Source organism: Giraffa tippelskirchi, chromosome 5, assembly GCF_054371585.1.
Source record: "Giraffa tippelskirchi isolate mGirTip1 chromosome 5, T2T-mGirTip1v1.2.pri, whole genome shotgun sequence".
Taxonomy (NCBI): Eukaryota; Metazoa; Chordata; class Mammalia; order Artiodactyla; family Giraffidae; genus Giraffa; species Giraffa tippelskirchi.
The window spans coordinates 98,239,436-98,368,428 of NC_137279.1; the positions used below are offsets into that span (position 1 = coordinate 98,239,436).

Sequence of the window (128,993 nt, forward strand, 5' to 3'; positions counted from 1 at the left end):
GTTCTCTACTAAAAACCTGTCACTGTCCCTATTGTTGATCAAAGGAAGTTGTATCTAATCTGCTTCACACTGCCTCCTGTTTTGACTGTCGGTACCAGACCATAATCGCCCAGATCGTCTCACACTACCAGTTCTATGGTGGTGGTTTAGGCGCTAAGTAGTGTTCGACTCCTTGAGACCCCATTGACAGTAGCCCACATCTCCTCTCTCCGTGAGATTTCCCAGACAAGAATACTGGAGTGGGTTGCCATTTCATTCTCCAGGGGGTCTTCCCCAGCCAGGGATTGAACCTAGGTCTCCTGTAGGGATTCAAAACTTACTGAACTTTTATTGCCAGGGACAAAGGTCCTTAAAAGAGGAAAAAACAAAAAAAGACTACAAATCACTAAGTGAACTTTACGCATTAGAGCACCTAAAAAATATTTACAAAATAAATCTTATGCAGAACGGCCAACCAGGCGAATCCGCCACCCAGCGAAGCTTTTTAGTAAAATTGTTTTTCATTGACGTCACACGATCATTGACCTCTAACTCAGAAGAGGCGGGATTAGGGAGACAGCTGGACTTCTTTCTCGCCCACCCTCCTCCACAGGACGGGCTGGCTGCTCAGTGTCCAGCCCGCCCTCTGATAGATTTTGGATTTCATTGGTGAGTTTTCCCGAGGAGGCTGGCTTTGAGACTGACCCCGCCCTAGAGGTGGGGTCTCTCCGCTGTAGGGGCTGGGGACGGTGGGGGTTGCTGCAGCCGCCATCTTGGATTCCGCGGTAGCGGTGGCGGCAGTACGGCGCCGCGTCTGGGGAGTGGCTCTTCCCTCCCCCTCCCCCCCGGTTCCGTGGCGGCGGCTCCTCCCACTGGGGGGGTGGTGCGGCGGCAGTGGCATCTACGGCCATGGCGGCGACTACTGCTAACCCCGGTGAGGAGACGGAGGACTGGGTTGCCTGTAAAGGAGGAGGGGCTGAAGGGGTTGGCAGTTGGGGAGACCGGGGCTGAGGGGCCGTAGTTGGGGCTGAGGGCGCTGGGAAGCGCGGGGGCGGCTATGGGGCGGTGGGGGAGGGGAGTAACCTGGGGGAGGGGCCGGACCCGGAGGAAATGGGGGAGACCCGAGGTAGAGGGAGGGAACAGGTGGGTGGTAGTTGGGGATTCCTTGCCCGGAGTTCTGTTGGAGCGCCAGTCCGCGCGGGGCTGGCCAGCCTCCACTCTCGTGGCGGCGTTCTGATGTGCGTTGTGCTCTTTGAACACTCTGCTCACTGTGGACCTGCTTGATGCTGAATAACTGTGGGCAGAGTGGCTCGTTTTACTTTAAAAGTAGTTTGGGCTTATAAGCGCTGCACCGCGTTGCCGTTTAGCGGAGATGTTACTTCCAAACGTTTAGATTTTAAAGTTTCAAAATCTTTGAATTTATACTCAGTTTCTTAAAAACAAACAAACAAACAAACATGTGTTCGCCCCCGAGGGGACTATCCTTTGAAACTTGCGTTTATTATTAAGAGGTGCCTCTAGTGTGATAAGCTGCTGAAGGCAGAGGTTTGTGTAATGTTTGAGTTTCAGAATAGAGCTTGCCAACAGCAAGCATCCGGGACCCCAGGTTGAAACCCTGTTAGGTGGGTCGAGGTAGTCCCCATTCTTTAAGTTCAGTTCATGCTGTGTCTCAATGAACATCTCTTCCAAAGTGAGAGCTTGAACATTAAAAAAAAAAAATCTAACCAGTCATGTCTCAGACATAGAATAGGGTGTAGTGCAACAGGTCTGGACAGATCAAGTTTTGAAATTCCTAGTCCCAGTCCTCTTTCCAGTACATTACAGTTATTTCTCCCTAGGAAGTATTTCATTTTAGGGAACCTAGTTTACTTTGCTGACCTTGGCCATTTCTTAGAAATCCTTATCTTTGACAGCTTCAGTAAAGAAGTAAGAGGTGGGGATGAATAACTTGAAAATACAGTAGTGGGAGGGCTTCACTGCTGTTCCCTTGTTAAAATTTAAATGGATTTTTTTCGTGCCTCTGAAAGGCAGCAGTATTTTGCAATACCCCGGTTTTGCTATTACAATTGAATCACTGTGAAATTTACTGTCTTTCCTACCATGTTTCTGGGAACAGAACTATTTAAAGAAGTTAATTTGCCACATGTCAGTATATTTTTAAATCTTTTTAGTTTTTTCCTTTTAAAGGAAAAGGAGATAAAGTTAATGGCTAAAATTCCATTGCAGGAAGTGGTTAAGCGATGAAATAAAATTGGAAAGATGCTATTATTATGGCAAACCTGACCTTGAAGTAAAATAACTTATCTGTTAACTAGGGAGTAGATAAACAAGATTTTAAACCAACACATTGCAAAATACTTATATAACCATAGTCAAGTTGCAAAGCATATCTCTTATTAAGAGGTGGCGGAGTAAACAAGTTTAGTGCATATGTCAGAAGCTTTTTTTTCCAGCAGTGTGGGTGGGGTTGCTTTATTTTGTTTTGTTTTTTAAACAACAGTAACCAGAAGGACAGTCTCTTAACCACATTTTCATTAGCTGATCAATATCAGCTTAAATCTGTAAGCGGAAAATAGTATTTATTTGTACAGAATGCTTGCCTGTGATGGAACAGTTATTTTTTTTTATTGCCCTTTGGCAGCCTGCTTCTGCAATTTTTAGATTTCTTTTTGATGTTGGAGAATTCTCCCATAGCTTCCAAGTTATTGATCCCAAGTTCAACCATGATGTTTAAATTAGAAAGTGCATTTTCTTCCTTCAGTTCTCCTTTTGCCCCTTTGTATCAAAAGGAAGAGATCGATTGTGGACTTTTGGTAGCCTGTTGCATATGAGGGCCATAAATGTAGGGACACAGGGTGGAAATGTTCTGTCCTCAGTGAAAAGATAGTAAGTGACTTTCAGGTCTGAATTCCTTGTTGCATGGTCAAACCTTTTTTTCTTGGGATCATTTTAGGGACTAGAGACATCATACATGTTTCTTTGAGTTTTTCTACTTTGTCTTTTTGCTAGTTAAGTTTCCCTATGGTTCTTGTTTGTTCTTTCTTCACACATGTCTGCAAAGATTTTTGGTAATAATTATTTAACTCTTCTAAGCTTCCTTTAAGGTAATCCTTAGTGTTAATAACAATACTTCATCATTTTAGTTGTGTTTATAGAGTTTGACTTAGAGACTGTTGGTGGCCCTGCAGAGACTTTCAGGGGACCTGGTTCCTTTGCATTTTTTACTATGTATGTCTTAAAATGGTGCTGGATCAGAAGAAGAGTAAAATATGGTTTATACTCTACTCTCTGAGTTATGTTGAAGTAATAGTTCTGATGTGGTGGTGCCTTTTTTCTCTGTAATTGATAATTTTTCATACTCATTATTTTTTAATATTCCTGTTTACCATTGGGAAGCAGAAGTAAGTGGGTAGATGGTTCATGAAGTCTTAGGCTATATCTTTCTTGTCTGTGGAATACTAACAATTTTGAGAAACATTTTTTAAATCATGTGATTTGTAATGCATTGGCTAAGGCACTGGTTGGAAACAGATTAGCTATTTGATTTATACTTCAGTATTCAAACCAGAGATGTGAATGAGTTTTTAGCAGTGTGGGGTTTTCCTCCCTTGATTCTGGTATTCTCTTTAACAGAGACGTCTTTTTGTGCTATTAGGTACCATTTATTGTGGGTGCAGAATGGGTAGAAGGCAAAGGAAGGAACACACGTTTGGGTTTTTAAGGCTGACATTTAGGAAAACTTTTTCTTTTCACATAGTTTTTAACCTCCTTAGATTATAGTTTTAAAGTAAATTAGCTTAATTTTTATCTATTACCTTTACTTACTTTTTTCAGATACCGGCAAATAGGAGTTTATGCAGTATAAAATTAAGATGCCAAGATACTTAAAAAAAAAAATATTCTATTGCGAAAAACTTTTTCAAAAGTGTTTAAATATATGTTACTGATTCAGCAATTGAAAAACAGTTAACATTTTTGAAAAAGAACCTTAACTGATGTACTTATTATTTTTAATTTTAAAAAATATTTTTACTTTTTGTTAAATAGGTTTTACTCAGCTAGCTATTTTTGGTTGTGCCGGGTGTTTGTTACTGCATGTGAGCTTTCTCTAGTTGCAGCAAGCAGGGGCTAATCTTTGTTGTGGTGGGCTGGCTTCTCACTGCAGTGGCTTCTCTTGTTGTAGAGCATGGGCTTTAGGCACTCAGTAGGCTCAGTAGTTGTGGCACATGGGCTTAGTTGCTTTGTGGGATCGTCCCAGACCAGGGATTGAACCAGTCTCCCCTGCACTGCTAGGCAGACTCTTAACCACTGGACCACTAGGGAAGCCTCTCCACATACTTTTTATGCTATTCGAGTTGTGGCACCAAACTGAATCTTTTCTGTTTTCTTAGAAATTAAGAAGTAGATACTGCTGCATTCTTGGAACTCTAGTTTTCTTGTTTTTGAAATAGTGGTCTCTCTCACTTTATTTGCATTCCAGTCCTACTTCTCTACTCATCATTAACAGGTGAGAATAATATGTTGTTTTATGGATGCTTTGTGAAAGTCTTTTGTGGTTCTCTGCTATGGATGACTTTCTTCTAAGGTATTAACAATGGGGATTTCCACAGTGCCAAGTGATGGTTGATTTTCAAAAAACTAAATTGCAACACTCAAGGAAACTAAACCCCCTTTTCCTTGATTTTACTTAGGCTGTGACATTTGGGGCATTTTTAATTTCAAAACTGGTAAAATTTGAATTCTTGATTGGGGAAACTGTCTTTGAAACAATGGTGGCTCAGCTCGTAAAGAATCCGCTTGCAATGTGGGAGACCTGGGTTCAATCCCTGGGTTGGGATGATCCCCTGGAGAAGGGAATGGCTACCCACTCCAGTATTCTGGCCTGGAGAATTCCATGGACTGTATAGTGCATGGGGTCACAAAGAGCCAGACAGGACTGAGTGACTTGCACTCACTCACTTTTTTCCCTTCAGGCTGTTTACAATGGTTATTTTAAATGTTAATTCCCCTGTTGGTATAGCCCTGTTACAGAGGTGAAAGGGTGACATTTCTGTCAGTGCTATCCAATGTCTGTATGGTTGTATAGCTGATTTCCTTTAAATATAACTGAAGGGATATATTTAAAGCTCTTGTGAAATGCAAGGCCTGAACTCAGTGGAGTTTCTTTGGGCCCGTCATTCACAGACCATGATAGGCCCTGCTTGTAGAGCTGTTTGTTCTTAAGAGTGCTGCTTAACATGCCATGATGATTTGAATGAGTAGACATTAATGAATATTGAATTTGGATTCAAGATAACCTCTATCATGAAACTTCCCTGGTGGTCCAGTGGTTAAGACTCCAAGCTTCCAATGCAGGGGGCACGGGTTGGATCCCTAGTCAGGGAACCATGATCTCACTGGCTGTGTGGTGAGGCCCCCCCCCAAAAAAAGATAACCCCTATCATTTTATGAGTAAGGAAACAAACCTAGAGAAAGGAATGGGCACGTTTATTAAACATGTATTAAGTTCTCATGAGAAACGCTGGGCTGGAGAAGCACAAGCTGGAATCAAGATTGCCGGGAGAAATATCAATAACCTCAGATATGCAGATGACACCACCCCTATGGCAGAAAGTGAAGAAGAACTAAAGAGCCTCTTGATGAAAGTGAAAGTGGAGAGTGAAAAAGTTGGCTTAAAGCTCAACATTCAGAAAACTAAGATCATGGCATCCAGTCCCATCACTTCATGGCAGATAGGTGGGGAAACAGTGGAAACAGTGGCTGACTTTATTTTTCTGGGCTCCAAAATCACTGCAGATGGTGACTGCAGCCATGAAATTAAAAGACGCTTACTCCTTGGAAGGAAAGTTATGACCACGCTAGACAGCACATTAAAAAGCAGAGACATTACTTTGCCAACAAAAGTCCGTCTAGTCAAGGCTATGGTTTTTCCAGTGGTCATGTATGGATGTGAGAGTTGGACTATAAAGAAAGCTGAGCGCCGAAGAATTGATGCTTTTGAACTGTGGTGTTGGAGAGACTCTTGAGAGTCCCTTGTACTGCGAGGAGATCCAACCAGTCCATCCTAAAGGAGATCAGTCCTGGGTGTTCATTGGTAGGACTGATGTTGAAGCTGAAACTCCAATTCTTTGGCCACCTGATTCGAAGAGCTAACTCATTGGAAAAGACCCTGATGCTGGGAAAGATTGAGGGCAGGAGGAGAAGGGGACGACAGAGGATGAGATGGTTGGATGGCATCATCGACTCAATGGACATGGGTTTGGGTGGACTCGGAGTTGGTGATGGACAGGAAGGCCTGGCGTGCTGAGGTTCATGGGGTCGCAAAGACTCGGACACGACTGAGCGACTGAACTGAAGTTCTTATTGTATACCAGGCTGCACTTTTCCTGTTTTGTTGGCTATTGTGTATGTCTTAGTTTCCAAATAAATTATCTCAGTTTGCATCTCTTTTCATCATTTCTTTGTTTTGTATTTGCCCCTTCACATTTTCTGTAGTTGAGTAGACAAACTAAATTTATTACTTTAACAACTTTTTAAAAAAAGATTTTTGTTGTGGACCATTTTTAAAGTCTTTATTGAATTTGCAACAATGTTGCTTCTGATTTATGTTCTGATATTTTGGCCATGAGGCATGTGGGATCTTAGCTCCCCAACCAGGGACTTAACCTACACCCCTTGCTTTGGAAGATGAAGTCTTAACCACTGGATGGCCAGGGAAGTCCCTGATTTCAACAACTTAATTACAATTTAAGTTTCATGAGAGAAGGGCCTTTATCTCCCTTGTTCACCACAGTACCCTACTGCTCTCAGGGGTGCCTAGTATGCTGAGTAAATATTGAATAAGTGAATGTTGTAAAACCTGGCATTGGAGATTTATATCTTTATGCACTGTTAACATGAAAATACCTTTGAAAGGATAACACTAATTAAACCATAACATCATGAATTTATTTATAATAGCTAACAATAATTATAGGTCACTTATTCTAAATATATAATCTCTCTTAATCCTCATATATATTATCTCATTTAATCTTTGTAAGAATCCTATGAGGTATGTATTAATATTCTTGTTTTTAGATGAGGAAACTAAGGCACAGAGCAAATGATTAGTTTGTCTGAAGTCACATAGCTAGTAGGGGTAGAGACAGTTTTTTTGGGGGGTGGGTAGAGACATTGTGATTGCTGGCAGTCCATCTACAGAAATTTTTTTTATAGGCATTTTAAAATCTTTCTTTTTTTAAAAATTAAGGCATAGTTGTACAATGTATAAGTTTCAGGTGTAGAACATAGTGATTCATGGGTTATATTCAATTTATAGTTATTAAGTATTGGTTGTATGCCCTTTGTTGTACTGTAGATCCTTGTAGTTTGTTTTATATATAGTAGTTTGTACCTCTTAATACCCTACCATTATCTTATCCCTCCCTTCTTCCTTCTCCCTACTGGTAACCACCAGTTTGTTTTCTGTATCTGGGAGTCTGTCTGTTTTTTTGTTATATTCACTAGTTTTATTTTTTAGATTCTACATTTAAGTAATACATACAGTATTTGTCTTTCTCTGTTTGACTTACGTTACTTAGCATAATACCGTCCAAGTCCATCCATGCTGTTGCAAATGGCAAAATTTCTTTCTTTTTTATGGCTGAGTAGTATTCCATTGTATATGCATACCACATCTTCTTTATCCATTTATCTGTTGATGGATGCTCCTGTGCTTCTTAGGTTACGTCCATATTTCTAATAATGCTGCTGTGAACATTGGTGTGCATGTATCTTTTTGAGTTAATGTTTTCTTTTTCTTTTGGATAAATACCCAGAAGTGGAATTGCTAGGTCATATGGTTTTATTTTTAGTGTTTTTTTTTTGAGAAACCTCCATACTATTTTCCACTGTGGCTACACCATTTTAGCCACTGTGGAAAATAGTATGAAGGTTCTCATTTCTTTACATCCTCACCAACATTTATTGTTTGTGGTCTTTACACAGTCAATATTCTTAACTGCTAAGTTACAAGACTTTCTCCGTTGGACTTAAAGTCACTTCCTACAGAAGTGTAGCACAATTGATTCCTTTTAAGAAGGAGAGTGGGGTATTGTCTTTTTTTGTAGATGAAGGTGAAATACCACATTTGGCAGCCAGCATAGCACAGTTGCTTGGATGGAGAGATGAGGGCACAGTGCTGAAAAATTTGCTGGAAAAGTTTTGCAGTTCTTGGAATCTTTTCTGTAACATCCTTTATTCATAATTGTTTTTTAGCTCTTTAAATGACGTTAAGCTTCTTATTGGAATCTTTCTCCTGATTCTTAATAATCCATAATTGTGTCTTTTTGATGAACTTTTTGAATTTGCCTTCAGAAACAGTGCATTGCTTGCTTTTTCTCACTGACTTCCTTCTTTGTTTCTTAGGCCTCCTCATTTTCTTTCTCTTGTTCATTATGCTTGTCCATGTCTCACTCTTAGGACTGGAACTCTTAATTGATTAGTTAGTAAGCCAGTCAACTTCCTTCATTTCTGTTTGCCCATCCACCTGCCTCAATTAAACATTTATTTGGTAACTACTGTATCTCCTTCCCTTCATTTATCTTTTATGTATTGAAGACTGTCCATAATGTTTATTTCTGTCTTTTCACATAAGCTTATTTCCTGTATTTTCATCTGTCTAAAAAAAAAAACTTTTTGAATAATCTTTAACATTTTATTTATTATATATATACAGGTATATGGGCTTCCCTAGTGGCTCAGCAGCAAAGAATCTGCCTGCAATGCAGGAGATGCTGGAGATACGAGTTCAATCCCTGGGTCAGGAAGATCCACTGGAGGAGGGCTTGGCAACCTACTCCAGTGTTCTTGCCTAGAGAATCCAATGGACAGAAGAGCCTGGAAGTGTACATCCATGGCATCACAAAGAGTTGGACACGACTGAAATGACTGAGCACTATACAAGTATATACCTACTCCAGTATTCTTGACTGGAGAATTCCAGTATTTTTGCCTGGAGAATTCCGTGGACAGAGGAACCTGCAAGTCTACAGTCCATGGGGTTGCAAAGAGTTGGACTTGAATGAGTGACTAACACTTTCCCAAGTTTTATATATATATATGTGTGTGTGTGTGTGTATATGTGTATGTATATATAGATATGTAGTCACCAATATTTCTTTCAGATTTGCTGCCCTTCCTAACTTTTCTGTATCTTTCATGACTATCACAGTTTTTCCAGTTCCCCAGGCTAAGTAATTAGAAGTGTTTGGATTCTTTTATGTTTTTATCAGATTTGTTATCACATCTTGTTTTTTTTCCATTTAAAAAAAGCATTTTAAACATATAAGAATATTAAAGCATGTAAAATATAGACATATATATATAAAGTATATATTTTAAATGGATTTTTTTTAAATTAATTTTTATTGGGGTATAGTTGATTTACAATGTTATGTTAGTTTCTGCTGTTTATAGGAAAAGTGTATTTGTTATACATATGTTCACTCTAGTTTAGATTCTTCTCATATAGATCATTACAGAGTATTGAGTATAGTTCCCTGTGCTATATACAGTAGGTACTTACTTAATAGTTATCTATTTTATATATGTTGTTGTTTGTTTTAGTTGCTAGTCGTTTCCAACTCTTTTTCGACCTGATGGACTGTTACTCACCAGACTCCCCTGTCCATGGGATTTCCTAGGAAAGAATACTTCTGTGCTGTGCTCAGTTGCTTCAGTTGTGTCCGACTCTGTGACCCCATGGACTGTAGCCCACCAGGCTCCTCTGTCCATGGATTCTCCAGGCAAGAATACTGAAGTGGATTGTAGTTTCCTTCTCCAGGGGAATCTTCCTGACCAGGGATTGAACCTGCATCTCTTGTATTGGCAGGCGGATTCTTTACCACTGAGCCACCAGGGAAGCCCCACTTTATATATAGTAGTGTGTATGTGTCAATCCCAGTCTCCCAATTTATCACTCCCCCCTTTCCCCTTTGGTAAGCATAAGTTTGTTTTTTACATCTGTGACTCTTAAAATAAATTTATTTAAACATATATATTAAAAGTAGAACAATTTTATGGACTCTGAGGGAGAAGGTGAGGGTGGGACATTCTGGGAGAATAGCATTGAAACATGTATATTATCATATGTGAAACAGAACACCATTCCATGTTCGATGCATGAGACAAGGGCTCAGGGCCGGGGCAATGGGATGACCCAGAGGGATGGGATGGGGAGGGAAGTGGGTGAGGGGTCCAGGAAGGGGAACACATGTAAACCCATGGCTGATTCATGTCACTGTATGGCAAAAACTATTACAATATTGTAAAGTAATTAGCCCCCAACTAAAATAAATAAATTTATAAAAAAAAAAAAAGTTATTTTAGTAAAAATTTTCCATACATATATTTAAAGACTTGGTTTTATATGATTTGTTATAAAAACAGCAGTACTCTACCCCCTTCTCTGGTGACATCTGTTTTTTTTTTTTCTTTTAACCAAACTTTTAATTGTTTATTAAATGTCCCGGAAATAGAAGATACGAGTTTTTAAACTGAAGGAGCCAGAACAATGAATGAAAACTCACCTATTCAAGACACATTATTGTGAAATTTCAGTATCAGATACAAAGAGTATTTTATAAGCTCCAGAGAGGAGAAGATTGATCAGTGAAAAATAATAAGCAATTAGATGGTTTTGCTTCTCCGTACAGTAATCACACTGGAAGATAGAGGACAATGGAGTGATGCCTTCCAAATTCTGAGAGGAAATAATTTCCAAGTTAGAGTTCCAGAGCTAGGCAAACAGTCAGTGAAATGGAAGCAAGATATTTTCACATACTCAAGGTCTCCTTTATACTCTTTGCCAAGAACTTCCTAGAGGATGAGCCTTACTGCTAGATGAGAGTATACCAAGAAAGTAGTAGTAGTAATGTTAGTTGCTTCAGTTGTGTCTGATTCTGTGATCCCATGGACTGTAGTCTGCCAGGCTCCTCTGTCCATGGGACTCTTCAGGCAAGAATACTGGAGTGGATTGCCATTCCCTTCTCCAGGGGATCTTACCAACCCAGGGATCAAACCTGGGTCTCCTGCGTTGTAGGCAGATACTTTTACCGTTTGAGCTACAGGGAAGACCTGTACCAAGAAAGAGGACACATGAAACACAGGGAAGAAGCAGTACAATAGGATACATCCCTTTTACATACGTTGTTCTTAGTTTCCCTGTTTTCAGTTTGATAACCTCACTTTCAACTTTGCCTGGTGCTGCCCAGGCCAGAGGACCTCTGGTTTAGTTTACACTCTTCTAGAGAATAAACCAGTTTTTGACTGGATTGAGGAGGGGCATTTTCCCTTTTGGCAGAAACACAGAGAGGATCTAGAAATTGACCTCCTGCTTAAACAGTTATAGAACTAATCCTTATTTTAGCTTTCATTTGCCCTCCCCTCTACCCTCCCCCGGAAGCACCCAGAGTCACCAGTTCCTGAGTCTGGGGCATTCTGGTATGTAAATAGAGTTGGTTTTTTGCTTTGCTTTTTCCCTTACTGGTTTAGACTTCAATTCTTATGGGTCTACCAAAGGTAGTGGTCCCAGTTTCCATAAGTTTATTATTATTTTCTTTCACCCATTTTTTCCCCATTTATATGCTTCTGTATCTTGTGTAAAATTGTTTTTCTTCTTTATGTAATTTGAGCAGAAGAGAGTAAAAGTAGGTGTATATACGTTTAAAATACTGCTCTTGTTCAGAAGTTACCTAGTTCAAAATTTTAGAGGTTCCTGTACCTTTTCATCCTACTATCCTAATTTAGGCCTTGTATCACCTCATTTTTGGTTAGTCTAATTTGTTTCTCTGCTTCTATTCAAATTTTAAATCTGTCAGATTGATCTTTTAATTTATATTTTCTTGTCACTCTAACTTAAAGGTATGTTTTGTTTTTCAGTTGCTTTTTGAATCAGATTTAAGATATCTTGACCTTCAAGGCCTTCTCACAGTTGGGTAGCACTTGACATATTTTCTGTGGAGTACAGATTTTGTGTTTCTTCATAGGCCTGTTTCCCTACAGCTCCTCACAGCTGTTTTCATACCCCCCCACCCCCCATTATGATTTGCTCATCTTCTTTTGTGTATATGGGATGCCTTTTTCCTCATCTTCACTTTTTCTGAGGTCCAGCTTGACCTGCCTTTCTGAAACTTCCTGGCTGGCTGGTTGGCAGCTTTGTTTCCTTTAGTTTTTCCTTCCTGTTGAGTACCTTCTCTGTGCTAGGGACTGTGTCAGACTTTAATTTAAACCACCTCAATTATCTTTTCTTTCTCTAAATTTTTCCAACTCTTAGATCCCATTTAAACCTATTATTGAAAGTATGGAATTTAGTTTTTAAGGGAAAATTTTGTTTTTTCTTAGAAAAGTTACATATATTAACTTTAAAATTTATAGGGTGAAATAGAAAAAGTTAATAGCGATAATATATAAAAGAAACTCAGCCTTACTAATAATAGAGAAATCCACATCAAACCAACAATGATAATTATTTTATACCTAGAAAATTAGTAAAACTTTGAAGGATTGCCGAGATCCAGTGCTTTTGGAACTATGGATAATCTATACCGTTGGTGAAGTTCTTAATTGGAATGACCGAAATGGCAACCCACTCCAGTACTCTTGCCTGGAAAATTCCATGGATGGAGGAGCCTGGTAGGCTACAGTCCATGGTGTCGCAAAGGGTCGGACACGACTGAGCAATTTCACTGGTTCAGTGGTCTTGGAGAGTAATGGGCAAAGTTTTAAATGTGCTTCTTTATATTCAGAAAGTCATTTTCAGAAATTTTTTGTTGTAGGTAGTCTTGGCATATGTGCTTAAAAATATACAGGGGTATTTGATGAAACATTACTTGTGATAGTGATAGCTTGAATGTCATAAATTTTTGTGTGTTTATGTGTGTTAGTCGCTCAGTCGTGTCCGACTCTTTGCAGCCCCAAGGATTGTAGCCCGCCAGGCTCTTCTGTCCATGGGATTCTCCAGGCAAGAGTACTGGAATGGGTTGCCATTTCCTTCTCCAGTCATAAATATATGTTCTGTGAAATACTGTGTAACTGTTAAAACAGAATGAACTAACAGTATTTATTGATTTGACATACCTTCTAGAATACATTGTTAATTGGAAAATAAAAGTTTCAGAATAAATATGATATGGTTCCTTTCCCTTTGTTATGTAAAAATTGCTAAAACCCTGTAATATATAGTGTAAAGAAAAGATCTGGAAGGATTCATAACAAAATGTTAACAGCGATTTCCCATGGCAGAAATTGGGGTATATGTACAAAAGACTTTACTTTTGACAGTTTGCTTCTATATTGTTTGAATATTTTTGGAGACTTCTACATCTTATTTTCTGTATACCCATATTTTAATACATTACTTTTGTAATGTAAAAATTCGTACTGGCCAAATCAGTTAGCCTTTTTAGTGTTTGATATATTTTTACAAAGCTACTATTTAAGGAGTACTTACAGTGTGTTAGGCACTGTTCACGTTCAGTATCTAATCTTCCTTGAAGGTAGGTACTATTATAGCTGCATTTTACAGATAAACCCTGAGAGATTAAATAATTTGCCCAAGGTCATACATGTAGTAAGTGGTAACCCTAGGATTGCAATCTAGATTTCTATCACTTTAGAGTTTGAGCTGTGTTTTCTCAGATTTTCAGGGCGTGCCACACACATAGGTACATGCACATAAATATTCTTTTAAAAAATTGGGATCATGCATTTTCTGGTTATAAAAGTAATATATGTCTAATGTAAAAGATAAAACAAAATGGATATGTAGAAAATCAAATATAGAAATCTCTAAATGCCATTCCAGAGATAACCACTGTTAATAGGTTATTGTGTAACATTTGCTCGCTCCATTCTAGCCATGAGATCATCCACGCTATTTCTAGAATTTAACAGGCATACTCTCACCTCCAGGCGTCTGCACTCTGCCTAGAATGCGATTCCCCCAGATACCTGCATGGTTTATTCCCTTACCTTCTTCTAACCTTTCCTTAAATGCTGCTTTTTCAGCGAGGTCTTCCCTCACTATCTAAAATTGCTTGAACTTTATATACATCTTAGTTAACTCCCCTAGTTTATTTTTCTCTATATTTATCACTGTATAACATATTGTTAGATCAAACCAAGTGAAATTGCTATTTATCCATTTCTTATCTATAAAATGTCAGCCCAGTTTATATTTTAATTGTTTCTCGATTTATCTTGCTCTTCTACCAGCATGCAGAATTCATAAGAGTTAGGATTTTTGTCTCTTCTATGTCTTGTTTTATCTCTGGGGCTTGCGACAGTGCCTGACATATAATAGGCATGCAATAAATATTAAATGAATTCTTCCAGGCTTTTGTTATGCATATAAACTTATTGTATATAATTTTCTGTAGCTTATGTTACCATTTTTCCATAGTCATATATAGTGAATAGCTTTCCCTTTCAGTGATATAGATCCACCTCCAACATTTTTTATATATTAAAATTTTCTTATTATGGGAAAGTACGTATAACATAAAATTTGCCTTTTTTTAACTTTTTAAAAAAATTTATATAGTTGAAGTACAGTTAAATTACAACGTTGTGTTAATTACTGCTGTACAGCAAAGTGATCCAGTTATATATATATATTTTCTTTGTTTTAAAATTTTTTATTTATTTATTTTGGCCCTGCTGGGTCTTAGTTGCAAAACATGGGATCTTTAATCTTTAGTTGCAGCATGTGAGCTCTCAGTTGCAGCATGTGGGATCTAGTTCCCTGGCCAGGAATCAAACTCTGGCCCCTCGCATTGAGAGCATGGAGTCTTAGCACTGGACCACCAGGGAAGTCCCTCTTTTTTATATTCTTTTTAACTATTTTTAAGTGTATAGTTTAGTGGTATTAGTATAGTCATGTTATTGTGTAGTCATTATCATTCTCCACCTCAAGAAGTTTTTCATCTTACAAAATTAAAAACTCTAGCTATTAAACAATAACTCCCTGTTCCACAGTTCCTCCAGTCCATGCCACAACTCTACACTCGGTGAATCTGATTATTCTACACAGGTACCTTATATAAAGCAGAATCCTGTAGTGCTTGTCTTCTTGTGAGTGATTTATTTCACTTAGCATAAGATTTTCAAGATTTAACCCTAGTGTGGCATATTGTAGAATTTTCTTCTGTTCAAAGGTTGAATAGTATTCCATTGGATGTATATGCTTCATTTAAAAAAATCCATTCATCTTGATCAACACTGGGTTGCTTCTTCTTTTTGGCTATTGTGACTAATGCTGCTTTGAGCATTGGTGTTGTACAAGTGTCTCTTCAAGAGCCTGCTTTCAATTTTTTGTATACACCCAGAAGTGAAATTGCTGGATTATATAGTAATTCTATTTTTAATTTTTTGAGGCATCTCTATTCTATTCTCAGTAGTGATTGCAGGTTTTACATTCCTACAGTGTACAAGAGTTTCAATCCTGCACATCCTTGTTAACACTTATTTTTTTCTTTTTTATGGTGGCCATTTTAGTGGGTCTGAGGTGATACCTCATAGTTTTGATTTGTGTTTCTCTAATGATTAGTGATGTTGGGCATCTTTTCATATGCTTATTGGCTATTTGTGTATTTCCTTTGGAGAAATGTCTGTTCAAGTTCTTTGTCCATTTTAAAATTAGGTTGTACTTTTTATTGTTGAGTTGCAGGAGTTCTTTATGTATTCTGGATATTAATCCCATATCACATAAATGATTCACAAATGTTTCCTCTCATTCTGTGGGTTGCCTTTTTACTTTGTTGATAGTGTTCTTTTATGCACAGAAGTTGCTAATTTTAATGAAGTCCATTTTATCACTTTTTACTTTTGTTGCTTGTGCTTTTTATATATCCAAGAAATTACCAAACCCAGTGTCATGAAGCTTTATCTTACGTTTTCTTGTATGAATTTCATAGTTTTAGCTCTTACATTTACATCTTTGATCCACTTGGAGTTAATTTTGGTATATGAGTAATGTAAGGAAGGATACAACTTCATTTTTTTTTTCAACTTCACTTTTTAAACATGTGGATGTCTAGTTTTCCAAAAACCATTTGTTGAAAAGATATCCTTTCCCCATTGAATGGTCATGGGACCCTTGTTGAAAATCATTTGATCATATATGTGAGGATTTATTTTGGAGCTCTGTGTTCTATTCCATTGGTCTGTATGTCTTTATATCAGTGCTACACTGTTTTGATTATGATAGCTTTGTGACGTATCATCATTTTAATGGTGAGTATTTGAGTACTCTCTTTGTCCAGTATTGAAGGCAGTTGTAATCCTTGGGCTTGTAATAAAAGACATGCATAAAAGAGGTTTTGTGTTTTGAGTTTAGGTGCAGTTTATTATCAATACAATTTGGAAGTAGATTTTAGGAATAATAAGTAAAATTCTTTTAAAAAATCCTAAGTGGTTCATATTTATACAATGTAGGAATGCGATGAATTATTGTTACCAGTATTTTTTTTGAACATTTTATTATCTATTCAACTTATAATGCACTTTTATCATTTCTGTTTTCCTCACTCATGTTTTCAGTGACTTAGTTTTATATTATTTCTTCTATTTCAGGAAAGAAAATCATATTCAGAAGTGACTTTTCTATAAATCTGTGAGATTGTGTTGACTGATCGAAATATTTACTAGTTTTTTTTTTTTTGTAATTTCTATCAAATGATTTTAATAGAAGGTGCTTGAGTTCAGTACACTAAGAATGCTGCTTAACTATGCTACACTTGACATCACACTAAGTTCCTCTTCCATTTAAAAGGAGCTAGTCTTAGAAAATTAAATCCAGAGTGTTTTGAAAGAATCATGCATCATTATTGTATTAGTTCCTCAGGCCTGTAGTGATGAATTATCACAAGTTAGAGGGCTTAAAACAACAGAAATTTATTCTCTTGCATCTCTGGAGGCTCTAAGTCTGAAATGAAGATATTGGTAGATTTGATTTTCTCTTTTCTAGCTTCTAGACACATCATCCAATCTCTGTCTCTGTATCTAAATGTCCCTCTCCTTGCTTTTGTAAAGATATCAGCCATTGGATTTAGAAACCATCCTAATCCAATATGACCTCAATTTTCACTAATTATATCTTCAGAGACCCTATTTCCAAATAAGATCACATTCTGAGTCTCTGTGGACATGCATTTTTTACATTCTTCCGCCCACTACAATTTATTGAGCAAGATTTATTCCAGAAATTCAAGCATCGGTCAACCTGAGAAAACCTATGTCCATGTCATTATCAAACTAAAGGGAAAGAAAAACGATTGTATTAATAAATACTTTACAAAAACATTTGTTTCTGGTTTTAAAAAAATCCATTCCACTGCAATAAGCAGCCTACGCACTGCAATTAGAGAGTAGCTTCCACTGTACACAACTAGAGAAAAGCCCACACAGCAACGAAGACCCAGCACAGCCAAAACAAATAAATGAAGAAAGAAAAAAACTATTTTGAAAAGAAGATCCATTATTGGAACTTCCAATAATGTTAAGATGTTAATGTTATAGTGTTAAGATGTCAGTTCTAAGTTAATGTTTAGTCAGTGCAGTTCCAATAAAACAACCCAACTTTAAAAAATAAAATGAAAATGAAGTAAAAAAAAAGATTCTTAACTTTTTTTTTTTTAACATGGACCTCTACGACTGGTGAAATCTGTTGAAGCCCTTCAACCTCATTGGATCATTGTGGAAATGAATGAGAGGCACACAAGTTGCTCAGCACAGTGCCTGACACACAGTGAGGGCTTAGGAAAAATCACTAATTATCCATGCACTCACTGTAAAACCAGGAGTAATACTTTTACTTTGAGGCTTCAAAAGTTCTTGTCACACTTTTGGGTTACGCCCACTCCAGAATATCAGTAAAAACCTTCCCTGGTCTGGGCCAAGTTGGAGCCCCTAGTGAGGAGTGGAAAGACATAGGCACATGGGAGGAAACCTTGGCGAGCTGCTGGTGCGGGGCCCTGGGCCCGGGCTCACCCTGGGGTGTGGCTTGCTCTCCCTATTGAACCCTTAGAATGTTAGTGTGTAAAATAACATGATATAGTATTATGAAAAAATCCATTTTATTAAAAATACAGTTACCAAAATAGAAATTACAAGTTTGTAATGCAGTAATTAATTTCTTTATTAACACAATAAGATGTAGTGACAAGTGTAATAATTACTATATTCTCAAAATAGTATTGAATGTAACAATTCTGGATGTTTGTATTAACTATCATGTGATATGAAAATACCTGATTTCTGTTGATGACAAAGTCACAGATAACTGCTGAAACTATGTGTTTTACCTTACTTTCATGATTGAAGGAAATGCTAAATTTCAGTTAGTGATTAATGAGAATAAAACTTTTCTTCGTCCAAGTTTATGAGTAGGTTTTATCCACTGACCCACAGATCAAGAGCCCTTGCAATAATGCAGTAAATGAAGAAAACTAAATAGTGTATAAGTGTATAAAACTAAATATTAAATAAGGAAAGGTAAAATAATCATTCCTTGCAGATGTGATTATGTATTAAGAAAATCCAGTAAACTAAATGCTTTTAGTTATTTGAATACATAAATACACTGAAGTCAGTAGCTTTCTTTTATTCTAGCAATAACCAGTTAGAGGTTGTAATGGAAAAGATGTTATTCCAAAATATAATAATATTAAGAGCTATAAAATACCTAAAAATAAGACTTATGTGAGGAAAACTGTAAAATTTTATCAAAGGGCATTACGAAATGTCTGAATAAATGTAAGACATACCATATTCCTGGATGATGAAATGCAGTACCATACTACTGTTCCTTCAAAGTTCTTATATAAATTTAATGTAATTTAGTTAACCTTAAGAGTTTTTTATTAGAACTTAAATTTTAAATTTCAAAAGGAAGATGAAGTATATGACATTAAAATGTTTTAAAAACTTTTAAACTTTTTTTGAGATGATTTTAGATTCATATTCAGTTATGAGAAATAATACAGAGATCCCCTACCCTTAACCCAGTTTCCCACAGTGGTTGTATCTTGCAAAACTATAGTTTAATATCATGAACAGGATATTTACATTGGTAGAGTCAAGATACAGAATATTTCTGTCATCATAAGGGTCCCTTGTGGTATCCTTTTAAAGCAACATCCGCTTTCCTCGTACTTCTACCCTCTCCTTAATCCCCAGCAGCTACTAACCTGTTTTCTATTTCTGTAATTTTGCTGTTTCAAGAATGTTCTATAAATGGAATTGTACAGTATGTACAATTTCTCCGGTCTTTGAGTATTACAAATAAAAGTGTATAAACATTTGGGTGCAGGTTTTTCTATAAATGTAAGTCTTCACTTTTCTGGGATAAATACCTGCAAGTGCTGTGCTGTATTGTATGTTGATTGCATGTTTAGTTTTTAAAGAAACTACCAAACTGTTTCCCAGAGTGGCTGTACTATGTTATATTCTTACCAGCAGTATATAGTGATCTTTTTTTGTATCTTTCCTATTTTTTTATTACTATTATTTTTAGCCATTTTAATAGGTATGTTGTACATCTCATTGTGGCTTTAGTTTGCGTTTCCCTCATGTCTAATGAAGTTGAACATCTTTCCATACGCTTATTTACCATCTGTGCATCACTGATGCAGTGGATATGAACTTGGGCAAACTTTGGGAGATGGTGAGGGACAGGGAGGCCTGGTGTGCTACAGTCCATGGGGTCGCAAATTTGGACACGACTGGGCGACTGAACAACAATCTTTGGTAAAATGTGTGTTTAAGACTTTTGCTTTATTGCTGTTGAGTTTTGAGAGTTCTTTTTATATTCTAGTTACAAGTCCTTTGTTGCAGTGTTTTCTCCCACTGTGTAACTTGTCTTTTGATCCTCTGACAGTCTTTCACAGAGCAAAAGTTCTTAATTTCAGTGATGTCCAGTTAATCGGTTTTTCATTTCCTGGATCATGCTTTTGGTACCTAGTCTAAGAACTCTTTGCCTAGCCCCTAGATCCTGAAGATTTTCTCTGAAAGTTACATAGTTGTACATTTTACATGTAAGTCCATGATTCATTTTGATTAAATTTTGTAATAAGGGGTTAAGGATTTTTTTTCCTACAGATGTCTAGTCGGTCTAGCACTGTTTGTTGAAGAGACTATCTTTCCTCCATTGAATTGCTTTTGCACTTTTGTCAAAATCATTTGAACATATTTGTGTGAGTGTTTCTGGGTTCCGTTGATCTAAGTGTCTGTGACTCTGCTAGGGTTGCACAGTCTTAATTACTGTAGCTATATTAGAAGTCTTGAACTCAGACTCTTTTCTCCCACTTTGTTTTAGCTATTATAGTTTCTTTACCTTCCCATATAAATTTTAGAATGGTCATATTTATATCTTCAAAAATATCTTGGTAGTATTTTGATAGGAATTGCATTAAACTTGTATATCAGTTTGAAGAGAATTTACATCTTCTGTTGAGTCTTCCAGTCCATGTATGTGATATGTCTCTCCATTTGTTTAGATCTTACATTTCTTTCATCAATATTCTTTCAGCATACAAATCCTGTGCATTTGTTAAATTCATGTTTAATTATTTTTTGAAAGGGTTATGAATGGTTTTGTGCTTTAAAATTTTTATGTCCATGTATTAATTGCTGTATATAGAAACACAGTTGAGTTTTGTGTGCTTATCTTGTATATTGCAGCTTTGCTGAATTTACTTGTTTGTTCTAAGAGGTTTTTTTGTTTTGGTAGGTTCCTTAGAATTTTCTACAAAGACAGTCATGTAATCTGCAAATGGGGGTAGTTTTATTTTTTTCCTTTTTCATCTATATGCCTTTTATTTCCTATTCTTACATTTTTGCACTGGCTAGAACTTCCCATACTGTGTTTAAATAAGTGATGAGAGTGAACATTTTTTTTCCTCGTTCCCAAATCTTAGGGAGAAGGCATCGTCTTTCACTGTTAAGTATATGGCAACCTGCTCCAATATTCTTGCCTGGAAAATTCCATGGACAGAGGAGCCTGGCGGGCTACAGTCCATGGGGTTGTAGAGTTGGACACGACTGAGCAACTGAGCTCATTCACGCACGCGTGCGCACACACACACACACACACACACACACACACCGGTTGGACACGACTGAGCGCATTCACGCGCACACACACCCCGGTAGTTTTAGTCATGGGGTTGTAGAGTTGGACACGACTGAGCAACTGAGAGCACACACACACACACACACACAACTGAGAGACACACAACTGAGAGCGCGCGCACGCACACACACACACACACACACACACACACACACACACACACACACACACACACACACACACACACACACACACACACACACACACACACACACACACACACACACACACACCGGTAGTTGTAGAAGACATTTCACTTTAATTTTTGTGTTTTTGTCAGAATGGGTGTTGAATTTTAGGAAATACTTTTTTTTTTTTTATACCCCATGGGTTTTATTTTTTTTCACTTTTTAAATTCTTTTTTACCCTTCCCTGTTGCACTTCCCTCTCACCCTGCAGCAAATACTTTTTATACATAGGCTGATATGATCATTATTTTTCTTCTTAGCCTAGTAATGTGTTGACTGATTTTAAGTGTTAAACCAGTTTGCTTTTCTTGAGTAAATCACATATGGTTACACTGTATAATTCTTTTGCATATTGCCAAATTCTGTTTGCTAAATTCTATTTGCTAATATTTTGTTAAGAATTTTTGCATCTGTTTTCCTAAGGAATATTGATCTTGGGTTTTTGTTTTTTTTCCTACTGTCTTTGTTTGGCTTTTGTATCAGATTTATACTAGCTTCATAAGATCAATTGGTAAGTGTTCCTTCCTCAACTAGTTTCTGGAGGAGATTGTGTAAAATTGCTGTTTATTCTTTAAATGTTCGGTAAAATTCTCCAGTGACATCATTTAGACCTAGAATTTTTTTTTTTAAGAGTTCTTGAAATATGAATTCAGTTTCCTAGTAATTATGGGACCATTCCTGTCACCTCTTTTGTGTTTGATTAGTTGTTTTAGTTTGTGTTTTTGTTTGTTTCTTTTAAAATTTTATTTGTTTATTTGTTTGGCTTTGTGCTGCATATGGGCTTTCTGTAGTTTCTCTAGGACACAGGGGCTCCAGAGCACAGGCTCAGTAGTTGTGGCACATGGGCTTGGTTGCCCATGTGGAGTCTTCCCAGTCAAACGCATATCCCCTGCATTAGCGAGTATTCTTTACCACTGGACCACCAGGAAAGTTGAGTTTGTGTTTTTTAAGAAATTGGTCCTTTTGATCTAAGTTGTCAGATTTATGTAAGTTAGTATTCTCAGTTATCTCTTCGATTTTTTCGGAGTCTGTCATAATTCCTGTTTTTTTCCCCTGATTTTGGTAGTTTGTGTGTTTTTGGTCTGGTTTGTCAATGTTATTGATGGATTTAAAGAACGCTTTTGTTTTATTTTTAAATTGTTCTTCTGTTTTACAATTTATTATTTTATGTCTTTCATTATTGCTTTCTTTTTGCTTGTTTTGGGTTTGTTTTGTTCTTTCTTTTCCCCAAAGATAGTAGTTTTAATTCAGCTTCAGAAAAAGCTGTCACGTGAATTTGGATTAGAAAACATGACTATAAGAGGTTTGGTTTTTCTGGAAACACAAGGAAGAAAAATAATCCTTAATAGGTTCAATGATAATTTTCTGGATCTTCCTCTTGCATCAAAAGCTATATATCTCCCCAAAGCACTTGCTCCAAGAGTTAGTTTACTCTTTTTATCTCTGTCTAGCTGGGACAGGCTACTTCCCTTCTGCCTCCACCCTTCTTCTTTCAGTCAGAGTGTGTGAATGCTAAAGACCTTGAGCTCTGACCAGTGAAAGAACTGTCCTTTAAGCCAGCAACCCACAGGCCAAAGCCCCATTCCAGTCCCCACGGCAGAGGCCACAAAGCTGACATTGTTTCTACTGTCTCAGTGAAAGTCGTTCAGTTGTGTCCGACTCTTTGCCACCACATGGACTGTATAGTCCATGGAATTCTCCAAGCCAGAATACTGGAGTGGGTAGCCTTTCCCTTCTCCAGGGGATCATCCCAACCCAGGGATTGAACCCAGGTCTCCTGCGGTGCAGGTGGATTCTTTACCAGCTGAGTCACCAGGGAAGCCCTCCACTGTCTCAGGAAGAAGCCAAAAGCTGGCCCTCAGCATAAATCAAGGCCTAACGTGAAGAAAGAATGAAGGCTCCCAGGTCCAGAGTAGGCTGCAAGCTGGGGGCAAGAAAAGGGAACTTTTGCAGTCATTCCATCTTTAGAAATAAGGGGAAAACTGGACCCTTTCCATTATTGTGGTTCTATAAGGTACTCGACTGCTGAGCTCCAAGAGGATCTGCAAGCGGAAACCTTTTCCTAGGTCCCACATCAAGTATCGGATCCCATTCCAGGTGTGATATAGGAGAGGGAAGACGAGTGCAAATTTGGCTATGTGATCAGTGCTGGTCCCAAACACAGGGACTTCACAAGTTCCAAATGAGAATCAAAGCTCCCAGGGACCAAGAGGGCCGACAGCCCAAAGAGATTCCAATACTCGAGGCAACACCAGTGCCACAGTGGCAAATGGAAATCACCATGAAAAGAGACCATTTGTAGATTCTGATATGAGGAGAGAAAGGACAATTTGAAATAGTGTTCTTTTCCAGAACCTCTCCATCTCTTCCTTGGCTGTGGTTCCCAAAGGAACAACATTTCTGATACTGAACTGAGGACTAAGGTGGGCGTGGAGGCAATGATGACCAACATGTCTCAACAAGAGCTCAACCATCTTGGGGTCTGGCCTGGATGGAAGTGACCTGTTTTTTCCCTTTTAGTTTAGATGATTTATTTGACTTTTCCTCTTTTCTTATATAGCATTTTAGTGCTGTAAGATTTCCTCTGACTATGTAGCTTTTGGTGTGTTCCACAAATTTTACCATCTTGTAATTTCATTTTTAGTTTGCTGTATTCTTTATCCACTTTGAGACCTCTTTTTAAGTTACTGAGAAATGTGTTATTTAGTGTCCAGGCGAATGGAGATTTTCCTATTGTCTTTCTGTTAACTAATTTCCAGTTTGATTCCATTGTGGGTGGAGAATCCAATCTATGATTTCAGTTCTTTTAAATTTGTTGAGGTTTGCTTAATGGCACAGTTCATTTCAGTTCAGTCGCTCAGTCGTGTCCGACTCTTTGCGACCCCATGAATCGCAGCACGCCAGTCCTCCCTGTCCCTCACCAACTCCCGGAGTTTACCCAAACCCATGTCCATTGAGTCGGTGATGCCATCCAACCATCTCATCCTCTGTCGTCCCCTTCTCCTCCTGCCCCCAATCCTTCCCAGCATTAGCGTCTTTTCCAATGAGTCAACTCTTTGCATTTGGTCTATCTTGGTATCTATTCTGGGGACACTTGAAAAGAACGTATATCTGCTGGTGTTGGGTGTGGTATTTTTATAAATGTTAACTTGCTGTTGTTCAGTCACTAAATTGTGTCTGATTCTTTGTGACCCCATGTACTGCAGCGCGACAGGCCTCCCTGTCCTTCACCATCTCCTGGAGTTTGCTCAAACTCATGTCCTTTGAGTCAATGGTGCTATCCAACTATCTCATCCTCTGTTGTCCCCTTCTCCTCCTGCCCTCAGTTTTTCCCAGCATCAGGGTCTTTTCCAGTGAGTCGGCTTTTTGCATCAGGTGGCCAAAGTATTGGAGCTTCAGCTCCAACATCAGTCCTTCTAGTGAATATTCAGGGTTGATTTCCTTTAGGATTGATTGGTTTGATCTCCTTACAGTCTGAGGGACCCTCAAGAATCTTCTCCATTACTACAATTTGAAAGCATCAATTCTTCAACCCTCAACCTTCATTATGGTCCATGTCTCACATCCGTATATGACTACTGGAAAAAAACATAGCTTTGGCTGTATGGACCTTTGTAGGCAAAGTTATGTCTCTGCTTTTTAATGTGCTGTCTAGGTTTATGATGGCTTTCCTTCCAAGGAACAAGCATCTTTTAATTTCATGGTTGCAGTCACTGTCTGTAGCAATTTTGGAGCCCAAGAAAATAAAATGTCAGTGTTTCCACTTTTTTCCCTTCTAATTGCCATGAAGCGATGGGACTGGATGCCATGATCTTAGTTTTCTGAATGTTGAGTTTTAACCCACTTTTTCACTCTCCTCTTTCACCCTCATCAAGAAGCTGTTTAGTTCCTCTTTGCTTTCTCCTGTTGGAGTGGTATCATCTGCATATCTGAGGTTGTTGATATTTCTCCCTGCAATCTTTATTCCAGCTTTCGATTCATCCAGCCTGGCATTTCACATGATGTACTCTGCATGTAAGTTAAATAAGCAGAATAACAATATACAGCCTTGATGTACCCCTTTCCCAATTTTGAACCAGTCCGTTGTTCCATGTCTCGTTCTTACTGTTGCTTCTTGACCTGCATATGGGTTTCTCAGGAGACAGATAAGGTGGTCTGGTATTCCTGTCTCTTTAAGAATTTTCCACAGATTGTTTTGATTCACACAGTCAAAGGCTTTAACATAGTCAATGAAGCAGAAGTAGATGTTTCTCTGTAATTCCCTTGCTTTCTCTAAGATCCAGCGGATGTTGGCAATTTGATCTCTGGTTCCTCTGCCTTTTCTAAACCCAGCTTGTACATCTGGAAATTCTTGAAGCCTGGCTTGAAGGATTTCAAGTCTTCATTTTCCGGTGTCATATCTTTTTGCCTTTTCACGCTATTCATGGGGTTCTCAAGGCAATAATACTGGAGTGGTTTGCCATTACCTCCTCCTGTGGACTACATTTTGTCAGAACTCTCCACTGTGACCCGTTCATCTTGGATGGCCCTGATGGCATGGCTTGTATAGCTTCACTGAAGCTTATGCAGCTTCATACATAAGCCCCTTCACCATGACAAGCTGTGACCCATGAAGGGGAAATGTGAATTAGGCCCTGTTGATTGAGGTGTCACTGAGGTTTTCTGTACCTTTGCTGATTTTCTTTTTAATTGTTCTGTGCATTGTTTAGAGAGGGATGTTGAAGTCTCTCAGCTATAACTGTTTTCTCCTTTCTGTTCTGTCAGTTTTTGTTTAACATATTTTGCAGCTTTGTCATGCATGTACACCAAATGTTTCCTTGCTGGATTGAATCTTTGTTATATAATGTTCTGCTGTGTCTGGTAATTTTATTTGCTTTGGAGTTTACCTTTTTGTGTTGTTCAGTCACCAAGTTGTGTCCAGCTTTTTGCGAATGCGTGGACTGCAGCATGCCAGGCCTCTCTTTCCCTCACCATCTTCCAGAGTTTACCTTATCTGGTTATTAATATAGCCACTTTTGCTTTCCTTTGATTAATATTTTACAAGATGTATCTTTTCCATTATTTTACTTTCATCCCGCCTCCACTGTTACATTTGAAGTGAGTTTCTTGTAGACAGCATGTAGTTGTCATGTTTTTTAAGTTGCTCTGCCAGTCTCTGTCTGTTAATCGGTGTATTTAGACCATTTGCACTTAATAAAATTATTGATGTGTTAGTGCTTAAATCTGCCATTTTATTTTTTGTTTTCTGTTCGTTTTGATTTTTGTTTCTCTGTTTTCTTTTTCCTGCCTTCCTATAGGTTATTTGAACATTTCTAAAACCTCTAAAGAGTTGGACACAACTGAGCAACTGAACAATAACAACAAATAATGTTTATTACTATATCTTCTTGAGTAGCTTTTCTAGTAATTGCTATAGTGGGCCTTATGTTATATATCAGTTCAGTTCAGTCGCTCAGTCGTGTCCGACTCTCTGCGACCCCATGAATTGCAGCACGCCAGGCCTCTCTGTCCATCACCAACTCCCGGAGTCTACCCAAACCCATGTTCATCGAGTCGGTGATGCCATCCAACCATCTCATCCTCTGTCGTCCCCTTCTCCTCCCGCCCCCAATCCTACCCAGCATTAGGGTCTTTTCCAATGAGTCAACCCTTCGCATGAGGTGGCCAAAGTATTGGAGCTTCAACTTCAACATCAGACCTTCCAATGAACACCCAGGATTGATCTCTTTTAGGATGGATTGATTGGATCTCCTTGCAGTCCAAGAAACTCTCAAGAGTCTTCTCCAACACCACAGTTCAAAAGCATCAATTCTGCGGCGCTCAGCTTTCTTCACCGTCCAACTTTCACATCCATACATGACTACTGGAAAAACCATAGTCTTGACTAGACGGACTTTTGTTGGCAAAGTAATGTCTCTGCTTTTAAACATGCTATCTAGGTTGGCCATAACCTTCCTTCCAAGGAGTAAGCGTCTTTTAATTTATACATACACATAATTCAGCACAGTCTGTTGATGTCATTTTACCAGTTTGAGTAAAGTGTTGAAATCTTACCTCCCTTTACATTCTTTTATCCTCCCCATTTATAATTTTCCTTAAATTTCTGTATTTACATTTAGAAACATCAGTGTTGTCATTTTTGCTTCAACCATTATATATAATTTAGAAACTTCAAAAGGAGAGGGACAGCCTATTGATACAGTGTTTTTTTTCTTCTTTCTTGGTGTTCTAAAATTTTTTCTCTTTAACATCCTTTGTTTTCAGAGAACTTTGTTTAGCTATTCTTTAGCATAGGGCTGCTGATGACAGATCCTCCTTAGTTCTCCATCATCAGAGAATATGTTTGTTTTCCACTCATTTTTGAATTATGTTTTCACTGGCTAAAGGATTCTGGATTGGTAGTTTCTTTCTTTCAGAAATTAAAAAATATTGTGCCACTTTCTTTTGGCCTCCATTGTTTCTGGTAAAAAATCTGTTATCTGAATTATTTTTCCTCTCTTAAGTGTCATTTTTCTCTAGCTACTTTCAAAACTTCGTCTTTAATTTTTTTATGTTGAATTGTGATGTGTGTTGAAATGAGTTTCTTTAGGTTTATCCTTTAAGGGTTGCTCAACTTCTTGAATCCATAGGTTACATCTGTCACCAAATTTGGGAAGTTAGATGTTATTTTTCAGCTTTGGCTTCTTTCTCCCCTCCAGGACTCTAATGACACAAATACTAGCTCTTTTGTTAGTTACACAAGTCCCTGAGCATCTCTTGATTTTTTTTTTTTTCCTATTCATTTTCTTTCCCTGTCTGTTTTCTCTTCAGTCAGTCAGTTCAGTCGCTCAGTCGTGTCTGACTCTTTGCGACCCCCATGGACTGCAGCACTCCAGGCTTCCCTGTCCATCACCAACTCCCGGAGCCTGCTCAAACTCATGTCCATCGAGTCGGTAATGCCATCCAGCCATATCATCCTCTGTCGTCCCCTTCTCCTCTTGCTTTCAATCTTTCCCAGCATCAGGGTCTTTTCCAGTGAGTCAGTTCTTCACATCAGGTGGCCAAAGTATTGGAGCTTCAGCTTTCGAATCAGTCCTTCCAATGAATATTCAGGGCTGATTTCCTTTAGGATTGACTGGTTTGATCTCCTTGCAGTCAAAGGGACTCTCAAGAGTCTTCTCCAACACCACAGTTCAAAAGAATCAATTCTTCGGCACTCAGCTTTCTTTATGGCCCAACTCTCACATCCATACATGACTACTGTTAAAACCATAGCTTTGACTAGACGAACCTTTGTCAGCAAAGTAATGTCTCTACCTTTTAATATGCTGTCTAGGTTTGTCATAGCTTTTCTTCCAAGGAGCAAGCATCTTTTGATTTTATGGCTGCAGTCACCATCTGCAGTGATTTTGGAGCCCAAGAAAATAAAGCCTATCACTGTTTCCATTGTTTCCCCATCTATTTGCCATGAAGTGATGGGACTGGATCACAGATGTTTTCTCTTAGGATTAGGTAATTTGTAGTGTTCTTTCATTTCATGGATTCTTTCCTTTATTCCCTCCTTTCTGCTGTTGAGCCTATCCACTTAACTTTTAATTTCAATTTATATTTTCAGTTCTAAGATTTCTATTCAGTTCTTCTTTATATTTCCTACATATTTGCTGAGACTATTTTTGCTGAGGCTATTTTCTCATTTGTTTCAACTGTGATAGTAATTGCTTGTTGAAGCATTTTTACCATCTCTGGGTCAGGAAGATCCTCTGGAGAAGGTAATGGCAGTCCACTCCAGTATTCTTGCCTGGAGGATCCCATGGACAGAGGAACCTGGCGGGCTATAGTCCATGGGGTCACAAAGACTCAGACATGACTGAGTGTTTATTATTATTTTTACCATACTCACTTTTAAAGTCTTTATCAGATAATTCTAACATCTATGTCATTGCATTGTTAGCATCTATTGATTATTACTTTTCTCAAATTTATGATCTTCCTGATTCTTAGTATGATGAGTGATTTTTTTTAAAAGTTTGAAGCCTGGACATTTTTGTATTCTGTGATATTGGCCCTTATTTAAACCTGTTTTATCTAGCTTTCATGATACCACTTTAGAAGAGTGGTAACAATAAGGGCGCTACCTTGTTATTACTCGGTAGAGATAGAATTCCAGGTTCCCCACTAAGCCTGTTTTGACACTTGAGGTAGGACTTCTTACTGCTGGATATGGATGGGAATTAAATTTCTCCACATGGTCGCCATTGACACTTGGGAGGGACAGGTCCTCATTTCTGACCACTGGAAATGAAAATTCCAAGACTCTGCTTGGCCTTCTCTGACACCATCCCAGGAGGGGTTTTGAGGTGCTTTGTTACAGCCTTGCAAAGACAGATATTTAGGTTCCCCACTCAGGCTTTGCTGACAGAGTAATGGTTGGGTCACAGTTTTCCTCTGGTGTTTGGCTTAGGTAGAGTAGTAGTTAAGAATTCTCTGTCTTGGTAACCTGTTCTCTTTCCTGGTCCTTTGTCTAGAGAGACTAAGCCTTTAGGAAAAGGAAACCCAGGAGAACTCATCCCCATAAATTCTTCAGATCCTGAAGTCTTTAGCTGGTCTGCCTTCTTTTCTCTACCTTTCAGAGTATTCTTATGTTTGTTTTCTGTATGATGTCTAGAACTTTTAGTTGTGCTTAGCAGAAGGAATAGGGAAAAGTACATCTATTCCATTGTCCTGGAAGCAGAAATAGTATATGCCATTTAATAAGAACATTTTGTAAAATAAATTAATGGAGAATGGAGAACTTTCCTGTTTGATAATTAAAATGTGCTATAAAAAACATTTTCTATCAAAAGTGTTCAGTATTGACACAGGGGCTGGAAAATATATTATTACACAATAAAAATATAGAAAGAGATCAATTGCTTGTAGACACCCAAAAATATAGTAAAGAGAGTCATTTCAGATAAGTGAGGAAAGGATGGATTAACCAGCAAATGATACTGGAATAATTAGCTAACCATTTACAAGAAGAAAATCAGTGCCTTGCCTTATGCCAGGTAGGCAAAAGTAATAAATTTCAAATGGATTAAAAATCTAAATGAGAAACACAGAAGTATTATAAGGATATAAATTCAAAGGTGGGGAGCTTTTCTAAGCAAGACAGAAATCCAGGAATTATTTAGGAAAACATTGATAAGTTTAACAACATAAAATTGTAAAACGTTATATATTTAAAGGCTGAGGTAGGTGATGGAAAATATTTGTAATACATAATAGGCATGTATTATCCTCTATAAATTGATATCCTTTAATATTTTTTATATACCAATAGATAATATCTTTTATATACTGATGGATCCTGTAAATTCTGTAGAAAAAGATATATTATTAAGTATAAAAACTTCAAAGATACGTCAACTCATTGATTTCAGAGGACTAATGTAAAAACACATAATAAGAATTAAATACTGTACCATTTTTGCCTGTCAGTTTTGGTGAAATTACAAAGGATAATATCAAGTCCTGTTGAGGGAAGTAAGTACTCTCATATCCTGTTAGTAGGAGCAGAAATTGTAGCAACCTTTTTGGAATGTAATTTAACAGTATCCATCATAATTTTAAATGCTTATTATATACCTGGATACAGTGAATTTCTCTCTAGGGATCTGTTCTAAAAAGCAGAAGAGAATTTAAAGTTGTATGTGTAAATGTTTTATATACTTATATTAGTAAGTATAAATACATTTGCTTATTTGTAATAGTAGATAATTAGTAATAGTAAATAGAAACAGCATAAATGTCAGTCAACTTGGGGAATGGCTGAATAAGGTATATATTCATACAGTGTGAGGTTATGAAAAGGGATGAGGCATCTGTCTTGAGTGTATGTGTGTGTATATGGATATCTTTGATATGTATTTAAATGCTAAAAGCAACTTTCAGATCAGGATTCCATTTTTATGAAGAAAAATGCCTCCTCCCCCATCAAAACACACATGTCATTTAATAATGGCCATATCCATTGGTTGGCAGGAGACTCTTGCACTAAAGGCCCCCATGTTTCCTTTCCATTGCATCATTTTTTCTCTCCAGACCTAGTTCATTTTCAGCCTGGAGAAATACCTCTTCTGCTTGGCCACCCTAAAGTTGCTCTTAATTCTTTTCTTTTAATATCTGGTTTCACTTTACCCATACCCAGCTTCTCATTTGTAATCTGTTCTGTATACTTCCTGTATGCTACATTTTCAGGGATTTATCCAAAAACATCAAGAATCTTTGTATACAATATTTTTGCCCTGTCTTATGGACTCTCACATAAGGTTAGTCCCAAAAGGCTCGTCTTCAACAAAAGGTCGTCTTCAACAAATCCACTGTAATCAGATGTGCCCATTTTTGATCAGAGAGATAGATGTGTATAATCTGAGGGGAAAAATAAGAGATAAACTGAACTCAACTGTTACAAATGGTTGCTTCTGGGGTATGAGATTGAATTGATAGGAGAGAGGAAGGATTAAAAAGAGGAGCCATAAAAAAGGACTTAGAGTTTTATTCTATGTAAGTATTTTTGAATATTGGACTTTAGGTGATTTTTAATTTTCAGGTTGTTCTGCATTTTCCAAATAAAATAAATCAGAGGAGCTAAGTTATATATATTTGTTGCATGAATGAAGTATGTAAACCAATTTGTGTCTTTTAGATTAATGTCACTATTACAAACTTTTAGAAGTGGAGGCTGCAGAATATAGTGCCACCTCTTCCAAACTGTATGAAGTTGGGGAAACTGAAGTAGGGAAATCATTTTCCAGAGTAAGAATTCAAGAAAAGCAATTTAGAATGAGCATTTGAGTTTTCTAGCAAACTACTGAGATATCATCCATAGCTTCAGCCTTTCTTCTAGCTAGTTTGATAGTGATGATGATGATAAACAAGGACAATCTTTCTAAAATCTGTATTTCTGTTTGTCTCTGACAGAAATGACATCAGATGTACCACCTCTGGGTCCAGCCATTGCCTCTGGAAATCCTGGGCCTGGGATTCAAGGTGGAGGAGCCATTGTCCAGAGGGCTATTAAGCGGCGACCAGGGTAAGTTTAAGTGTAGTGTATCATGAACGCTTCTCCTTTAAACCAGCCTAATTTTGTTAGTTACTAAACCCCTTTTCCTAATCCACTTGCTTCTTCTGGCTGCTTATTACACTCCTGTCAGATAACTTTCTTTAGTCCCTGGATTTTTCTTTGTGTGAAATTGATGTTTTTATCTAAGTTGCTTCAGTTCAGTTTAGTCGCTCAGTCGTGTCCGAGTCTTTGCGACCCCGTGAACCACAGCACGCCAGGCCTCCCTGTCCATCACCAACTCCTGGAGTTTACTCAAACTCATGTCCATTGAGTTGGTGATCCCATCCAACCATCTCATCCTCTGTCGTCCCCTTCTCTTCCTGCCCTCAATCTTTCCCAGCATCAGGGTCTTTTCAAATGAGTCAGCTCTTTGCATCAGGTGGCCAAAGTATTGGGAGTTTCAGCTTCAACATCAGTCCTACCAATGAACACCCAGGACTGATCTCCTTTAGCATGGACTGGTTGGATCTCCTTGCAGTCCAAGGGACTCTCAAGAGTCTTCTCCAGCACCACAGTTCAAAAGCATCAATTCTTCGGCGCCCAGCTTTCTTCACCATCCAACTCGCACATCCATACATGACCACTGCAAGAACCATAGCCTTGACCAGACGGACCTTTGTTGGCAACATAATGCCTCTGCTTTTTAATATGCTGTCTAGGTTGGTCATAACTTTCCTTCCAAGGAGTAAGCGTCTTTTAATTTCATGGCTGCAGTCACCATCTGCAGTGATTTTGGAGCCCAGAAAAATAAAATCAGCCACTGTTTCCACTGTTTCCCCATCTGTTTGCCATGAAGTGATGGGACCGGATGCCATGATCTTAGTTTTCTGAATGTTGAGCTTTAAGCCAACTTTTTCACTGTCCTCTTTCACTTTCATCAAGAGGCCCTTTAATTCTTCTTCACTTTCTGCCATAGGGGTGGTGTCATCTGCATATCTGGGGTTATTGATATTTCTCCCAGCAATCTTGATTCCAGCTTGTGCTTTATCCAGCCTGGCATTTCTCATGATGTACTCTGCATATAAGTAAAAGAAGCAGGGTGACAATATGCACCCTTGATGTACTCCTTTTTCTATTTGGAACCAGTCTGTTGTTTCATGTCCAGTTCTAACTGTTGCTTCCTGACCTGCATACAGGTTTCTCACGAGGCAGGTCAGGTGCTTAGAGGCAGTTTTTTTTTTTTTTTTTTTTAAACCAAAAATCTCTGCAAGGTAAAGGACTATAGCTAAGCCCAAAGATTTCAGTGTTGCTGAGAAAATTTCACTGCTTTCATTAAGCTTTGTATCTCCATTCTCAGAATCTTTTTGGTAGGCTTTTTACTTTCCTGAATTTAGAGAATGCTGAAATCTAGAATATTTTTTGTTTAAGTTATTGATATGTTGCCTTGTTGGGAATCCAGAGTCCATTTGGTTCCAGAATTTATTAAATGCCTAATTAGTGTAAGGCATTGTGTGATTTGCTCCTAGAATACAAAGGTAAATAAGGCACAGTCCTTATTTCTAAGTTGCTTATGTTCTTAAAGGGATAATCATCACACACATAAATGTAATTCAAAATAGAATATGCCAGGTTTGCTAAGAAAGGAATAAATACAGTGCTGTGTATTTCACCATATAGAAATATCACCATTGGTTGGTAGAGGTTGGGAAAGGCTTCAGAAAAGAGGTTGCTTTAGAATGGCCTGGGAGAATGGGTAGTATTTTACCTACTTTTTGGTACTAAATCTTCTATTTTTTTCTTTCTTTGGTTCTAAAAAATTCTGTAGCTAATGTTACACCTAGTCTTTAAGTTTCCTCCTATCTATAGTAGTGCAAGAGTGTTCTCTGCTTTAAGATGGTAACAGAATAACATATTAAGGCTTGCTTTGTCTCCAAGAAGCAGTTAGTTTACTGAGGCATAGGGTGAATAGGTAATTTACCCAAGGTTTTTTTTTGTTGTTGTTTTTTTCTCCAAGTCATTTTATTAGAACGTATGACTCGAAAGGAACTACAAAGAAGATGCCTCAAAATGCTGTACATGCTTTGTGCTTGACGCCTACAGACACGGAGCCAGAGTGTGGATGGCAGGGAGCCGGGGGAAGCAGGAGGGTGGGGTGGGATCAGGTCTCCACCACTGAGTTCCCATATGCTGTACACGCCCCTAAGTCAGGTTCAACTTTTCTCTCCGTGAAAGAGTGAATGCCTTTGGACTCAAAGCTAGTAAGTGGAGGATCTATAATGTAAACCTTGAGAGATTAGCTTTAGAGTCTATTCTCTTAAACACAGTGTTAAGGTTATATATAATACCAAACAATTAGAATCAGTATTAATATCAAAATTAAGAGATTGGCTGAGAAAGTTATATTGAAAGTGTACAGCTGTTAGAAGTGGCAAATATGTATTAGTACAGACAAATGTTCATAATATACTGAGAAAAGAGGTGACAGTATATGTAATATATCAACTCCTATCAGAAAAAAATATGTATATAACACGTATGCATAGCCAAAAAACTAAAAGGATACTTATCAGTTAGTCTGGATGATGGGATTATGGGTGATTTATTTTTTCTTTTGTTTTTAATTATTTCTAAATTTTATGAAGTGTTTGTAATATTGGTAATGAGAAAAATATATTAAAAGAAATAATATTTTTAAAATGAAATATTAGAAAATGTAGAAAGTTAGAAGACTAGTAAAGCAATCATCTTACTACCCAAATTCATCTCCCATTAATTTTTTTTGCATAATTACTTCATTCTTTATATGTAGTTATAATCATATAATTATATTGGGTTATGTAGCCTAGTCTTTTGATCTAATTGTATAAAATAACTCTTTTCCCCATACTGTTACATATTGTATAGAAACATAATTTAAAATAGTTGCATAGAAGGATATACTTAATTTCTGTTTGGGGACATTTAAACAGTTTTGAAGATATACTGTTATATTGTAATACTTACTGAGTATCTTTGTACATAAATTTTTTCTGAGTTGTTTCTTTAGGATAGATTCTTAGAAATGAAGTTATTGGGTCAGTAGGTTGATTTTGACATGTGATCTGGGGCTACAAGGATGAGGAAAACTGGACACTTTCAGGACTGATGCTATGTACTTCACATATAATCCATTTAGAGGCCTATATCAGGTTATTGCTCTAATGAAGATGCCAAGATCACTGGGTTAAGGTGGTAACATGAGTTACATTTTAGTTTAGTATAGAGATAATAGGAGATTGCCTATCTCATTACCTATAATCTTGCCTAATCCCTTGAAATGAAAGTCGCTTCTTTTTTCACTAAGCATCTATAGCTTATTGATTGTGCTCCTCATATGGTGCTTTCTCATTTTCACTTGTATATTTATATTTGTGTAGGAGAAGCCTTTGAGGGCAAATCTTTTGTTTTCAACTCATTGAGTACAGTATCTGGAATATATCATGTATTACATGTTCATTGGATGAATGAAGGAAAGAAACATTATTTAACAACCTTCGGGGAATTCTCTGGTGATTCATTGGTTAAAACTCGGTGCTTTCACAGCTGAGGGCCCATATTTGGTTCTGTTGCTACTGTTGCTAAGTTGCTTCAGTCCTGTCCGACTCTGTGCGACCCCATAGACGGCAGCCCACCAGGCTCCCCCGTCCCTGGGATTCTCCAGGCAAGAACACTGGAGTGGGTTGCCATTTCAGGTATTTGGTTCTACCTGGGAACTAAGTAAGATTCCACAAGCTGCGCAGTGTGGCCAAACAAAAACCCAACTTTTGGAGGCCTTAAATCACTTCCTTATGGAACATCACTGTTTTGAGAGATATTTTAGAGAGCTGGTAACATAGCTTCGAATAGACTATAGAAATGAAAAATAAAGACCTGAATTACTCATACTAATGTTTTCCTTGTCCTTTTTAAGTAGATTCCTGCTTCTTTTGTGAGGTTGTACTCTGATGTAAAACTTTGACAAAGGTGGATTGCTACCCTAGGAAAATAAAGGTAGCAGTAGGCACTCTTTTTAAAGAAAAAATTATTTATTTACTTGCTAAGTTGCTTCAGTCATGTCTGACTTCTTTGCGACCTCATGAATGATAGCCCACCAGGTGCCTCTGTCCATGGGATTCTCTAGGCAAGAGTTTTGGAGTAGGTTGCCATGCCCTCCAGGGGATCTTCCCAACCCAAGGACTGAACCCATGTCTCTTTATTTACTTATTTATTATTTATTTTTGGCTGTGCTGGGTTTTCGTTGCTGTGCATGGGCTTCCTCTAGCTGTGGAGAGCAGAGGCTACTCTCTAGTTGTGATTTCTGGGTTTCTCATTGTGGTGGCTTCTCTTGTTGCAGAGCTTGGACTTTATGTGCACAGGCTCAGTAGTTGTGGCACGTGAGCTTAGTTGCCGTGCGGCATGTGGGATTTTCCCAGACCAAGGATTGAACCTGTGTCCCCTGCATTGGCAGGCAGATTCTTAACCATTGGACCACTAGGGAAGTCTGGTACTCATTTTTGATTGACCAATTTCTTTGCCCAGTTTGGTTCAACAAGGAAGAGGTAGTATATCTTTGCTTATGTCCACTTCCTCTTTTCCTTCTTCCTTTTGAGTGGGTGTTCAGATAGATTGTGGGTTTAGAATTTTAATATTCTGCATTATCAGTAGGCTTATAATATTTTCTGTTGACTTTCCTCAGATTGGATTTTGATGATGATGGAGAAGGGAACAGTAAATTTTTGAGGTAAGATCATAAAACTTTATCTAGATTTCTGATATTAAAAATTAGTTAATTATCTGTATGACTCATAGTTTTGTCTTTAGACCTAAGAAGAGTCCTTCATCCTAAAACTAAAATTTCCTGTTATACCCCATACAATTTCCAAGCATTCTGGTAATAACTCCAGAGGAAAACGTTCAATGAGAAGAGGGTATAGAATTTACAAGACCCTTTGTATCAGTTACTTACAGTTGGGTGGCTTAAAAATAACAATGATATATTATTTCTTACAATTCTGTTAATTGGTTATTCTGCTGATGTTGCCTAGGCTCATTCTTAAGACTGCATTCAGCTGCCTTGTCATCTGGGAACTGGACTCAGATGATAATGCTGGGTATCTCTCTCTCTTTTTTTTTTTTTGTGGTCATTTATCCTTAAAGAGGGCAGACTGAGTTTCTTTACATGGTAATGGCTGTAATACAAAGGGCAGGTCCCAGTCCAAGTGCTTATTATCAAGCATCTGCTTTGTATTGACATTTGCTGTTGTCCCATTGGCCAAAGCAAGTCATATGTCCAAATTCTGACTCAGTATGGGAGTGGGCTGCACCAGATAGTGAATACTGCAAGGAGTAAATAGTTGGGAGGTCATTAATGTACTGTTGTTGCCCTGTGATACTCATTGATTTCTCCTACAGAGCAGGAATTGGAATTTGTATCCTTGTAGTACTGAACCTTCTAGAGAACTGAAAATGAACTTTTCAATATATTGATGAAGGAGTGCTTTCAGAGAAAGGAAATTTCTATTCTTGCTTAAGACCAGTTACTTGGCTTTGTGGGGTTTTTTTGAGGGGAGTGGGGTGGGTGCTGTGTTGGGTTTTAGTTGCAGCATGCAGGATCTTCGTTGCTACATGTTGAATCTTTAGTTCATCATGTGGGTCCTAGTTCTTTAACCAGGGATCGAACTCAGGCCCCTTGCATTGGGAGCATGGAGTCTTAACCATTGGACCACCAGGGAAGTCCTTACTTTGCTTGTTTTTAGTCAGGAAAGCAGTAAGAGTCAAAGAATGGAAGATAACCTTGACTGCACCCTGCCTTTTTTTCTTTTCAAAGTTGAAAATGCTACCTAGGTAATGTCTACATTGCAGACTAACACATATGTGAAAAATAAATAAAGGAGCCCTGTTCTTAAAAAAATTTATTTTACTATGTGAGTTTCTGGATTTTATTATTTGAACTAAGTTTTTAAAAGAAATATAAACATACTTTATCACAAAATTGTTAAACAGTGCAAGGTTATATGTAATGGAAGTACATCTTCATTTTACTTCATACCTTCAGAATCCTTCTCCTGAGACTATAGTTTCCAATTTATTAAGTATCTTTCCACGAATATTCAGTGCATATGTAAGTGTATTTAAATGCACATATGTGTGTGCAGATACAGTGATTGTCTCCTCTTTTGTTTTTATACAGAAGATGCCCATATTGTAAATTGCTTGCCATTGTTTAGTTTTATAGTGCTTAGTTGAGTCAGTGACATCTATCTATTATTACTGTTTTTGCAGTATTTAAAGTTAAAGCTCGTTTGTTTAGCTTCTGCCCAGCTGTGGAACACTGCCAGATATTCTTGAAAACAACAACTGTGACTTGGCTACCATAAAGAAATAGTTGCAAAATATTGGAGAAAGCCATTTTCCAAGAGAGGTCTTGAGTGTAAATGAGTGTCAGCAAATGTAAAGAGGGGAAAAGATTTCAATTTCTATGCAAGAATAGACTTTTTTCCACACAGTTCCAGTGCAAATTCCTCCAATTAGGAATCCCTAATTATAATAATAGATATAATAGTAGTAGTAGATGTGCACATGAATGCTGCTGCTGCTGCTGCTGCTGCTAAGTCGCTTCAGTCATGTCCGACTCTGTGCGACCCCATAGACGGCAGCCCATCAGGCTCCGCCGTCCCTGGGATTCTCCAGGCAAGAATACTGGAGTGGATTGCCATTTCCTTCTCCAGTGCATGAAAGGGAAAAGTGAAAGTGAAGTCGCTCAGTCGTGTCTGACTCTTAGCGACCCCATGGACTGTAGCCTACCAGGCTCCTCCGTCCATGGGATTTTCCAGGCAAGAGTACTGGAGTGGGGTGCCATTGCCTTCTCCGGCATATGAATGGGATAGAGATAATCACTAGTCTTATTTATTCCTATCAAAATCTGGTAGTCACAAACTACACACAAATTTTAAAAGGTTCATTTGTCCTTTCCCCAACCTTAAAAAAAGTTTTCATAATTGATCTTACCAAATAGGTCATTATGCATGCCCAGGAGAGTCATCATCAAATTTTTTTTATTTGATCATCAGAATTTTTTTTTCCGGCCTCATGGCTTGCAGGATCTTAGTTCCTCAACCAGGGATTGAACGCATGCCCCACGCAGTGGAAATATGGAGTCCTAAACAGGAATTCCCGGTACATTTTTTTAATTGGAATTTTCCGCTTTGGTCTGGGAGTGAAAATCTTACTTGTATTGTATCAGTAAATCTGTAAATCAGCTTAATACTTGGTGGATACTTGGTGGATTAAATCAGTCTCCTTAGTGGATGCAAGTTGTAATTTATTACCTCTTTTCATCACTTTGTTCAAGTGTCCTTTTGTTATATTCTCCAGACAACACTATGAAATAATTTTTAAGGATATGAAGGATTTGAAATTCTACATACAATATCAGAGTTGCTAGTACTAAAGTAATGCTTCTCAAACTCAAAGAAATGCAGGTACAAATCCACCAGGGGGTTCTTGACAAGATGAAGATTATAATTTGTTAGGTCTCAGATAGTGCCCAAGATTCTGCATTCTTACAGATTCCTAAGTGTGCTGCTGCTTCTGGTCCACTGACCACACTTTGAGTAGCAAGGACCTGGAAGACACATTCTTGAGATTCAAAGTTAATATGTAAATTATGGGTCTCTTTTTTCATTAAGAGTTTGTAGTGTGTGATTTATAAGTATATGTTGTGTCATAGAAACAAACAATTTGTCCTTGAGCTGAAATTGCACTACACCTCTATGTCTACTCTCCAGTTATTTTCAAAGAAAAATTTTGGGGTCAAATTAGTTGAGGATTTATATAGCCTGTGAAGTATAAATTTTGACTGTAATTGGAATAACTGGTTTAACTGAAAATTTTGTGAGTCTTACCTGTCTCACAAAGGCTCTTTCTGCCTAAAGCTGATGGATTTTTGTTATGTCCTGTGGCAGTGAGAAGAGGAAAATTTAGATCATCCGGAGAAGAGAGGGGTGTTTTCCTAGTTAGGTTTACCTCCTTCAACACATCCTCCTTTGCAGTTTCTGTAGTAGCAAACAGGATTCATCAGCTTATTAAGTAGAAGTTGTTGAGATGAATGGATTGTGTTTTCTTAATCAAAGAGATATTGTTCATTGTTTAGATCATAATTTAAGACTTTTAGAAGCTTTTGCACATCAAAGGAAGCACAGTGGAAAGGTAACCTATGGATGGAAGAAAATATTTGCCAATCATATATCTGATGTGATACTTGCAGAACTCCTGTAACAAAAAACAACCTGCTTAAAAAAATGAGCAAAGGATTTGAATAGGCATTTCTCCAAAGAACATACACAGATGGCTAAAAATCATATGGAGAGACACTCAACATTACTAATCATTAGAGAAATGCAAATCAAAACTACAATGAGTAGGCCATTAGAATGCTACCATCAAAAAATCCAGAAAATAGCAAGCACTGGTAAGGATGTAGAGGAATTGGAACTCTTGTGCACTGTTGGTAGGGAAGTAAAATGGTACGGCCACTTTGGAAAATAGTACGGAGGTTCCTTGAAACATTAAAAACAGAAATATTTGATCCAGCAGTGCCACTTCTGGTTATATATCCAAAAGAATTGAAAGCAAGATATTAGAGATATTTGTACACTCATGTTCACTGCTCCATTTTTCACAGTAACTGAGAGGTGGAAGCACCCCAGATACCCACTCAGAAATGTAATATTACTCAGCCTTAAAAACGAAGGAAATTCTGTCACATACTACCACATGGATGAACCTTGAGGGCATTATACTAAATGAAATAAGCCTGTCAAAAAAAGATAAATACTGTATGATTTCACTTATGTGAGGATGTAAAGTAGTCAAAATCAGAGAGACAAAGTAGAGTGGTGATTGTCAAGAGCTGGGAGTGGGATGGGGACAGAGAGGATGAGAAGATGGTGTTCAGTAGCTATAGAGTTTGTTTTTTAGTGTGTTAAAGTTCTAGAGATACTTTGTACACCAGTGTGAATATAATTAGTGCTACTGAGCCATACACTTGAACATGGTTAAGATGGCAAATTTGATATTGCATGGTTTTTGACGTAATTAAAGAAAAACAAAACTATCCCTAACCTTGGAGAGGTATTGACAGGGCAGTCAGCTGTGCCCTCATGAGCTCAACATCTTTTTTTGGAATGTTTGGTAAGTAAGAGTAAAGGAGACATTAGAAAACAGACAAATAATAATCATGGATTTTTAAGTTCTGTGAGATGATATTATCTCTATTGCTTTGTGCTGCCTTTTCAGTTGGCTTTTTTTGCTGAATATTTTTACCCCTTTCTGGTTCTCCTTTCAGAATGAAATAGATATAACAAATGTAATGCCTTGGATTAATCTTTTTTTTTCTCCTTCAGGTGTGATGATGATCAGATGTCTAATGATAAGGAGCGGTTTGCCAGGTAATGTAGTAGAGCATCTTGGTCCTTGCTGTGGGACCAGGCAATTTAAAAATTCTCAGTTTTAAGTTTTTCTCAATGAGAGTTAATTTCTCTGCCCAGTCTCAACTGGTGAAAATTAGTATTATAATTGTTGTTTATGGTCAGGTAACATGGCTTCAGACTTATGGTGCCAAACTAATGGTATATTTATTTAAACAGTGTTTTTATGTATGTGATAAATAGCTATACACTGTGCTTGCTGGGTATCCACAGGAACACAAACAATATGAATTTCTTGGTTGTATTTATTGTTAAGTGGATCTACAAAATCTGTACAGATAATGATTTTATTCTTTTAAAGATGATAGCAAAGAAACAATTTACACAAAGAGTGCAGTTTTTATTGAAATACATTTGTTTAAGTTGCCTGTCTAGAGGGTGAAAAATACTTTGGTTTATATTAAACAAATTCTCTCAACTCAGATATTGGTTTATTCTTAGAAAGTTTATTCTGTATATTGTTAAGCAGCCACATCAGAAAAGCGAATAATCCAAAATCCAATGCTTAACTAAGCAATTACTACTTATTCATTGCTGATGCTGCTGGTCTGGGGCCCATACGTTGAGAACCATTGATGTCAAGGGCTAAGCAATATCAATCAGAGTAGTTTTAAAGTACTCTGAAGCAGTGCTATGCCATAAGCTTTGAATGAAGTGATAATGTATTAAAATAAATGCATATGGATTTTTTCTCTAGTAGCTTTATATAGGACTCATTAAAGAGAAGCACTGTAGTCAAGAAGGTAAATGGGAGACCACTGAAATAATAAGACAGTGATAAAATCATGAGGGCCTGGGCTAGAATGGTGGCAGTGACAGTAGAAAAGGAGCAGATTTAAAGGTTTCTGAAGAATTTGTAAATACTTCAAATCTGAAGTAGATAACTTAAGAACACTTTAGGATGTGAATCATCTCTCAAATGAGAAGTTAATAGTAGATATTTGGGCAGTAGTTTTTAAAAAACTGGATTAGAAAGTGAAGCCATCAAATAATAGTGGTGGTATGGGTTTCACAGTCTCTTGACTGAAATTCCAAAAAGCTGTGAAAACATGACCTGAACTGTTTCAGTCTTCATTTGTCTTGCTTAATGTGAATCTTTATACATTCTGTATTTTATTTAGAAATATTGAAGTAGATAAGGGATTGTGGATCTGTATTGGTAGGAGTGGTAATACTAATTTTAGATATTTAACTTGCAAACAACAGAGCTCATTTCGTTGTGGGATCTTAGTTCCGTGGCCAGGGGTTGAACTGGTACCCTCAGCAGTGAATGTGTGGAGTGCTAACTACTGATTGCCAGGGAATTCCCAGAACTCATTTCTTTAAGATTTATTAAGCTAGTTCACCTCAGATATTCTTCTTTGGGATTCAGTAGAGGGCCTTCAAAAGATGAAATGAATTTTCCCAACTTTTTGAAAAAATATTTGTAGTTTGTTAAGGAATTACAATAACCCAGTGAATATGAAACTTTACTTAATATCACCTTTTTCTTTCTCTTGTCACTATGCATAAGTTTTCACGTGGTTCTTGTCATTACTGTGTTATTTTTTTGTCTCTTTTTTCCCCCCTGCTGACCATTTTCTAGAAATTTCCCTATGTATTGATAAAGTCATTGTAGTTTTCATTTTTTAATAGCTGGTTTTTCAGCCTATTAATATATCATACTTAGATATTTTTTCTTAATCTATTCTCAATCTCTTTATACATATACTTATGTATATATTTAAGGTGGAATTGATTACTGATAAACTGAACTGCCAACACCAACTACCAACATGTTTCTTCATTTGCCACAAAACCCTTATAGTATTTCAGTTATTTAGAGAAATTTAGTGGTAATCCTTTGTAGCCCCCTCCAGGGAAGAGGGAGTTGATCTAGGATCCAGCAATGTTATGGCTTTATTGCAGAGAAATGGGAAAGTGATAGAAGAGAAATGTACCACTTCAAGATCAAATCATTGATAGGAGATATACTAGATACCTAGCTCTTAGTTTTATTTATATAATTCTCCAGGGAAACCTGGTTGGTTATTTTGTCTGTGAGCATATGTGTGCTGTATGTGTGTTATAGAGAGATTGTGTTTGTGATCACTTGTTTGACATTCTTAACATGATTTACTGCTTGATTTTTTTTTTTCAGTGTAGAAATAGCATATGTGAATATTACTTTCTTTACAGATTGGAACCAGTATGTGAACATTGTATCCCCTCTTTTAGTTCTTATTCAAATAGTATGTCTGCTTGGTTTCTAAAGAGATAATTGGCTTTCTGTGCTCAGATTATGTTCATTTATAATAAATATTGGGCTTGCTTTTATGTTGAACTTTGTGCTGTAAGTTAGTTTTCCTTTATTCTGACAGATGGTTTTGTCGCGTTACAGGCAAGGTTCTTGTCTATATTTCCATTTCCCCCTCTCTTCTCTGCATCTGTTTTTTTCTGTTATTTTCTTCCCTTCCCCCCCTTCTCCTCCCTCTTTCTTCTTCTCCTTTCTCCCCTTCCTTCTCTCCTTTCCCCCTTTTCTTCCTTCCTCTCTTCTTTCCCCCCTTCCTTCCTTCTTTCTTTTTATTTTATGTTTAGCTTAGTTCATTAATTCTGTTTTTAGGTCGGATGATGAGCAGAGCTCTGCGGATAAGGAGAGACTTGCCAGGTAGGAAAATGGTGTCTTTTAGCATGATGAAGTGGATGCTGCTGCTTTTTCTATCCTTTTTCTTATTTCTTCTCTTTTCTTTCCCTTTCTCTTCATGTTTTTCTTTGTGGCAAGAGAGGACAAGATTTTTAGAAGTTTGTATATAACAGGAACTTTGGCTTCCCCACCAGAAAGTGGGTGAGTTGAGGGAACTTAGGAATTTAAGAAATTGCTATTAGTTTTATAGATTTCTCTTTTTATCTTTATCTTAGCACACTAAGTTTTGCAGAATAAAAAGCTTTTAGAAACAGTGTAGCTGTGCTAGTTGATACTTGAGCAGGAAAATACTCTTTTATCAGAAAGCCAATGAATATATCTGTGTTTGCAATTAGTTCCTAGTCTTTAGGCCTCAGTATTTACTCCACACCCTTCTAGAAAGCTCACCCTTATTTTCCTGGGTACACTCACAGCCTAGATTACTTTGTCACAGCTGTACTGGTGTGGCTTTGGTGAGTGAATCTTGTGGTTTCTTAGAAAAGCTTAGCAGCCTTGATGTGGCTATTTAAAAGATCAGTCTTCTGGATTTCAGTGTCAGAAACCTGGTCAGATACAAGGAAATGGGTGCTTTTTATGTTTCTCAGGCAGAGTAACTAAATATGGACCTACGCTGTGAGACCTATTGTTACCTCTTTCAGCTGGGTCACAATCTCATTTTGCTGCCATTTTAACTTAATGCCTGCTAACGCTTTCACGTTTCAGAAAACTGGTATGGTATTGGTGGGAAGAACATTTCATTCATTGGGAATGGGGGCAGCCCTTGGAAAAGTCAATTAACTACTGGACATTAGTTTGCTCTAATCATAAAAAAGAAATTTAAGTTAGATTCATTGTTTTCTTTTTTTTGTTTGTTTTGGCAGAGAACTTTTGTTCAGATAGAATCTTTAGTGGTAATAGAAGTCCGTAAAAAAGATAAAGCAAAGCTGCTCAAAACTGAAACAGAAATGCAGCATGTTGTTTGAGTCTCTCCTTGAAGCATTCCTATGGAAGATACTGAGGAACTGTTAGGCTTTTCAGAAATCCAATTTGAAAAATACTGAATTATACTTTTAGCAATAATTTTACCCTGATTTTGAGGAAGTCAGTATTGGAGATGTGTTCTGCTTACCCTGGTGAGATCCAGATTGTCTATTTTCAGGCCTTTAAGCATCTTCCTTCCTATTCTCCAGTTCACTTTGTCCCAAATTGGGCATCATAAGGGACTTCTAGTAAATGGCATCTTATAAATCTCTTGAGCTCAGTGTACTGTAACCACACCCAGATAGAGAAGCTAGGGCCTTGTCCATTAGGGGGACAAGTAGAACTTCCAATTCTACCTTCTAGTGTTGAGAATAAGAGAGATACTTAGAACAAACAATATTTTATAGACCAGGGTAGTATATACTAATCAATTCTCATATCAACTGTTGAGCAACATACTTCCGTTGGAAAAAATTGGTCATTTATGTTTTCAGCCTTTAAAAAGTTGAATTGGTAAATAAGAAATCAGCCAAGCTGAGTAACTTAAGTGAATAAAATCAACATTTTTTTTAAGACTGTCATTTCTTAAAACACTTTTTGTTCTGAGGGAGTGGTAATTTACATAGCAAGTGAGGTTTCCAGGAGTTAGAGAGATTTGCTGGTATCCACTTGTACTCTTGTCTACCCCGTTAGTTTCTATTCCATGCTTGCTCTGCATGAGAAGCTTGGCAGACCTTACTTTAACATCTGAGACTTAAGCACCACTAAATCTAAGTACCGCATTTCTTCAGCAGCTCACTTGGTATCCATGTCACTCTCTCTGCTCCCGAGTGGCCAGATATGACCACCTGGATGGGGCTTCTCCTCTCTCTCTCTCCATGCAGGGAAAATCACAGTGAAATTGAACGGCGGAGACGGAACAAGATGACAGCCTATATAACAGAACTGTCAGACATGGTACCCACCTGTAGTGCCCTGGCTCGGAAACCAGACAAGCTAACCATCTTACGCATGGCAGTTTCTCACATGAAGTCCTTGAGAGGAACTGGCAACACATCCACCGACGGCACCTACAAGCCGTCTTTCCTCACTGATCAGGTCTCTGGGAAGCACACATGAGGGGGTCTAGAATTTTTTGAAAGTTTTGATCTTTTGGTGGTGGGTGCCCATAATCCTAAAGTGTGTGTTATATTGGGAATCAGAGCAGAGCTGAATCTGTAGATTCTTTAAAGGACAGAAATTCAGCTCTGAAGGAAATATTCAGGTCACAGGAAAGTGAGTTTTGATCCCTGACTATACCATTTATTAGCTTTGAAACAGAAGTAGAGAAGAATTGTGAAAACTATTTAGCAAGCTTACAGGTATTTTAGAACTACTCATGAATCCAGGCTGCAGGGTTGAAGAACAGTGGAATCTCAGGCATGACTGTGATCATGGAACCAGTCCTTTTCCTTGGCTTTAGGGTTATAGAAGATGAGAGTAATATATTTCTTTTTCTTGAAGCAGCTTCCAGTTTCAGTGATGAAAGGAATCTAACAGGCAGTTGTTGTTGCTTAGAGATATGCTCTGTTACATTCGATGCACTATGAGAGAAATAGAAGGTAGAAACATTTCCAGCTTTTCAGAAACTCAGTTTGAATATGAGTATGTGAGTAGCAGGATACACACATAAGTGAAAAATGAAGAAAATGCGTATGGGAAGAAATGCCTTTAAAGAACTTATTAACAATTTATATAGGATTAAATACATGTGTTGGCTTCCCCCATGACTCAGCGGTAAAGAATCCGCCTGCAATGCAGAAGACGTGGGTTCCCTCCTTGGGTCCGGAAAGATCCCCTGGAGGAGAAATGGTAACCTACTCTAGTATTTTTGCCTGGGAAGTCCCATGGACAGAGGAGCTGGCGGGCTACAGTTCATAGGATTGCAAAGTGTCTGACACAACTGATAGACTGAGTACACAGACACACATAAATACATATATACTAGCGGATGGCTAAAGTAAATAGAGTGACTAGGCCTGAGTGAGAATAGTCAGCAAAGACTTCAAAGAGTATAAGGTAGCCATGTTCTGTTTTGATTGTTAAAAGTATCATTTATTGCAGAAAAATTCAGAAAATACAGGAAGTATGAGGAAGAAAAAATTGACCTGTAATGCCATCCTTTTATTCAGAGGATCAGAAGGAAGGAAGGAATGTGGTTTGGAAGAAAGCAATAAAATTTTTCCAAATAGGATGGTCTATATGAAAGCACATATAGCACAGATTATATATATATATGTACATTGAAGTAGCTAATCAATTTGTACTAACAAAACACATAATAGATATTGATTCAACAATTTCCAATTAGGCACTTTTTGTGAGCTAACCAGGTACTTTGTCCTGTTAGAAATGTAAAGAATGGTAAGAGGTAGTCACAGGTAAAAACATGTGTAAATAAATAAATTATGATGTAAACACAGAATCCAGTCTATATCAGAGGTGCAATAATAAGTCCTGTAGAAGTGTAAATATGGAAAGCGAAGAATAGGGGAATAGTGTTGTAAATATTGGAAATAGCTTGATTAAAAGCACTGTGAAAATAATCAGATTATTCAAGGAAAATCAGTTTAGCATGGCCTGGGAGATGATAATGGGAAGATACGCTGGGGCCTGATGAAGGAATATTTAAGTGTTATGTTAAATAACTTAGATTTTAATTTTTAGGCAATGGGTAGCTATAAAAAATGTGGTAGCATTTTAAGGATGGATTGGAAAGAGTGAAAGCAGGGAGACCATTAGTCTTGGCTTGAGATAACTAGGACAGTGATGTTATATTCAAAAATAGAATTGATAACTTCAGTTATCACTGGAGTGTGAGAGATTAGTTAGATTTTTTTAGACCTATACCCTGAGAGGAAGGGGATACAGTTAATCAAGAAAGAGAGTACTGGAAGAGCACAGAGGATTGTTTTTGAAAAGGGAAATAATGCTGGGTTTTGAGATGTTGAAATTGAATTGCTGATAGAATGTCTATTTGGAGATGCTTAGTAGATTTTAGGCAAGTCTAGAAATGTAGACTTGGGTATCATTTCGTAGTGGAGAAGTAGATATGATTTCTGAGAGAGTATGGAATAAATAGAGGAGAGAACTTAAGATAGAATGTTGGAAATGCCCACACTTGAAACTTGAACAGAGGAAAAGGAGCTTGAAGCAGAGAAGAGACATTTGGAAAGGAAGTAAAACTTCAAGAATGGCGTCATAGAAGCTAGGCAGAAATAAATTTTTTAAAGGATAGAGTGAACAACACTGTCAGATCTGTAGTGACATTGTGTACAGACTCAGGAAAGAGCACTTGAGTTGGCAGGAATACATTATTAATAGTAACCTGCTGAAAAAAGATGTAGTGGTTGAGAATGAAGATTGCAGATGGACTGAGAAATACATGAAAAGTAAGAGAGTAGAGTCAGTGAGTATAACATTACTCTTAATTTAAACTTGGCCCTGGAAGATGAGTTGAGCAGAGTTGAGGGAAGTTTTGTACAGAATTAAGAAAACCTGATCATGTTTAAGATTTGAGGGGAAAGAGAACAATATGATTATTTTATAGAGCATCTTCCTAAGAGACCAGAGAGGGTGAGATAAAGAACTCAATTTTTGTTAATGGTAAGCATTTTTATTATCTGTCTTGAGTTCTGAGGTAAAGAGGGAGGTGGACAGTGACATAGACACACTGATGAACTAACTATTGGAAAAAGCTACCTTGTCAGTGACGGTGAGTATATTTAAGGTACAAAGCTGTGCCTGTGGGTGGAACAGAAGGCCACAGTTGTTTATGGAAAGATACATATGTTCTGAAGGGTCTTCCTTCTTTCCATAGTAACATTTGTTTTTTTCAAAAGAGTTCAGTATTAACTTGTATTTCTCTTCCTTGGGCAGGAACTGAAACATTTGATCTTGGAGGCAGCAGATGGCTTTCTGTTTATTGTCTCATGTGAGACAGGCCGGGTGGTATACGTCTCTGACTCAGTGACCCCAGTTTTGAACCAGCCACAGTCTGAGTGGTTTGGTAGCACGCTGTATGATCAGGTGCACCCAGATGATGTGGACAAACTTCGTGAGCAGCTTTCCACTTCGGAAAATGCGCTGACAGGTATGAGTTACATAGATGGGAAATGAATGGCAACTCTTTTCTTCTTTTTTTCTGAGATAGAAGAGGTATTTTAAGGCTTAAATTTTCCCATTGTATCTGGCAAAACTTTTAGAATTTTCTTCTTTCATGAATATAATCTGTTCTTTTTATCCACATGCAAGTAATATATTTTATAGCTCATCCTTAGAAAATGTTTCAATAGTGACAGTGTTTATATAAAAGTTTACTTTAATCTTAATATTAGTGTAAATACACCATAAAGGCCAAACCTACAATACCACCATCTTCCTTTTCATTTTAAAAGAATTAAATTATCCATGTTTATGTCTCATTTGTATGGGTAATTACTTGGTATTTTTTCTACCAAGTTGTGCTTGGCTTTGACTTTGTACTTGGTTCTCTGATGATAGATTTTTATTTTAGAGGGGAATGGTTATCGTTCAGTATATCAGGTGTTTTTTGTTTGTTTGTATCTGCACTATTTTTCTGTCTTGTTTTTGTCCCCCCCTCCTAGCTTCCTCCGTTTAATGTTATTCAGTCCTTTTGCCAGAGTTTGGCTGAGGAAATAAGTCACATCTGCTCCTAAGCAATCTGGAAAAAATTTTAATGTGGAAGCAGATTAAAGCTGGTAATTGAAATCAAATCCGTTATGGTCATATTAATGCTGGTATTTAGCTTTCCCTTCTTTTATGTTTTTATGGATTTCATTTTTCTAGTTCTTCTCAAAAGTTCCCATTTGGTTTCTATATAATATAGGAGGGACAATTTTAGCATGAGACAGATGCGTTTTTCTATAGCATATAAAATTCTTTGTTTTTAAACCGATGACATTCACTCTATGTGTATATGTGTGTGCGCGTACATGCATCCATGTGTATAAAAATAATCAGTCCCAAGAATGTAACCGTGCTCTTGCTTGCCAGCTCTACCTACTTCTGCTTCTGTCTTCCCTTGCACAAAGTTATTTCCAGTGCTGCCTTTGAACTGAAGCATAAGATTTATTGATGGGAATCAAGGTGTTTTAGACATGAAAAAAATCCATCTCATACTTGGCTTATTCTGTTATAAGCAAGGAGATTGAAGATCGTGAATAGGCTGTTTACTTAGCTTTGCCTCCAGTATCTCTCCCCCTCTTCCCTGCACACAAGAACGTACTCCAGACTCTTCTTCACATCCTTCTTCAGGGCGTATCCTGGATCTGAAGACTGGAACAGTGAAAAAGGAAGGTCAGCAGTCTTCCATGAGGATGTGTATGGGCTCAAGGAGATCATTTATTTGCCGTATGAGGTGAGTGTCAGGATGAGGATTGTGACTTGTAATAGTAAGAATTCAGAGCTGAGGGTTTGATTTCTGGTCAGAGGAGTTAAACTTTTAAATCTAAGCTCCAGGTAGATTAAATTTAACTCTCAAGACCCAATTTAGTCATAACACAAAATAAAGTGGTAAGCAAACTAGTATTTACTGAACTCTTCTTATGATAGGTGCTTTATGTGTCATCTTATTTTCCACAACTGCCCCATAGAGTAGAATTCAAGGTTACTATTTTGCTGATTTAAAAAAAAAAAGACACAAAGAAATTGACTTCCCATGTTTGACTCAGGATTTTATTTTAATCCATACTAGTTGGATGCCAGTATCTATATTTTTTTCCTGATGTATTCCAAGACAACGTCCATGTACTCAGGCTACTTCTGCCCCCCTCTCTTCCCTTTGGTAGAGATTTAAGACTTTCTGATTCCTTTCACTTAATATTTAACATTTATAAATTATATACTATACATTTTAGGATTCTGAAGAAATGGTTGTAGTTTTCATCACAGGTAGAGAAAACATCTCTTCATGTCACAGAATAAATTCAGGTTGTGTAATGGAAATTGACTGTTGAGAGGATGCTTATTAGAAGTGATAAATAGGATATTAAGAAAGGTTTCCTGGAGTTGTTACAAAATTTAATATTATGTGGCTTAGTGGTTTGGAGTAGCTTCTAGACCTAGACTACTGGATTTATCGCTTATCTTCTGACCTTAAATGGATTAAATGACTGCTTTGTGTTTTTATTTCTTCACCTAATATTGGGAGTTATATCAGCCTCATAAAGTTGTTATGAAGATTAGATGAATAAATATATGTAAAGATGCTTAGGATTTCTCTGGTAGTCCAGTGGTTAAGAATCAACCTGCCAGTGCAGGGGACACAGGTTCGATCCCTGGTCTGGGAAGATCCCACAGGCCTCAGAGTAACTAAGCTGTCGTGCCACAACTACTGCCTAGGACCCATGCTCTTCAACAAGAGAAGCCGCTGTAATGAAAAGCCCACTTGCTGCAGCTAGAGAAAAAGCCCACATGTAGCAATGAAGATCCAGCACACCAAAATAAATAAATTTTAGAAAGATGCTTAGAATAGTGCATGACACATCAAATTCTATGTACGTTTTATTTATTATTAAAAAAATGAGAGAAAGACAGTAGTGAGAATGGGAAGGAGTGTCCCAATATGTGGACATGGCTAATGCAATGACATATGGAAGAGCAAGGTAAATAATAACATGAGTGTGTGTGTGCTAAGTCGCTTTAGTCGTGTCTGACTCTTTGCGATCCTATGGACTGTAGCCCTCCAGGCTCCTCTCCTCCAGGGGTCTTCCCAACCCATGGATCGGACCAGCATCTCCTTAAGTCTCCTGCATTGGTAGGCAGGTTCCTTATTACTGGTGCCACCTGGGAAGTCCTAGGTAATAACAAAATACAGCAAATAGATTTTGTTGCAGCATAGTGCTGGAATCCACAAACTGCAACTCTCTTTGTTAAATAAAGCTTTATTGGAACATAGCCATGCCATTTATTGACATACTGTCTGGCTGCTTTCATACTCTTAATAGCAGAGTCAACTAGTTGTAACAAATGGCGTTCTTTTTTTTTTTTGGCTGAATAGTATTCCATTTTATGTATGTACCACATCTTGTTTACCCATTCATCTGTAGATGGACATTTAGGTTGCTTCCATGTCCTGGCTATTGTGAATAGTGCTGCTATGAACATAGTACATTTATCTTTTTTAATTACAGTTTTGCTGGATCATATGGTAATTCTGTTTTTAGTATTCTGAGGAACCTCCACACTGTTTTCCACAGTGGTTGCATCAACCAACTTGAATTCCTCCCATCAGTGTAGGAGGGTTCCCCTTTCTCCACATCCTCTCCAGCATTTATTTGTAGACTTTTTAATTATGGCCATTCTGACCAGTTTGAGGTGATACCTCATTATAGTTTTGATTTGCATTTCTCTATTAATTAGCAGTATTGAGCAACTTTTCACGTACCTGTTGGCCATCTGTATTTCTTCTTTGGAGAGGTGTCTCTAGATCTTCTGCCCATTTTTCGACTGGGTTTTTTGTTTTTTTCAAGTTGTATGAATGATAGTGCAACTTAATTGCTTCTAATCTCTCTGTTCATTGAAACAGGTGTGGCAATAGCTCTGTGGATTCAGTCTCCATGAATAGGCTGAGCTTTGTGAGAAACAGATGCAGGTGAGATCTTAAGCAGTGAAAAAAAAACAAAAACCCAAAGGGATGGTCAAGTACCTGTAGAGATCATAACATTTTCAACTATGTTACTATAGTACTTCCTTCAGCAGCCCTTACCCATATCCCTCACTTCTCAGTTACATTTTTATTTTTCCTGAACTTCTAAAGCTTCTTTTGCTCATCCTGGTTAAGGAAGTTACACTACCACTTTACCTACTTTCTTTCTGCTGCAGTACCTTTCAGTTGCTTTACTTTGGCAAAGGTAAAAAATATGGTTGTCGCTTTTGGGTGGGAAAGGTCCAAGTATAGTCATCCTATTTTTTAAACCCAATAGCCTAAAGTTAAAGGTACTAAGCCAGCATTGCTTTTTAAATGATACTGAGTAAGATTTTCTCCTCACACCTGTAATTTTTCTAGGAATGGACTTGGCTCTGCGAAGGATGGGGAACCTCATTTCGTGGTGGTCCACTGCACAGGCTATATCAAGGCCTGGCCCCCAGCAGGTAGGAAAGTTGAATAGTGATTTCTTTCTGGGTGCAGCTAGTTCCTCAGAGTCCAAGAAAGTTAGCTAACATTTATCATATACCTGTTGCATATGAAATGTGCTTTGGTATAAACTAAAAGAAAATAGGAAAGAAAAAGTGGACTCTTTCCCTTCCATTATGGATTTTCTGTTCCAGTTAGGGAGATGGATTTCTCAGACTTGAAAATGACTCAGTATTGGCTGTGTCTTTTACTGGAACTTAAGGTCAAAAGGGAATGTGAGAAAAGTGGTTGGGGTACAAGGATCAGCCTTTTAACGTGGCTTGTCAGAATTTCCAAATCTTAGCAACTTTATTACCTCTCTGCTGGATAGGTATGACTGGGAATTGGGGATTCTAGAGGGATAGCAGCTAAGAGAGGCAAAGTAGTGTATTTTGGTAAGAGGTTAAACTTTGAATTTGGAAGAACCTAGGTTTGTTTTTGATGTTATTTACTAGTGGTGTATCTTAGTTACTTGACTTAAGAAACCCTCAATTTTCTCATCTGTAATCTGGAGATAATATAACCCATAGAGAGTTATTATGAGGATTAGGTTTAATGTAAGAAAAGAACTTAGCCTAGTGCCTGGCATATGGTAGGCACCCCCAAAATGGTAGTTAAATGTAATTAAGATAAATTAATTTTAAGTTGTAATGATGTTTGAACTTTTTAGATTATATACTGTATAAATGATACATTTGCAATATATATGGTCTTTTATATGTCTATGTAGCTTTCAAAGAAATACTATTTTTCTTGGTAAAAATAAGATAAATATGCAAAAAGTAGTGGGAAAATGCAGCTGTCTTCCCTTTCCACATAAAACATTGAAGCTCTGGCTTCTCTCTTTTCCAAAGAAGGTAACCGTTGGTGTTTGGTTTAATTTCATTTTTGGTTGTTTGCTTAATTTGAAAGTCACAGGTTAGGCAAGGCATCTATTCTCTTTTATGATATGGTCACAGAGTGACCAAGTACAATGTCTTTGTATGTATTTGGTTTGGCCATCTTAATCTTTTAGAATACTTTGCGTAGGACCTGTGCTCTGTGATTTTTTATAGTTAATGTGAGTATAATATATGAATTAACATATATGAAAATACTTAAAACAGTACCTGATATATATGGTAAGTTCTTTTGGTTATTTACCTTTATTCTTATCTTTTAGCACTCTTTGTTGTTTTATACCTAGTCTCATCATATCTGTGTGTGTTTTAAATCTTTATGCATCTAATTTTTGAAGGCAGTTGTGTTTGAGATACATGTTAAACCTTCCAACTTCACCTTCTTGAAGGTGTCTCACTTCCAGATGATGACCCAGAAGCTGGTCAGGGGAGCAAGTTTTGCCTAGTGGCCATTGGCAGACTGCAGGCAAGTATGAATTTTCTGCATCGGTTAATATATCACCCCCTTTCAATGGGAGAAAATGTTCAGGATGTGTTCATGTTATTTTCTTCTTTTACTCTCTGAATACAAATGAAGCATTCTGAAAATCTCCAAATATTTGGAGGAATATGGCATTCACACTTAACATTGCTCTGTTGGATTTAGCAGAAATTGAAGACAGTGAAAGATCTTTTGGAGAGAGAAATCTTCCTCTTTCATACTTTTAGCTTTGCAGTGCTAAGTTTTCTATTTTCAACTAATTTATTTTGCTCCTATACAATATAAGAGAGTTCTTCTCATTTTTCATTTCATGACTGACAATAGGGAAGTGGAATTATTTTGATTCTTCTTACAAAAACAGATGTTTCTTGATTACTTGGGAGAATAATTTTCCAATATGAATAATGAATACAACTTAGCTAAATGAAAGTAAGTGGGTTTGGGGTTGAATGAATTTTTATCTTTCTTCACAAAGTTAGTGAAGAGTACATGTGTGGGAGTAGAGCTAGGCCTCATGCCCCATCTGTGATGATCGTTTTTTCCTTTCTGGATGAATTGTGACAGTTCAGAAAGTCCTAAAATTTGGAACCTGATGGCAGGTACATCTGTAAAGAATAGTGTCATTTTATCTCATTTTTATCTCTTTACTTTCAGGTAACTAGTTCTCCCAATTGTACAGACATGAGTAATGTTTGTCAACCAACAGAGTTCATCTCTCGACACAATATTGAGGGAATCTTCACTTTTGTGGATCATCGCTGTGTGGCTACTGTTGGCTACCAGCCACAGGTGAGGAGCTAGAGTTGTTACACCACTGATATTTAGGCCTCTGTTTTCCCTTGGATGTGCTGAGATTATTCATTCATGTAATTCCAGAGATAGTCAAAACATAGCAGCCCCAGCTCAGAAAAAGAGATGATCCTATTCTATTGATAGCTAAGTAAAAAAGAGAAGATCCTATTCTATTGATAGCTAAGTATAATCTCAACTTCTTACCAAGGTTAGCCTGTGAGCTAAAATATGACTTGTGAAACCATTTGGGAGCAGCAGGTATGAATATGTATTTCTTTTTTATTAATGATATTAATACAGATAATGGTGCACTTTAACTAGCTATAATGATATGGCCACTTTTAGATAATTCATATAATCAATCTAGGTACATAGTAACGCATTAAGTATGCAATTTTAGCACTAATTATTATATGATTTATTTAGATATCTCATTCTGCAGACCAGATATAACTATATCTAAATTGAGAAATAGGTCATTATATAAACTTCAAAATTCTAGCCACCAGGAGGGACTTCTGGCTGTGGCTGTGTAAAGAAGCTGGTGAAAAAGAGATCTTGAAAAAGAACAAAGTCATTTACACTTCCTAATGCAGCACCTGTGGTAAAACTGTTGTTACCAAGACAGTGTGGTGTTGATGTAGGGATAGTTATTAGATCAGTAGATCAGAATGGAGTCTATTCTCACATTTATGGTCAACTGATCAGCTAATTTTCAACAAAGATATCAAGATAATTCAAGGGGAAAAGAAGCTTTTCCAGTAGATGGGGATGGGACAATTGGATATTCATGTGCAAAACAGAATAAAGCAAAAAGAACTTAGACTCTTACCTCATAGCATACACAGAAATCAACTCCAAAATGTAAAGGTGTAAGAACCAAAGTTATAAAACTTCTGGAAGAAAATAGGAGAAAATCTTTGTGATCTTGAGTTAGGCAAAGTTTTTTTTTTTTTTGCTGCACCGTGCAGCCTGCTGGATTTTAGTGCTCCCCACCAAGGATTGAACCTGGGCCACGGCAGTGCAAACACTGGGTCCTACCCACCAGACTCTCAGGGAATTCCTTAGACAAAGATTTTTTTTATGACACTAAAAACGTTCAAAAATAAATTTGATAAGTTGGGTTTCATAAAAGTTAAAATTTGCCCTCCTAAAAGGACATCATTAAGAAAATGAAAAGACTAGCCACAAATTGGGAGAAAGTATTTATGAATCATATATCTGAAAAAAGATTTGTATCCAAAATATATGAAGAACTCTTACAACTCATTAAGATAACCAGCTGGTTGAAAAAGAGCACAAGATTTGAATAGACATTTCATCAAAGAAGAAATATGAATAGCACATAAAATGTTGCTCGTCATTAGGAAAATACACACTAAAACCACAATGAGATACCACTGTATCCCATTAGAATGAGTATAATAAAAAAATATTGGCAAGACCATGGAGAAACAGAACCTTCATACATTGTTGGTAGGTAAGTAAAATGGTAAACTACTTTGGAAAAACATTTTGGCAGTTTCTTAAAAAGTTAAACACACACTTACCCTACAGATTAGCAGGTCCACTCCTAAGTATTTACCCAAGAGAAAAAAAGCATGTGTTCACAGAAAGATTTATACACAGATGTTCATGGCTGTATTATTCATAATAGCCAAAAAGTGAAAACAGCCTAAATATACTTTAACTAATGAATGGATACACGCTGTGATATATCCATGTTAGAATACTTATAAGCAATAAAAAGGATATACTGTTGATATTTGGAATAACACAGATGAACTTCATTAAGATATTAGGTTAAATGAAAGAAGCCAGACCCAAAAGACTGCCTGTTCTATGATTCCATTTGTGCAGAGAAGCAAAACTAAAGAAGCAGAAAGCAGATCAGTGGATGGCACAGGGATTGACCTCAGACTGGCATAAAGGAAATTTTAGGAACAGTGCACATGTTCTAAAACTGAATTGGGAATAATGGTTGTATAACTATATAAATTTATTATAGATCATTAAATTAAAATTATAAAATTCACTTGGAATGAGTCAGCCTATCTAAATTATACGTCAAATCTGTAAAAAAATGCAGCTAAAATAAATGTACAATATCCTGAAACATAAAATTGCTCTAGAGGTCAGTTATTTAGCAGATTCCATTTATTTTTGTGGTTTTTTTCCCCCTCTAATCTATAATCCTAGGATAAAAGCAAGAGAAAGTAAATCCAGTTCCTCTCCTAATGGGCCAGGGAAGTTAGGTGATCATAAAAGTGTTGATCTTACTTTTCTTTTCCTCTTTTAGGAACTCTTAGGAAAGAATATTGTAGAATTCTGTCATCCTGAAGACCAGCAGCTTCTGAGAGACAGCTTCCAACAGGTAGCTTTTTTTCCAGGTTTGAATTGGAGTAATATTTTTGTCTAATATCTATTATTACATTCATCCAACAAATATTTATTGAGTATTGATTAATTGAGCACTACGGCAGGCCTTGCAGTTTTACACTCTTTATTACTTAGCTTGTATTTTTAAGAAACAGAAAGGATCATTACTTGGAAATTATGGATAATGGAATGTTCAAGGTGTTTTTGTTTGGCTTTGGCTACTCAGTGTCTTATATCAAAGCGGCCATCTTTAAAGTGTTTAAAATATTCTACACTTAACTGAACAGTGGGTAGTAGTTGAAAAATTCATTTCACAGTTCTTCTATAGATAAGTAAGAGTTAACTCTTAATTGTAAGTTAACTCTTAATTGTACTTTTTAGGCCCTAGATTCTAAAAACATCTGGTGAATTCTAATTTCAGGACAGACTTGGCTTTGTATGGTACTCTTATTTTATATTAGATGGGTTAATTTCCTTCTCTAAGCCTCACTAGTGTTTTTACTGGGTTTCCCTGGTAGCTCAGCTGGTAAAGAATCCACCTGCAGTGCAGGAGACCCCAGTTCGATTCCTGGGTCAGGAAGATCCCCTGGAGAAGGGATAAACTTGCCATTCCAGTATTCTTGGGCTTCCTTTGTGGTTCAGTTGTTAAAGAATCAACCTGCAATGCAGGAGACCTGGGTTTGATCCCTGGAAGAGGGCATGGCAACCCACGCTAGTATTCTTGCCTGGAGAATTCCCATAGACAGAGGTGCCTGGTGGGCTGCAGTCCATGAGGTCTCAAAGAGTTGGACACGACTAAGCACAGCACAGCATAAATTTTTACTGGTACAGTAGGCATATAAGATAAAGCATTTAAAACACATAGTCCAACTTCTAGAGGAAATCAGACAATGGCAGTAAAAAATCTGTCTCCTGATTTTTCAGCATCACTTGTTTTATCCATGCAGAAGGATCACATTGCATTATATGTGCAGTCTTAGAAAAGCTATTCTGAGTTCTGTTGAAACTGTTCAAAGCTAAGGACATGGACTTCTGGCAGTGTGAGAAGATATTGTACAGTATATTTTAAATCCATGAAATTCATAATTCTGACACTTTTGGCCACAGAGTACCTACCATTTTATCACTCGTAGAAAAATGTTTATTCCAAAGCAGTGGGTAATTCAGACACACTGTGATCTCAAGGTTTTTATTCTGACATCAGTTGCTGCTGTGATACTAGAGTACTAAGCAAAGGTACTTTTTACTGTGCAGACTAGTTGCTGCTTACTAGTTGCTGATTTCTAGATTTTGATATTTCTTAAGTCTAGATGGATTTATATTTCTTTTTGCGTCTCACTACATAAATTTAGTTACGATTTCTAGTGAAGCTTGTTTTCCTTGTTTTCTTCCCATTTGGGTTCTTGCTGTACTTTGTTTCACATTTGATTTTTTAAAGTTTTATTTATATATTTAAAATGTACCATTTTATTATTGTTAAGTGAAATATATCCCCTTTTCTGTTATAATTATTTCTCAGTCAAACTGTAATATCAGCAGTTACTGCTACTCTTCTGTCAACTTAAACACAAATGTTATCACTTAACTTTTGGTTAAAAAGCAATTTATAGTGTAGGTATTTTGAAGTACTGAACTTATACTCTGTTGTTGTAGATCCGTATAGCAATAATCAGGTTTCAAATCCAGTACTTGGTTTGTATACAAATGTAATATTCATTGTGTATATATTATTCAGTGAGTGCATGTAAGTGTTAAAGATTACTTAACAATTGTTCATATCACATTTTTTTAGATGTTAAGTAAATTTGTTCTTAAAAAAAGAAACACATAGCCTAGTGCTTAGCATATAGTAAATACAAAACAAATGTTAGCTTCTAATATTTTTATTATAAAGGAGAGGGATTCAAAAGATTATTTTCTATTCTATGAGATCAGAAATGAAAATAATAAAAAATTACTTTCTTTTAAAAAGCAAAATAAAACTAAAGCCATTTTAGTTTTATTTATAGAAACCTTCATGAGTGCTATGAAAACAGAAATTCTCAGGCGTAGTGGTAAAAACTGGGATTGAGGGGCAGCATGTAGGCTATGTTCAATGTCATTAAACTTTTAAATTTTTAGTAAATTTGCTAGATCAGTGTATCTTTAAGGGACTTTCCAAAGGAAGTGGGGAAACATAGTCTTTTCTCTCCTGGAAATAATCGTTATTCCTGTTTGACATTGGTGAAAGTGGTCAGATAGTTTGGGACTCAAAGAAGAAACATGATAAATATACCTCCTTATTATTTAGTTGCTTAATTATGTTTCACTCCCCACATTGTTTTGTTAGTAACATTGCAAGATATTGTTATTTCAAGGACAGTGACACAAGAATCCTAGGATTGTACATGTCTAAAGAAAATTTTTTGCGAGTTTCAACTGATAGCATGAAAACTTTTTCAGGTGGTGAAGTTAAAAGGCCAGGTGCTGTCTGTCATGTTCCGGTTTCGGTCTAAGAACCGAGAATGGCTCTGGATGAGAACCAGCTCTTTTACTTTCCAGAACCCTTACTCAGATGAAATTGAGTACATCATCTGTACCAACACCAATGTGAAGTATGTACCTTAAAGAACTTTTCCAGTGTTGGAATTTCTCATGGGCCAAGTCTGCTTGGCTACCACCTCTTCTACTTTTCTAGTAGTAAATACCATTAGTTCCGCATCTGCCAACTTCTTGGAATTTGGGGTAGTTCATCCAGGTAGAATAAAAAAATTTTTAATTTTTTGTTGAAATATAGTTGATTTACACTAGTAGAGTAAAATTTTAGCAAACAATAACTTAGAGACTAGATTCTGACATGTGAAGAGTTTGGTCAGTTGACCTTTGAACATGAGTTTAAACTGCAGTGGTCCACTTATACACAGAATTTTTTCAATAGTGAATAATACAGTGCTACATGAACCCCATATGGAAGGCTGACTATATAAGTTATACTCGGATTTTTGACTACTTAGAGAGTCAGTGCCCCTAACCCTCGAATTGTTCAAAGGTCAACTGTATTTCAATTTTGTTTCAGTCTTGTCTAGAAATAATTTTGTTTTATACATCAGTTTATTGCTCTAGTCTGGCAGATTTTTTTTTTTCTAGAACGGATGTCTGCAAACTTTCCTACAAGACCAGATAGTAAATATTTCAGCATTGTGGAACATACAGTCTCTATTGCAGCTCCTCAACTCTGCTCTTGTAGCACAAAAACAGTTCTAGACAAATGAATAAAGATGGCTGTGTTCCTGTAAACTTTTATTTACAGAAACGAGCAGTGGACTGGATTTGGCCTGTGGACCATAGTTTGCTTTAGAGCATAGCTATATTGACTCATTTATTAGTTTCTGTTTCTGTATTCTTTGATTTTTTTCTGTTTGAACTTTTTCTCAGCTTTGTAAGAGTTTTATTAAAATAGATTTCATATACCATACAATTTACTCATTTAAAGGGTATAATTTTTTTAGTATGTCACAGGGCTCTGTGGGTATTACCACACACAAAATAGCTATTATTACCCCCAAAGAAATACTGTACTAATTAACAGTATCTTCCCCAAGCCCTGTGTAACTTAATCTATTCTGTGTCTCTCTAAATTTGCCTGGTCTAGACATTTCTTATAAATGGAAACACATTTTTGTTTATCTGTTCATTGGTTGTTGGATATTGAGTTGTTTACATTTTTTTCGGATGCTAACAATGCTGCTGTGAACATTTGTGTACAACTTTTTGTGTGGATATGTTATTCTCTTGGGTATATACGTAGGTAGCTCAGCTGGTAAAGAATCTGCCTGCAATGCGGGAAACCCCGGTTTGATTCCTGGGTCAAGAAGATCCCCTGGAGAAGGAATATTCTACCCACTCCAGTATTCTTGGGCTTCCCTGGGGGTTCAGGTGGTAAAGAATCCACCTGCAGTGCGGGAGACCTGGGTTTGATCCCTAGGCTGGGAAGATCCCCTGGAGGAGGGCATGGCGACTCACTCCAGTATTCTTGCCTGGAGAATCCCCATGCACAGAGGAGCCTGGCGGCCTATAATCCATGGAATCGCAAAGAGTTGAACATGACTGAGCGACTAAGCACAGCCCAGAATTGCTGGGTCACATGGTAACCCTATGCTTAATCTTTTGAGAAACTCCCAAACTGTTTTCCAAAACTGCTATACCAGTTTGCATTCTCAGCAGCAGTGCTGTACTTTTCTCATCAGCAGTGTATGAGGAGTTCAGCCTCTCCACATTCTTGCTGTCTTTTTTTATTGTACCCATCCTAGTGGGCATCAATTGTCAAGGTACTTCTTTTCCATTTAATCTTTCTGTGTAGAATTGGCCTTGAACCCACTTGAAGATCTGATTAGAAATAATTATCAAGTGTGAATAATACCTGGTGACAACATTGAGTCTCTGTATGCTCTAATTCAACTTTTAGGGCTCATGAAGTTTAATTTTTTGTTAATTAATTTAGTATAACAGTGGATTCAGTTAGAAATTTTCATTAACTTAGGATTCAAGTCATTATAGTTTTTTGTTTTTTTTGCATCTTTATATTTCTGAACAACAGCTGTTTTGTGTTTCTCTTTTGCTTAAATTTTGAAATGTTTAAGTCTTTTTAAGAAGTTGTTTCTGGAAATAATGGCTTTTCCCATTTTTGCATACTACAGTTTTTCCTACTATAGTTAGTTTTAATTAATTCTTAATATTTTATTTTGTAATTAATATTCTTTGTAGAAAATTTGGTAAGTATTGAAAATAGTAAAGAGAAGGAAAAAAATCCTCACCATCAAGAAATAGTCTTTGTTAATGTTTCAGTGTGTACTTTCATCAGTTTTTTTACTTACTCTTTTTTTAAACACAATATGTGGATATGCAACATACACATACACACATCCACAACTACTGGGTATTGAATACCTGGAAGGAGTTAGAGCCCAAACAGGATGAACTCTTGGCTGTAGGACATAGTTTCTATTTGTATCATGTTGTTTGTAGTGCGAATTACTTGCTGAATCTGAGGTTACAGGTAGCATAGGGATTGGGCTTTAAAGGGGAATTTATCAGTGATTACCCCATGTACCGGTGAATCTGTAGTATCTTTTGTACAAATAGAGTCAGATACTTTTTTTTTTCTTTGTTGTCTCTACTTTTCATTTTCCCAGGAACTCTAGCCAGGAACCACGGCCTTCACTGTCCAACACGATCCAGAGGCCACAGCTAGGTCCCACAGCTAATTTATCCCTGGAGATGGGCTCAGGGCAGCTGGCACCCAGGTGAGAAATGGTAGAACAATTATTTATTGAGCAGTGACTAGCCTGGGGAGTGGCAGTCTACAGCCACACTTTTTTGTTTGTTTTAAGCCCTTTCCCCAGATCCTTTTTAAAATAACTTTTTTTTTCCTATTTCTCTTTTTACTTGCCTTTAACATGTAGGCAGCAGCAGCAGCAAACAGAATTGGATGTGGTCCCAGGAAGAGATGGACTAACCAGCTACAATCATTCCCAGGTTAGTATGTCGTCTTTAAAGGATGGTGAACATTTCTTTAAGAAGTGTCCCCTAGAGCCAGTTAAAGTGTATGTGTATCTTTATATGAATTTTCGGATTATTGAATTGTCATGTTAAACCTTCATGGTTATTTTTATCATTACATTCCACAGGTTTCTGTTCAGCCTGTGACAACCACAGGGCCAGAACACAGCAAGCCCCTCGAGAAGTCAGAGAGTCTGTTTGCCCAAGATAGAGATCCAAGATTTTCAGAAATCTACTCCAACATCAGTACGGGTATGTTTTTTCCTAATTCTCATTTTGATCACTTATTGATGGGCCTGCAGCTGCCCAGTCAGTAGTCTCCCAGCATATTTCCACTTAACCCTAATACCTCATGAATAAATAGGAACTTGCTGAACTAATATACTACAGCCCCTTGACTGGCCCTCCCCCAACTCCTTTTGGTCCACAGATCAGAGTAAAGGCATCTCCTCCAGCACTGTCCCTGCCACCCAACAGCTATTCTCCCAGGGCAACACATTCCCTCCTACCCCCCGGCCGGCAGAGAATTTCAGGTGAGCCCCATATGTGTGTGCTGCTTTACAGGGCAACTGAGGGATTCAGTTACTGAATCCAGGTTTTATTCTTCCCTAGCTTTCTCTGGTTATTTCAGACAAAGCAGTGGAACTTGTTGGCCTAAGATGAGACAAGCTTGCTTTTCTTCCTCCTTTTTCTTTGCACCTGTCCTGCTGCCATGTTCTAGGTTCCATCTCTGTATGTCCTGATCAGTGTGTGACTATCAGTCTTTTTCGTCTTTTCCAGATTCTGTTATCAAGTTTTCCTTACCCCCCAGGGAGTCGAGGGGATCTAGAGATAGCACTAGATTGTCCTGTGATTCCTAGATTCTGTGATAAATGCACCTTTTTCATCCTCACCTCACTATTTGTTCACTCCTAGAAACAGTGGTCTGGCCCCTCCTGTAACCATTGTCCAGCCATCAACTTCCGCAGGGCAGATGTTGACCCAGATTTCCCGCCACTCCAATCCTACCCAGGGAGCAGCCCCAGCTTGGACCCCTAGCACCCGCCCAGGCTTCTCTGCCCAGGTAAACTTTCTCATCTGTCTGTCCTTTGTATTTGTTGTTTGTTTGGTTAGGCTTTTTCCATATGTAAAATTATTATTGTCTGTCTTAAACGTCTTCTCTCAACCGCCCTGCCATCCTCTGTCTTCCAGTTTTTATCTTACTGGGAGCAGGAATTGTGTTGAAAAATCCTCATATAATATATACGTGTATATATATGTTAAGGCTAAAGCTAATATCCTTTTATATGTTGCTATATACTTATATTTGCATAAGTAATATTTTAAACAAAAAAGCCAAAATCAGAAATAAACTCTAGAATTATTATATATGGTATAACCTCATTGTATAAAAAAAATACATAGGAAAATGAAAACTGGAAGAAATTATCCAAAAATGTTAACCATGTGTCTTTGGTGGTAGGATTATGGATGATTATTTCCTTTTTATTTTCCTTCATTTTGAAGATATCCCATGGTGCATATGCATTACTATTATAGTGAAGAAAATGTTTAGTTACCAAAAAAAAGAGATATTAGGAACAAACAAATGTGGTACAGATTGAATAATAAAATGATGCAAAGTGTGTTTTTCTCTTTATATAATGCTATACTATTATTAATGCCTCTAGTTTTTGTATAGTTTTACAGTTTATAAAATGCTTTCATTTATGTCATTTTTGTTTAATTCTCAACTCTACTTTTACTAATCACATAGTTCTTTGCTTTTTACACTTTATCACAAGTGCCTAAAAATAGTGTCAAAGGAAACTGGGAGTTAATTGGAAGAAATGTGCAATAGGAAATAAGTAATGAGGTTGGCTCTGAAGAATCCAATGATTGACAGAGGGTTAACTCTCATAGGAATGGTTTGTGCAATAATGTTAATGTTCTGTTTGCTCTCTACCCCTTTCTTTCTTTTAGCAAGTGGCTACCCAGGCTACAGCTAAGACTCGTTCTTCCCAATTTGGTGTAGGCAGCTTTCAGACTCCATCTTCTTTCAGCCCTATGTCCCTTCCTGGTGCTTCCACTGCGTCACCTGGTGCAGCTGCCTATCCTAGTCTCACCAGTCGTGGATCCAACTTTGGTGAGTTCACACCAGAATCAGGGTAACAGAAAAATCACATCACAAAGGAGAAAGGATTTAGTGGTTAAAATAGTTTGCTTTTGTCCTGGCTGTACTGACCTAATTGTAGGGAAATGCATGGTGACAGTCCATTTGGAATTGAAAACCTACCCGCATGAAAAGGACTTTATTAGCATGTGTAACAAAAAGCATGTATAGTATTATAAATTTAATAATATGCACATTTAGTCTGAATGAGCAAAGGATTCTTTAGAAAGGACTCTAACTAGAGAAGAAAAATAAATTTGGGACTAGGGTTTGAAATAGAAAGGACAGAAGGGTTTGAAATAGAATAGAATAGGTAAAATTAATGACTTGCATGTGGTTATGTGCTAGTTTCTCCTCTCTAGTGGAGTTAGCAGATTGAAGTTGTTTATTTTTCCTTGCTCTATTTCTAGCTCCTGAGACTGGACAAACTGCAGGACAATTCCAGACACGGACAGCAGAGGGTGTGGGTGTCTGGCCACAGTGGCAGGGCCAGCAGTCGCATCATCGTTCAAGTTCTAATGAGCAACATGTTCAGCAACCATCAGCACAGCAACCTGGCCAGCCTGAGGTCTTCCAGGTGAGAGGGTCTAAAGACTTCAAAAAACCAGAAACTGGGAGAGAAGGAGTCAGGGAGGAGAGACAGAGAAGAAAGCATGCATGGATTGAGGTTAGTAAGTGGGAGAAGAGAAGAGTTGGGACACGTAAAAACAGATGTCATTAATTGAAAAGATTGACCTTAGTGTGCTGCACCAGACCATCATTAGTGATGTGAAGCACCATGCAAAGACATGAAAGAAAGTAATTTTGGTCCATTCATGGAGAGCCGTATACCCATTTAATGATAGTAGTTTAGATATAAAAATACGGAATACAGCTATAAGGGTCTATTTACATAAATCCTGAGGAGACTGCAGTAGTTAGTAATCTCAGGAGGGATAAAGGAGGAGCTTAGTTTAAAACACAGATTGGAAGAAGGCAAAACAAGATTTTGGTGGAAAACAGATAGGATAAGAGATACTCCATAAATATCCAGAAGTGATTTTATGAAATATGACAAGGAGATTTTTCTCCCATTAAGAATATTGAGGACTAGAAAAGAGGGAGAATGTGAAACTAGGGGGAAGGCAGAGAAAGAAGTAGGAAAATAGATTGATTGTCATCTAAAGAAGTTAGAGTTGCTGGGAGTAAAGAAGGCTAAGAAAACTCAACACAGCAGAAACTCCGGGGCCAGGGATGATAGTTCAGGGGGATGTTGGGAAGGAGCTCAATAAAGGTGAAGGATCAAGGTGTGTGACCCAAGCTTATTCTCTTTCTCTTATTAGGAGATGCTGTCCATGCTGGGAGACCAGAGCAACAGTTACAACAATGAAGAATTTCCTGACCTAACCATGTTTCCCTCCTTTTCAGAATAGAACTATTGGGGTGAGGATAAAGGGTGGGGGAGAAAAAAAAAAATCACCATTTGTTTTTAAAAAAGCAAATCTTTCTGTAAACAGAATAAAAGTTCCTCTCCCTTCCCTTCCCTCACCCCTGATGTATACCCCCTTTCCCTTCTGACCTTTCCCTTGTCTTCCTGCATCTCTGAGATAACATTTATAGAAGAAATGGAGTGACTTCTCAATGCTTTGGGGACCCTTTGAAAAACTGAGGCTGGGTTAGGTTAAGAATGTCTTTCCTTATGTCTCCTGACCAGAAATTTATGCAGAAACGATTTGTGCTGGGTCAAGGAGCAGGTTAGAAAACATTCACTATTTCCCTTGGATACTATGGCTTATTTTTGGAAAGAAATTCTGAATAAGGTGAGAGAGAGGAGAAATGTCCTCAATGTTTGAGGACCATGAAACATGGTAGGTGTACATGGAGTTTTCGGAAGTGAGTATAGGCGCTTTCTGCTGCCTGTGAGCAATTCCTCTGGAATGAAATATGAGTAAGGAAATGAGAGAGTGTGTGTGTGCGCATGCACTTGCATGTGCACGTGTGTGTGTGTGTGAGTGTGCACATTTGTTTCTGTGTTTCTTTCTCCCTGTTAGGGAGTTATGCAAAATTTGTCCCAGATTTTATCTTTGTCTTTCTCTGTGTTTTTCAAAGAGTCCTAAAGAGTTGAATCTTCCAATTAGTTTCCACTTAGTAATGCAGCCAAAGAGTATTTAAGTAAATGTCTTTGCTGCGCTTATTATATCTGTGCCCAGCCACTCTGCAACTGTAAGCAAGTATATGAGGTCTTCTATTGATATGGTTGGTCTCTCATTGAACATATATAGTGATAAAGCTGGGTCATTCCTGCTTTTGGTGCTCTCACCTTGTATGGAACATCTGCGTTACAGAAATAGGCTGGCAAGGTAAACACGTTCAGAACCCCCTACTTGTCCATAAGGATGATGCTGCATTTTTCTGTCAGAATCACATATGATGTGTGTTCTCTAGAGGTTATGTCTGCATGGAAACTCAACTTCTTGGATTAGCAGTCCCAGTGAAAATCCTCATTGCTGGAATTTAAACCAAATACCAAGCCTTCTTGCAAAGTAACCTCTTTCATCCCAGATTCAAAGTATCCAGTCTGCAAGAATTGAAATTTAGGTCTCTTCTGGACCTATAGTTCTTTCCTCTTTGCTCCCTCTCCAATCTTGAGACTGGATTTTGCTTTATAGTACAAGTGTAATAAATCCATGTGATAGATGGGACCTGGACTCCCATCCCGACAGGGTCACTTAATAATTAACTATAGCCATATAAATGCGGATACAGGTTACTACTCTCACTCTTTACCTTCCTCAGGTAACAGTCATGTGTATCAGCCTTTTTGTTGTTGTTCACTTGTTTGGCTCAGGCCAGTATCTTAAGTGCAAGACTGAATTGACAAGGAGAAGACATACTAAATGTAGCCATAGGGGACTGAGGAGCATAGGTGGCCATGGAGAGGGCTGAGAGAATGTCATTAGGTTTCCCTCCCTTTTGTCTCCAGTCTGGTGCCAGGTAGTGAAGTGGAAAAGGAGACAGTTTATTTTTTTATTCTATGTGCACACATACAATATACATATATATTTATATCACAGTTTAAGAAACCAAAAAGTTGAGTTTCCAGTGGAATCCTTGTTTTTTTAATAATCAGCTGTTTTTAAATGTGATCAGGACTATAATATTGTACAGTTATTATTGGGCTTTGGGAGAAGGGGAGGGGTGGAGAAGATGCTCTGGGGGTTTTGATTCTGCGTTTCCTTCAGGGTTTTATTTTTGATTTTTTTTTTCCTGTTGGCCATTCCTGTACTGCTGGCATCTGTGCTGAGCCTTACAGTGGCAAAAATAATGACATGTAGCAAAGATTTTAAAACAAAATATTTTTTCCTTTTGTAAACTTCCTTGTGTTGTGTGATCTTAATTGCGGCCTTATTATTTCCATCCCAGCTCAAAAACAACAAACACCCACAACCCATTGAATCCATAACTTGTGCTTCAAATACACAGACATGAAGCACAGTGTGCCTATAGTTTCAGGAGTCAGAAATCATAGGGCTCTGATCAGTCAGCATTCCTCCAAGTGATCCTGACTCACTTGGAGTAAAATCATGAGGGACATCTGACCATGGGATGGGGGGTAGGGGATTGCCCAAGTCCTTGGGATAGGGGGATAAATTGGGACTTGAGACCAATAGGGCACTTCTGGATTTAAAGGAATCAGGGATAGGGAAATTTAAACTATTTAGGTCTAGACGTCGTTTCCCTCTAGGATAATGTGTTTCATTAAGAAATTAAACCCATAAGTGTAAACCTGTTTTCTTGAGGGTCTATGTATGTAACCCAGCTAGAAACTGAAGCTGGATCCCATGTATTATTATTTTTGTTCAAAGGACCCTCTTTTCCCCCTCCCCCTACATCTGTTTTTGGAAGAAAATGTTTGGGGATGTGGTTTAGGGACTGAACTAGATTCTCATGATCTGTCACATGCTTGGATATTGAGGGAAGCATTTGGAGAAGCTCATATGACTGGCCCTGGATTGGGGATTTTAATAATTGAGACAGATAATATTCATCAGGCTTTGGCAGTGAAGAAGTCACAAGTGAATTTGTCAGTGCTTATGGCATTGATTCAAGCGCTGTCATAACCAGGAGTACTGTTTCTGGTTACTTTAGAACTGATTTCATACGAACTTCCTGGGCATATCCTTCCTCAGCAAAGTCATGTTAGTCTGGAAAAGTTATTACCCTGCCTGAAAGCAATGACAACTTTTAGGCAACAGGTCTATAAAATACAAATGATTTTGGAGCCTGTGACTTCCCCTAAGATACTTTTTTCTAGCTTTTTGTCTTCATTTCCTCATCCGTGATGTGAGGGTCAGACACAAATTTTAAAACAGGTTTCAAAGTTGGAGAAATTAATAATAACAGGAAAGGGGCCAGAAAAGAGGTAATCCCCTAGTGTAACAAATAATATATGCTTGTCTATCCACCAAAGAGAAGGTAAACCCCAACTTGGGTAATAATGTATTGAGATCTTTTTTGTCTGTCTCAAAGGCAGGCAGCCATGTGAAATTAAATACCTAACTCTCTGCCCTGCCACACATGCTCCACATGCGCACAGAGGAACGATGCAAATCTGCTCCCTCCTTCCCTCCTCCCTAACCCCCCTCTCTCAGCATTTCTATCTCCACTGCCCTCCCCATCCAAATTTTCCAGCCAGCAGCCAGAGCTGACTTCCGCAATCCTGGTGGAATAAATTCAGCACCCCTAGTCATCCGGCCACATTATCCACACTTCTCTGCTGAGACGAGCCCGGAGAACAGATCCTCATCAACAGGTAACATTTTCAGCTTCCTGGATCTTTTAACCTCTCATTCCTGTCAGTCCTCCATTTTTAGGAATATTAGGAATGTAGTGACTTGTAGATCAAAATGAACTTTATAGGCTTTCGGCATGAAACAGTGATGTCCTCCTTTGGTTATTTCCTGGCTAAGTAAAATCTGCCTGGAAATCTTTAGGACCTCTTTTATGGTTTATATGTATGTATACTTGGTTGTCAGTGAAAGCAAAGAATATAAGGCCTTCTTTACCCATCCCTCAAAGTGTGGCCTCAGGGTTTTTTTTTTGGTTGGTGGGAAGGCAAAGGTACTAAAAGGGTTAAGTTACTAGCAGGGAGGAGGAGAGTGCAGAGGGGTGGTAGCTCAGTAAGGTCTTCCTACTCGAGAATCTCAAAAACCCTGAGCACTCCGGATATTAAATGTCCTACTGGACATTTTGCCAATGTGCAAAGATTACACAAAAAATAGACAAGTTTAAAAATCATGCAAGCTGTACGACTTGTTGCAGACTAAACTTGCTCTTAAAATGGAGGACGTGATTAGCAAGACACTGCAAGAAGTGAATGAAGCTAGAGTAAACTTCTGAAAAGCTGTGCGACTAATGATCATACAACATTGCTTTTCTGTTTTATGTTCTTCTAGCAAACTTTGGATCTGAGGCTTTTTTTCTCGTGTGAGGCAGTCCCAGAGGTTTTTGTGGGTTTTTTGGTCAGAAAAAGAAAGGCTTTCCTCCCACAGCAGCTGGTTGAGATTAGGACAGTTTCCTGCCTAAGGAAGGAACAGGAAGAGAAAGGAGGAAGTGCATAAGAACACTGAGGGGATATCTCAGAGAATAGGAGATGCTGTCCACTTTTCCCTTGTCCCCTGCTGGCAAGATTAGGAGCAGAATTCAGGCAAGGAACAGAAGAATACCTTGAAGAAACTATCAGGAAGCAAAGATTTAGCTCTCCTGTGTGTATTCTCCAATCTCATTCATCTTAGCCTACACCTGTCCATCTCCTCCGAGTCTGCTGGGGACACTGGAGCAGACAGGTGTTGCTCCCATCCTGATTGTCCATTTTCTGCCCCATTTCTGGTTATCTGTTCAAGTTGTGTGTGTGTGTGTGTGTGTAATCTTCCAAAATACTTGGGACCAGATGTATCAGCATCACATCCAAATCCAGAACCCCCTCCCCCTCCTATCATTGTTTTATCATATGGAAATCACTCTCAATCTTTGTCTGCCTTCCTCATAAAGCCTAGTGTTCCTCTGCCTCATGGTCCAGAGGAAGGGGCTCCTAACTTTGGGTTCAGGAACTCCCCAGAATTATTGTGTGTGTATTCATTTTTCTGGCAAGAGGAATTAATAGTGGATTGCAATTTTTTATTAGCTTGTCATGTGAGTCTGTGATTCCCAAAGATTAAGAACCACCTGTCTGAGCATATGGTTCCAGCTGTTTCCTCATCCCAAGTCAGTTTAGGAACCTCTGGACAAACAGAAGAGTCTCCCCCAATTATGGCTTCCCAGGTGGTGGTAGTGGTAAAGAACCTACTTGCCAATGCAAGAGGCATAAGAGACTTGGGTTCCATCCCTGAGTTAGGAAGATCCCCTGGAGGAGGAAATGGCAACTCACTCCAGTGTTCTTGGTTAGAGAATCTACGGACAGAGTCTGGTGGGCTATAGTCCACAGGGTCGGCAAGAGTTGGACACGACTGGAACTGCCACGCACGGCCCTAATTATCCTCTTCTCCAGGATGTGGGGGCTCACGGTTCTACTACTGCTGCCTGTGGTGAGCTTTGCTCTGTACCCCGAGGAGATACTGGATACCCAATGGGAGCTATGGAAGAAGACCTACAGAAAGCAGTATAACAGCAAGGTGCCTAGGAACCTGGAGGAGAATGTGGGAGGGCTGGAACCCGAGACATCCAATCCTAGCTTCCAGATTCCCTTCATCAATTTCAGTATTATAATACAACCAAGCAAACCTGTCCCTGTTCCCTGTTAACATATACTTTCTATTCCTACTCCTCAAGTCATCCTCAATCAAGTCCTATCTTTTCTTTTCTTTATAACTGTCTTACAGGTCTCTTTTGGGAAGTCTTCTCAAATAATGCTGTTAATCCATAAGCAATTTTCCCCCATAAATCAGAGCTTTGAGTTTTATTATTTGCAGTTGTTTACATATTGATTTTTGCATGCTCTTAACAATCCCATGGTCAGTTCCCCAACTAGATGGTAAATCTTCTATGATTATAAATTTAATCTCTTCTGAAAACCTCCACAATACTATGTAAGTAACTTTATACACAGGACACAGTCTATGCCAATACTAATTACGCTCTGTTTAGGTGGATGAAATCTCTCGGCGTTTAATTTGGGAAAAAAACCTGAAGCATATTTCCATCCATAATCTTGAGGCCTCGCTTGGTGTCCATACATATGAACTGGCCATGAACCACTTGGGGGACATGGTGAGTTGCACCTCAGTTCCTGGTCTGTCTGTCTTGTCTTGGTTCCCTGCTTATGCCTGGCCTCTTTCTTCTTTGTCCCAGACCAGTGAAGAAGTGGTTCAGAAGATGACTGGACTCAAAGTACCCACTTCTCGTTCCCGCAGTAATGACACCCTCTATATCCCAGACTGGGAAGGCAGAGCCCCAGACTCTGTTGATTATCGGAAGAAGGGATACGTTACTCCTGTCAAAAACCAGGTATCCTCCTTTCTGTTGGGTGTGGGTATGTAAGCTAGCATGATCTCTCCCTTTTTCTACTTCTTTGTTCCTAAGGTATGAGGGCACCAGAAAGAGAGGGGAAAGAATTAAGTTACACCTCCCACTGCCAAGAGAATAAAGCCTGTTCTGTTGTTTAACTCATCATCTGTTTTTGTAGATTTAGGTTGTTTTTTTTTTCTTTTTTCTTTTCTACAAATAGTATTACTGTAAGCACCTATGTGCATATATACTATTTATGCAAAATAAATCTTAAAATCAGTAGGTCACAGAATCCTTTCCACAAAAGTTTTTACAATCTTACATTTTTACCAGCCTGAGAATGTAAGTTTTCCCACAACCTTAACAATACTGATTGTATCTGCCAGATGAACACTTGATCTAACACATTCATTCAACAACCACAGTTTTTGTAGAACCTACCAGGTATAGTGCTAGACAGTAGAGAGGACTAAGACATAACTTGTGTTCTCAAGAAATCCCCAATCTTAAAAAATAGAACTAGCAGGAACGAAAAAAATGTATCATCTAGCTGAACACACACCGATAATAATAGCTAGCACTTTTTGGTAGATTATTATTATTGCACATAATAATTCATCCTTTATATGAATTAACTTTAAATTCTCATAATCTCATTATATTATTATTAGTCACAATTTACACATAAAGACAGTGTGGTACAGAGAGGTTTAGTAATTTACCCAAGGTCACTGATCTAGTGTGTTACAAAGCCAGTACAGATGGTCCCTGACTTTTTTTTTAGCAAGATAATAAATCCTTAATTATTCGTCTACATTGTTTTTATAACAAATATCTTATGCAAATATACACAATTATTATCATTGTTTCCAACACAATGGTTATATTTTTATAAGTCTCCCACATTTCTATTCCCTATGTGCCCAAGAACTACCTTTAAAGAGTATTTCTTTTATCTGCAGTATTTCATTTGTAAAAGTATTAAAGAACATGGAAAACTTTTCCTGTCCTAGAGTAGTTCTCTGACTTTCTAATGGTTCACCTTATGATATTTTTGACTTCATGATGGTGTAAAAGTGATAGGCATTCTGTAGAAACTGTACTTCAAATTTTAAGTTTTGATCTTTTCCCAGGCTAGCAATATGTAGTATGATACCTTCTCTTGATGCTAGGCTGTGGTAGCAGGCGATGGCTTGCAGCCAGGCACATGGTCATGAGGGTAAACACAACTACAGACATTCTGTTTTTCACTTTCAATACAATTATAATTCAATAAATTGCATAAGATATTCAACATAATTGTAATTCAGTAAATTACAGGAGATATTCAACACTAATAGGCTTTATGTGAGATTATTTTGCCTGTTGTAGGCTAATGTAAGTATTCTAAGTACATGTAAGTCAGGCTGGGCTAAGTTGTGATGTTCAGTAGATTAGGGGTATTGCATTTTCACCTTACTGTTTTTCATTCATGATGGATTCATTGATTCATTGAAGTGCTGCACTCTGCTTTACTGCAACTAATGGTAACAGTAGTAACAACAGTTACTAATAGCAACAGTAGCAATAGAACACTGCAACAAAGCTTCAGTGAAGGGAAATAGGAATACTTCATAGCAAAGGGGATGGGTGCTGAAATTTATAAAAAGTATGAAATTTCATCGGGCAGGTAGAAGAGAGAAACAGAAACTGTGAGCCGCAATTACTGATGGTTTCTCTGTTATGCCTCTCAGGGTCAATGTGGTTCCTGTTGGGCTTTTAGCTCTGTGGGTGCCCTGGAGGGCCAACTCAAGAAGAAAACTGGCAAACTCTTAAATCTGAGTCCACAGAACCTGGTGGATTGTGTGTCTGAGAATGATGGCTGTGGAGGGGGCTATATGACCAATGCCTTCCAGTATGTGCAGAAGAACCGGGGCATTGACTCTGAAGATGCCTACCCATATGTTGGACAGGTGAGACTGTCCCGCGCAGTCATATAGTTCTGTAATGGCTTCTCCTTCTCCAGCATGACATTTTGTTCTGGAAACAGTTCCAGAAATCTTGTTTTCTGTTACCCTATCCAGCTTTCTTGATGGAATGATTTCCCACAAAAGGCCAAGAAGATTCCCATAGTCTGGGAGAATTTGTGTGTGTGTTTTAAAATTAATTAATCTGTTGCTTGACACAGTCTTTCTCTAGTTGTGGTGAGCGAGGCCTACCCTCTAGTTGTTGGCTTCTCATTGTAGTTGCTTCTCATTGCAAAACTTAGGCTCTAAGACATGTGGGGTCAGTAGTTGTGGAGCACAGGTTTTAGTTGCCCCACAGCATGTGGGATCATCCCAGATCAGGAACAGAACATGTGTCTCCTGCATTGGTAAGTGGATTCTTACCCAGTGGACCACCAGGGAAGTCCAGTCTGGGAAAATTTGGGAAGCTTAGGCTGCCATGGCTCCTATCTGTCTCTCTGCCCTGGAGAAAGAACAGAGGACAGGCTATCCCATAGATCTCTGAGTAGGTCTCTATAACTCTGTATTCAACTCTTCCACTCCCATCAGAAATCTCTAAGCCCACCGGGCTAATTTCATGAATCATGTGGCTTTATTTTGTATGATCTCAATGTGGATTTGGGGAACATTTAAGCAAATTTTGTAAGTTAACATGTTAACACGTTTAAAATGAGAGAAAAAAGCAAGTTGCTTCATATTTATCGCAATTTTAGAGATGAACTCACTTCCTCCCATAAGGTCCTTTAGTAATAGGAAGGTCATTCTTACCTAAAAGGAAGATGATCTGAGGACATTTTTATATACATGGAGTTGACAGGTAATATGGGGCCTTTGCAGCAGGAGCCTTTAAAGTAGGGATTGCAAGTCTGAGTACTACAAATGATGGCTACTGTGCTAAGCCGTGTACTTACTGCATGTTCTCATTTAATCATTATAAAAGCCCTGTAAGGTACCCTTATCCTCACTTTATAGGTGAGGACATAGAAGGACATAGACACTTAAGGAGATAAAATGGCATATTCAAATTCATACCTCTAGTTATGTAGCAGAACCAAGATCTACCCGTCAGATCTGTTTATCTGCTGCAAATATCCCCAATCTTGTCTTCTATTCACATGTTCAAGAATTTCTTTACTAGGATATAGTATCTAGGAACAGAATTGTCTGAGTCTTAGGGTCTGTGCATCCTCAACTATACTAGATGATGTCAAATTGTTTACCAAAGTATTTGGAAAATTTATATTCCCATCTGCATAGTATAAGAAATCCTGTTGATTTACAGCTTCGTCAGTATGCTTATCTGGCCATCTGCATTTCTTTATGAATTGACTGCTTATATCTTTTGTGTGTCATTGTGAGTGTGCTTACAATCTGACTCTTAGCAACCCTGTAGACTGTAGCTCACCAGGCTCCTCTATCCATGGAATTTTACAGGCAAGAATACTGGAGCAGGTTGCCATTTCCTACTCCAGGGGATCTTCCCAACCCAGAGATTGAACCTGTGTCTCTTGGGTCTCCTGTACTGGCAGGTGGATTCTTGACCACTGCGCTACCATGGAAGCATTTATATCATTTGCCCATTTTTAATTAGGTTTTATTCTCTTTCTAATGTTTTAAAAATGTAAAAAGATATTTGGATACAATACTATGTGTATTGGGCTTCCCTGGTGGCCCAGTGGTAAAGAATCTGCCTGCCAACACAGGTGATGTGGGTTCAATCCCTGGTTCAGGAAGATCCCCTGGAGAAAAAAATGGCAACCCACTTCACTATTCTTGCCTAGGAAATCCCATGTACAGAGGAGCCTGGCAGGCTACAGTCCATGGGATTGCAAAAGAGTCAGACATGACTTTGCAACTAAACAACAACTATAACTATGTGTTTTCTTTTCTTTCTGTTTATGATGTCTTTCAATCCAGAAAAGTTCTTAATTTTAGAAAAATTATTTTTTTCCTTTGCAATTTGAGCCTTTAAAAACCCAATAACAGTGAGTTTTATTTATTTATATTTAGCCATCTGAAATGATATCTGATGCAATAAAATGCTCATTAATGTAAATGACTGAACAGATCCATTTCACTGGATACTCAACAGTCTACATAGTAAAGTCACTTCAACACATCCTCATGAAATTTCATGCCATTATTATTCCATTTTTTTTGTTGTTGTTGTCAGGTATACAAATCAGGAAAGTTGGAGGTTGTATGTGGAAAGATTTTTCTTTAATCTGTATACAGTTTTCATAGGGCTGCTAGTATAAGGTGCAGCATACTAAAGCTGCCCTAACAGATTAGCTTTTTAATTCTGAATACATCAGGCCATTAGTGACATAACCTAAATGTGACAAAATATTTTTTTTAATTGTTAAATATTTTTTTGACAACTTTTTGTTGTCACTTGATATCAAAAAAATTAAACAAATTCTAATAGTATATACAAAAAAACAGATTCACGTTTATAACTTTTTTTCCATGTTGCTTTATCCAGGCAGCCAATTTAAAGATTTGTCTAACTATATTAAAAAAATAAATATTATTAGAACTAGTTGTTGATCACTTATCCATTGACAGCTTACATCATTTATCAATACTGTATTAACCAGTTTGTTGACAGATAGTTTAATAACTCAGAAACTCTGAATAAAATTATATAATATTTGAACCCCTGTTTTGAAATAGAAGGAGCAATTGACTTACAATTTTTGTTCCCCTATCCCCTCAAATGATCTCTTCAGCATTTTAGAGGAATATGCAATGATTTTGGTTTTAGAATCAATCAAAATGAAGAGTTAGCCATTATAAGACATGTGTTTCATTTTTAATATTCTGAGTCTTTGACAACTGTTCTCATTATGTTTATTGTCCGAAACGGAAAGAAATTCTTATATGAACATGTAAATGAATGGAAAGAGGTCGCGAAAAAAAAGCTTAAAAAAAGAGATCTGATAGTGCAGCAGGCAGATAATACAGTAACTTAAGTTCATTCCAGCCACAATACAAGTTGTTTTTACTTTAAAATATCATTACATGGTATCCTTCCAAATCCATCCCCTAGATATTTTATTGTACTTGTATATCTATGCAATTTTTGGCTCTAGGAGGCACCAAAGGTTTGGATTATATGGCAAAGGAATCTTGAGAAATTATTAATACAGGACATTACTATAATCTTAGACTATCATGTCAAATGCTACCATTATTGTTAGTGTTTAGAAAATTTTTTTTAAGTATTTATTTATTTTTGGCTGCATCAGGTCTTGGTTGCTATGCAGAGGCTTTCTCTAGTTGTGGCAAGCAGGAGCTAATCTTTGTTGCAGTGTGCAGGCTTCTCATTCCATTGACTTCTCCTGTTGTAGAGCACAGTCTCTAGGCATGCAGGCTTCAGTAGTTGTGACACACAGGCTTAATTGTTCCACGGCATAAGGGATCTTCCCAGACCAGGGATCGAGCCATGTCCCCTGTATTGGCAGGTGAATTCTTAACCACTGGACCACCAGGGAAGCCCTAGATAATGTATTCTTGTAGATGCAACGTTATGATTTTTGTGGGGTAGCCTCTAGGAAAATGAACTGCTAAAAAGAATACACCACTTTGACATGGGTTGCCATTAGATTCCATCTTTTTTGCTTGACAATGAAACACATCATTGTTAACTAGACCTGCAAAACATAATGTTGGAAATTCACAGGCTAAATTACTAAATTCTTTATTAATTTGTTTTAGTATTATGTTATGTGATTTTACCTCTCTCTCTCTCATGAGAGCACAAGGTCCAGCCAGGACGCTGCCTCATACAGGTGCATGGGGCCAAGGTCTTCTGTCTAGCTGGGGCTGGGCCTCCTCCCAACACAGGAGCCGCTGCCTCCTTGCCTACTGAGGATCACACATACTACATTGCTAGAATTGATTTGTCGTTGTTTTTTTTTTTAATCTAGTTTCAGAACTCTTTCTCTACTCTGAGGTAATAAAAATATTCCTTTTTTAAAGTTTTACAGTGTTTTCTTTCACATTTATGTTTTAAAACCACCTGGAGCTGACTTTTGTGCATGGTACAAGGTATACAATTTTCATGTTCTTTTTAAAATTTTTAATTTAATTTTAATTGGAGAATATTTGCTTTACAATATTGTGTTGTTTTCTGCCGTATATCGGCATGAATCAGCCGCAGGTATATGTATGTCCCCTCCCTCTTGAGCCTGCCTCCCACCTCCCACCCCATATTCTTTTCTTACAATTTCTAAAATGGTGAGGAGAGAACAGACCCTTTGTGGAGACTCAAGCCTGCTGCCGTGCACTGATGTCACCCAAAACTTTAACAGACTTTCTCACCAGTTAACTTCCTTTGCTTAGTCCCAGTCCTATTTTAACCTTATTTTTCCAGGATGAAAATTGTATGTACAATCCAACAGGCAAGGCAGCTAAGTGCAGAGGGTACAGAGAGATCCCTGAAGGAAATGAAAAAGCCCTGAAAAGGGCAGTAGCCCGAGTGGGACCCATCTCTGTGGCCATTGATGCAAGCCTGACCTCCTTCCAGTTTTACAGAAAAGGTAAGGTGCTGTTCCTGTAGAGCACAGTCAGCCTTCTCTTATGATGTGGACTGGGCAGCTTCCCCAAGGTTACCAAGCATTTTCAGTACTTGTATCCATAATCAGACTGAGTCCACCAGAGAGAAACAGCTGCCACAGCACAGACCATCTCTGTTGTAAGTCCTCTTACAAAAGACTGGGACAGGATTCTACAGAGGGTCTCCTAGAGTGGGAGAGCCCACAGGGCAATCCTTGGGTTACAGAAAGCTTCACCTTGATGATTTGTTTCCTAGGTGTGTATTACGATGAAAACTGCAATAGTGATAATCTGAACCACGCGGTTTTGGCAGTGGGATATGGGATCCAGAAGGGGAACAAGCACTGGATAATTAAAAACAGGTAATTATGGGAACACTGTATTTGTCACCCCCTCACTCTCTTAACACTCAACCTCAACTTCCCAATATTCCTTTTTTTCTCTCAAAAGAAAATTTTCTCACATGTTTCAATTCTACCTTCCCAATCTGAGGCTATTCATTCTAACATAATGGCCAGACAAGAGTACTAAAGGTATGTGTTGGACAGCTAATCCGTGTTCAAGGTGCTCAGTTACATACACAAACATGTGAGCAGATGTCTGTCTTCAGTGATCTCATAGCCCCTAAAAAAGACAGACCTAGCTAATGTGAGAACATAAAGGAGCACCAAGAGCCAGCAGGAGCTTTGGAATTATGTGTATTTTTTCCTTTTTCTCTAATGTGATTGGTTTTTTAGGGAGGTTTCCATCATCAGTCTGATGGTAAGCATTAGGCAACAATATAAACAATGTAAAAGTTTAATATCCCCTTGTGTAGCTTTTTGCCCTTAAGATAGACATATATCAGAATTGGCCAGAGATTTTGAAGTCTGTGAAGATAAATGCATTTCAGAAAGTAGATAAGAGCACCAAAAACAAAATTAGTATTTCCTTCTCTATTATTGGGGACAAATAAAACTACAGGGCCCCTCGGCTCCCTATTTCTCTTTAGCTCCTTATGACTTTATGGATGGGGTGCAGATTTATAGGAATTATTCTTTTCCTTTCCTCATTGATCAACACCAGCCTGGCAGTAGCACTGATTAAACTTTCTGTCCTTGATGCCCTCCGAAGGAGTAGGCATCCTAGACTCTGGGGCGTGCGTGGGGCAATGTAGCAGTGTAACCAAGTTTGGCATGCTGCCTGGAGGGCTGGCAGGATGGAATATGAGGCTGGGAATAACTTTTTAATCACAGTCCAAACTAAGGGTGAGCCTGTGCACCTTCCTAAGAGGGTATTCCTTCTCCCACAGCTTCTGTCTTGTGTTCTTCCTGTCTCCTTTCTCAGCCCAGGCACTTACTCAGTCCTTTCTTTTTAATCAAGTGGTAAGTTCTACATCCAAGAGAGCTGGGAAGAATAAAGGACATGCCCAGGCAGGATCAGGGTCATTGGGAACCCCTGGATAAGGGAACAGGGGTAGGGTAAATTGCTTAAGTAAATGTACCAGGTAACTGGTGAATTTTCTGGTTGGGAAAAAAGGACAGTAAACTTATGAAAATAATTTAGGAAGATATATAGACCAATCTCTCCCCATTCCTCTGTCTTTCTGTCTGCCTTTGTCTTTATCTGTATCTAATCTTCCAACCTTTCCACTTGTCTCCTTAGCAGTCTCATCTATTCTTATGGCATCACTCATCTCTCTTATGATTGTTGTTCAGTTGCTCAGTTTGTCTGACTCTTTGTGACCCCATGGACTGCAGCACACGACTTCCCTGTCCTTCACTATCTCCCGGAGTTTACACAAACTCATGTCCGTTGAGTCGATGATGCCATCCAACCATCTCCTCCTCTGTCGCCACCTCTCTTATGGGTTCACTCCCAAACCAAGATCACCAGCTTCAGCCTCTCTTGCCTCATTCTTATGCTCTAGACTCATGTTTTCAAGATAATTCATCATAAAACTCAAGTTGAATGACTTCACTCTCCTAATCAGAAAACTTCAATGTCTCCTCCACTATCATGGGCCAGAGAGTCAAAATCTCTAGCCTGTCCAGAAAGATCCCCTTAACCTAATCTTCCACTGTACCCTGTCAGGCACCCTGTTTTTCAGCTATATGTTTTTTTTTTATTGGAGTATACTTGATCTACGATTCTGTGATAGCTCTAGGTGTATGGCAATTAGCTACATGACCTTAACACATATCCCATGCTTTCCTGCCTCTATTACTCATTTCACTCTCGCCCACTGGCTTCCTGTTGCCACAGATCCAAATTCTATCAGCCTTTGGGCTCAGCTCAAATGCCACCTCTTTTGTTAAGCCCTTTTTGATCCCCTTGAGCAGAAGCAATCTCTCTTGTAACACTATGCCTTCTCTCCATTTCTTGACTTTAAAGTCTTTAAAGGTAAAAACTGATTTATTTATTTTGGTAAACCATCAAAACCTAGCACAATACTCAGTAAATGTTTTATTGAATAAACTGAGGGTACTAAGTATTTTCCTTGCTTGGTCCTACAGCTGGGGAGAAAACTGGGGAAACAAAGGCTATGTCCTCATGGCCCGGAATAAGAACAACGCTTGTGGCATTGCCAACCTGGCCAGCTTCCCCAAGATGTGACCCACCAGCCAGCCCCGTCCTGCTCTTCCATTTCTTCCACAATGGTGCAACATGCTTATGTACCTTGAAGGAAAGTGGCGTGCCTTTCTTGACACAGATGTGGTGACACAGAGATTGTCCGTTCAGTCTCCCTGTTTGTGCTTCAAGTGACACTCCTACTACTTTCTTCTCTTCACCCAAGGTCTTTATTTTGTCATTGTCGCCACGGTAGAATTTCCCTAGTAGGTATGCACTCTTAGGCTAAGAGACGTGACCAGCACCTGCCCTGACTGTGTTGTTCTGAGGCCGATGCTGTATAGAGGCTAGAGATCCTCAGATAGGCTAGATTCTCATTCACAGGAACTAGTTAGCTTTAACCACATGAGAGGACTAAGGTGACCTGACTTCTCAGTCTCCACGTTTACTTCTCTATCTTCCAGGTAGAAATTCCACCCCATTAATAAATCTGTTCATAAATCTTTGGTACAAGTTTACATGATACAACAAATGTGTTTTCTTTTTCCTTCTTCGCATTTTTAAAGTAAACTGTATTTATCGCTTATCTATAATTTAATAAATAGCTGTTTAGTAAACATTGATTTTGTGTCAGATACTGGGCTAGGTGCTGGAGACAAAAAAATGAACAAAACGTATTTCTTATATATGATGTGCTCACAGTTTGAAGATTCTATTGCATAAACAATTCGTCCTAATTCATTTATTTGTTTATTCCTTCCACTAACATTTTTTAGTGCTTACTTGGTATTAAGAGTTGTACTAAGTTTCAGGGATTAAATGGATATAAAAAGATTTCAATATTTAATTCTATCTGTATGGAGACCAGATTAAGTGATACATGAACCTGGGTCTTGAAAACTATCTTAAGGCCCTTTCTGTAGCTCGAGAACCTAAACTTTTGCTGTCACCAAAAGAGGAAATTGAAACTCTTTATAATAATTCCTAAGCAGTATCAATTTCAAAAGAACTTAGCTGGCTAGTAGTAAATCAGCACAACAAGCTTTTGCCATTTTTCACAAAATGTTTTTTGAGCATCTGTTATTACTGCTGGAAAAAGTTCACATTTATTGAACACTGACCATGTGTCAGGCACTACTTTATTTCATGCTGTGCAAAAACCATTTATTTTTGTGTGTCAGTATTTATTACCATGTCATTTGCAGTGTATTCAAAGCTACCAGGATGAAACAAATTAGTAAGATGAGGCCCTGACTTCTATGAAAGTTATAGACTAGTGACAGATATAAAAACAGCTGATAGTATCAACCATAATTAAATAAATATGAACTATGGAAGCTCAGGATTGAGTCATTCATTCTTAAAATATCTTAGATGTGGTTTCATTGAAAGCAAAGCTTTGAAATATCTGAATGGGCAGAGAAGACTGGGAATTGAGGGGGATGAGGGACTGGAGAGATTGGGGGTGATGTGAAGAGTTGCATTAGGTGAGGCTGAAGGTTCTGGGTGAACAAAGCAAGAGAGATATATGTGTGTGAATGATAAGGGCTGCAGTGGCTGCAAGTATAGGGTGCAAACACATATACATGGTAGAGCTGAGGAGAGAAAGTAGTTTGGAGGTGAGTCCAAGAAGGCCTTGAAAACATTTGATGTCCCAAGAAGTTCATACTCTATTTTAGAAACATTCAGGCATTTAATTGGCATCAAATATTTTTGAGTAGGAGAAAGACGCAATCAGATTTTTTTTTTTTTATGTTAGCAGTGCTCCTCTGGCAGTGCTATAAAGAACAAATAACAGATGAGGAACAAAATGGAGATGCAAGAAAATGGAAAGTCAACATTTAGGAGACACTACACATACTGTAGGGCTTCCCAGGTGGCACAGTGGTAAAGAATCCACCTGCCAGTGCAGGAGACATAAGAGACGCTGGTTTGACCCTGGGTCAGGAAGATACCCTGGAGTAGGAAATGGCAACCCACTCCAGTATTCTTGCCTGGAAAATTCCATGGTCAGAGGGACCTAGTGGCTACAGTCCTTGGGGTAGCAAAGAGTCGGAGATGACTGAGCACACACACACATACTCGATTTCTTCTCAAAAAAAGAATATTTAATGGAAGAATAACTCCTGAACTTTTCTGAAGCTCAGGTATTAATTTGGCAGATTGGGAATGTAAAACGGCATTCAGACCCAAAGAACAGTATATTGAAATGTGTAGGCATGAGTGAGCAGATTCAGTAACCTGCAGGTAGTTTCTGTGATGCTTTGTAAAGACAAGCTTGAGAGAGGTCTGACTCCTTACTAGGCAAATCTACAAACTTCTATTATTTTAATTTTTTTTCTTTCTGCCTGAAGAACATCCCTTAAAATTTCCTTTTGTATGGCTATGTGAGCAAAAATTTATTTTATTCCTGTATGTATTTGGGTTTATTTCTAGATTTTCTATTCTGATACATTAATATGTATATCTGTATTTAACCGGTTTCATACATTTTATAATGTTTTAATATCTAGTCACATTAGTCTTCCCCTTATTACTCTCCTTTTCTAGATATTTTTCCTGAAAAGTCTTGTTTTCTATTTTTTCCATGTGATCTTTAGAATTAGCTTGCCAAGTTGTCTAAAATTCTGCTGGTATTTCTATTTGGGTGACATTAAATTTATATCTTTAATTAGGGAAAACTGACTTCTTTATAGTATTGAATCTTCCTATCTAAGAGTAAGAGGTGCCTTTATATTTTGTCAAATGTTCTTTTGTGCCCTTCTTAGAGATATTACCCACTTCTTGCTAACCTCTTTTCTAGTGAGTTTTACCTTTTATTATTATTTTACACTTTAAATGTGGTCTTTTCCAATGTAATTTCTGATTGGATGTGTATTTGAAAGCTGTTGATTTCTCTTATATTAGTTTTTGTACTCAGCTACCTTACCTTGAGTAGACTTGTGGAGCCACCATTTCACGTTCCCACCCACGTGCTGAGTATTCACTTCACTTCCTCACCCTCTCTATCGTCTGATGCCAGCTGTCCTGGTGGGCGTGAGGTGGGTCTCAGTGTGGGTTTGGTCTGCATTGCCTTGATGACTGATGCTGTTGAGCATCTTTGCATGGGCTAAAGAGCCATTCAAATGTCTTTCTTGGTGAACTTACAAACTTTTGCCCATTTTTAATTGGGTTGTCTTTTATTTAGTCCTAAGAATTCTTTACATATTTTGGATACAATTCCTTTATCAGATGTATGATTTTCAGATATTTTTTCCCAGTCTGCAAATTTTCTTTCCATTTTTTAATTTTTTAGGCCATGCTGTGTGGCATATGGGATTTGGGATCTTAGTTCCCCAACCAGGGTTCAAACCTGTGCCCCATGCATTGGGAGTCTTAACCACTGGACCACCAGGGAAGTCCCTTCTTTTCAGTTTCTTAAGAGAGTCTTTTGAAATACAAAGGTTTTTATTGCTGATAAAATGCAGTTTAGCAGTTTTCCTATGTATAGACTGTGCTTTTGGTGTCATGTAACCTTCAGCAAACTAGGAATAGGGGGAAACACCTTCAATTTGATAAAGAACATCCACAAAATACTTCCAGGTAACATTATACTTGGGAGAAGGGAATGGTAGCCTACTCCAATATTCTTGCCTGGAGAATCCCGTGAACAGAGGAGCCTAGTGGGCTACAATCCATGGGGTTGCAAAGAGTAAGACACGACTGAGCGCTAACACAACCACCACCACCTTACCTTGCATTCTCTTTTGGTTTGTACTTTTTGCGGTTGATTCTTTTGATTTTGGGGAGAGGTTTTTGAGTATGTAAGCATATCATCCACAGAAGTCAGTATTACCGTTTTCTTTCCAATTTTTACCTCTTAATTTCTTTTTTGTCTGTTTGCATCAGATAATATCTCCAAAAAGATGCTGAGCAATAGAATTGATAGGTTTCAACTTAGCACATGATTATTTTTATAGATGCATGAAATTCCCTTATAAAAATGGTGTAACTATATGTAACTTTGTTCTGTATTTTCCAAATTTCCTATAGATGTGTTATCATATTTTTATAATTTAAAAAGTAAAAGAGAAAGAAGATTCAAAAAAAAAAATGTATATAATTCATTTAAGTAAACTTCAGTAAATGAACATCTATATTGTTCCAGAGTTCTGTTCCAAATCATACAGTAACTAATGATTGATATTTTGACACAAAGAAGTTTTTAAATTACTCTAAATCAAATCTGTAATTATATTTTTTATTTCTTTCATAATAATGATATTAGCTAACATTTATTGAGCTTTACTATGCAGACCATAATGTGTTAAATGCTTTACCTACCCTTATTATTGCTGTTTTACTGATTTCAAATAGCTTCTGCAAGGTAACCAAGCAAGTAAGTGGTTGAACCAGGATGTGGACCGGGTCTGTTTTGTTTTTCTTTCTTCTTTTAGATATTTTATTATTTATTTTTATTTTTAACTTTGTTATAGAACATTTTAAACATATATATGAAAGGAGAAAGAGAGTGGTAGAGTGAATCCCTCTATACCCATCACCAGTGTCAACAATTACCAACATTTTCCAATCTTGTTTCATCTATCCCTTCTCATTTTTTTCAGTGTTTTAAAGCAAATCCCAGATATCACTTCATAAATACTTCATTATACATCTCTGAGTGAGAAATTTTTTAATATAACCACCATGCCATTAGTACATCCAACAAAATTAATAGTATTTCTTAGTATCATTTAATATTTAGCCCATTTAAAAACCTCTCCAATCATTTAAAGGTGTTTTTTTCCTATTAGTTTTCTCAAATTAGTATCCAAACAGTTTTATGCATTGCATTTATTTCCTAAGTCTGCTGTATTCTTTGACAGTCACCTCCTCACCCTGCTGTCTCCTCACACACACCTACTTTTTTTTACTTGTAATTGATTCCATGGAGAAGCCAGATCATTTCTCCAATAGAATGTCTCATACTCTGCATTTGGCTGACTGCTTGCTCTTTTGGAATCCAAGGTACTAGTGCTCTTAGCTACTACAATATACTCTATTTCTCATTATCTTTCATAGATGTTGTGAGGAGGATATGAAAATTTACAAGTGACAGCCCATTAACTTTTAGTGGCACAGATATTATACTACTACTGTGCAGTTTTATTCTTTTATAGTATACATCCTTCTTGCTGAATTTTCAGGCTCTAATACTCTTGAAAAACCTTCAAAATACAGCTTAGTTTGTCCATGGACTTCAGGAATACTGATTCTTCACTTCTGGGCATTTATAGCCTGAAGTCTACTTTCCTGTGACAATTTAAGGAAAAACATATAAGGTGAAAGTTGTGAGTTACGTTTTATTCAGGGACCTTACTGAGGACTATAGCCTGGGAAACAGCCTCTCAGTTGCTCTAAGGGGACTGTTCCAAAGAGTTAGGGGGAGGAGCAAATAGGTATATGAATTTTCTCAGCTGGGAAATACGCATAGTCAAGCATACATCTTGGCAAAAGATTACTGCTAACTACAAAGAACAGATATCTCAAGTTAATAATTTTAGTGCTTTTCTATATATGGAAAAAATCAGTCAGTCAACCTTCCTGACCTTGTCTTAGACATGACACTACAAATATAAGCAACAACAACGAAATGAATTTGACTTCATCAAAATTTAGAACTTTTGTACATCAAAGTATCACTCAAGAGAGCCAAAAGACAACCCACAAAGTAGGAGAAAATGTCTGCAAGTCATATATCTGACTAAAAAAATAATATCCAGAATATATAAAGAGCTGCAACTCAACAATAGAAAACAACCCAGTGCAAAAATGGGCAAAGGATTTGAATGAGCTTTTCTCCAAAGATGTACAAATGGTCAATAAACACATGAAAATATGCTCATCACCAGACTTTAGAGAGGGCTTCCCTCATAGCTCAGTTGGTAAAGAATCTGCCTGCAATGCAGAAGACCCTGGTTCAATTCCTGGGTCAGGAACATCCTCTGAAGAAGGGATAGGCTACCCACTCCAGTATTCTTGGGCTTTCCTTGTAGCTCAGCTGGTAAAGAATCTGCCTGCAATGTGGGAGACCTGGGTTTGATGCCTGGGTTGGGAAGATCCTCTGGAGAAGGGAAAGGCTACCCACTCCAGTATTCTGGCCTGGAGAATTCCATGGACTTGTATAGTCCATAGGGTTGTAAAGAGTCAGACACAACTAAGCGACTTTCACTTTCACTTTCAGCCTTTAAAGAAATACACATCAAATAATGAGATACCACTTCACACTTATTATGGTGGCTATTACAAAAAAGCAAAAAATAGCAAGTGTGGGAACAATGTAGAAAAATTGGTACATTGTTGGTGGAAACATAAAGTGGTGCAACTGTTGGTATTTTTTATGGTTTCCCAAAAAGTAAAACAGAATTACCATATTGCTCTACTCTAGGAATTTCACTGTGAGATATACATCAAAAAAAAAATTGAAAACATGGACTCAGATACTTATGCACTAATGCTGTTAGCATTATTCACAATAGCAAAAGGTAGAAATAAAGTATGCATCAACAGATGAATAGACAAAATGTAGTGTATATATATACACAATGGAATATTATTCAGCCTTAAAAAGAAATGAACTGTTGCTACATACTACAGCATGGAAGAACAGTGCAAACCTGATAAGTGAAATAAGCTAAACATAAAAGGACAAATGATTCATTTAATGCCTTATATGAGGCATTTAAAAATAGACTAATTCATAGAAACAGAATAGACTAGAGGTATGGGCAGGGGCTGACTGTATTCAGTCACTCAGTCATGTCTGACTCTTTGTGACTCTTTGCCTGCCATGCTCCTCTATCCATGGGATTTTTCAAGCAAGAATACTGGAGTGGGTCGCCATTTCCTCCTCCAGAGATTCTTCCTGACCCAGGAATCGAACCTGTGTCTCTTACGTCTCCTGCATTGGCAGGTGGATTCTTTACCACTGCGCCATCAGGGAGTAGGGAACAAAATCCTAAGTTATTGTTTAAAGAGTACAAGTTTTCTGTTTGGAATAATGAACAGTTTCTGAATAGGAGAGGTTATGAGTATGTTGGGAAAAGGAAAATACTGGAACTCTTTGTACTTTCAACTCAATTTTTGTTGTGACCCTAAAACTGCTCTAAAAAATAAAGTCTATGTTTTAAAAACAATTCTGGAAATAGATTGTGGTGATAATTGCACAACATTGTTAATTTACTTAAGGCCACTTAATTGTATACTTAAAAATAGCTAAAATGGTAAATTTTATGTTATATATTGTTTACTCGGAGAAGGCAATGGCACCCCACTCCAGTACTCGTGCCTGGAAAATCCCATGGATGGAGGAGCCGGGTAGGCTGCAGTCCATGGGGTCGCTAAGAGTTGGATACGGCTGAGTGATTTCACTTTCGCTTTTCACTTTCATGCATTGGAGAAGGAAATGGCAACCCACTCCAGTACTCTTGCCTGGAGAATCCCAGGGACGGGGGAGCCTGGTGGGCTGCCGTCTATGGGGTCACACAGAGTCGGACACGACTAAAGTGACTTAGCATTAGCATTAGCATTGTTTACTAGAATTTAAAAAAAGAACCAAGGAGAGAAGTCCTAGCAACTATTTAAACATTTATTATCTAGCCACGTGATTTTGAATTAAACATTGCTCCATGTTTAGTAATAACTGTTTTGTTGTTATTCCTGTCTTCTCTGTTTCTCTTATAATCCATATTAGAAAATTCTGTGTCTCTGTTTTCAAAATGTGATATGTCTGGCCACTTCTCTACCTCAACCACAACCCCTACCCACAGTTTGAATCCCTGTCACTTCTCGCCTGGATTCTGTGGTAGACTTACTAACCTCCCTACTGCCATGCTACACTCTCTGTACTGTAGCTACACTGTAGTCTGTTCTCTCGGCAACAGGTCATGTCACTCCCCTGCACAAAGCCCTCCCATTAAACTATTGTGTATTTAACATGCCAGACACTGTTCTGGGACAGTGACAAAAATCTGTGACCTCATGGAGCTTATATTTTAGTGAATTTAGAATACAGTGCAAATTCTTAAGTGACCTACAAGCATGACATGGTCCCAGGTTACCTCTCTGACTTCATTTTAGCCCATGGCCTTGTGGAAAACAGTTCTGTAAACAAGATTAGAATTCTGTTAGAAAGGAAGTAAGGGGTGAATAGTTGTGGTTAAAAAATATTCATGCTTATATTGAAAAAATGCTTAACAAATTTCCCTCCCTAGTGAGACAACCTATGACGTTATCTGGATCCTGTGTTCAAGTTCAAGATCAGGAGTTTTGACTGATGTATATTGTCTTCCTCATCAAGTTTGAATATGGCCACTTGGGGTCTAGCAACCTAAAACTTGTCTATATCTAACATACCTAAAAAATGGTGGAGAAAAATAGAATAACTACAATGAAAGTCTAATTCTGGAAAGGGGAGAATGGATGAAAAATAGAACAGTTATCGTTGATCCATAGCATACATTATACCCAGTGGGGCTGGAGTAAGGAAGACTCCCTCTTCCCTGGTGGTGAAGTGAGTTTCTTGGCCAGCTAATTGGCAACCACTAAATCTGTTCTCTCTGGGGATCTTCTTTATTGCCACTATGGCCCCTGGTTCTTCCTGCTAGGTAATCTTGCTTGTTCTTATTCTTCATGGCTATACCAGAGGTGGTGGTGGTGGTTGTTTAGTTGCTAAGTCATGTCTGACTCTTTTGCAACCTCGTGGACTGTAGCTCACCAGGCTCGTCTATCCATGGGATTCTCCAGGCAAGAATACTGAAGTGGGTATTTCCTTCTCCAGGGGATCTTTCTGACCCAGGGATTGAACCCATGTCTCCTGCAGTGCAAGCAGATTCTTTACCACTGAGCTCCCTGTAGGTATGGGGTAAATGCCCTTTCTTGAGACTGACTACTCAGCTTTAGCTATGTTACAAGTTGGGAGCCTAGAAAGGCAATAGACTGATAGGCCTGGGGATTCTTTGTCAAGTTTCTATAGTGGTTCAGTAGCCCTTGGTTCAAGTCCTCCTGCTAGTTCCCGCAGCCAAATATTTTTTTCCTAGTCACGATAGCCAGAGGATGCAAAGTTCTGATAGGCTAGCCTTGGGTCCTACACCCACCCCTGGAGCTGGTGGGGGAGTTGCTTTTCTCTTAACCCAATGTGTGTGGGCGGGGTGGGGGGTGGGTCCCCATTTTATCTTATTATTTTTTTTTTTAGAAAAAGAAAATTTTAGTTTGTGGGGTCACAAAGAGTTGGACACAACTGAGCGACTAAGCATGTAAGCTAGTATGACTAGGCGGCCTATCTGTTGATGGGTGGGGCTGTATTCCAGTCTGTGGGGTTGCAGAGAGCCAGATATGGCTTAAACAACAAGACTCTAGAGAATCCCTTGGACTGCATGGAGATCAAACCAGTCAATCCTACAGGAAATCAACTCTGAATATTCATTGGAACACTGTTGCTGAAGCTGAAGCTCCAATACTTTGGCCACGTGATGCAAAAAGCCGAGTCATTAGAAAAGACCCTAATGCTGGGAAAGATTGCAGGCAAAAGGAGAAGAGGGCAAAGTAGATGAGATGGGTAGATAGCATCACCCACTCAATGGATATGAATTTGAGCAAACTCCGGGAGATAGTAAAGGACAGGGAAGCCAGGCATGCTGCAGTCCATGGTGTTCCAAAGAGTTGGATACGCTTTAGCAACTGAACAACAATACATACAATCATTTTCAAGCAGATTATATTGCACACTAACATGTTCTTTCATCAGTGCATTGTTAAACTAAAAGTGGAGCAGTAACATATTAAGGAGAAATAATGGGAGACCTATGTTTCTGAATAGATTAAACAGCACAGAAATAAAGGAAACTAGAAGATTCACGCAGTTCAGCTCTTTTAATCAGCCAGCCAGCTTGCTGGCAACAAGGCAAGGCTTCTGTTGAGAAAGATCCTGTGGAGTAGGCTCGTTGTTGCCAGTGACCTCTGTCTTATCCGGAACTACAGTAGGAAGTTGCTTGTTCTTCATTTTCGCTTTAGCCATGTTGTAATCCCCAGAATCGAAGTATTTTTGCCCTTTCTGCAAACGTTTTCCTAAAAAATCTGAACTTCTAGGCTTTTGTCCCAGATGAGGATTCCTTGCTATTAACTCTGCTTTTTCAGCTTTCTTTGGACTGGTCACTTTATCTTCCAATTCCTTCTGCTCCTCTGTGGAGGCTGCCTCAGAGACTTCCTCGAACATATTGCTCCCTCCTCCTTGTCCTGCTCTGCCCCATTTTAAATAAAGATGATATTACCACAAGAAGGCGAAATGGTGGCTAGGTGAAATAGACAAATAATGTACACAGTAAGACATGCTTTAGCTCTAGTATTCTCCACCCCTGTAGAGAAGACAAATGTTGCTCACATCTATTGCTTGTGACACATTTCCATGGGTACACTCACAAAATAATGTCAGTCTCTGGTAGTTTTCCATAAACTTCCCTTTCCTCCCCCAGAAAGCATACTGGAATGTACATATATTCTATCAAAGTGATGCTATTACAGAGATAACCTGAATCTAATTAATTTTAAATGTATCACTTGTAATTTTGGTACTTTATTATTACCAACAAATTTCTGAGACTTAAGTTGGAATTGATTATAACTCATCAAATGTGTCACAATTGTTATACATTTGTTGGGGGAAGGGTCTCATTTTTGGTACTCCAGTACTCCTGAGTAATGTCTTGTTTTTGATATCTTGGTAAAGTTGATCTTCCTTTGGCCACACATTGCCAAGTGACCAAGGGGGGCACCCAAGACAATGGGGGATGTCTACTGGATCAAATATTTTCAGAATAATGCACCAAGCAGATAATTATACAGGAAGTATTAGAAATACTGTAGATTTTCAATTAAAAATTTCTATTTTCCTCAGTGATTCAAGAATCCTATTTTCTTTCTTCACAAAATGTAAACTGGATAATTTTGACATAGAGTTAATTAATTTTCTAGTCTCCCATACTGTACTAAGTATGAGAGTATGTTGGACCATGCTCCCATGGCATGTGGGATCTTAGTTCCCCAACCAAGGATCAAACCCATGCCCCCTGCAGTGAAAGCCTGGAATTTTAACCACTGGACCTCCAGGGAAGTCCCTATTAAGTGTATTATTCTTACCTTTGTGTACTTCTGGGACAGAAAGGTCAGTAACAACTGAACTATTTTAACTTTGGAAATAATGTCTGTTATTAAATTCCCAGCACAAAATTAATCACTTGGGTAAATTAACAGAGAGTAAAACTAGCATTGGTATCATCCTAAAAATCAGTCTTTTTCTGTAAAACCACATAAGATAGTTCCTCAGAGAAACTTGAAGCAGCTGACTTTCAGGGTGCATAAGCCTACGGGATGGTGACTTAAAACCTGGAGAAAGCACTAGGCTTCCTTATTCTGCTTTCATTTCCCTTTTTGACATCATTCAGGAGATGTTTTCTCATCTGTGATGGAAGGGAGGCAGTAGGCTAGAGATTTAATAATGTACTATTGCAGATTTCCTCTCTTAAAAAAACTCTAGTTAAATGTGCAACAACAAGTATGCCCCATTTCAAAGGAAACTACTGTGCAAAAATCCAATTTAGTTTAGAAGATTGCAGGATGAGTTTCATTTTATAATATGCATTAAGTGTACACAGGGTAGACTTATGTAATAATGTATTCCTCTAATATTTTTAAATAGTATGTTTGTTTATAGAGGTTTATATACCAGAAGGGGAGCAAAAGAAGCAGACAAACCTAAGGCTGGCTAAAAAGCCTCAGAAGACACTGCCAAATGGGTGATGCATCAGAAGTGAAGATAAAACATGTAGAAGATGATAATTAGAAAATTAATCCAATAAATATTTATTAGTTTTTGCTTAAACATGTATTAAACAAAACAATACAAAGATAAGTAAGACAGGATTCTGTATTCCCAAGTCAACATAATATGAAACGATCTTATGTGTTACAAATAGAGAATAAGTTCAGAATTGCATGGTACAATTTGTTTCTTAAAAGTATATAAAATATATGTATATTTATAACTGAATCATTTTGCTGTATACCTGAAACTAAAGCTACACTGTAAATCAACTTGTCTGTAATATACAATAAAAATTAAATTTAAAAAGTATATAGAAATGGAAGATGGTGAAGTAGCCAGAGAAGACTGGGAAAGGCAATACTTGGGAAGTAGAACTTGCAAGGTAGAGAGGCCAAGGGCTGGAGAGAGCCATTTCAGAAAGACACAAATGATTGTGTAATGTGGGGGCTCACAAGACCAGCTTGACTACAGCAGAGGGTGAACATTTCTAAAAATCTACTCTTAATTGAGTAAAATGCTTAAGGATGGATCGGATTGTGAGACAATGCAGCAGGCTACAGAAAGCATTTGTAAAAATGATGTGATAAAAATGCATTTTAGGACTTCCCTGGTGGTCCAGTGGTGAAGAATCTGTCTGCCAATACAGGAGACACAGATTCCAGTCCCTGATCCATGAAGACCCCACATGCTGCAGGGCAGTTAAACCTGTGCACCACGGCTTCTGAAGACTGCTTCCCCTAGAGCCCATGCTCTGAAACAAGAGAAGCCGCTGCCATAAGAAGCCCAAGCATCGCATCTAGAGAATAGCCCCCTCTTGCCACAACTAGAGAACGACTGCGTGCAGCAACAAAGACCCAACACAGCCAAAAAATAAATAATAAATAAACCTTAAAAAAATGTGTCTTAAGAGAACAATTTGGTAGTGATGTACAGGATGAAATTGCAAGGTAGATTGGATTGAAGGGTGTTGAAATAATTTAAATCATGTCAGTACATATTTATTGAGTTCCTACTGTATCATTGCATTCTGTACTGTGGAGGATACAAAAATGAGTAAGGTACACCGAACTTCTGTACTTAAGGGACCAACTGGTACATTTGTATGGCCCAACTGATATATTTGTATGGCCAATACACAAATAATTGTGAGATTAGATAGAGAATTAAGAGAATGATTTTTCTGGTCTCAGAATCTATGAGTTTGCCACAACAGAGCCTCCAAGTACTGTAGAGGCTCAAAAAGAGACATTAAGCTGGGGATAAGGAAATGTTTTTTGGAAAGAGATATCTTTTGAGATGGGCCATGAAGGAGAAATGGGAATTCAAGAGGCAGTGATGGAGGAAGAAGGAAATTCCAGACAGTGGGAAGCAAAATGATTCATTGGAGAAGTACTACTTTAAAACTGGGTTCAATCCCAGGTCAGCAACCAGGTCAGCAATCCCAGGTTTTGAGAGGCAAAATATACAACCTCTCAGAACTTGAATTTCCCCTCTGTTGAGTGAAAGTGAGTGAAGTGAAAGTCGCTCAGTCATGTCCAACTCTTTGCAACCCCATGGACTATACAGTTTATGGAATTCTCCAGGCCAGAATACTGGAGTGGGTCACCTTTCCCTTCTCCAGGGGATCTTCCCAACCCGCATTGCAGGTGAATTCTTTACCAGCTGAGCCACAAGGGAAGCCCAAGAATACTGGAGTGGGTAGCCTATCCCTTCTCCAGGGGACCTTCCTGACCCAGGAATCAAACCAGGGTCTCCTGCACTGCAGGCAGATTCTTTACCAACAGAGCTATAAATGAGGATAATAATCGTCCTACCTCACAGCAGTGAAAAGATTAAATAATAATATACAAAGAGTATAGCACATTGGAGAAGAAAGTGGCAACCCACTCCAGTATTCTTGCCTGGAGAATACCATGGACAGAGGAGCCTGGTGGGCTAAGGTCCATGGGGTTGCAAAGAGTTGGACACGACTCAAGTGACTTAGCATGCATGCATGCACATAGCACATTCACTGGCATATAATTGGTGCATCCAACAAATGTTAGCTAGGACTGTTATAATAATAAAGTGTGGAAAAAGTTCAGAGGATAATAAGCATAAATGTCCTTGAAACATGAAGAAAGCAAGCTGCTTTGAGTGTAAGATTTATGTGTTAGAAGAGCTGTCTTAGTCTGACTGCTATAATAAAATACCATAAACTGGGTGACTTATAAATGTGTGTGTGTGTGTGCGCTCCATCATGTCCAACACTTTGCAACCCCATGGTATTGTAGCCCACCAGGCTTCTCTGTCCATGGGATTTTCCAGGCAAGAATACTGGAGTGGGTTGCCATGCCCTCCTCCAGGGGATCTTCCTGACCCAGGAAATGAATCCATGTCTCCTGCATCTCTGGCATTGGCAGGCGGATTCTTTACCGCTGAGCCACCTGGGAAGCTTATAAACAACAGAAATTTATCTCCTCACAGTTCTGGAGGCTGGGAAGTCCAAGATCAAGATGCTGGCAGATTCATTGTCTGATGAGGCTCCCTTCCTGGTTCATATATGGCTGTCTGTGAACACATGGTGAGCTGTGTCCTCCAAGACGAAAGGGGTAAGGAAGCTTTCTGGGCTGGGAGTGTTCAATATAAACCTGCTGTGTATGGTTTGTCATATTAGAAAAGAGTCCATTAAAGAGCACTAATGTCATGCCAAATATAGGGACTCAGGACTCAGAAGCCATTTTGAATGTTTTCACTGACCGAAGATGGGACAATACGAGAAACATTAACTATAAAGCTGCATTGAATTGAAGCACATGAAATATGGTTAAACCCATGAATTCATAATGATACAAAAATAACTCAAAGGTTTGCAATGTTCAGACTGTATTTGCAACTCAGAACAAACTTTCTTTTAATGTTTAAGAAAGTGAAGTCGCTCAGTTGTGTCGGACTCTTTGCGACCCGGTGGATTGTAGCCTATCAGGCTCCTCCGTCCATAGGATTCTCCAGGCAAGAATACTGGAGTGGGTTGCCATTTCCTTCTCCAGGGGATCTTACCGACCCAGGGATCGAACCCAGGGATTGAACCTGGGTCTCCCGCATTGGAGGCAGATGCTTTAACCTCTGAGCTACCAGGGAATTAAACATTAAATATAGGGAAATACAAATACTGACATGTTTGAGAACATTAGATGTAATAATGGTATTGGAATTTTATTTATTTCAGAGTCTTTATCTTTTAGAGATACACACTGGTATATTTACATGTGAAATAATCTGATGTCTAGTATTTGGTTCAAAATAATCTTGGTAAGTGGAAAGGTAAATAAAGCAAGATTGGCCACATATTGATAATTGTTAAAGCAGGATAATGGTCTCATGGGGCTCACTTTACCATATCTCTATGTTTATTTATGTCTAATTGTCCACAATAAAAGTGTTTTTTTTTTAAAAAAAGCTAGATGCATATAGCTGATTTTGCTGTACAGCAGAAACTAACACAACATTGTGAAGCAATTATACTCCAATAAAATTTTTTAATAAAAAAAGCTAAATGACCATAAGCATGAAAATGTCTACTACAGATAAGAATATTCAACAGTGTAATGATCTTGAGTCTCCACAAATTTATAATATGTGTATTGAACATATTTATGATACATATGTCTTCTTTAGTGACTCAGATGGTAAAGAGTCTACTTGCAATGCGGGAGACCCAGGTTAGATCCCTGGTTGGGGAAGATCCCCTGGAGAAGGGAATGGCAGCCCACTCCAGTATTCTTGCCTGGAAAATCCCATGGACGGAGGAGCCTGGTGGGCCTCCATCCTTGGGGTCACAAAGAGTCGGACAAGACTGAGCAACTAACACATTCACTCACTCATGATATATATAGTAATTCAATATAAATATCAATTTAAATAAACACTCTGACAAATTTTCAGAAAGCTTGATAAACTAATTTTTAAAACTCATGTGGAAAAGTTAATGGGCACAAAACATTAAGACAACTTTGAAAAAGAATAAACATAAGAGTGACTGGGATGACCTACCCTGTTAGACATCAAAACATATTCAAAGCTATTTTAATTAAAACCCTGTTTTATTGAAGGGGCAATAGGAAAGAGAATGTGTTAGTGAGCTCAGAAACTGACCCATGTATAAATGGGAATTCTCATCTGGATGAGAATTAGACAACAGTAGATCATGGATGAGTTGTGTTAACAAGAATAAAGCGGTTTTTCCTAGGAAATCATGGAGGAAACCAGGAGTTCAGGAACTTAATCCTAATCTCTTCATAACTGAAATTTTCCATCTGAAAGCTGCTGTTTTTAGGTAAATTGAATAATCAAAATGATGAGAGTTTAAAGGGTAAACTTGTATTCATGTTATTTTGCTGAGTTTGTTCTATTGATCTCTTTTACTGGGGGCTCTTTTTTGTTGGTTTACTGTACCCACTTTGTCTCCAAAACCATAGTGAGAGAGCTGGGGGTGGCACACTTACTTAGATTTTAAATGAAACTGAAATGAAAGTTCACTTCCTCATTGTGGATGCCTCATGTGACAAGTTCCAATTTCTTTTTAAAGTCACTTTAGCTGAAGTCTCACTGCTGCCTTTGAAAACTTTGGAGAGAGCCCACCATCAACATTCTTAGTCTGGGAGCACCTGCTTGTTCTATCAGGTATGTACTGTCTGTTCTTTTTCTCCTACTTGGTCCTTAAACCCTTGGTTGGTGTTTTTAGCTTGCTCTGCCTGCCAGGTTTTACATTGTTTCTTTCAGGAAGTAAACTAAGCAATCATTGTCGTTCAATTTGCCTCTTATTTTTTTGGCTAAAAAGAATCCATTTTTGAAAAGTTTAATGTTGGCTTGAATATCTAAATCCCGAGGCTAACACATAGCTTTCTTTGGACTATAATTTGAAGATTTATATGGTTAAAAAATACAACTGTTGTGAATTAAAAAGAAGTGGAAAAGAAAGTAGAATCCAGTTTGAGGGAGTTAGTCACTGAATTTCTGTTACAGTCTCTTTGTATTAAATATAGAAGTGACATTTTCAAAAGTAGTTAATGCTTCTTTTGAAGCAGATATTTTGATTTTTAGGGATAAAAAGGTAAAATGATCCAAGGATGTGAAAGTAGTACATAGAAGTTGTCTTTTAACTACCAATGAAGGTTGTGGATATTTGAATAGACCAGTTAAGAACAGCTTGTGTATTCAAAAATTACCAAGATAAACTGATTTTTCAAAGGTTTGCCTTCTTCTTAAATATTATTAATATTTTGGAACAGAGAAAAGAGGCTTTCCCTTGATTAGATTTGTTGTCAAATCCTGTAAAGTCCTTGCTTCCTTCATCTCCACATCCTCCCAAATATGGATGTAAATTTGGTTTACCAGATATCAGGAATTTTTTGAAAATCAAAATGCTGTTTAGAATTGGGAGTGGCATTTCAGACAAAAACCTGCAGTTACTCCCTGTCACTATATAATCCAGAAAGTTTCCTGCATGGTTCTGATTTGTAACATTCTGTCTCTTTGACAGACTCGGCATTGCTTCTTGTTGTTGAGAAAAAAGTACGGTCACATTAGATGCAGCTAATATCGAGTCTTCCTATGTCATCTTTCCTTTAACAGAATGAAATGGCTAGTGTGGGCACTCCTGCTGTACTCCTCTGCAATGGCACAAGTGCACAGAGATGCCACTCTGGATCATCACTGGGATCTCTGGAAGAAAACCTATGGGAAACAATACAAAGAAAAGGTAGGTTGGCTGCCATTTGAGAAATTTGCTTTTACTCAAGTACCCTACATGTTCTTAAAAATATATATATTTATTTATTTGACTGCATCAGATTTTGGGGCTTCCCAGGTGGCTCAGATGGTAAAGAATGCACCTACAAAGCAGGAGACCCGGGTTCAATTCCTGGGTTAGGAAGATCCCTTGGAGAAGGGAATGGCAACTCATTCCAGTATTCTTGCCTGGAAAATTCCATGGATATAGTATAGGAGCCTGGCAGGCTACAGTTAATGGGGTCACAAAGAATCGGACACGACTGAATGACTATCACCAGGCCTTACTTGCAGAATGTGAACTCTTAGTTGCAGCATGTGTGATCTAGTTCTCTGACTAGGGATCGAACTCTGCCCCCACTGTGCTGGGAGCATGGAATCTTCACCATTGGGCCATCAGGGAAGTCCCTCCCCTACATATTTTGACAAGCAGTGTCTTCAATAAGTGTTACACGCTCATTTTCTTGCCAGATTCTGTTCTTGGCACTAGAATTTCATCAGGAAACAAAAATTTCCTGTTTTTAGGGCACTTATATTCTAAAAGGAGAGATAGGAAAGAAGTAAATAAATAAGCAGATATATAATGGAGATGAGTTTGAGCAAACTCAGGGAGATAGTGAAGGACAAGGAAGCCTGGCATGCTGCAGTACATGGGAACGCACAGAGTTGGACATGACTTAGCCACTGAACAACAATAATATGATGCAAACAGTGGAAAAAAATAAAGCAAGACCTAGGGGGTTGGAGGAGGGTCTTGGGTGATGGCTGTGAGGCGTTGGGAGTGATTATCTTACATATTTGACAGTATGGTCAGGAAAGGCCTCACATGGGAAGGTCCTGGGAAAGAGTGCACGTTTGAGGAACCAAAAGACCTGTCTTCAGTCCCTGGCTCAGAGAAGCGCTGGCAGATGTTATTTCTTGACTCTCACTTCCCACTTTGTACTTTTGTCTTTATTTCAAAACATACTTCTTGATTGAGTTTAATACTTAACCCTGGTGCTTCAAATAACTAAGTCCTAAAACTATGATGATCTAGTCGCTAAGTCGTATCCGACTCTTGTGACCCAATGGACTATAGCCTGCCAGGCTCCTCTGTCCATGGGATTCTCCAGGCAAGAATACTGGAGTGGGTTGCCATTTCCTTCTCCAGCTAAAACTATAATATATGAGTTTGTAAGCAAGGATTATGTATAAATTTATTTATTTGATGTATGATTTTTGTATGAAAATGCCCTGAGTTGTTTTCTTAGTAGTGATAATTTCACCCTTACCCATTCCCCTTTATGGGTGAGGGTGAAAATTTCAGGCCTCTAATTTCCATGTTAACCAGAGTTAGATGTGCAATTAGCACTACTATCTGTTTAAATGAATGTTATCTTACTTTTTTAATGATTCTAGTCCATCAGGAGGAGTGAAAGCGACTTTTGATTAGTATACCACTATTAAAATCTATCTCACAGTTCTCCTCTTTTTTTTTCCTTTCCTATACTTCATTAAATTTATCTTTATTTTATTTTTCACTCTAGTGGTTTGGAAGTATATCTGTATATGTCTTTTACTAGGATAACAGTAAAGTCTTGCTTGAAGGCAGAAGGACTGCTTAGACTTTCTACCTAGAACCAGCACTTAGACCTGGGTTCTAACACTCAATGAAATGAGACAGAAAACAGTTGTTGCTGACTGCTCATTGGGCTATGGCTTGTTGTAAACTATGGCCTTGTGGGTGGAGGTGAGGGTCAGCGATTCTAAGAGGCACCATGTATATTGCATTCTATGTAAATTAAGCTCCTGGCGGACAAGAAAATCAATAGCCTGAATATGAATTTATGCTGGATAAGATTAAGATAATAGGACCAAAGTTATTTTTAAAAGTATGAATAATGGAATGACATCTACATGAATGAAAAAGATATTGTGAGACACATTAGAAATCCAATTAGAAACCTTAGAAATGAAAAAATAGAGTCATTGAAATAAGAACTCAATAAAAGGGGTAAACTCCAAACTGTGAAGAGCTGGATAGAATCAGATCTGGAAGATAGTACTGAGGCATTCAACAAGAAGGCAGCACACAAAAATAAAATGGAAAAACTATGAAAATGCAGGTAAAAGAGATGAAAGAAAGTTTGAGGCTCCAAATACATCTGATGGAATGATGATGCAGAAGCAATATTTGAAGAGATACTGGTTGAGAATTTTCCAGATATGGAAAAAAGAATATTCCTGAATCCTCTAGTCGAAAGTGCTTTCCAGTCAAAAATACTACACAGAGGAAAATAAAGAAACCCATACCCACAAACATGTAGTGAAGCTGCAAAATATCAAAGAGAAAAAGAAAATCATATAAGTTACCAAAGTTAGAAACATTACAACAATTAGACTGACAACAGACCTCTAATCTACAATATTAGATACCAGAAGGCAATTCAGAAATACCTTCAAATAACTGAAGAAAAACAGCTATAAATTTATAATCAGACTAAACTATTTTTCAAGAGTGAGGGTAGGGACTTCCCTGGTGGTCCAGCGGCTAAGACTCCCTGCTCCCAATGCAGGGGGCTCCGGTTTGATCCCTGGTCAGGGAACTGGATCCCACATGCCACAAGTAAAGATCTCGCATGCTGTAACAAAGATCCTGCAGGATCTTCTAAGACCTAAGACAGAGTGCAGCTAAATAAATAAATAATCAATTATATATATATATATTTTTAAAAAACATGTTTTAAAAGGCCTATAATGATTGAGTTTACCACTTAAAAAGAATATACTTCAACAAATTGCAATTTCTAAAAAAAAAAAAACTTTCTAGCATATTGAGGAAGTTCCTTGTACATATCTAAAATGATATTAATCACCAAGAGAACAATTAAGAGGAAGAGTTAAGATTGGTGTGCAATTTTTCCCAGTTCAGTTCAGTTCAGTTATGTCCGACTCTTTGCGACCCCATGAACCGCAGCACGCCAGTCCTCCCTGTCCATCACCAACTCCCGGAGTCCACCCAAACCCATATCTATTGAGTCGGTGATGCTGTGCAACCATCCCAGTTACTTTTATTTATTCATATTCATTTATTTGCATGCTCCCAGACAGATCCACATTTAATGCAATGCTTCATAATACGTATATTTTCATTATTGAACACATTTGTGCAGGATTCAGTATAATGACATTTCTTTTTTATTTTAGAATGAGGAAGTAGCACGGCGTCTCATCTGGGAAAAGAATCTAAAAACTGTTATGCTTCACAATCTGGAGCATTCAATGGGAATGCATTCATATGATCTAGGCATGAACCACCTGGGAGACATGGTAGGTAAATTATAAATAATCCTACATTCATCTTTGGGTAAACTGGATTTCTGTCTCCCCAAAGGCAATTTGAAGGTAAACAACAAAGGAATGTTTTATATATATATGAACATAAAATTAGAAAATAGAATTTAGGGACATAAGAATTTGCAGATTCCTTATTGATCTACACTGTGACCACTTTCCTTGATAAATCCCTTCTTTAGGGGAATATTTTAAACTCACAGACCACAGTTAATTTTACTTTTATTAATTCTAGAGAATATTGCCTAAAGACTACTCACAACAGTTTAGAATATGTTACCATACTTATGTAAATCTAAACTGATAATTTAATATGGTCCAACTGCTTTCTTAATGGGGGAGTGTGGGTATTAATATAACCTTTCATTAATTAGTAGATTCTGCTCTATCTTACAAAAAATTTCCACTGTGGCCAAAATTAAGAATTATGGTAACCCTTAGAAGGGAACACCCTAAGTGGATTAAATGCAGGAATCTTTTACAGTTCTTTCTCATAAGCAAAACCAGTTTAGTCCACTTTTTAGAGAACCCTTCTTATAAAATTCTGCCATGCTTTGAAAGAAAAATATACCTCTCTGTAACTTCTGGTTTTTTATCTTTTCTTCTTCTCCTTCCCAATGTCTGACTGGGATGCTAACAGCAAAGTGTAGGACTAAAGAGACCTGGATAATTCACCTACCAGATAGTTACCAATGTTAGTCACAACTACCACTAGTTTTTCTCAGTTGTTAAATATATTCACAGTTATAATTTTCAAGATATTGACCAGAAGGATATAAGTTAAAGGGCATATGTGTATATCTTTGTAGACCAGTGAAGAAGTGATATCTTTGATGAGTTCCTTGAGAGTTCCCAGCCAATGGCCAAGAAATGTCACTTACAAGTCAAACCCTAATCAGAAATTGCCTGATTCTCTGGACTGGAGAGAGAAGGGGTGTGTTACTGAAGTGAAATACCAGGTGAGTATTATCATCTTAGGCCTCTGTACCTCAGGTAGAGGTCTCTCTTCCTTAAATACTTAGTCTAGCTATATCATTTAGCAGTGAATCTCATAGTCCTTTAGGTTACTTTCTAAATATGTTTGCTATTCTTATCTTCCCAACTACACTGTGACCTTCTGAAGGGCCTGGACCACACATCATACTTTTTTTATTTCCCATCGTGCTGAGAATACCAACAGTTAGAGTCATATTTGACTAAGCAAAAAACTGTGAACTTAGCAAATAGGTCTTTAAGAAAGACTTTTAGTGTTCATACTATCCATCAACTGCACTGGACCCTCCACCAGTCAGTTACTTGAGAAATAGTATCATATGTGTGAGACAATTTCAATCAAAAAGTTTATTCCTCCATCACACTTAGGAATTTCAGGATTGATGGAGAGGAAGTAACTAAAGCTAAATGTGACCTGTAAATTGTACCAGTCAAGTTAGTTCTTGACTAGGCTTACATTGCTAAGATAAGAAATATGGGCTACATAAATGTGTTCCTGTATTTTTGTATTTCCTTTAATTTTCTTGTAAAAAAAAAAAAAAAGCTACAAAAATCCTGAATTAATTAGAGATAACTAAGGATAAAAGGTTTCCTAGGTGGTGGTGCTAGTGGTAAAGAACCTGCCTGCCAATACAGGAGACACAAGAGACGTGCGTTCAATCCCTAGGTTGGAAAGATCCCCTGTAGATGAGCATGGCAATCCACTTCAGTATTCTTGCCTGGAGAATCCCATGGACAGAGGAGCCTTGCAGGCTACAGTCCATAGGGTTGCAAAGAGTCAGACACAACTGAAGTGACTTAGCACACAAGGATGATATATATATATCACCTTGGAGATCAGGATAAGGGAGAAGAATCAATGCCCTGCAAAGCTGCCCCAAGCCTGTGACCAAAGAAAAATATAAAAATTAGGAAATGAATGATACTGCTAATCTCATAATTCTTTTCCATCTAAATATTTTTCTTTCAACTAGTTTTGAGTTTCTTAGTGGAATTCTTTAAAAGTTTGAGAAGACCCAATAACTACTCATGTAAGTGTTCACTATAAATATTAATAATTTAATGAGCTCCTTAACAGACTGGTTCCAAATAGGAAAAGGAGTACGTCAAGGCTGTATATTGTCACCCTGCTTATTTAACTTATATGCAGAGTCCATCATGAGAAACGCTGGGCTGGAAGAAACACAAACTGGAATCAAGATTGCTGGGAGAAATATCAATAACCTCAGATATGCAGATGACACCACCCTTATGGCAGAAAAGGAAGAACTAAAGAGCCTCTTGATGAAAGTGAAAGAGGAGAGTGAAAAAGTTGGCTTAAAGCTCAACGTTCAGAAAACTAAGATCATGGTATCTGGTCCCATCACTTCATGGGAAATAGATGGGGAAACAGTGGAAACAGTGTCAGACTTTATTTTTCTGGGCTCCAAAATCACTGCAGATGGTGATTGCAGCTATGAAATTAAAAGACACTTACTCCTTGGAAGGAAGGTTATGGCCAACCTAGATAGCATATTTAAAATCAGAGACATTACTTTGCCAACAAAAGTCCATCTAGTCAAGGCTATGGTTTTTCCAGTGGTCATGTATGGATGTGAGAGTTGGACGGTGAAGAAAGCTGATCGCCGAAGAATTGATGCTTTTGAGCTGTGGTGTTGGAGAAGACTCTTGAGAGTCCCTTGGACTGCAAGGAGATCCAATCAATCCATCCTAAAGGAGATCAATCCTGGGTATTCATTGGAGGGACTGATGCTGAAGCTGAAACTCCAATACTTTGGCCACCTCATGCGAAGAGTTGACTTATTGGAAAAGACCCTAATGCTGGGTAGGATTGAGGGCAGGAGGAGAAAGGGACAACAGAGGATGAGATGGTTGGATGCCATCACCAACTCGATGGACATGGGTTTGAGTAGACTCCGGGAGTTGGTGATGGACAGAGAAGCCTGGCGAGCTGCAATTCATGGGGTCGCAAAGAGTCGGACACGACTGAGTGACTGAACTGAACTGAACTTTCTCTGAGTGTATGCATTTCAACAGGTGATTTTACTTTAACCAAAAGCAGACTGAACTTGCTTCCTTCTAATAGTCAGCCAAGTGAAATGAGAGGAGAGGGAGTGCAGTTATGATGTGGCTCGGGCCCCTCTGCACCTTTTTAAATTAAAGCAGCTTTGTGTTTTTCTATTTATGCTTCCCAGTAAAATAATTTATGATCAAAAAAATTCTAAAGCTAAAAATGTTCAAAAAATGCTTGTTTTATCTTTCAGGCAGCATTTGGCAGGAGGAAGGCGGTTTTAGGTCAAGGGAATCATCCTAGTTCCTCTCAAAAATCCATTTACTGTTGGCACCTATCTCCCCTATTATGGGGTGAAAATAGCTGGTATTTGATACATGCTCAGTAAATACTGTTTCTTAACATATTTGAATATGGCAATTATGCTGTGAGGTCAGCCATTCATAAATATTTATTAAAGTTAGACCTTGTTCCAGAGAACAATCAAGTGTTTGATCTTCATTGCCATGGTCTAAGGGGAGGGGAAACGGTAGAGGGGAAGCTCTTCCTGGAACTGATGAAAGTGCTGACATGTTGGGAGTTGCCCAGTTTGCATTATGGAAGCCATCCTTACTGACTATGATTGCCCTTGTGACTTTGTCTCTGTTGTAGGGTGCTTGTGGTGCTTGTTGGGCTTTCAGTGCTGTGGGAGCCCTGGAAGCACAAGTGAAGCTGAAAACAGGAAAGCTGGTGTCTCTGAGTGCACAGAACCTGGTGGATTGCTCAACTGTGAAATATGGGAATAAAGGCTGCAATGGCGGCTTCATGACAGAGGCTTTCCAATATATCATTGACAACAATGGCATCGATTCAGAAGCTTCCTATCCCTACAAAGCCATGGTGTGCCTGCAAGTTAACTTTTTGTGCTGCCCCTTGACCTTATGTTATCCCTCCAACTCACTGTACTAAACTTATCACCAAGCCAAGTGCTTGAGAAGCACTGCTGCATGGTATGTGTATGTCTGTGTGTGTGTGTGTGTGTGTGAGAGAGAGAGAGAGAGAGAAGGAGAACGAACCTCAATCAAGATTTCTTAAATTCTCAAGAGTTCTCTTTCTTATGCAGCAGCCTTCTTAATTTATCAGTGGCACAATAATTTAAAACAAGCAGGCGGAATTAATGCTTAAAAATGGATTTTCAGCAAATCTTCCTTAAAATTCTTTGTATATCTGCCTGGTGTTTAAACTTTTTGTCCTGCAAACTCCTGTGCTCAACCTTATTCTCAGATCATCAACCACACAATTCTTCTACCTTACTAAAAAGCTAAATAACGCTCTCTTCCTCCTCCAAGTCTCACCATACGTTTTGTTAAATGATATGACAGAAAATTTAGAAAAGATTAAAATATCACTCAAGCCCTCCTACCTTAACCACTGTTATTTTGGTTTATTTCTTTCAAGTTCTTTTTCCTATAAGGCATTTTTAAAACCTAGTTGTATACACAACAAACATGAATTTGCAACTTACCCTTTCTCACTTGAGATATGTTATTTTTAAGCCAATATTTGGGCTTCCCTGGTGGCTTAGTGGTAAAGAATCTGCCTGTCAGTGCAGGAGACATGGGTTCAGGAAGATCCCCTGGAGGAGGGAAAGGCAACCCACTCCAGTATTCTTGCCTGGGAAATCCCATGGACAGAGGAGCCTGGCCACCTACAATCCATGGGGTCGCAAAAGAGTCAGCCACGACTTAGCAACCAATCAAACCAATATCAAACCAATCTGCAGATCATTTTGCAGGCATTATACCATCAAAAAGATTTTAAAGCTCTAGTCTAGAGTCTTAATGTATTATTTCTGTAACAATCCACCTAGAGTCTGAGAGACTTTACCCTGGCAACTTCTGTACACATGAAGATGTTCACAATTTAAAGCAATAGAATAGTTCTACATTTCCTCTGTTACTGGTGAAATGTAGAGCTATTAGGATTTGGAAGATTTTATATTTCTTTTTTTAAAAACAAGAAAGACCCTTAGATACCTGAAAGGACAAATGAGAAAAGAAAACATATTTGCAATCCAGACTTAGGATACTGTCAATTTATAAAGGAAGTTGAAGTCCACTTCTTTATCTGACTTATCCTTTCCCCACAGGATGGAAGGTGCCAGTACAATGTAAAAAATCGAGCTGCCACGTGTTCAAGGTATATTGAACTTCCCTTCGGCAGTGAAGAGGCCTTAAAAGAAGCCGTGGCCAATAAAGGACCAGTGTCTGTTGCTATAGATGCGCGCCATCCTTCTTTCTTCCTCTACAAAACTGGTAAAAACCCAGACATTACCTTCGTGCTTTATACTGCCCTCGCACTGGAGGAAAGAATGTCCTCCTTCCCCATCACTCTGCCTCTGAATGCTTAGATTAGGTTAAATGGAACCCTCCATCTCATTTCACTTCATATACATATTTTTACACTCAGTTCTAATTAGTAAAGTAATACTTGAAAAAATTTACTAAGACTGCATGCCAGGTCCTATGCTAAATTCTTTCTGCACATTATCGCATTTAATCCCCACGTGTGCTTGGTTGCTCAGTCGTGTCCGACTCTTTGCGATCCCATGAACTATAGCCTGCCAGGCTCCTCTGTCCTTGGAATTTTCCAGGCCAGAATGCTGGAGGAAGGTGCCATTTCCTCCAACAGGGGATCTTCCTGACCCAGGGATTGAACTTGTATCTCTTGCGTCTCCTGTATTGGCAGGCGGATTGTTTACCACTAGTACCACTTGGGAAGCCCCTTAATCTTTATAATAACCATATTTTACAGATGAAAAAACAAATCTTAGACAGGTTAACCTACCTAAAGTCATACAGTCTGCAGGTGGTCAGCTGGGATGGGAAACCATGCTGCCTGAGTCCAGAGCCTGAGTGCCTAGCCTCCGGGTCCACAGTGGAATGTAGGTGCAGCACAGCAGAGTACAGGGAGGCTGCCACTAAGCACAGAACATCATATTAAACAAACTAGAAGGTTATCATCTTGTTTTAAAGCTTCACCTTAAAGATCATTTAATTCAGTAAAGGATGAAAATGCATAACAATTTAAGAATATATACAAAGAAATACAACAATATAAGTTAAAAAAAAATTTGGGGTCTTCCCCGATGGTCCAGTGGTTAAGAATCTTCCTTGCCATGCAGAAGACATGGGTTTGATCCCTAGTGGGGGAATTAAGATCACACATGTCGTGGAGCAACTAAGCCAGTGAACCACAACTAGAGAGTCTGTGCACCCCAGCAAAAGATCCCATGTGCCACAACTGGGACACAACGCAGCCAAATAAATAATTTTTTTTTTAATTGAAAAAAGGTGGCAGTTCATCAAAGGAGCTTTCTGAGGGAACTGTGATTAACTTGATGCCAAACTTTGTGAAACCAAAAAGCAAACAATAGAAAAACCCAATTGTGACAACTATAGCTTGATGGCAAAGAATCATGAACTCTAAAATAGTTTAAACATGGGAGTATATGTTCCTCACATATATCCAAAACAGGCTAATAAGATAGTGTCACACACCACTTACTCTTTTTCTTTACCCATATGTTATTCTCAGGTGTCTACGATGACCCCTCCTGTACTCAGACTGTGAATCATGGTGTACTAGTGGTTGGCTATGGTACCCTTAATGGGAAAGACTACTGGCTTGTGAAAAACAGGTAATGTACTCATACTTTAATGTATATTTAATTAAAATTGGCATCTGGACACAGGCACTTCTCTGTATCTTAATTTCTTCAAAGTTAATATGTCCAGGGAACCCAGTACCCTCCCCACCATTTTGTTCCTTCTCAGAACTTCCCATCTCACTCAAAGGCAACACAACACAACATAGTTACCCTGTTAGATACTATGAATTTGTCTTAGATCCTCCAGAACTAATCAAGCAATACGTCAAATTAATTTTATGTCATGTCTGTTCTTGATCCTGCTTCCTCTCCACTTCTTCTATTTATTGCTCTAGTTCAGGCATCTCTTGCCTGGACTATCCCTGTATCCCAGCTAGAAAGTTAGCCGATCTCCTTTATTTAAAAAAAATTTTTTTGATTAAAAATTATTTTGTACAATTTTTAAAAGTTACTTTCCATTTATAGTTTTTACAAAATATCAGCTACATTCCCCAGTTTGGGTAACACATCCTTGAGTCTATCTTACACCCAATAGTTAGTACCACCCACTTCCCCACACCCTCTCTGGGAACCACTGCTTTGTTCTCAATATCTGTGAATCTACTTCTTTTATGTTATACTCATTTGTTTATTGTATTTTTTAGATTACACATATAAGTGATATCATATAGTATTTATTTTTCTCTAACTTATTTCATTTAGCATAATGTCCTCCAAATCTACCCATGTTGCTGCAAATGATAAAATTTCATTCTTTTTTATGGTTAAGTAGTATTCCATTATACATATATTCTTGATCGCTAAGTTGCTCCAGTCATGTCCCACTCCTTGAGACCCTATGGACTGTAGCCCGCCCAGCTTCTCTGTCCATGGGATTCTCCAGGCAAGAAAACTGGAGTGGGTTACCATTTCCTCCTCCAAGGGACCTTCCCTACCCATGGATCAAACCCATATCTCTTTGGTCTCCTGCATTGGCAAGACAGGTTATTTACTACTAGCACCACATAGGAATCATCTGTTGATGGGCATTTAGGTGGTTTCCATGTCTTGGCAACTGAAAATATGCTGCTATGAATATTGGGGTGCATGTATCTTTTTGAACTAGAGTTTTTGCTTTTTCAGGATTTATACCCAGGTCTCCTTTACTCTTAAATCTGTCCTTTATGCTACTTTCAATCTGGTTTGTCTAGACTATAAGTTTGGAGTTTTATCTCTTAGAACCAGTCAGTGTGAGATGAGTGTTCCCTGGTAGAAAAGACAAGTCATCTATGTTTGGTCCCTACCTATCTGTTAGCCTCAGTTCCTGGTACTTTGTCTCACACTTTTCATTCTAGTTTATTGAAACACACACAGTTATAGTTCTATCCATATCATTTTATCTTCAATATCTTCATATCTTGTTTGTTTTGGTCCCTCTGCCTGCAATATCCCTTTCCCTCACTTGGTTTATTCCTCCTTTTCCTTCAAAACCAGCTTAGTCATTATCTATACCAGAAAGTTTTCCCTAAATCCTTGGGCTGGCAAAATGTCTTTTTTTTTTCTATGCAAATAAAGTGTCCTTTGCATTCTAGAGTATTTTACACAATATATTTAAATTGTTCATTCACCTAACTATCACCCCAGTATTCTGTATATGCCTCTGGGGCAGAGATTATGTTGTGTCTTTGAATTCTTAGCACAGTATGTGGCACCCAACAGCCCTTCAATACATGCATTAGCAGTCTTCTCCAACACCACAATTCAAAAGCATCAATTCTTTAGCGCTCAGCTTTCTTTATGGTACAACTCTCACATCCATACATGACTAGTGGAAAAACCATGGCTTTGACTAGACAGACCTTTGTTGGCAAAGTAATATCTCTGCTTTTTAATATGCTGTCTCAGTTTGTCAGAGTTTTTCTTTCAAGGAGCAAGTGTCTTTTAATTTCATGGCTGCAGTCACCATCTGCACTGATTTTGGAGCCCAGGAAAATAAGATCTGTCACTGTTTCCATTGTTTCCCCATCTATTTGCCATGAAGTGATGGGACCAGAGGCCATTATCTTAGTTTTTTGAATGTTGACTTTTAAGCCAGATTTTTCACTCTCCTCTTTCACTTTCATCAAGAGGCTCTTTAGTGCCTCTTCACTTTCTGCCGTAAGGGTGGTGTCATCTGCATATCTGAGGTTATTGATACTTCTCCAGGCAATCATGATTCCAACTTGTGCTTCATCCAGCCCAGCATTTTGCATGATGTACTCTGCATTTAAGTTAAATAATTCAACCCCTAGCAGCCCTCAGATCTTTACAGAAAATATATAGTCTACAAATCATAAATAAACAAAAAGATACTTTTCTACCTTTTCCACCTTGTGGCTCACAAAGAAGATAGTCTTTGCATGGCCCTTTGGGAAATAGTTGAAGTGATGACTATCTTGGTTCATTTAAAACCTATTCACAGCACTAATCAGCTTGGGTCCAAACCAGTGATAGCTTTTTAAAATGGAGCAATACTTTCACTTCTATATATCTTATTTACTCCCTACAGTAGGTATGCTAAATTCTCTTTTCTACTGAAGTTTCTTCTCAAAGATCATACATCTTTTAGAGTTTTAATTCAAAACCTCTTCTCAGCACTTGCTAATTTAATAAGCATTTACTAGGCATCTTACAATGAGAGACAGTATCTAGGCCATGGAAATACAAAAATTAGTAAGAAATTATCCAATTCTGTAAGGGCTCACAGCCCACTTTCGTTGTTTAGAACAACGAAATACAATACATCATGATATAATATGTTTGGATTTTAGAATAAGCTCAAGGGAAAATTATTCTCTATTTTTAGTAATACATTGCCATCTTCAGATTATCAAAACCTTGGTATCATCTTGTGCTCTTCCTTCTCTCCCTAAATCCACACAGCCCTGTTCTTCAGGCCTCTGAATCACACTTTGTATGGGTTTTCTTTTCCTTTACTAATGACATTATCTAATTCAGATTCTGTTCTCACTCAGCTGTGGAAATATCTTCTTAAAATATATATCATCCAAACCTATGGTCAAAATTCTAAATAGTCTACCATTTTCATCAAAATAAAGTCTAAACTTCTGGCCAGTCATTCAAGGGTCTCCACTAAGTGACTTCAAACATAGCCTTCTAGACGTTTCTTCCACTATATTTTCATGTACCCATACTCACACTCTGGCCACAGTGAACCACTTTCTCATCATTCCCTAAATGTAGAAACACTTAGCTATTTCTAATTTGTTACTTATGCCATTTCATCTTTCTGAAATGCCCTTAAAGCCCACTGCTGCCTATAGAAACCTCACTGTCTGTGGTCAAATGGGCACCCTCATACATTCTGGTGGAAGGATTGTAAAATTTTTACAATCCTTCTTGAAAGCAATTTGATAATATGAATCAAGAACTTTCTAACTGTTCATATTCTTCATCCAATTATTTCCATTTCTTGGAATGTATATGAGGAAAATAATCCTGAATTTGGGGAAAACTGAATACCTGATTTATGTAAATGTAGCATTCTTTTCTTTAATAGTGAAAACTAGTAAGCAACCAGAAATACTTAAAAATAGGCAGTATTAAATAAATTATGATATAATCAGCCCATGTATTAGAAATTATATTTATTGAGATCATTATCAATAACTGAATAAAATACTTGGAATGTATGTTTAAATGGAAAAATACATATAAATACAATATTTATATTCAGTATAAGTATTAAGTTTATAGCTCATTTCTCTAAAAAATATAGTATATTAAGGACCAGAAAGATTATACCAAACATTAATCATGGTTGTCTTGGGGACTTCCCTGGCAGTCCAGTGAGTTAAGACTCCATGCTTCCCCTACAGGGGATGTGGGTTCCAACCCTGGTCAGGGAACTAAGACCCCACATGCCACAGCACGGCCAAGGAAGAAACTGGGATCCCAAATGCCTTGTGGTACAGCAAAAAATAAAAAGGTTGTCTTTGTCTCCCTTTATGTATTTTTGAAATCATCTTTAACAAACCACTTACTTTTAAAATAAAAAAAAATTAAAATTCTTCAAAACCTACCCTGAATGGTATCTCCTCCATACCCTATTCATTAACTCAGAATTGTTTCTCTAACTTCTAAGCTCTAGCAATGCTTTATGAATTCTATTATAGCATTTAGCAAATTGTACCTTCTGTTATAGCTGTTTCTGAAAATCATGCTCCATTTGCTAAAATATAAACTCCTCAGTGGTAGAATAGTCTCTTGCTCCTGTTTAAATCTTCATTTCATACATTGATTCAACAAACATATATTGAGCACCTACCATGCTCCAAGTATAGTGTTAGACAATGAAAAATACAGCCTTTCTCTATCATCCTTCAAGAATTTTTTGGGGGGTGGGGGCTTCCCTGATAGTTGGTAAAGAATCCCCCTACAGTGCCGGAGACACCAGTTCGATTCTTGGCTTGGGAAAATTCCCCTGGAGAAGAGAAAGGCTACCCACTCCAGTATTCTGGCCTGGAAAATTCCATGGACTCTAGAGTCTATGGGGTTGCAAAGAGTCAGACATGACTGAGCAACTTTAAAAAATTAAAAATATCCTTCAAGATACTCATGCTTTAAAACGTAGAGTCAAGGAAACAGGCAGATACAGGTGACCATCCCAATAGAATGTAATAAATGCTAAGATGGGGGTATGCATCCATTGCAGTGGAAGCAAAGAAGAGTACCTGGCCTAGCCTGGGGAGTCTGGGAAGGCCTTTTAGCCAGATTATTTGACTGAATCTTGAAGGAGGAGAAAGAAATAGCCAGACGAAGAAGGGTCATCAGAACAGAGGAAGGTAAATGTGCCAAAATCCAGAACTGAGAGAAAGTAAATGAGTTGAGAGAACTGCAGCCTGTTGGAAAGAGATGTGAGATAGGAAGGGAAAAAGTTATGAACAACCGCAGCAATTGCTGGCCCAACAAAGACAAATTGGACATACTCATGAATTCCAGGCTCCGCAGAGGTTGACTCAAACAAAGCCCTCTTAATATCATCAAACTTGTTCTTAATGCTGTCCTGAAAGGTTATTTTCTATGTGATTTCCAATGATACCAAGTTAACCTTCAGTAAAAGAATGTGGAGTCTTCCTTTAATTGGCCTCTTCTTTTTTTTTATCTTCCTTTTGTTTCTACTTAATCTTTTTTGTATGTATATAACACTGTTCTATGTCCCTGAATTTTTCTCTCTTTCTGGACATGAGTATTTAGCTCCTTTTTGTAATACAGTATAGCATAATAAATAAAAGCATTAACTTTGAAGTCATGGAGACCTTACTTAGAATCCTAGCTCCTTTACTGTCTGTGTGACCTTAGGCAGGTTATTTAACATCTTATTTAATATCTTGAATAAATTTCAGTTTTCCCATTTGTAAAATGGGAATAATAGTCTCAAGATTACTGTAAGGATTAAACAAGATAATGTATGTAAAACACTTATCACATAGTATCTGGCACAGAATATGTATAATAAATCATAGTTATTATTTTTTTATTATTCCTCCTTTAAATCTCTATTAAGAGAATATGGTCTGATATAGAAAACTATGCCCTCAGCAATATCCCAATTATAAGTTTTACAGAATGCTTTCATAATTTCTAGCAATATAGGTAAATGACTTAATACCAAAACATACTTGAGTAAAAATTATTTTATGGGAGCCAAAATAATGCAAAATACCTGTTATAAACCCTCTGATGGCTTGACTGAATCCAGGAATAAAACTAAAGCATATAAGTGAAGAATGATGCACTACATATTTCTTCAGGGACATCTCCCTAAGTATTAGGCACTAGAGATTTTTGAGGTTAAACTACCTAAGAAGATCCTTGTTATTTGGATAGTCTATGTTGCCAATGATGGGCAGATCTATAAATTTAGAAAGCTAGCTGAACTAGAGATACAACTGCTATGGACTTAGAAAAATTTAGGAGCCTGACAAGGACACATTTGTCAGACTGCCTGCAAGATAGACCAAGATTGTCTTTGCAAAAAAAGGGAGGAGTTTTATTTAATATGCAGATCAATGAGAAATGAAGGCTCCACAGTTGTTGGGCATAAGACAACTTTGACCTGAGGAAAAAATTAAAGGTATTAATTATGTGCCCAATAGATCTTTAAACACACACGTATTCACATACACACACTCATGTAAACATACACACCAAAAACTAAGTACCCAGGATATCTTGAAGCAATACCTGGTGACCTCTCTAAGATAAACAGTTGTGAAATAGATGGGCCTCTAGATAATGCAGTAAATTGATGGAGTGGGTTGGGGGTGGGTACAGAAATGACTCCTCTTTATCCTTAAGTTATTAAAATATAAGCTAGAAAAAAAATACTCCATTTTCCCTCACTGAAAACTTGTCTGATCTTTCAAGAGATCCTGACTTTTAATGTAGAGTTAGGGTACATGTTTTACATGAAACATTATAAGAATCTATATTAAATTCATACATACTGCCTCTTCTCAATGTAATCAAAGGCTGAAATAAGATTTAAAAAGAAAAAAGTTATAACCTAGTGATTTTTCTTAGAAATTTCTATATAAAGAGATTAAGAATGTGCTTATTGATTTATAACCCAAGACAGGTATTTATTACACCACTTCAGTGAAATCACTCTTGCCCAGATTGCCACTCACCTCCATCTTGCCTCATTAAACAGTTTTTAAGTCTCATCTTACCTGCCCTCTTAACATTTGATGTATAATTTCTCTCTCCATTCTGAAACACTTTATTTAACTTCCAGAGGACCGCATTCTTCTGGCTTTCCTCCTACTCTACTCCACAGTCTCTTGAGTTCCTTAGTTCCTTTTTTTATTTCTTACTTCTAAACATTAGACCTCAGTTCCCCATCTCTCTCAGCTCACTCCTTAGGTGATCTCATTTAGTCTCATGGTTTTAAACATCATATATGTGCTGAGGACTCTTACCTTTATAACTTGAATGTTAGACTCCATGTCCAGCTGTCTACCATTTGACCTCTCCACCTGTGTGTCTCTAGGCCTCTTTAATTTAACATGTTCAAAATAGAACTCTTGACTCCCAGCTACTGCCCCAATTTCTTCCATCTTGGTAAATGCCAACAGCATTTACTCCAGGCCAAAACATTAGAGCCATCTTTTCTTTCTTCATATGATACCCTACATCTAATTTATCAGCAAATCCTGTCATTTCTACCATCACTGCTAAGTTGCTTCAGTCGTGTCCGACTCTATGCGACCCCATAGACAGCAGCCCACCAGGCTCCCCGTCCCTGGGATTCTCCAGGCAAGAACACTGGAGTGGGTTGCCGTTTCCTTCTCCAATGCATGAAAGTGAAAAGTGAAAGTGAAGTCGCTCAGTCTTGTCTGACTCTTCGTGACCCCATGGACTGCAGCCTACCAGGCTCCTCTGTCCATGGGATTTTCCTGGCAAGAGTACTGGAGTGGGGTGCCGTCACTAAATTACCCCAAATCTTATTACTTCTCAATACCTCTACTGTTACCACTCTAGTTCAAGCCATTGCGCATCTCTCTTGGTCTACTGCAATAATCTCCCAACTGATAGTCAGTTTCCCTCTCTTTTACCTATAGTCAATCCTCTACACAGTAGCCAGAATGATCTTTTTTAAATAAAAAAACAGATTTTAGTATTCTTCTACTGTAACCCCTCTCATGGCTTCCTTCACACTCAGAATAAAACCCATGATAAGTAAAGCATGACATTTGGTCTCACCCTGCCTCTCCAACCACCTCTCCAACTGCTTTCTCCTCTCTCACTCAGCTTTGGGTACATTAGACTTGTTGCTGTTTCTCAGAAATACCAACATTATTCCCAGCTCTTTTCCCAGGTCTTTACATCACTTATACCTTCACTTTAGTTAGGTCTTTGCTCAAATATTTCCTCAGATAAGCATCCTCTGACTATACTATCTAAAATGTAGCCCTGGGGAATTCCACAGCAGCCCAGTGGTTAGGACTCGGTGCTTTCACTGCTGGCCCATGTTTGATACCTGGCCAGGGAACTAAGGTCTTGCAAGCTATGTGGCACAGCCAAAGAATAAAATAAAAATAAAATATAGTCCTGACTCCCAACACCCTGCATCCCTTTACCATTTATTTTTCTTTATACTGAAAGAAGGTGACAGTTTTAGTTGCTCAGTCATGTCCAATTCTTTGGAACCCTATGGACTATATAGCCCACCAGACTCCTCTGTCGATGGAATTCTGTAGGCAAGAATACTGGAGTAGGTAGCCATTCCCTTCTCTAGGTTCTTTATAGTACTTATATCATATTACATATTTCTTTGGTTATTGTATGTTTCCCCTGTAGAAAGTGTATAGGCTTTAAAAAGACTGTCTACATTGTTTACTTCCATAATCCTAATGTGTAGAGTAGGGTCTGGCACAGCCTAGAAAGTTCAAGGCTGTAATTTGTTAGAAAGGAAATTGGCATATATTTTAGAAGGAATTTCTGATAAGTTAGTGTCTATAATATAATATAATATAATATATAATATGCAGGGAGAAAGTAAAGGGACCAAACACCCTGTTTTGTTGCCAACTAAGACTTTTCCCAGGCCACAAGACTTTATTATTTTTTAAGTGCTATTTCTTTATTATTATTTATTTTATTTTTGGCTGTGCTGGGTCTTCGTTGCTTTACGTGGGCTCTCTCTACTTGCAGTGAGTGAAGGCTGGTCTTCGTTGCGGTATGCAGGGTTCTCACTGCAGTGCCTTCTCTTGTGGAGCACAGGCTCTAGGGCACCTGAGCTTTAGTAGTTGCAGCACACAGGCTTAGTTGCTCTACAGCATGTGGAATATTCCAAGACCGGGGATCAAACCCATGTCCCCTGCATTGGTCAGTGGATTCTTATCACTGCACCACCAGGGAAGTCCATAGGACTTTATTTTTAAAACCAGGACAATCCTAGGCAAAATGGAACTGTTAGTCACCCTAGGAAAAGTACTACATATTTTTAAAGGGGGTGGACTCCCCTTTGAGTCCAATCAGATGGACTTACACTTGGATAAAAACAAAAATAGCCATCTCTACTTGTTGAGCATTTACTACAGACACTGTGCAAGCACTTTAAATACATTTTATCATTTAATTTCTAACGTAATCTATGAGATAGGCATTTTATCCCCATAACACAGATAGGAAGATATCAGGAGATACTGAGAGAATTAAGAAACTTGCCCAAAGTTGAACAGTTTGAGTGAAAGTTCTATAGAGTTAGTAAAAGTAAACAACTTGGTAAGGACTGGAATGAACATTTGGAACTGATCTTGCACAGTTCTGAAGGCAAGAATTTGTCCTCAAATATTTATCTAGCTTGAGGTTTTTAATCAGTTGTATTTTTAAAAGCAGAGTTAGCAGTGCTCAGCCAAAAAGAGGTCTGGGATGTTCTACAAAGTTGGGTCAGTTGACCTTCTCTGGGACTGAGACTGAATTGGATTGGATATTGAATAGGGTCTGGGATATTGAATGGGATCAGGGATTGCTCGATCTCACTGACTAAGTTCATATAACTAGTCATAAGAGCCTCCACTCAACTTTCATTACCAGAACTTAGGTCTAAACTCAGTTTATCTAAAAATTTTACCTATTTTTTAGGCAGTAAAAAGACTCTGGATGTTCTGGTTTGAATTTCATTCCCTATACTACCTCACTCACAGGAAGAATGTAGAAAAAAGGATAGTTTAAAAGTTAGTGTAGGCTTTGGCATAAAAGCCTAGGTTTGAACCCTTGCTTTACAATTAACCACCTGCATGACTTTGGGCAAGCCACTTTACCTCTGCTTGTTTTTTTCTTTAGTAAAAATAAGATAATACCTACCTCATAGGATGATGATTAAATGAGGTAATATATGTTAAGCTACTTAGCATAGGGTAAGTGCTCAGTAAGTGGTGGCTATTGACACTAATAATAGCTTAGCCAGAATTTATTATTGCTTTTGCTTATCGAACTGGATACTGAAAAACCTGCATCCATTGATGAGAGGAGACAGTGGAGTTTGGATTTTATTCTCAAGGTGTTAGGGAGGCATTCAAGAATTTTAAACGGGAATGGCAATAAATGAAAGGAATCAAAAAAGGAGCCCAGTGAGTTCTCTGGAGGTCCAGTGGTTAGGACTTGGTGTTTTCACTGCAGGGCCCTGGTTGAATCCCTGATCAGAGATCTAAGATCCTCCAAGCCATGTGTATGATGTGGGTGCTCAGTCGCTTAGACGTGTCCAACTCTTTGGGACCGTTTGGACTGTAGCCCTCCAGGCTCCTCTGTCCATGGGATTTCACAGGCAAGAATACTGGAGTGGGTTGCCATTTCCTACTCCAGAGGATCTTCCTGACCCAGGGATCAAACCTGTGTCCCCTGCATTTCCTGCTTTGGCAGGCAAATTCTTTACCACTGAGCCACCAGAGAAGCCTGTGGTGAGGCAAAAAAAAAAAAAAAAAAAGCCCATAAGAGAGTTTAAGAAAGAGTGATCAGAGAGAGAAGAGAAAATCAGGATACAGTAGTATTTTAAAGCCAAGAGGGAAGTGAGGTGAGAGTAGTGAAAGTGAAAATCACAGTTGTGTCCTACTCTTTGTGACCCCATAGACTATAGAGTCCATGGAATTCTCTAGGCCAGAATACTGGAGTGGGTAGCCTTTCCCTTCTCCAGGGGATCTTCCCAACCCAGGAATCGAACCCAGGTCTCCCGCATTGCAGGTGGATTCCTTACCACCTGAGCCACAAGGGAAGCCTTAAGTGAGAGTAGACAACTGTGTTAAATGGTAGGAGAGAGAGAGAAATAATACCTGAAGATTGTCCAGTGAATGGCTGATACATAGAACATTTAAGGCCTATTGAAAAACAGCTACTTTAAATTATGCCACTTGTCTTTTTCCAATAAGCCAGCATGTCTTAGTTTCTCCACTGCAGGCAAAAACACAACCTTCCTTTGAGTCCTGAGCAAAAATTTGCAACAACTTCCCTTTACCTAGGGAGTTAAACAAGTTCCTCAGTCTGCTGTTCTATGATCTGTACAACATGGCCCCAAACCAATCTTCTATCTTTTTTTCCCACTGGTTTCCTAAGGACGTTTAATTTTCCTTTCAACTGAATTTCTTACTGCTCTTCAAATAAAATCACAATATTTTATGCTCTTATTTGTATGCTAGTTATAGCACAATTCATACCGAGTATGAATCCTGCCTCATATTATAATTATCTGTATAATTGTAACTATATAATTATAAAATCTCAGAATAATAAAGAACCTCACAAGTCATTTCTCTTGCTAGGATTTTGTCAACTTTTTCACTAGTATGTGAAAAAGGGAGAAAAAAATTTTGGTGAATCTTTCATAAATCTAAATTTATTTGATTCAAAGGACTGTCCTTAGATTAGAGATTATGTCCCCTTAAGTTTTGCTTTTGGTGTTAAAATTTCCTTTCTTTTACAATATGATGGTGATAATAAAGAGTTTTTCTTTTTAATGTCTAGTACTTGCTAACTTAAAAACTGGTAACTTTATGTCAATCTGCAAAAGTTTTTGAAATTCTTAGTCCGTGAAATGTTAAAGTCATGAACCATTGATCTCTTCTAACCCTTATCTGACTCATAAATTCCCTCTCAGCAACATCTCTAACAAGTTATGTAAACCTCTGATTGAACACTTCCAGTGCCAGGGAGCTCATCTCCTCCCAAGGTAGCATATTCCATTTTTTTTACAGCTTTAACTGTGAACAAGTCTTAGCTCCACTTCAAAAAGGTGTTTGAGAGCTACTCTTTTAGAGAACCCTTGTCCTATGCCTTTTCCCTAGTGGTCTCTCAAAATATTTCTACCTGACACTCTGAAGAAACTGAAGTTTGATAGGAAATCATCGCCTGTGATCCTATTATACAAAAATACTTCAAGATGGGGCCTTGGAAAATATAATAAAACTCATTCTCTGCAGAAGTAGGAGGATTTATAGGTTTGTGATGAAACATATTATTTTCCTAGGTATTAAATTAGGTATTAATCTATTTATCAATATAGCATTAAAACCTACCAAACCATCCTTTGAAAATTGCCTGAAAGCACTGGGGAAATTATTATATTATGTTGTTCTAATTTTGCTTTATAGGTGCTCTTATATAATCACTTTAGGAGAAAAGGAATCTAAGATTGAAAATTGATAATGCAATTTGATTATATTCGTTTGTAATTTTGTGTTACTTCTTTTTCTAAAGCTGGGGCCTCAACTTTGGTGACCAAGGATATATACGGATGGCAAGAAATAGTAGAAATCACTGTGGGATTGCTAGTTATGCTTCTTACCCAGAAATCTAGAGGACCTCTTTGTTTTATAACAATTCAAGAAAAAATAAACACTTTCTCACAATTTAATTTTACCTGCTGTAACAGTAAAAATAAGTGTGATATGATCAATATATATTTACTGTACTAACAGAAAATATAGTTTGATTCATCTACTTTTTTTAGCTTTGCAGATCTTGGGGAAAAGTTTGCTAAGTAAATTAATAATGTACTATAGATATAATTGTATGAAAGTTAGTCAACTGAGACAATCTGTCATGTTTATCACTCTTATTTGTCCTTTTAAATTCCCTAATATGCTGTTGAAACTTGATGGCATATAGATGCTTAATAAATATATATCTTTTCAACTCTGTATGATTGCCATATACCATTCTCTTTTATTCTTGAGTAACTATTATAATCTGTTATGAGAATATAAATTGTAATATGCTGGTGATGTGCTATGGCAACTTTATGGAAGAAACTATTAGATTATTAATGTCCTGTGATTGTATTTTTGCACATAAAAGGATTCAGTAAATATTTTAAAATCAATGATGTCAAAGAAGACAAATGCTAAGGAGACAATCTATTTTCAAGCACTTTGTAAGAATTATTTTATTGATCAACAATAAATATACTAATTCAAATTATTTTTACCTAGTCATTAGCAATTTGGCCAGTACCTTTTGGGGGCAAAAAGTCAACCTGAATAAATAATCAAGCTGCATTTCTTTAAAATAATCCATTGCTCATATTTTGTCTAATTCAGATTGATATTCCTCACACCTGCTCTAGATTAAGAGACAGTTCCTGAAGAGGTAGCAGGAACTTTAAATTGTCTAAGTTCATGTCTGTGACATGAAAAATGGATGGGATGATGTCATCAGTATATCTTAAACTGAACTGAAAGTAATTTCACTATCTTTGGTTCCCTTGTCACAAAGTACACTTTAAAGAACAAGAATTGCTCACTATAAAAACATGGTAGTAACATATGACTATCATCAAAACTGTAGAAAAACATTGTAGTTAAAAAGTATTTAGTTGACAGCACTTCCCTGGTGATCCAGTGGCTAAGACTCTGAGCTCCCAATGTAGGGGGCCTGGGTTCGATCTCTGGTCAGCAAACTAGGTCTCACATGCCACAAGTAAGACCCTGCCCAGATAAATAAATAAATAAATATTTTCTTTAAGTATTTTTAAATTTTTATTTTGCCCACAATTTTTCAAGTAAATGGAACAAAGACATAGGTTCTTAATCTTTGTCAGTTGATTAAACCTATGGGTACCTTCTCAGAAAAATGTTTTTAAATCCTTAAAATAAAATACATAGGATTACAAAGGATGCTGATTATATTAAAATATAGTTACTAAAATTTTTGAATATGTGCTATAGAAATAAACATGCTTCTTTTAAAATGCATTAAATACCAAGAGCCCATGACTATCTTAAATTTGAAATAGTGACAAATATAAATGATATTTGAAGATATCTGAAAAAAACTGTAATGGGGTATAGAAATACCTGAGTTTTCTTTTGGTGACAGAATTACAAGTATTATTATTACTGTGGTTTATGGACTATGTTCAGAATTGAAGGAAATGCTTTCAGTTAGAGATTACTGAAAATAAAAGTGTCATTTTTTTTCCCCATAAAAATCCACAAATTTTCTGAATTCTATCCATAGATCCTTTAGGAATCTGTGGATCTCAGGTGAAGAACCTCTGAACTAGTAAGTAGAATAGTCAAATATATAACAAAAATCTTTATTGTATATCTAACACAAAGGGGAATTTTCAGCCGTAAGTAATTTTAAACTTACAGAAATAAAGAGCCTTTTTTAAAAAATAAAAAGTTTGCACACAACAAAAGAAAGTTTAAATAAAAAAAGAAATTAAAGAAAAATATTCTGGGAGCTGTATATAGGGTGATTTGAAGAAAATAAAAAGAATAGTAGCTAGAAAATACTATAGTAAGTATACATGTGTGGTGATAAAAGTGAAAGTGAAAGTCGCTTAGTCGTGCCCGACTGTGACTCCATGGACTGTCCTTTGAATTCTCCAGGCCAGAATACTACATTGGGTAGCCTTTCCCTTCTCCAGGGGATCTTCCCAACCCAGGGATCGAACCCAGGTTTCCTGCATTGCAGGTGGATTCTTTACCAGCTGAGCTACGAGGGAAGCCTGTGGTGATAAAACCCTGGACAAATTTAGTAACTGTGAAAAAAGGAAAAAATTAGAAACAAATTGAGAACAAAGAGCACAACTAGGATTTAACTGGATAATAAAGGTAAAGAAACAAGAGGATTTAAACATTCCAGAACTAGGAATCCACTGAACAATGCCATTAAAAACATATAAGAAAGGGACTCCCCAGTGGCTCAGTGGTAAAGAATCCACCTACCAATGCAGGAGACAAGGGTTTGATCCCTCGTCCAAGATGATCCCACATGCCACGGAGCAACAAACCCCATGTGCCGCAACTACTGAGCTGCCTCCAGAGCCCAGAAATCAAAACTACTGAGCCCATGTGCTGCAACCACTGAATCCCCTGCAGAGGGCCATGCTCTGCAACAAGAGAAGCCACCACAATAAGAAGCTGGCACACCACAAGGAAGAGTAGTCCCCACTCATGCAACTAGAGAAAAGCCTGTATGGCAACGAAGATTCAGCACAACCAAAAATAAATAAATAAAAATTATTTTTAAAAATATAAGAAAAATATGAAGACTGACATTATTTCTTTGAAAAGAATTATCCTTTTCTTACTCTTCTCTAGATGACAATCTTGTTGATGCTTCATATACACATTTACACTCTATCTTTAAAAACACTCTATGGTTAAAAACAAAAATGAAAGCAGCCCTTAAGTGATACAGCTATTCAAGATGAATCAATGTATCTTTGCTGATGCCTCCCACCCCACTACCAATCTTCAATTCATCCTCCTACCAGCCAGAGTGAGCCTCTGAACATACAAATTAGATAATATCATTTCCAATTGTAATCATTCAATATCTCTCGTTACACCTGAAACAAGGCACAAATTTCTTAACGCGGACTATTCAATTCTGCATATCCTGGCTTTCTTTTCTCATCTGGAGACAGTTTTATGTATTTGCTATGCTTTTATCATAGTGGCCTTCCTTCAGTTTCTGAAGCACTTTCTACTTTAGGGCCTTTGCAAGTATTATTTTCTCTGCCCAAAATACTTCTCCATACCCCTTTTCTGGTTGTAACTCAAAAGACATTTCCTCAGAGAGATTTTCCATGACCCTCCTTCCTATCTAAATTAAGCTTCTCTGCGCTTGACTTTCTCATTGAATTCAGTGTTTTTCTGCCGTAACACTTACATCAAATTGTAGTTATGTATATATTGATATATGTTTATTCATATAACATCTCTCTCCTTCATTAGATTGTAAGGTCAAGGAGAGCAGAAATCATGACACTTTGTACCTAGACCTTAGCATAGTACCTGCCTTAAAGTAGTCAGTCACTATTTGTTGAAAGAAAGAATGAATGAGTGATGAATGAATACAAAAGAATGACTGGCACATTTTAAGTGTTAGAAGTAAAAATATGCCCTAGTTCCTTCACAATAATGAATTCCAACACTTTGAGAAACTATTTTAGAACTCTTGTTAAAAATTTAAAGAATCCATTATTCAAAACTTAATTTAATGTTTAGTAGAGCTAATACCGGAGAAGGCAATGGCACCCCACTCCAGTACTCTTGCCTGGAAAATCCCATGGACGGAGGAGCCTGGTAGGCTACAGTCCATGGGGTCGCTAAGAGTCGGACACGACTGAGCGGCTTCACTTTCACTTTTCCCTTTCATGCACTGGAGAAAGAAATGGCAACCCACTCCAGTATTCTTGCCTGGAGAATCCTAGGGACGGCGGAGCCTGGTGAGCTGCCGTCTATGGGGTTGCACAGAGTCGGACACGACTGAAGCGACTTAGCATAGCATAGAGCTAATACATTCACATGGGGCTTCCCTGGTGGCTCAGATGGTAAAGAATCTGCCGGTAACGCAGGAGACCCAGGTTCTATCCCTGGGTCGGGAAGATTCCTTGAAGAAGGGCATAGCTACCCACTCCAGTATTCTTGCCTGGAGAATCCCACGGACAGAGGGTGTAGCCTGGTGGGCTACAGTCCACGGGGTCACAAAGAGTCGGACACGACTGAGTGACTAACACACACTATATATTCACATGGCTCAAAAATCAGCAAGTATTGTGGGATGGGGGGATATTTTCCCTACTATCTTCCTAGTTTCTCCAGCCAGAGCCCTGTAAATTGGATTGACAAAAGGCAGATAAACAAGAAAAAGCATACAAATTTAAGTTTACTTGACATGGGAGCCTTCAAAAGGATTTAAAGACTGAAAGAAACAGTTAAACTTGGGCATATTTATACTAGGTTTGATGAAAAGTGGGAAGTCCTGGGAAAATGCGGTAGGATGAAAAATGTATGAGCTAAGGGGTGGTAAACTGGGGGAAACTTAGCAAGTTCTGCTAAGTTCAGAAACATTCAGGAGCAACCCTTGTCTTGAAGATAAGGATGCTCCTTTCTTCCAGGTATAGGGAGGGCACCACTCACATGAGGGTCTTATGACCTGCTTCAGAAAGGGGAGGGGGTGACAGAGAATCTTTCCAGCACCTACTGTTTCTATGAACTGCTTCGGGGGAAAGGGACAGGAATTCCGTACTTGGCATTCTTTGAATTCCTTCAGGTTAAAATATTCAATATATCAAAATGCCGTATTTTGGGTAGTGTGTTCTGACCCCTATAAGTGTATAACAGTCAGTTCTCATTAACTTTTAGTAGTGATCAGCAAGTAATATCATGAACAACGAATTATTAAGTACTGAACTATTGTTTTTAAGGGAAATGCAGGGTTAGTTTTCTATAAGACCCTGGTCACAGCATTTTAATCAACTGATTGATACATGACCTTCTTCTATGTATGATTCTGCTTAAAGACACCTTGTTTAATATACTTTGTTGATTCATTAATATTGAATTTATAGCCAGCAACACTATAACTCATGCCTAGACAAATTTTATCTAACACTTGTATTTCCTGTTTAAGGCACATAACATCTTTCTCATGTTTAGGAACATTGAACACAACTAGCACTATCTATTTTAAACAGCAAAATCACCTCCCTTCTAGAAAAGACACAAAAATGCAACAACAACAAAAAAATAGAGTAAAAGATACTAAAAAGACTTTGAAAAAGGTACTTATGTACAATAGGAGAGCTTAAACAAGAAGACAGAACACAAACTTCTCCAAAGAGAAAAAGTCAATATAAGTCAGCACCTGGATAAGAAATCACCTAAGCAGACATTGTCATGAAACTAACATATATCACATCCATTCTCCTAAGGGTTGGTTTATATTTATCTGTAAGTCATTTGTTCTCCCATAAGTTCCCCTCTGTCTCTCTCTATCCCCTATTAAGATGGCATATGAACTTCACATTCTAACCACATCCTTGAGTCACATTTCTTTATGAATTCCCATACAAATATATCTGTGGGTTGTTTTTTTTTCTATTGCCAATCAGATTGCTGTCAGTTTAATTTTCAGACCCCAAGTATTAGACTAAGAGGGTAGGGGAAAAGTTTTCCTTCCCTAACAATTTCAAATAGCAAATAAATTGTATAAAAGTTGATCAGTAGAATATAGATATGTTTATGTTGGCAGTGATTGTGTAATATAATTAAGAATTTATCAATTTCTAGACAGCAAAAATGCTATGTTCCCTTGGAGTACCTAACAGCTATTATTAAACAATTCAGAAGCATATGCAAAAAATGGTACTATGATTAACACTATGCATAGTTGAAGATTGTTTGTTTCATGGTGAATATCTGTAAAAGCTGAACTTCTTAGTCTCAATCAACATTTTAAAAAGCAGTAATAGTTTTTTATCAAGAGCCTCACTTGAGGCTCAGTTTTATCAATAGTTTCATCAAGAGCCTTTTATTGAAAGTGAAAGAGGAGAGTGAAAAAACTGGCTTAAAACTTAGCTTTCAAAAAACTAAGATCATGGCATCTGGTCCAATCACTTCATGGCAAATAGATGGGGAAACAATGGAAACAGTGACAGACTTTATTTTCTCGGGCTCCAAAATCAGTACAGAAGGTGACTGCAGTCATGAAACTAAAAGATGCTTACTCCTTGGAAGAAAAGCTATGACCAACCTAGACAGTATATTAAAAAGCAAAGACATTACTTTGCCAACAAAGGTCCGTCTAGTCAAAGCTATGATTTTTCCAGTCGTCATGTATGGATGTGAGAGTCGGACCATAAAGAAAGCTGAGCACTGAAGAACTGATGCTTTTGAACTCTGGTGTTGGAGAAGACTCTTGAGAGTCCCTTGGACTGCAAGATCAAACCAGTCAATCCTAAAGGAAATAAGTCCTGAATATTCATTGGAAGGACTGATGCTGAAGCTGAAACTCCAATACTTTGGCCACCTGATGCGAAGAAGTGACTCGTTGGAAAAGACCCTGATGCTGGGAAAGATTGAAGGCAGGAGGAGAAGGGGA

The 128,993-nt window shown here is 37.9% G+C and overlaps 3 protein-coding genes and 2 pseudogenes across 14 annotated transcripts; 3 read left to right on the forward strand and 2 right to left on the reverse strand.

The window, feature by feature from the left end:
• The first annotated feature begins 495 nt into the window (after nt 1–495).
• Nucleotides 496–69,280, forward strand: ARNT (aryl hydrocarbon receptor nuclear translocator). 11 transcript variants are annotated; one of them, XM_081487742.1, is made up of 23 exons: nt 741–913; nt 28,150–28,271; nt 32,281–32,392; nt 37,077–37,121; nt 41,785–41,829; nt 44,471–44,515; nt 46,396–46,609; nt 49,430–49,643; nt 50,828–50,930; nt 53,100–53,165; nt 53,580–53,665; nt 54,976–55,052; nt 55,722–55,856; nt 58,159–58,233; nt 60,681–60,832; nt 63,410–63,520; nt 63,680–63,752; nt 63,905–64,028; nt 64,207–64,309; nt 64,692–64,839; nt 65,739–65,901; nt 66,339–66,505; nt 67,251–69,280. In XM_081487742.1, exons 2-23 carry the CDS (start codon nt 28,196–28,198, stop codon nt 67,338–67,340), a joined length of 2,424 nt encoding a protein of 807 aa, XP_081343868.1. In that variant the 5' UTR covers nt 741–913; nt 28,150–28,195; the 3' UTR covers nt 67,341–69,280. The 11 variants fall into 11 exon arrangements, 10 of the variants coding, with proteins under 10 accessions (XP_081343875.1, XP_081343878.1, XP_081343868.1 ...); XM_081487743.1 differs by having other exon boundaries at nt 64,698–64,839; XM_081487749.1 differs by lacking the exons at nt 741–913; nt 28,150–28,271 and adding an exon at nt 496–648.
• LOC145507798 (NADH dehydrogenase [ubiquinone] 1 alpha subcomplex subunit 5 pseudogene) lies at nt 31,253–31,699 on the reverse strand (annotated as a pseudogene).
• On the forward strand, nt 67,524–83,122 carry CTSK (cathepsin K). The gene is made up of 8 exons (XM_081487755.1): nt 67,524–70,720; nt 72,455–72,578; nt 73,051–73,173; nt 73,255–73,410; nt 75,144–75,362; nt 79,774–79,939; nt 80,212–80,317; nt 82,451–83,122. Exons 2-8 carry the CDS (start codon nt 72,456–72,458, stop codon nt 82,548–82,550), a joined length of 993 nt encoding a protein of 330 aa, XP_081343881.1. The 5' UTR covers nt 67,524–70,720; nt 72,455; the 3' UTR covers nt 82,551–83,122.
• Nucleotides 83,123–92,378: 9,256 nt separating this feature from the next.
• On the reverse strand, nt 92,379–92,834 carry LOC145505488 (cAMP-regulated phosphoprotein 19 pseudogene; annotated as a pseudogene). Its single transcript, XR_014053067.1, has 2 exons — nt 92,813–92,834; nt 92,379–92,777 (listed from the first exon to the last, which is right to left on the reverse strand). The product of XR_014053067.1 is annotated as a cAMP-regulated phosphoprotein 19 pseudogene (transcript).
• A 6,068-nt stretch (nt 92,835–98,902) lies between these two features.
• Nucleotides 98,903–122,794, forward strand: CTSS (cathepsin S). Its single transcript, XM_081487753.1, has 8 exons — nt 98,903–99,024; nt 99,976–100,102; nt 103,318–103,440; nt 104,274–104,423; nt 107,120–107,347; nt 108,597–108,762; nt 110,045–110,147; nt 122,352–122,794. Exons 2-8 carry the CDS (start codon nt 99,977–99,979, stop codon nt 122,449–122,451), a joined length of 996 nt encoding a protein of 331 aa, XP_081343879.1. The 5' UTR covers nt 98,903–99,024; nt 99,976; the 3' UTR covers nt 122,452–122,794.
• Nucleotides 122,795–128,993: the final 6,199 nt, after the last annotated feature.

Bases quoted from the DNA above. Each gene is read 5' to 3' on its own strand.
- ARNT (XM_081487742.1), top strand. From the start codon at position 28,196: ATGGACTGCAGCACTCCAGGCTTCCCTGTCCATCACCAACTCCCGGAG. The intron at 44,516-46,395 runs GTAGGAAAATGG...CTCTCCATGCAG, and splicing joins GATAAGGAGAGACTTGCCAG to GGAAAATCACAGTGAAATTG. The intron at 53,166-53,579 runs GTGAGATCTTAA...TAATTTTTCTAG, and splicing joins TTTGTGAGAAACAGATGCAG to GAATGGACTTGGCTCTGCGA.
- CTSK (XM_081487755.1), top strand. From the start codon at position 72,456: ATGTGGGGGCTCACGGTTCTACTACTGCTGCCTGTGGTGAGCTTTGCT. The intron at 75,363-79,773 runs GTGAGACTGTCC...TTATTTTTCCAG, and splicing joins CCTACCCATATGTTGGACAG to GATGAAAATTGTATGTACAA. The intron at 80,318-82,450 runs GTAATTATGGGA...TTGGTCCTACAG, and splicing joins CACTGGATAATTAAAAACAG to CTGGGGAGAAAACTGGGGAA.
- CTSS (XM_081487753.1), top strand. From the start codon at position 99,977: ATGAAATGGCTAGTGTGGGCACTCCTGCTGTACTCCTCTGCAATGGCA. The intron at 100,103-103,317 runs GTAGGTTGGCTG...TTTTTATTTTAG, and splicing joins GGAAACAATACAAAGAAAAG to AATGAGGAAGTAGCACGGCG. The intron at 104,424-107,119 runs GTGAGTATTATC...TCTCTGTTGTAG, and splicing joins TTACTGAAGTGAAATACCAG to GGTGCTTGTGGTGCTTGTTG.